This window comes from Lipophrys pholis (genome assembly GCF_963383615.2).
Source record: "Lipophrys pholis genome assembly, chromosome: 1".
Taxonomy (NCBI): Eukaryota; Metazoa; Chordata; class Actinopteri; order Blenniiformes; family Blenniidae; genus Lipophrys; species Lipophrys pholis.
Window position 1 is genome coordinate 14,542,760 of NC_137635.1, and position 144,179 is coordinate 14,686,938.

Sequence of the window (144,179 nt, forward strand, 5' to 3'; positions counted from 1 at the left end):
GACTAAACGACAGGGAGGCAGAGAAGAGTGGATGAAGAAGGTGGAGGAAGACCTTGGAGCAGATTTAGTGGTGGAGAACGTGGACATGTTTGGAGTAAAAGTAAAGGAGGTGGAGGAAGAACATGGCACATATGAGCAGATACAAAAACGAGAGAACCAATAAATGCAGAGATGCTTATGTAAGCAAAACAAAGGAAAGAGTAAGCAAAGAACAAGGGACCTTCTAATAAAAGTGACGAGTAATTAAGGAAACCCCAGAAACTTAAAACAAGTATTTAATAACATAATGATATGAAATCATATTGAAGTGCACAGGTGACTTGATTACTGTATTTTCTTTGTATTCAGCCCTGATTAAAGTAATTATTTGCTTGACTTCCTTTCCCGAGTCTCTCCTTTCTTTTATTTGTCAAACTAATCATTGCTGATAATCACTACTTTGATTCATGTGTGATTACTCCCATTAAGTGAAAAAGCACGTACACTTGCCTCAACTAAAATAGACATTCCTTTCTGTTGTTTGTGTGTTTATTCTCCTGCTTTACTTGTAATTGGAAAACAAGAATCGATGCTGCCTGCTTCACTCTTCTACCAGGCACAGCCGTCACACTCAACACGAGTTACTGTTCGATCCACTGAAAAACATTTGATGAAGAACATGACAGATATTAAAACCGAGCAAATATTGACAGAAAAGATGGAATAAGTGGAAAGAAAATAAGCAAAAGGTTGGTTGCGATTCCGCTAAAAAGTAAAAAATAAATAAAAAGTTGTGTGCACTATACAATGTGTTTGTCTTTTTCGATCAGTATAGTGAGCGCTGAAATCTCCAACAGGGCTTTTGTTACTTTTTTCCGTTTCTTTGATCGACTCAATACACCACCTTGCGGCCCAGACTGATACTGCGGGAGTAAAGTGGATGGAGGCTAATTGGTTAAGTTGCTGAATTTGAATGGAAGCTAAAACTGCAGGCCCGTACAGATCTTGTCCTTACATTATGTTTAAATAGATGTTGTCCTATATTTATAGATTTATCGAAAAATGCATTTAATATCGTGAAAGATCTTTTTTGTGTGTTTATGTATCAGACAGGAATACCAAACCATCATGGCTTTGCTTTGTTGTTGTGGTGAGGCCGTCCCAAAGCTATTTTCAATGCTCAGTCCAAAGAAGGTGACCGGAGCAACAGGAGGAGGTGAAGTGCCCCTATATATAAAACCTTGAATTACTTTCCCCCGAACAGGAACTGTGTATCGACATTGGTAAGTGGCGCTTTTGACAAACCTGAAATGGCTTGAATTGTCTTTGTGGAGTTACTTAAATCCACTTCACAGCAGTGCCCTGCTTCTGAATGGACGGCAGCTGACTGTGCAACACTACTGTGTGTGTGTGTGTGCGCGTGTGTGCGTGTGCGCGTGTGCGAGAGAGTGAGAGTGAGAGTGGGCGCCACGCTGATGAATCATTGACGTGGATCTGAGCCGGAGAGGACGATGGTGAGTAGGCTGCACATAAAGGAGATCAAATGCTGCTGAGTCGATGCTTCAGGTGTGTGTGTGAGTGTGAGTGTGAGTGTGAGTGTGAGTGTGTGTGTGAGCGTGTGTGTGTGCACGCACGGCCCACCCTGAGCCTTTTCCTCAGAGTCCTGCCCACCAGTCTACACCTCCACTCCATGAACATCCATTTTCTAAAGGTCTTCAATGAGGGTTTATATCAAAACATACTATTTTACTCCAGAAGCCTCCGACATTGCCCCTGGGGAACACTATAGCCCCTTTTTCTACCCTCTGGTTTACCAGAGCAACACGTGAAGCCAAACATCGCCTGATAATCACAAGTTTATTCTCAAAATGGACAAACCAGTAACACAGGAGCACGATAACCGACAAATGTCAAAAACCTCAAACGTTTCTCTTTTGTTTTCACGCAAAGGAGAACAATAGAAGTCAAATATGTTTGAATTTCTTTGTACTCAGCCCGTAATGTAATGTAAAAAAGTTTAAATTTTTAAATAAAAATAAAAGAGAGAGATACTAACATTGTTTCATTTTCATCCATGAGCACTTATGGAAAGTATGTATGTAAACACGTTCTGGTCCCACAGTTAAAACCTGAAACTATGTCTGACTGGATGTCCTGGAATATGTCGATAACATCTTTAATGCTCTATAATCTGGATGTTGGGTGAAGTTACATCTGTTAGTGGGAGGAAGACGCTCTATAATCTGTATGTTGGGTGAAGTTACACCAGTTAGTTGGAGGAAGACGCTCTATAATTTGGATGTTGGGTGAAGTTACATCAGTTACTTGGAGGGAGATGCTCTATAATCTGGATGTTAGGTGAAGTTACATCAGTTAGTTGGAGGAAGACGCTCTATAATCTGTATGTTGGGTGAAGTTACATCAGTTAGTTGGAGGAAGACGCTCTATAATCTGTATGTTGGGTGAAGTTACATCAGTTAGTGGGAGGAAGACGCTCTATAATCTGTATGTTGGGTGAAGTTACATCAGTTAGAGGGAGGAAGACGCTCTATAATCTGGATGTTGGGTGAAGTTACATCAGTTAGTTGGAGGAAGACGCTCTATAATCTGGATGTTGGGTGAAGTTACATCAGTTAGAGGGAGGAAGACGCTCTATAATCTGGATGTTGGGTGAAGTTACATCAGTTAGTTGGAGGAAGACGCTCTATAATCTGGATGTTGGGTGATGTTACATCAGTTAGTTGGAGGAAGACGCTCTATAATCTGGATGTTAGGTGATGTTACATCAGTTAGTGGGAGGAAGACGCTCTATAATCTGTATGTTAGGTGAAGTTACATCAGTTAGTTGGAGGAAGACGCTCTATAATCTGGATGTTAGGTGATGTTACATCAGTTAGTGGGAGGAAGACGCTCTATAATCTGGACATTAGCGCTTTACTATAGAAACGGTCAACTCTCTATTTTAGCATGCTGATGCTAATCACAGCTACTATGGATGCAGGCTAATGCTAATGCTACGTCCAGTGGGATATCTTTGCATGTTGCAGCGCTCACAATTTCTGTATTCAGACATGATTAAAGTCATGTTTATACTTAAAAGCTCATTTCCCTCTCCTGGCTCTCTTTTGTTCAATTCAATCCATGATTAATAATCAATACCTTCATTCATTTGTGTATAATTATTCTTGAAAATGGGCGGGCGGTAAGCAAACAGGCTGAACGCTCACCTTCAATTACTAAAGCTGATGGTGGGGATTGAACTCTCACAGCGGAGGGAATCAATCGGTGGAAATGTGACTGTGTGGAGTCTAAACAAACCCAATCAATTTTCACAAACCTCCTCCTCCTCCTCCTCCTCCTCCTCCTCCTCCTCAGCGTTCACTTTAATCACATGACATGTGACACAATCAGGGGCCAACAAGGAGTTGCTTCGCTCTCCGAGCCACCTGAAAGTTCTGGTGGGATCTCCGTCAGAAGGAGAGCAGGGATTGTAGCAGTGCTCTTTCACCACGCTGCTCGGGCTCCTCGTCATGGATCCCCTTCACGTCGTGAGGTGCTAAAATGAGTGGGATTCCCTCTCCCACCACACAAGGCTTTGAAATCCAGCAGGGCGCCGTCCCACTCATACGGAGCAGAGCCCACTCAGCCAGAAGGCTCGCAAATATAGTGCCGGCGCACATATGTGGACAATAGTCTTCTATAATAACCAACAGTAATCTCTCTGCTTTTAGCAGCAACGATGAGCTGGTAACTGATGACTGTTGAGAAATGAGTTACTAACCCTCTACATTCCTGCTTCCCGGGAGAGGAGGGCCTCGTGTTTCTCCATCCTGTCGCCAAAAGTTCATGAATCTGTTTCTTTCAAGAAAAGCTGATATAACTTGAACAGCCATTATAGAGCATCTTCCTCCCACTAACTTCCACTAACGTCCAGATTATGGAGCATATTCCTTCCACTAACCACAGATTATAGAGCATCTTCCCTCCACTAACGTCCAGATGATAGAGAATCTTCCTCCCACTAACATCCAGATTATAGAGCATCTTTCTTCCACTAACATCCAGATTATAGAGCACCCACCACTAACATCCAGATTATAGAGCATCTTTCTTCCACTAACATCCAGATTATAGAGCACCCACCACTAACATCCAGATTATAGAGCATCTTTCTCCCACTAACATCCAGATTATAGAGCATCTTCCTCCCACTAACATCCAGATTATAGAGCACCTTCCTCCCACTAATGTCCAGATTATAGAGCATCGTCCTCCCACTGACGTCCAGATTATAGAGCATCTTCCTCCCACTAACATCCAGATTATAGAGCACCTTCCTCCCACTAACGTCCAGATTATAGAGCATCTCCCTCCCACTGAGCTTTAACTTAACTGAACAACAACTCACTGTCTTTCAGTGTAGGACAAACTCTATTTACAAGCTTTAAAACAATGTGACTAAAACCTTTTAACGGTGATGAGGAGTTTGGTTTTATACAATCAGACTGTATCAGCAGCTTCAGTCTTTGTGTGGAGACGCTGGTGCTTCTCGTGAATGGCTGCAGCAGAGGCCGCGTGGCGTCTTTAAATGTTGCATCTCTGGGCTCTGTGCGAAGCACCGAGGTACCAGCATCACACTCTCTCACATGCTGTTAGTTGGGATTACTCAGCGTTAGTTTCTCAGAACAATAGAAAAATATTGGCCGGTTGAGGAGCACGAAGCAGAACTGATGTTTGAACACAAGTCCGAGTATCTCACGCCAATAGAAGCGCTCTCTGTCCAAAAAGAAGACAAACAAACAAAAACTGGCTTCATGATGCGCAATATGTGACCCAATGATTTTTTCTTTGTTTTTCTAAATCTTCAGCAGCGGGGCAGGAAACGGAGATGTGCTCATAGACAGACTGAAACCTTCAATTTACCCAGACAACTGAAGAAGGAAAACATCAGTTGGGGAAAACAGGCAGCTGATATGATGAACCAGAGGGATAAACATCACAGTTCCATCCATCCATCCATTTGTTTGTCTATCTCTCCATCCGTTCATAAATCAGTTTGTCTGTGCATCTATTTTCTCCCCATCGTCTGTCTACTAATCCATCCATCTGTCCATTTGTACAAATATCTATCTATCTATCTATCTATCTATCTATCTATCTATCTATCTATCTATCTATCTATCTATCTATCTATCTATCTATCCATCTATCCATCTATCCATCTATCCATCTATCCATCTATCCATCTATCTATCTATCCATCTATCCTTGCCTCAGCATATGAAGTTGGGGGACATGGTGGTTGGTAGAGACTCTTCTCTCGTTGTGGTTTGAATCTGGGACTTTTCTGTGTTTGAGAGTTTCCATGTCCTCCCTCGAGACCTTGATCGTCCAGTGAAGACTCATTGGACTCATGGTGCCTCTGGAGTCTGAGTGCAATATCAAATGGTTGATATTTATATCTAATAAGGTCGATTCAGCTGTACAGAGTGTATATTGATGCTGGCTTGTTGAGACTCGTGCGGATTGTGTGTCTCCTGGCGGCTCAGCGCGGCTCCTGACTCGGGTGGTGCGGTTTCTCGGTGGCCGTGCAGACAGGCGGCACAGCACCGCCCCTCTCCGGTGAGTCCGCCTCTGCGCTCCTTCAGAGGCGGACGGAGGCGGTCCGCGCGAGGGAGCCGGTGTGGGCAGCGGAGGACTCCTATAAAAGCTCCCGTTCCCACGGCGCGCGGCGGACACGACACTCAGCACGCCGCGTCCGGACGCATCGTCTCGCGCTCCGCAACCAGGAAGGAAACCCCCCCCCTCCTCCCCCCGGTATATGGTTCTGACTGACGCTGCTACGAGGATGTCCCGGACCGACGAGGTGCACCGTATAACGGAGAATGTCTACAAGGTAAGAGGAGTCACCGGGGGCACGGGTCCGTAGTTCGAGTCCCAGCCGCAGCGTGCGCGTCAAGACGCAGCGCAGCGGCGAGGGGGACACCTGCTGCACCGGGGGACGGGTTGATCAGAGGCCGGGGAACCGGAGAGGAGAGCACGGGGAAGTTTATCATCACCTCCAGTCATCTGGCTCATCCAGGAAACATTAATTAAACCGAATTAAATCAGATTCCTTACAGGTCCGAAACACTTCCAGATGAAAATCACCTTAAAAAGACCCATTTCAATCCAGAGAGTGAAGACGTATAGACATGTATAGATATGCAAAATAAACCGTGTGACGTGTCCAACTGACCAAAAACAGGTTTGTACCTTCTTCTAGCTCTAAGAACTCTTTACACTACAGACATTTCTGTCTGAATTTCACCAAACTGTTCTCCACTATATCGAGAAAGCCCCTCCACCGTGGCTCACTGAAGGCATTTTTCATCTCATTTTCCTTCTGTTACCCATATGTTGAAGTGGAAAGCGTGGAAACGGGTTTAAAACTAGATGTCGGACATTTCATAGGACTTTAAATGTAACCTAACCCCAAAACAAGCAAATGCATACATTTCTAGATGAAAAAAAGAAACGTCTTTCTCATTCGGCACGTCTCTGAGCATTACTGCCCTCCTATGTCTATAATAATAAAAAAGTACCCCAATATGGATTTAAGGAGACATATTTGTCAATTCAAAAGCCAGGTTAGGAATCGTTCCAATACTCTCATAGAGATACTTGGATATTAAAAATTTCAGTTGATTTCATTTTTGGGGTGTGAAATTTATATAAAAATGTCATTAAGCTGGCCATAACTAAGAATATTTTAGTACTACTTTACCATGTATTATTTGCACACAAAAAGTACCTGAGTACCACTGACCTAAAAATAACCCTTTATTCAGACATTTCGCATAAAGGGTAAAATCATTTTTCCATTTTATGTAAATTGATTGAATGATTTCACAATTTGTAGCACTAAAAAGAGAAATCTCCACACAAGTTTCTCCTCCCTGCACGTTTTCCCCTCTGAAACAACTGATTCAAGTGACTGGCTCGTTTCCGTGTGTTGGAGCAGCAGCCACTTCTCCACGTTTACATAAATCTCTCTCTGCATTCCTGAGACTACGCTCCCTGCCTACTATATAATGTATTTTCTGCTGAGCGAAGTGCGTGGTGTGGCCTACTGAGTGTATGTTGAGGCATGGTGTTTGATGGCGCCAAGAGAGCAAAACACACCAGCAGTGAAAACTCTCGGTCATCAAGTTCGTTCGGTATCTTCCAACTTCTTCCGGAACTGACTTTTTAGAAGTTCTTTTTGAAGACGTCAAGTTTCCTTCATGATGAAGTTAGATTCTCTAATCTCTAATGTTTGGTTTTTATTGTGATTGGTTTGGAAGGACCAGGAAAACGTATCGTAGGATCAAAGTTGACTACCTTCTTGTCTATAAAACGTCCAAACGGATCACTAAAAAAATGACGTGGACGAGCGTCCCTGGACTCCCCCCTTGGTCGGTTTCACTTCTTTACAAGTGAGTCCATAGAGTGAGTTTCAGAGCAAACCTGTGAGCTGACAGTTGCCCACGGGGCTGTTCAGCTCAACGCCTCTCGGAGCAGGAGCTGTCAGCGCCTGCTGCAGGGTGAGTCCAGCTGGGGGTGGGGTGGGGGGGGTTAGTGGAACCAGACATCACCCGGCTGACTGAAGCCATCAGCAAGAGTCTCTGAGAGGAGGAGAGCAAACATCTGAATGCACTGCTGGGAAACACACCCACCCATCGCTGTGGCGCTTTCAGTTTGGACAGTTTTATATATTAGAGAAGCTTTATCCAATGGGTAGAGTCCACATCCACTAAGGCCCATGACGAAAATGTCAGTGTTTTTGCGGAACCGAACAATAACTACGGTCAAATCTCCTATAACCGTTGCATTTTATTTTGATAAAACACTGACGGCACGGCTTTGAGGCTAATGCTAGTCTGCTAGCGTTCATGGAAGCATCACCGATATCTCCGCTCAGCTCTCAGTGTCGGGTTACGTCCGCTGTCTGTTAAAAAGAAGTTCATGTTTTGCTTTGAAATGTTTACAATTTGTTTGGTGGTTTGGCCGGATTGGAGCCCCCCAGTTGGCCGGTTTTGTCCCACTGGCCTGATGTTTGTCACCTCTGCTCTCGATCGATGGTTCTAAAGCGTTTGGCTTGAAAGCTTCAGGTTAAGAACCACTGAAAAGTACAAATTAGGCCAAAAATGTGATTACAAAAAATGTTCATGCTTCAAATGTATTAAATTTTATGGCGTTCCACGCATTTTGGCCCCTGAAGTTCTGTTTATCCATCTTGAACTGCTAAAGTGGGTAAAATGAAAAGTGGCGGTCCTTTGACTTCCAATACTTCCAGTTCAGTTGTCATAGAGTCAGTTCATGTGACGACTCTGTAAAGGATTTGCCCATCGATCTGGGACCATCCTGCAACTGAAACACGAGAGCCGTAAAGCGACAAACCCTTGGCTCCTCCTTTTGTTACTTCCACAAACAAAAGCTCCTCCTCAGCGGAGGGAGGCAGGGAGGGGTGTGTAGAAAGGTGTTACTCTTGAGTTTCACTGCTCTCCAGGCGAGGTTGATTTCTGCAATTTCAGCTTTTCTTTATGCGAGGAAACTTGTAACTGCTCATCCCGACCTGAGAAGGCGGCGGACGAGGCAGAGGGATCGTCAGCAGACTGTGCAGGATTAGATTGTGCAACTAAAGCAGTCAGCCATAACATTATGACCATAATACTGTGTAGTTGGACCTGTTTGACCTTGGAAGGTGAGCTGTGGAGAGATGCTTGAGGGTTTCCATGCTGAAGCTCTAATGAGAATATCGGGATGATGTTGAGACCTGTGGGAGGTTTCAACTTATGAGAGGCAGCAGCAGCAGGAGGAGGAAGAGGAAGAGGGAGGTGAAGATGTGGATGGTGCTCGATTCTGTGATGGACCTGGTTTAAATTAAAACGTATTGGTTTTGCAGGATTTTAAATTGCTGGATAAAACCACTTTTAAGAAAACAAATCCATCCAAAAATATATAAGAAATTAATTTTAAAAAGGTTAACAGTCAAAATTGACACCAAAGAAACAAAAATATACTAAAATGAATAAACGTTTTCAGAAGAATGTTGGAAAAACGTAAAAAAAAAAAACCAAAGTGAATCTAAATAATAAATGTACTAAATGTACCTTTTTAAATGATTAAAGCCAAATTTAAGAGGTACATTTAAAGTCTGCTTCTCCAAACAGTTGAACATCACTGAAAAGTCCAAACATTTCATTATTTATTCTTTCAAAACGCATAAATGTCAACAAATTAACAATCAAAAGCCCATGAAAGTTTTCCTGTTTCCAGATCCACCTAGAAGTGTGAAATCATGAGCTTCATTAAATGACATTTTAAACTTTAACAGCATTATTTTGGCAAAAACATCTATTTGCATGTGCAGGTTTGAAGCCTGGAAGATATTTCCTCATGTTTCATGTTTGAAAAGTAGTGGATTAATTTCAAAATGAGGTCATTTTTCACCACTGCTTACAATTTCTTGATAAAACTCATTGCTGCTGGTCAGTATTTCTCAATATTTTAGATTTTTACAGCCAAAAGTGGCAGATTAATTAGCAAATGAGACAGTGTTTTTGGCTGTTGGCGATGATTATCTTATGAAAAATGCTGCTGCTGTTGAACATTTATAGGTATTTTGGTGTTTTTGAACAAATAATGGTAGATTAACGATTATTCTGGAGCTAAACTAAAGTGAGAAGGCTCTTTGCTCGGGGGTCGTGTTTTAAAAATGCAGCGCCGGGATTTCTTACTGTCATCAACAGAGCTGCAGGACCCCCAGTGTGTGTCTATGTGTGTGTGTGTGTGTGTGCGTGTGTGCGGTGTTTAGAGAAACTAACAGGTCTTTATTAATTCATTAAAAGCGTGGAAGATGAAAAGACCTGGAGGTGCCAGCTCCCATTAGATAACACTCTGCTGCTCCACTGAGGCGACCAGGCAGCCATGATAAATGTCAGCAGCTAAATCAACAGCATTGAGATGGGAACATTAGGAACATCAATTGCACAACATAATATCGCAATAAAGTGTCAAACGCGGAGTGCTGCGTGAGGCGGCTCAGCCCATATGTGACTTTGACCTTGCTTTAAAGCAAAGAAAAAAAAGAAGCTTGATTTCCATCTGTAATCTGCATTAGGTGTAGATCCACGTCATGCTTCCTCTGAAGACGTGTATAAATATGCACAGAATCCTGTCGGAGAATATCGAGCCTGTCATCATTTGGGGAGAGGATAACCTTGAACCGGTGGCAGCTACAGCAGCGTTGTCCAATGATGCAGAGAAAACAAGATTTTAACCCTTTGTGGTATGAGCAGCAGAATTCAGGATGAGGGTTCCTCTCATTCATGTCCTAAATCTTCAGCTTTTTCTTATTCTTACTCTCATGGCTGAGCTATTGGTGGCCCAAAGGGCCAATGACTTTCCTGTCGTGAATGTCCTTAATGCTGATAATAACGCTGAGAACAATCCACTTTAAACTGAAGTGTTTCGACTGTTTATCAAGATTGTGGTGCGGATGTGCAGTAGCATTGTTTTTGAAAAGTTCAGTTTTTCCCCTTGTTGAGATGGAGTTGGATAATTTTTGAAAAGTTCCATCTTGGTAGCCATTTTCAAAAAGTAGTGTTTTGAGTGGCTCTGAGCACCGTTTTTGTGTAAACGGACATCCAAAATGCAATGAAAATTTTCGGTTCTCACTTGAGAACATTGTCGTGTGACTCATTACTGCCACCAAATGTCCAAACACGGGATTTCTCAAATTTTATGTCTTGAACCTATTCCTGTATTTTGCCATGATTATCTCCTGTGTCTGCTCGGGCCTCGGAGGGTCAATGTAAATGTGAATTCATGACGACTGTGTTGTGCTCGCATTTCGGTTTTTTTGCCGTTTTTCTCTGACGGTGAGCTGGCAGAGTGAAATCAGTGGGCGGACCGAAGCTGTAACCTGCTGCTGAAACAAGAGAAGCTCAATGTAATTTCTCAGATGACTCACAGGAGCGGAAGCGTTTCTATGTATGTGTGTGTGTGTGTGTGTGTGTGTGTGTGTGTAGGCAGTGGTGTCTCACGACTGTGCGTTCAGCCCGTTTGTCAGTGATGACCGGCTGCACGTCTGTATGAACGCAGACTCAAATCAGAAAGAAGCACTTTCTGACCGACGGGTGGGGAAAAAGAAAATTAAAACCTCCCCTGTGGGTGTTGGTGAGTGTTTGGATGCTGCAGGGCGGCGTGTGCTGGCTCCCCACTGACTGTGTGTGTGTGTGTGTGTCTGTCCCCAGGTTGTTGTTGTTTCTGAACAAACACCGTCTGCGTGTTTGTTCAGGAGTGCATTCAGCCGAACGTTGTAATCCCCACAGCGCCGCACGCTCGGGCTGGGCGCGAGGTCCAGGTGAGGAAGAATTACAAAGCCATCAGGTGATTGATTATTTACTGCTTCGCTTGACGCAGAAAAGACTTGAGGAAGAAACGCTACAGAGTCCGACACGCCAACACATCGTTCATCAGATAGAAGAGGTCATGTGTGGGTGAACTGATGAAATACTACAAAACTGTCGTATATGGAGGCAGCGACCACTGACCTTTTAATGACTTAGAGATTTATTTTTTAATTTATTGCGATTAAAGTTGACAAGAAAATGCTCTATAATCTGGATGTTAGTGGGAGGAAGATGCTCTATAATCTGGGTGCTAGCTCTTAAAGTAGCAGATTTACGTACTAATAAAGAGAAGAAGCAGCAAAAAGACAGTTAAGATAAACTACCACCATCCATAGCCTACAGCTCTTAGAAAAGGGAAGCGAATTCCTGTTTAGGCATGCTAATGCTAATTGCAGCTATTTTGGATACATGCTAATGCTAATTTGCGTACGATGGGATGCCATAGCTGACAGTCAGAGCTGCTGCTTTCATGTACTTGAGCTCACAGACATGTAATAATAGTAATCGGTTACTCACAAGTTGTTTCCAAAATGACGGTAATCTGATACTTTAACAACACTGTGCAGCCATGGACAGCCTTAGTAATCTGTATATTCTGAAATACCCCCCCCCCCCCCCCCCCCCCCCCCCCCCAGAAAAAACACCTAGAGAAGTGTTATTTATTCGTTTGTTATAAGTTTTGGAGCAGTGATTTTCTGCGCTACACAATAAAGATGCTCAAGATGGAGTAAAAAAAAAGAAAAAAGAAACCGTCTCTAAACAGATTGTATTGGTGTGACTGTGGGGATAAAGTGTTCACAAACGCCCCTCACACTCAGGACTGAAATCCTCCCTGGAGAGGAGAGTCTCTGGCTCCGCTGTAGCCTGGTGTCTTACTGAGGCCGCCTCGCAGTGTGACAACATTTACTGAGAGCTTTATGACTCCTGTCACTTAAAACGCTCCCCGGTGACGGTCGGCGCAGACCACACGGCGGCTTCATCGCCAGCGATTGATGCTGCGCACTCACACACAGACACACACACGACGCAGCTCGGGCGCTTTAATCCAAAGACGCTGTCAATAACTGAAGTGATGGAGGTCGTTTCTTTTCACATCAGCTACATTACAAGCCTGCGTATTCCCAGATCATGTTTGGATCAGCTCGTCTGTTTATCAGAAAGACAAACAACATTTAATAAAAGCGGCCGAGAGAGAATTTTGAGTGTTCTGCAATTGAAAAAAGAGAGATCAAAATGTCGCCGCTTCTTCCAAGATACCTGAGCATCTTCCCTCCACTGACGTCCATATTGTTTTGAATTTTAATGAGTGAATCAGTTATTAGACTGACAGCACTACTATCAAAATAGGAAATAAGAGTGGAGATACTTATTTTTTAAATTTTTTTTTTATTATCACTTCCCTCAACAGTTAAAAGAAACAACCAGCGACTGTAATGACATCCGACAGGCTGCCGGCAGTTGGCTGTGGACTGTGACGAACCTGCAGCCAGCTGTTGTTGGAGGCAGAGCTGCAGGTGAGGTGTGGTTGGATGATGAAGTGCAGCGGTGGACAGACTGTAGAGGTGTTGGCAGCGAGCCGCTCTGAACACGGCTCAGGTGTCCCGTCCAGCCCGGAACCCATCGGGCCGATGAGTCGCTCTGGCCCGCTTCCCTGCGTTGGTGTTGGAGGTTGTTTGAGGTGAAACTGAGCATCCAGCCAGAAACGTATCGAGTCCAAATGCGTTGCTGCGGCAGGATTCCTCTGGAGGAATTGCTTGAGACCGGGGATTTTCCTCTCTGACAGTGTTGTGAATGTGTGAGCTCTGTGGCTTGTTACTGATCTTTCGGTGGCAGCAGTGACGCTCTGCGTTATGTAAGAGGGGTACAGGGATGCTGCCACGCATGTTAAACAGCCTCTTTATAGCACAAAAGGTTTCTTGTAAAACAACCAGCATCCCTTAAAAGAGACCCAGATTCTCTTTAAAGGATTAAAACTGTTGAATTAGACTCTTTACACACAGAACTGGGCTCTTTAAACTGAGCCGAGACTCTTTATTCAGACCTTGTGCTCATTAAAACAAAGATTTACCTTTTTGAAAAACAAGGTCAACAACGGCTGAATGCCATGTTAAAGGGGGATTACAGAACATGCATTTGTGGGATGAGCAGCAGTAATCAGGATGAGGGTTGCTCTTGTTAATTTTCTATATCTTCAATTTTTTCTGCCATTTACTCTGGTCATTGAGCTTTGATACCACGGGTTGGCGCTGTACTTTTTGCAATGAAACCAGCGTTTCAGAAAAGGTGTGCTTTCCCCCGTTTCCATGGAGATACCGTTTTCAGAAAGTTCCATCTTGGGAGCCATTTTCCAAAAATTGCATTTTCAATGGCTGCGAGCGCCATCGTCGAGTAAACAGAAACCCAAGACGCGACGAAGGTTTTCGCTTCGTGTGAACGCAGCCTAAACCTACAGCAGCTTCCAAAAAGAAATGTCCACAGTGACCTAAACCGAGAAGACACGCTGACGTACCGCTGCGGTTCGTCTGCAAAACTTTAGAAACATATAGTCTTATTTTTCATTTCCCTTTGTGTGTTGGACCTCTCTTCCCGCTGACACGAGCTGGATTGACGGTCCGTGCAGGAGGCTACACGCAGCTCCGTTTTCTATTATTTAGATTCCACCAAACGCCATGTTACCACACAGCCTCCCTCGCCGTCATACAGCAGAACTGCTGGCATCTGGCGCGTCCGCAGCCTTTAGCACATCAGTAAGTTATCTAACTGGAGCCGGAGGAGAGGTGGAGGCTTGGCGGAGGATGAAAGGCGCGTTACTGGGACGGCTCTCCAAAGGACGGACGGACGGACGGAGGCAGAGCGAGAAGCGCCACTCGTCTTTTCTCACGCTTAATTAGAGTGAAATTAGAGAGGAAAATCTGGTTCAGATGTGACAGTGAGACCTGAGGTCAGAGGAGAGGAGGAGGGATGGTTGTTACATTCTGGGGATTAAAAGCTGTTATTTCATAAGATAACACACACACACACATATATACATATACACACACACACACACACACACACCTTCATAGCATCATGTTTCCAGAATCGCTCTTCTCATTGTGAGTTTCTTCCATTTTAATATTTCTGTGAACATATGTTAATGTCGACATACGCTGGTTCACGTGAATCACGGCGAAATTGGATGCGTCACTTGGAGGCGATGGTGCTGCTGATGATGATGATGATGATGGCATCCGTTGGCTTGCTGGAGACTCCCTCCCTCCCTCTCTCTCTCCTCCTCCTCCTCCTCGCCTCTCAATAGCTTTCCTGTGGTATGAGCCGAACGTGAGCCGAATAAAGATGGGTTGCCCTGTCATGAAGCAGGGGGTAGGAGGAGGGGGTTGGGGGATGGGGGGGGGGGGGATTCCAGCACTTCCATAAATGGCACCGGAAGCCCACCCCCCCCTCCCCTACCTCTCCCCATCTCTTTCTGAAGCTGCCTCGCTGGAACAGGGGGCGCTGACTCTCCCTCCGCTTTCGCCTGCACGCAGATAAGAGCTCATCTGAAAGTGAAATTGACTGACTACACACACACACACACACACACACACACACACACACACACACACACACACACACACACACACACACACACACACACACCCGAGGGCATTGAGGCTTTGCGGCGGTGATTGTCTCTCGGACTGAGCCGAAGCAAATGATGTCCGGTTCCTGAAAAGCATGAATGGACATTATTACACACTATTATGTATCGGATTATCACTCCCACATATAAATTGTATAAGAATGCTCGTCTTCCTCTCGTCCTGCACTGTGCATGTGCCAGTGCACGGATGCAGGGTTTCAGGGTCGGAACTATGTGGGCGTGAGGTCAAGACGGAGCTGAAGACGGAGCTGCATTGTTGCACTTTAGATTCCTCAGTGTTCCATTCTTGAGGTGTATTGACGCAGACGTCAAAATGTGCCCCTTCTATGAAACAATAAGTGCTCCAGTATGTAATTACACGGTTTTCCTCCGAGTTCAGAGCTGCTGGACGGTTTTACCTCTGCAGGTGATGTTTGTAGACGCCTCCGCCTCCTCGCTGAGCCGCGGGCGTCCGCAACAACCAGCTGCCGTCAACAATACGCAGTGAGTGAGCTCACACGGCCAACACGTGCATCCCAACATCTCCACTGTTATTACATCAACCTACATTTAAAGCATTACGACTGTGCTGTTTGAAACGAAGCCGGACTTCGTAGCATCGTCTCACTTTAGACTTAATATTTGAGGAAATATGAAAGGATTTTGACTTAAGTTTCACTTGGAAGACAATGAGATCAGTGTTCACAGCTGTTCTAGACATATGAAGAGCTGATGAAATGATAAAAGGCAAAGGTCAGGGCAGACTTGGGTACACAAACAAACAGATCCTTTCTTCTTTCCATAACTGTAGAAAATCATCCTAATAACCCAAAATGTAGAGATACCTGTGGGTGCACACTTCAGCCCTCAGATTTTCTACAGAAATCAGGAGCTGAAAAACATAGTAAAGTAACTTGGTTTCTGTTGAAGTAAAGAGAACGGTAGCCTGGATTAGTTAGTTCTAATATGCTGCATTCATCTATCGAGCGTAACCAGGGTTAGTGCAGACCAAAGAGTGCTGCAGTCACTTGCTGCACTCTTTGGTCTGCACTAATCCTAGTTACTCTAAAATAAACCATTGCATCTATTTCCGCACTTAACATGCAAAAGCATTTTTATATATTTGGTTATCAGAAATGTAATGAAAGGTAAAGTTCCATTGGGGTTTTGTGAGAATTAAACATCTAGGTGGTTATCAGTGGGAGTTTGTAATTTAATATTTTAATGAAACAAAATAACAACACTAGAGAAATGTGACTTTAAGCACAGTGACCAAATTAATAAAATGCTCAGTCAGACACACACACACACACAGAGGAAGTGACACATGCATGAGTGTAATTGTGTGTATTATTAGAAGCACTCCTGATCCTCGTAATAATGCGGTGTGGTGCTGCAGGTGGAGGATTAGAGTGTTTGTCACGTTCAGGACGTCACCTGCGCGGTTTGATTGAAAACATCACGCGGTGACGAGACGCCGCCGCAGTCAGCAAGTCAGCAAGTCAGCGTGACGGTGATGAATGTTTGTGTGCCAGCTGACACTTGTAACATGTGAGAAATGAGAGCACGGTGGCAGGATACGAGGACCCACACACACACACACACACACACAGGTATGACTTGATGACAAGAGGTCACCTTGACTCCTGACTGTTAGCCAAACACAATTCAGCATGTGTCCTCCCTGTTTTCACACTGGAACGGATGACATTTACTCTGTGTGTGTGTGTGTGTGTGTGTGTGTGTGTGTGTGTGTGCGATTTTCTGGGGTTATTGGCAGGAATAAAGCCTCCATCCCATCGCTGGCTTCACATCAAGAGGTAAATTTAGCCTAAATGTCAGATTTCCTTTATTTGCACATTTAAAAAGACATTTAATCGGTCAATAGGCATTGAATGACATTTACATTCGTACAAGCCATGGTACGTAACCTCTTGATACAGTGAAAAAATGAAGGGGCTTTTATACTTATGATGTGGCTTCATGAGTTATTCTATTAATAGAACGTTACCATTTTCTGTAAGAATACACAAAGATCTATTCTAACTCTCCGTGGTTAATAAAACAAATGGTCCAATATGTGTTCGAACAGGGTCCTGTAATGGTCTGTTTGTTCTCACTGTGCTGCACTACAGTGCTACTTATTGTTCTGGGGAGCTGTGTAGTTAAAAAAGGGTGTGTGCAGACCAAAAGGTAAACAGCATGACAAGCCTAAGCCTGTCAGCCGCCAAGGAGGGCAAACAAAACCCTTGCTGTCAAATCCACAAACTCCACATCCCAGTACACACAAAACGTATAGAAACCTGTGTATGTGCTAACATATCTCATTATGAAGACACACACACACACAGTCACCAGGTGAAACTTGATTATAAGACGTTACCTTCCCTGTTTCCATAGCAACCACATAGTACGAATAACTTTGTGTGTATGAAGTGATTCCAAAAGAGCAGATTTTTCCGGATGCAAATTCTCCAGTGTTTACAGAGTTCACCAAATGTGCCAATATAACCTTCGCTGTCGATCGTAATAATAAAAACAAAAAGGTTTTGCATACTGCAAATAATCGGTCAAATTTCCGCGTCTCATTGCAGATTTTGCATCTGGTCGCATGCAACATTTTGGACAAATCGGTAGAAACTGCTAGCCGAGTTTGCGTCCACCGACTGAAACGAGGATTTGAATGCCTTTCATAGCTCACCAAAGCGAAGCAACCTTTAAAAAAAAAAAAAAGAAAAAAAAAAGAGGTAAATTCTTCATCCTGCAGCTCTGTTTGCTTTCAGTCTATTTTTACATTTTTCATGCCTGTTTGTTGTTTTGTCTCCACCTGGCGTGCGCCGGTCCCTCCGCTCCTCGATGGGGTTGCCAGGTCTCCTCTGGCTGGTTAATCTGTTTGGCAGCGAGCGGCGCAGCGGGCTCTAATGGCGCCACATGGCTGGCTCGGCTTTACAGTAATTTACGCCCCGACATGATATTAACCTGCTGCTGTTTGTGTAGGTTCTGACTCAGCCTGCCAGCTCGCCTCCTGCCGCCAACTGACTGCCTTCCATGCGGCGACGTGTCAGAGCCAGCGAGGTCACAGTGTTCTCAGCGTCGCCTGTTTTCCAGCCTTTTCTTCGCTCACCTGTGTGGGAAGTAATTCGTGGGTTTGTCTGAGAAAATGCAGCTGTGCGCAAAGTTTTAGAGGACTTCCAGATTTCGATTTTATCCAAATCATTTGATTTGCTCTTACGTTTTGTCTCACAGTTTTCGCTTAGAATTTTCTTGACATCTGACAGCTGATTCTAAATGTAATGTTCAGTCAGAAGCAGATAAACTGACGCGATGTAGAGATGCGTGAAAACCCGAACATCTGTTACGTTGTTGGGCTTTGTTTACTCTACAACGGTGCTCGTAGCCACTGAAAACGGAACTTTTCGAAAATGATCCGACTCCGTTTCTGCGAAAACTTTTCTGAAATGCTGCGACTGAAATGCTGCGGGGAAATAGTTCTGCTGCGCGCACACTTTCTTTCTTTCTGCCGTTTTTTTGTGTAAACGCACATCATTTTCAAAATGCTGCCGCATAAACACGAAAATGTTTCTCAATTAAAAACGCATTATTTTTGCGGCGTAAACATGGCACAAGTGTGTACTAATCCTTGGCTACAGTTTATTCAACACTTGGCAAATGACACCAGCTCAAGTTCCTCCAGCATTGGTCCGTCTTTGCTGCCCACCCCACGTCTTGAAAAGCTGTAGTTTTATTCTCTATAATAGTTCCTTGTGTCTTTCTCTGACTGTCCAAAGAAGAAAAAACCTTAATTTAGAGAGAAGTCTGTGCATTTAGCTGAGATTTTAGAGGATTTAGTCAGCAGAGAAGATATCTTGTACTTTCCCATCAGAACTGACGTTTTAATTGTAGTTTTGCCCATTAGGACTGCCAGTGAAGGATTTTAGTTTAACCTTTCAGTAAGCTTGAATAACTCGTGAATACTGCAGAGAAATCTCAGTTTCATCCTCCTTGTTCTATTATTAATAGCTTGTATAACCTCTGGCACTTTTCCACATCACTCATCTGTCATGGGACGTGGTGTCCACGCTCTGCCATGGTGCTCTGATGGATCTATTAACCTTGGTGCTGGGGGGTAGTGGCTACCTATTCAATCTCCCTCTGCCTCGTTTTAGCCCTCTGTGCTGGCCACAGTGGCTCTGAGAGCAGCTGGATCACCGGGAAAACACAACAGACTCATTATTACACATTACACTGATGACAGAAGAGGATTTCTCAGTGTCTTCCCCTCTAATTCGTCCTTATGTATTTTGCGAGTCGGATACGTGAAATGGTGCGAGCGGGGAGTTACGATAAAATGGAACCAAAAAAAACTAAAAAGAAAAACGTTACAAAAAGATCTTAATGCTCCAAGAAAGGACGGAAGAGTCGATGACTGTCTTGGTCAGAAACATCTGCACTGAACTCAGTGACCAACCATCCATCAAACTCGGGGGGGGGCTGTGAGGGTTTGAGCCAATTATAGCTGGCGTTAGGTGAAAGGCACCATGGACAGGTCACCCCCGTCAGAGGGAAACACAATCACACGCACGTATTTAACTTAAAACCCATTCAGGCTTTACGCCATCACAAAAACAGGCGCCTCAAATGTTGTGAACCTCATTGCTTTTGCATCCACTGATGTTTGAAGAGTTTAGTTCTTTTTTAATTAGAACAGAAGAAATAAGAGAATGATAACTGCAATCGTGAAGGTAGAACTAAGAGGAAGAATGGGAGGCAGCATCTGTGAGAAACATGGCCCATTTTCAAACGCTTCAAATCTCAACACTGCCCCCCATGGTTACTGCTGGTACTGCTACATTCAGTTCAAGTTTCCAGCAGGCAGGCAGGAATAAACAGAGGCTACAAATGTCAACCCTATATTCATTTTCTCTTCCTTCATCTGCTGACCGGATTCGTCACGCCTACTTCTGGGCGTTTTCTCTCAGTTTCTGTCCTCATTACGAGGACATTTAACAGTTCAACAAATCCACTCATCAGAGCATAAGAAACTTTTTATTTTTCTTTAGCAGCAGAGTAGGTGCTATCAATTCAAGGTTACACCAAAATTCCATGAAGATAACGTGCCTGATATTATCTGACAGTATATTTTTCTGCATATTTATCTACAACTTATCGGCCAGGCATGCATAATTTGTATCTGCACTTAATGCAGATTACAGATAAAATCAAGATATGCTTGCTTTGACTCAAGGTCAGTGCCACATGTGGGCATGATGGTAGTAATCTTGAATTTGTGCCAGATACTTAATGCTGTTAAGTAATGTCACTAATGAGTGGTGAAGACATCAAATCATCATGTCTTTTGATTGAAACGCCACACTGAGACTTCAGAAACTCCTGGACTGCTCCTCGTTATTTTCCAAACTTGCTTCACAATTCATCAGTTTTCCCGTCGTCGCAACGTGCAGGTCGAGTTGGAGGCTAACTAAATAAGATCATTAATGTTGCTTAATCCACACTCGATCAGTTGAGCCTGTTCCCTTCGGCGAGCGGAGGCTGATTAGCATTCCTCCGCATGAAAGCTCACATTGGACTGCGTGCGTGGGAAATGAGAAGGATTACTGGACCAAACGCCGCTTTGTCTCAGCCAGCCTGCTTGCGCTGGTCACAGGTTTTAATTGACTCACTAATCACCCTCACCAATTAAATGCCAGAGCTTGATAACAATGCGGCGACTGTGCTTCCGGATGAACGTGCTTCGTCTCTGCCGACCTGGACAGGAGCTAAATCCCGGCATTTAGACAAACGCTCCATTATCCCGCGTTGTGGAAACAGTCATCCGGAGTCTGTTTGCTGGTGTCACTGCGGTCGTGTTCGGATGATATTTGCTGTTTTATTTTCCTGTGTGACTGAGACAGCAGTTTTTAAATGTTCTCTGGCTCCCTGACAGCGGCAGACTAAAATGTCACAGTGGAGCGAATCACCCAATACTCAAAAATCCACCGTGAAGCGTATCAGCGATCCCGGAGCCAAGACGGAAGAAGAAAAAAAAAAAAAAACCCTGTACAAATGATGAGCTGACTCAAGAGCAAAATGGATTTAACCTTCAGGAGGGACAAGTGTGACTACGAGACGGTGAACGCAGCACAAGTCAGGTAGAAAGTGGCTTCACTGATCAGCAGGTGAAAGATATTGAAAGTACAAAAGGAACACATGGTTGTGCGATGGTGGTATTACTGTGAGGGGGTTTGAGCTCCTCCAGTAAACAGCAGCTTAGTGGAATAGTAACCACTCTTTTCTGGTGTTCTGCTAAAATTAAACCTGTTTTAGACTTTGTAGTGGGTTAAAATTGTTTTTGACTAATTTGAATACTTTTTGAATGTTGACTCTTTCAGACTATCTTTAAGCCTCGTTTACGCAACGTTTTCGAGTGAAAATGGAGAACTCCCATTGCCTTTTGGGAGTCCGTTTACATTACGGTGCTCGGAGCCACTGAAAATGCAACTTTTTGAAATTAGCTCCACAACCGTCAGAAAACCCTCTGACTCCATCTACTTGGAAACGAGGGAAAATGCCGGCTCATATGCACATGTGTGAGTAGATGAACACCAATAACAGTTGTATTTTTAAAAATGAAACCACAGCACCAACCAGTGCCCTGCCATGAAAACGACCTAATTTTCAACGCTTCTGCCATTTCCATGTAAACAGACATCATGATCAAGACTTTGCTTTGGGAAAATGCAAAACGTTTCTTACACAATAATGATGCTCATCCACTTGTCATGTTGATAACTTATTCGACAGATTTTGGACTCCTTCTGAACTGATTGTTGGACCTCTTTTTGTTCAGTCATGACTGACTTTTCTCCTCAAAGTTACATTTATGTGCGTTTAACTGCTTTTTTTGGCTGAGGGTTGATTTCAGGCTTTGAAAAGAACAAAAATACACTGTGGACCCTCTTAAATGAATAGTTGGAATAGTTGAATTCACCTTTTTGTGTCACTTCACAAAAAAAGGTGTTCACGTATTATCCACCATATTTTCCTCATTATAAAAAAAACAATAACATCCTTGTCTACTACAGTTATTCTTCTCATTACTAAAGCTTGTGTGTGGAGTCTTCACTGGTATTTAGTCACAAGTGACACAACAAACACCATACCAACTTGGAAGAATCTCATACATGAAGCCAAACCTGTATGACACACATTACATAACATGCCTCATCGCTTACTTGGAGGCATGAAAACACACACACACACATAGAACAGCCGTGTCGCATGTCTGAATACACAGGGTGTGTGTTTGTATGTGTGGTGCTGGAGGACTTCCACACACTCGCCTTGTTCATCCGCCTGATGTCTTACATAACAGAAAATACACCCTGAGATGGAAGAGTGGGGCGAGAGGGAATTGGGGTATAAATAGGTTTGTTCGTTCTCAGAAACGTACAAAGTAAAGCTCTTTTCTCTCTCTCTGTGTGTGTGTGTGTGTGTGTGTGTGTGTGTGTGTGTGTGTGTGTGTGTGTGTGTGTGTGTGTGTGTGTGTGTGTGTGTGTGTGTGTGTGTGTGTGTGTGTGTGTGTGTGTGTGTGTGTGTGTGTGTGTGTGTGTGTGTGTGTGTGTGTGTGTGTGTGATTACAACATCAGACTAAAGCGGTGCAGCCATGTTGGACCAAGCCCCCCCCCCCCACGTCACATCAGGGGGTTTTTGATGGTAGTTTTGAAATTCAGAAATTAACTGAAAATATTCAGAGTCCGGGGCTCCTCCACCTTCTTCCTGTCTTCGTTCAGCCTGCAGACAGCCTGTTTTTCTTGCCCCCCGTGTCGTCCTGTCCTACTTCCTGTTTGACTTAACTTTTCTTTCAAGTCCTGGTGAAGCTTGAGCCCCAAGGTCACTGTAGTGCGTCAGCCGCCGGACATTAGCAGGCAGCCGGCGTCTCCGAGCCACAAAGCTACGACTGAGGGCTTCCATGGAACTTCTTCTGCCTCCTGCTCCTTACGGAGTCCTCTTCATCCTCTCCGTCCTCTTCATCCTCTTCATCCTCTCCAACTTCTCCTTCCACATCATCTTCATTCTCCCCGTCCTCTTCATCCTCTGTCCTCTTCATCCTCACTTTCTCTGCATCTTCTCCTTTGTCTCCATCCTCTCCTTCCTTTCATCCTCTCCATGCTCTCTTTGTCTCCTTCCTCTGTGTCCTTTTCATCCTCCCCGTCCTCTCATCCTCTTCATCCTCTACTTCCTCTTCATCCTAATATATTCTTCTCAGACTCTCACACATGCTTTTCAGTATAGAAAGTTAAATGTAAAAGTAATGGAATAAACATGTTTATCAAATCAGATTAAAAAGTTCCATGAATAAGATTGAAAGAGAGTTACATGACGATACGACAAAATAAATCCACGTTAAGTAAAAAAAAACCCTGTAAAATCCCGAAGTGCTCCATAAGATCTGAATGAAAAGTTGAGCTGAGGTTCTTTAGCGAGCTTCATCTTTTCTGTCTCCTCCTCCTCTGTCCTTTGCCTACCCCTCACTCTCTTCTGCATCCGTCTCGTTCAGTCAGGAGAGCGGTAGGTTGTTAAATTACTGTGTTTGGCCGGAGATGCAGCAAAAGTGAAAGGGCAGCGTGGACTGAGTCACTGCAGACACACTCAATCTGAGAAAATAAATACCCCTATGTTCAGTTTTTCTGTGAAAATTCAATGTTTTACTGATGGTTTTTCTCTGTTTTGATGACCAACAGAGTGAGAAAATGTTTTATTTTTAAACAAAAAGGTAATTAGCAGGAGCAGTTCCCTCCGGCTTTGTGTGAACAAACAGAGGAAACGGTGTGTGCAGATCCGCTGCTGAGCTCAACCACTGCAGCCAAATCCCACTTTTATTTTGATAGACCGTTGTGTGATGATGACGATCCAGAGAACACTGGACAAGCAGGAATAGAAGACATGAAGTCTGTGCTTCGGGCTGCCGCCGAATGCAAACAAATATTAAAGATGACACTTTGATTCACGCTTGTGTTAGTTTTCCAATAACTTTTATTCCTTCAAGCATTTATAGTCCACTTATTGAGATATCCAAGGGCATTGTTGGGGTATTTTAAGATTCTTTTATGACTCAATTTATTGAAATTTTATGTCTGGGTTCTCCTGTCTCGAGGCTACCTTCGACTTTCAATATCTGCAGGTCCTTCGTATTGTATACACTCATATTTGACTTTGCTCACATTTCAGATGTGACGCACTGTGCTGATTCTGGTCTAGGATTGGACGGTCGTACTGGGAGCTGCCTTAATTATTAGACACTGTATGTTGGTGAGGTGGCTAAAAACATGCAGCTCTTTTAGAGTTAAATGCATCTATTCGGGTGGAAGTTTAGACCAGCTAATATGATTTTTTTAAACTCTAAAAATCTGCATTTTACCAGTTGTTTGTTTTTTATATAAAAAATCTCAACATACCAAAGTTAATCCAAGATGTTTACTTGTGAAAACTCCAGTTTAAATGGTGATTCATGATGATCTGCGTACATTCCTGTGGATTTTTTTTTTTGAATATTCAGCATCTTAAACCCTGGGCTGTTTATGATTTCTAGAAAATAAAAAAAACCCAACAGAAATAACAATAAAATGCTCCATTTCTCTTGTTACAATGGCCTCTAGGACTTTTGCAATTTGACACAGAAGATTCATGATGGGTGTTACACATTTTAATGTGAGCTTCTCATTGGGATCCCGATACCCAACAAGATACCCAACACTTGCACACGAGAGGCCTCCAATGGTTACTCGTTTCTCTCTCTTGGTTTTTGCTCCTGTCCTCATTACGGCGAGGTAATAACTCCTCTGTGCTCGCCTCTTCCTCTTCCTCAGATCAGCTGACTGAGTGTGTGCACGAGTGTGTGTGTGTCCGCGTCCTAGTAAAGACCGCCGTCGAGCACATGTCTGCGTTTGCATCGGAGTCTGTCTCCGTGGACTAACTAAATCTTAATTTTTTTTCTTCCCCCTCCAGTCCATCATGGAGCAGTTCAACCCCTGCCTCAGGAACTTCATAGCCATGGGGAAAAGCTATGAGAAGGCGCTCACCAGTGAGTACAAACAGCCATTACTCGGCTCAGTTTCTGTCCTCGTCTCTCTTTCATTCCTCCAGTGGTCGCCGGGCAGAGGGTCAGCCGACCCGACGCTCGGTGCTGCTCGCTTTTAAATCCTTCTGACTCACCTGGAGCAGGGACAAGGCGTAATGACGACACACCTGCCTGAGGGAATGATCATTAACCCTTACATGCTGCTTGTATTTCAAGCCAGTACAGACCAGGTTGATTTTTACCAATAAGTCCTTCATAGTAACAAATCCAAATCACAAAAGTAAGAAAATGTGTTTGATAGTTTATTTCTTGGTGTTAACAATGTCTTTTGGCAATAGGCTTATACTGTGGATCTAACATCCATTAAACATTGAACATTTTATTTTTTTTTAGATCAAATTACATTTATTGTATTATTACTGTCAAATATGAAAGTTGAATTCTGTCTGCGACGGTGTGTAAAAGTTGTATGATAGCTTTGAGATGAACTACGGAGGTTGATGTCGTCTCCACGTCTTCTCTCCTCCAGACTCTAGCTCATCATAAATGTCTCCTCTGTCGTCCTTTGTCGTGTCTTTTTGTGGCGATTATGTGTGTGTGCTTGAGTGGAATAGAGGTGTGTACACATGCAGCTATGGCTCAAGGTTAAAGAAAAAAGTGGAGCATCAGACAGTGGGAAGTGGAACAGGAGGAAGAATAATGCTGCGTGCCCCCCCTCGCGGGGCTGAGGAATCGGGGGCGGGCCGAGTTGGTTTCCAGGACGAGCAGGGAGACGGTGAAGTGGAAAAATTGGATAAAAGTAGAGGGAAAGAGTGCGAGAAAAGTATGCAAATCCAAACAGACATGTGCTTTATAATGGTCCCGTAGTCGTGCCTTCCTGCGTGGTTTTAGTTTTACATGCCAGCAGGAAGCACAAACTTGCATGTGAGCTCATTTATCGACTCAAAACGTCTTTTGCGGTGTTCTGCGACCTCCTCAGAGGGACGTCTGAGCGGAGGTTTCCAGGATCATGTGCTCTGGTGGTGCTGCAGTGGTCGTTTGATATTCTGTGCACAGCGTTGAGCAGGGCTCTCCTTTCTTGTGCTTGGAGGGGAAATGCAGGGAAGACTCGGCAGCCCACAAAACCGATGAAGGAGGCTTCACTCCAGCCTGATAGATAAGGCTAAAAATAGCCCTGCGACTCCCTCAGTGAGGATTACACTCCGTCAATGCCAGGCCGAGTGTAGAGCGGAGCGGTGCAGAGTGAAGCTGGACACCCTGCAAAGAAGAGAAACGCCAGTGCAGCTTCACATCTCACAGGCCGGCGTAGGGACGCCACTCGCTCTGTGGTGCTGTGAGGCTCCATGGTGGAGCAACTTGGGATGTGATGATGCGGTTTGATGCAGTTTGGTGTCGCTTGGTGCAGTTAGATGTAGCTTGCTGTCGCTTGATGTGACTTGGGTGCACTTCGATGCAGCATGATGCACCTTGGTGCAGCTTGATGTAATTTGGTGCAGTTAAATGTAGCTTGATGCAGTTTGGTGCACCTTCATGCAGCTTAATGTAGCTTAACTGACGTAGCTTGATGTAGTTTGGTGCAGCTTTAAATAGCTTGAAGAAGCTTGTTGCAGCTTAATGTAGTGGGTACAGATCACCAAAGCTGGAAATTAGTTATTAGTTATTATTATTTACTGTATTATGATCAAATTTGTCTCAGTTTACAACAAAAACAGCCGACATTAATATAAAACTTTTAGAGAAACCCTCAAGGAGGAACATATTATGTTTGTATATTAATGATCTAGAATTTTATTCAAAGTGCTAAAATATTCACCTGAGTACTACTTTGATTGAGTGAACCTGTGAAATATGTAAACCAGAGCACAGTCCAACCAGCAGTTGCATGTACATCCAATATAATGTCAGTTTTAGTTAAAAACGTCACAACTTCTTCTGCCCCAGTGGAGCTCATGGGGCTCAATGGTCATGATCCCAGGTCTGCTTCTCTAACCTCGCAGCCACCTCACGCCCCATACCAGATGGGATTGATGTGGAAAGTTTAAGAATAAAATGAGTTGCACATCCCCCAAATGCAGCTGATCAGAGCTTCTTTCTTCATGTTTCGATCACGCTGACACTCGCTGCTTTGTATCAATGTTCTAATCCTCTTTACAGACACTCCCTGCTCCTTTCCCTCCTTCCTCTCTTCCTCCTCCTCTTCCTCCTCCTGCTACTCCTCGTCTTCCTCCTCTTCTTCCTCTCATCCTGCCTCACCTGTGTGCTGAGATTTTTCAGACCTGAGTTGGATTAGCCTCGTTCGCCCAGCCCTCTCATGCTCTCTCTCTCTGATATCCCACTGGAGGCGGATAACACTCCTCACCTCCTCACCTCCTCCTCTCTGCTGCCTTCCTCTCCTTCTTCGCGGTCTGGATAAAGAAGTGAAAGAAGAAAGTGTTGAGGTTATTGTTCAGAGTGTTTACAGACTCAGAGGCCAGACGCTCGTTTCATCTTCAGAACAATAACTTTGCATAGCGGTGGCCTCCGTTCACAGTCTCTGTGGCTCAGAATAGATTTCCCTTGTTTTCCCACCTTCCTCTCTCTGGGATCCTCCCACAAACACCCGCCGAACCTTCATCCATGTGTATCTGCTGAGCGGACGTGTCCTGTGTCATGGTGACTGTCCCCGTGCAGCTCAGACCTTCTGATGTTCGAGGCTACCCTGTCCCCGTTTATAAGCCTCAATCACAGTCTCAACCTGCTGAGACATTTCATTTGTCTGCTTTTTCACTTTCATATGAGCTTCTTGCTACATCAGCGTGTCATGTTATTCAGGAATTTAACGGTCGGGTTCACCCAAATGACAAAAAACTCTCCCTTTGTAACCAGTAAGATCCAACGTTATTGAGAGAAAGTCAACATCCAAACTCATTGATGTACTAAAACAAAACATTTACTGACATGACTGGTTTAAAAATCTGAATAATAAACTCTCTAATGAACAGGCTAAAGAGATAAATGGAAAAATAATAATGGAAGTACTTAAGTTCACCTGAAGCTACATCAGTTAATGGAGGAAGATCCTCTATATTTTGGATGTTTGCGCTTCTCTCATTTATGAGTGAATGAATGAATGAAAAGTGGAGCTAATTGCCCTCTAAACTTTCTAATGGTAACTATAGCAACTCTGGATACATGCTAATGCTAATTCCCAGGTATTGTGGATGCAGGCTAATGTTAATGCTACTCACAGTAAAACATTTATATTGCTGTCAGGACGATTGAGTTAGTTCAGGATTGCTGAGGCTCCTCCTCCAGTAAACAGGTGTATAGTACAAAAAAAACTTCAACTGACTCATTGTTTTCCTCATAATAAATAGTTACTTCCTTCCAGTAGTGCTGTGACAGAAATGTATCGCTTCAAAATGTGTCCGGTAACACTGGGACATGTGAAACCCAGGTCACTTTTTAAATTGATTGCGAATGAGGTTGAGCTTTGATTTCATCTCATCAAATCACATTATGTCCGGTGCTGAATTCACGTGTTTTCATAATCTGCATCATAATAATTTCTCTCTCCACAGTGAGTGAGAGAAAAGAGGGGGAGAACTCTTTAAATGTCATCTGTTGGATGTTGTCGGGGGTTAATTGGTAAATGACTGGCTGTTTGCCCCAGCTTCACCTTCCCCTTCTAGAGGTTGACGGGTATTTTTCCCACTTAGAAATGGAACTTTTCCAACTCCCCAGTTACCGATTAAAGCCTCAGAAGAGTCAGAAACTTCAGATGTTGTTCAGACTCTCAGGCTATTGGGGCTGATTTCATCTTGAATGCCTCCTCGCACTGCGGCAGTTCTTCTTCCCGGAAGCCTTCCTTGGAGTTTTGAAACGGAACTCCCAAAGACGACAAACTCACCTTGGAGTTCCTCTCTGATTCAGGGTCATTTTGCTAAAGTAGCTAATTTGTTGTCTGTTTGAATGAGGGAATACATGTGAAAGATGTGATGAAAGTCTAGTAGTTTGGTGGATTTTGCAGGTAGAGACTGAAAACTTTGTATTATTTGCTACCTTTAGCAGCGAGAGCAGTTTCTTCTGTAATTTGGGTGAACGGATCCTTGGCAATAGTTTGTAGTGCAGTCTTTGAGGTTATAGTCTGCAGCTTCCCTCTCTGTTTCCTCTAGTTGCCTCCATAGAGCTTCTTCTTCTTCTGCTTGGTCTCCATTTCCGCCTGTCTCTCGTTATTTCCCATGCCCAACCTTGCCTCTCTGGGGGAGGGGAGGGTTGCAAGGGGACAGATGGGTTGCAGAGCTGAAGAAGTCCCAGTTTCCACTCTGCACCCTTGATCTGATGCCCAATGCTTCCATGTTTCCAGGTGTCACATATGCTGCAAAGGGCTACTTCGACGCTCTGGTGCGGATGGGCGAGATGGCCAGCGAAAGTCAAGGCTCTAAGGATCTTGGTGAGTCCTTGTAGTGGCCTTAGTGTCCCTGAAGGGGGTGGAGGGGGGTCTGCACAACGCAGGTGGTGGACGGGATGGTTCAGACTGTGAAGCAGAAGCAGCTGATGACCAACCTGAAACTGGACATACACGAACACCCACACACGATGATTATTTTAAGGTCATTTGTCTTTTGAAGGTACAATATTTTTAGTCAGAATATTAAGAAAGAACCTTAAAATAGAAAATCTGCCAACCTAATACCAGTTTGTACCACTAGGTGGTGTAGTGAGTCGCTCTGTCTCTTCTTACATTCAGTCCAAGAACAGAAGAAGCAGCAGAATCTGATGCGAGAAACAAAATGTACATATTGTTACAGCCAGTACGCAAAAGCAACATTACTGGAATCTTCCGTACTGTCCCTTTAAATATTCTGGAGCTTATTTAATGCATTATCACCAAGTCTTGATTAGAACAGGATTAATCTGTGTGATTGTCACCGCATGCCCATTTGCTTAATCCCTCGTTTCCCCCGCATTGAGGCACACGAACTGAGGGGATCTCACTTCCTGTTAGGGGAGGGGCGGGGTTGAACAGCCCCCTCCTTCCTCTCCTCACGCAGCGTGTTGTCTGGTTTCGGTTGGATCAGCTCTGGTTCTGCTCACTCCAGTCGTACCTGTAGTTCTGAGTGCAGGCAGGAAACTAGCAGATGTGCAGGTAGGAACACCTGTAAGCAGGAGGACACCTGTGGAGCTCCCGAAGACCCTTGTGACAAGGGACAGGGGGAGTGGCATCACTTTACGTTAGTCCTGGATCATTACAATCCTGTTGCAATCCTTGAGTTCTGACTCAACATGGCAGGCGTGGAGTGACTGAGCAGAGGTGGAGGAGGGTGAAACAGCGAGATCCGAAGTTGCGTCCATTATTTATAAGGAGATCTTTGTTTTGGTGCTTCCTCGCACTTCTTCTGGAGCGCCATCACTTCATTTTCTCCTTCTGGCCGTGTCTCTTTTCTTTTTTTCGTGTAAACACTCGAGCGACACGCTCGGTCCCACTTTAATTTTGAGATGTGAAAATATCATTACTTTCCCTTCATTCAGTTTCAGAGAAAAGTGCTTCTAGTGGTTTTCACATTCAACTTCCACATGAAAGCACTTCTGATACTTTCTAAGCAAAACCCAACTGAATTGTACATAATCTAATTTCTGCAATCATTTCATCACATGCTGAAGTGAGAAGTCTAAAGATTCTACACAGCTTTCGGCTAAAATGTACTAAACTGGAATTCTCACTGAACGTCCAAACCAAGTGGTTCCAAGTCTGGATTCCAAGACCCACTCCGGGACATCATGAGGGGGAGTCCGAGGTTTTGTGTGATCTGAGGTCAATATTAGATTTGAATAGGACAAAATGAGTGAGACCCTTTCTGAAATCTTGAGACGAAACTATGGAATTCTTTTACGAGGCAGCTGCTTTTGAAGATTGTTGAAAGTGGGCGTGGCCATCACTGTTTGGCTTCACTGTAGTGTTGTCTTTACTTTGGACTGAAGAGGGCGTACATCCACAGCCTCTCTAAAGCTCGTTACACGCTGTGCGATTTTCGGCCATGCCAGATGAAAGATAACAATCGTGGGAGAATCGTGGCGATATATTTAGTCTTGGCTCTAAATCAGTGGTCCTACGTCAGACAGGTTCAATGGCTGTTGTCATGATCTTGCGATCAAAAATTGCAATCAAATTCTCACAGTGTCCAAAATTTGGTGTGATCGTGACTGCTGTTGCTGCCACTGGCGCTAAACCCAAAATGTTGCTTTGCGGCTACATTGACAGACCGTGAAAGCTGGGCCTCACGAGCCTTCTGACTTCTCGGGTTTTAAGCAGGAGGTGTTGGAAAAGTTACCACAGGGAGAACTGGCTTGTGGCGGTCGAGTGTTCATAGCAACGTCGCCCCTCGATCCTTCGCTGTCGGCTCTTCCTGTCATTGAGAAGCAGAATTCACCAAGCGGTGGATTGTTCACCCACTAATAGGGAATGTGTGCTGACTGTAGATCATTGTGAGGCAGGTTTCGTTTTGTACTGATAACGTGTTGTTGCAATAGGGCCACGATTAACAGATTCGACATACACGTGTAAAGATGTATATAGATGTAAATGTGGTTGCGAGCTGTTATTGAGGTGAATGGTACAAACATCGTTTCAGTCGGCACATATCGGCTTGTTAACTATTGACTGCTCAGTGGCATTGTGAATGAACCCATCCATGCGTTTGCATGAGAATTTTGTGCATCATATGTAACATTTAGCATTGTGCGTTCCTCAGCACGACGCGCCGTCGTCCATCTGTACGTCCCGTCTCTTCGCTTTGCACCGTTTCATGCTTGTGCTGCCGACTTTTTGTCTGCACGCCTGTGTTTTGAGGGGGTTGCCTGACTGCCTGCCCGTTGTGCTCCTTTTTCGCAGTTTCTTTTCTCTGGCTGTCTAAGCATGACTCAGCACAGTGCCTTTAACTCAGCGCAGCCTCCCTCTGCCTCCGGTGAAATGACAGAGCAAAATGGCTCGATGCCGGCCGTCTGCACATATCAGCATGTGCTCAGACTGAATGGAGAGATGGATAAGGACTGTTTGGGGGGGTTCATGTGAGGTTTTTCCCAAGCTTTAGCATATTCCTCTTTGAGTTTCATGGTTTGTTCATTTGCATTTGCCTGCATCCACAGTAGCTGTGATTAGCATTAGCTTGCGTAATAGCAGTTAACGTCTGCATGTTGGTAGTTTTGTTGCTGCCTATGTTCATTGTCATTACTTTATAAATTAGTTTCATTCAAGAAGTGCTGACATCCATATTATATAGCATCTTCCCCCTACTAGCTGATGTAACTTCAGCTAACATCCAGATCATAAAGTATTTTTTTTTGTTTTTTTGTTTAGTTCCAGTACAGGCTGAGCGAATCATGTAGCATCACTGTTCTTTCGTAGAGCATCACACCCTGAAGCCTGCTGGCTTATTAATCATCAGATAACAAAGGTTTTGTGTATTTGTGCATACACAAATACTGTGCGATTTTCTGAGCTCCCACATACGGTATAGGTGCACGTATAATCATCCATGCAGCGCTCTGCCTCACACTTCATAGCCGAATAGTGAAGGCAGATTTGTGAAATTGGCCAATTTGGGATTGTTTGGGAGTCAGGGGGGGGGGGGATCTCAGTGAATTCTGGTGGAATAAAAAATCTACACCTTCGCCGACTGTACTGGACACAATAGAAGTGAATGAGCACATTAAGATGAACTGTGACTCGTCGGAGGAGGAGGAGGAGGAGGAGGAGGAGGAGGAGGAGGAGGAGGAGGAGGAGGAGGAGGAGGAGGAGGAGGAGGAGGAGGAGGAGGAGGAGGAGGAGGAGGAGGAGGAGGAGGAGGAGGAGGAGGAGGAGGAGGAGGAGGAGGAGGAGGAGGAGGAGGAGGAGGAGGAGGAGGAGGAGGACTCATGAATTAGCCCACACTGAATGGACACCCGTTGGCGTGGCATCTTAACACATTGTGGGTTATTAGATGAGCTCTCTCTCACTTACAGTGAAACGTGTGTTTCTCGTCGGTGTTTCACCCTGCAGCTGACTGTAGCTGGAGTTTCACCTGACATAGCTCCACAAACCAGCGCAGGTGTCTCCTGTCAAACAATTAACCGAGGAATGAGGAAAACACAGCAGGTTGTCAGCAGTGGTATGTCGTGAAGACTCAGTTACACAATAGCTCCCGTTGAGGATGAAATGCAGACTGTTTACGTATTGTTTCCTCTGAATATGGAAAGATTCACAATATGTAGATTTTACTGATATTTTTTTAACAATTAACGCTGCGGATCTCTGTAAATATTTCCATACTTCTGCCCGTTGTCTCCTTATTTATATAGGATGGATTAGGGTGGCTAATACTGATTACCGGGATTACACACACACACACACACACACACACACACACACTAGACAATAAAAACACGTTGATACAGAACAAAACACGTTTATACACAACAAAACACACTCACATGTTCATACACAACAACGCACGCACACATTTATGCACACAAATAAGGCACACACACGTTTATACACAACAGAAACACACACAAGTTTTTATATCACAAAACATTAATTTGTACACAACAAAATACACACACACATGTTCACACACAACACACACACACGCGCGTTTATGCACAACAATATGGCACACAAACATCTTTGTATGTACAAAAGCGGACAGCAACACACACGCACGCACACACACATTTGTACACAACAATATAGACATGTTTATATGCAACAAAACACACGCATTTATACACAACAACATACACTCACATATGTTTATATGCAACAAAAACACGTTTATACACAAACAAACACGCACTTGTTTATAAACGACCAAACGCACGCATTGATGTACAACAAAATACACTCACACAATGTACACACACGTTTATGCACAACAATAAGGCACACAAACGTGTTTATGTACACAAAAAAAACACATGCATGTTTATGCACAACAACACACACACGCACACACAACGTGTAGTTATGTTGTTTGTCCTTGTCACAGCTGCAGCAGCACAGGAAGAGGAAGCGATGCTCCCGCCCGTCTTACGGCCGCTGTGCTGCACCGTGGGCGCTGAGATGCTCTACGTCGTCCCACTCATCCTCTCCTCTTTCACTACGGCTCTGTACGTGTCTGCCGACACCCCCGCATTAATGTGGGAGTGCAGGCAGCCCTGAGAGAACACACTCCTAAAAATAGAGTGAATGAAACACTCGACTGGAGCTCCGGAGGATGAAGGAGGAGACTCGGAGTACGAGGCTCCATCTGCAGCCCAAACATGGTTTGTCGGTGATGTCAGCACGGCTGAAACCGACACTGGCTTTCCTTCCGTATACTAAATATGGGCATTGGTGCAGGAAAAAAAGAAGGAAGCTCCTGCAGTTCCGGTTCCCCTCTCTGCTCATATAAGGGCTCCCTCATTCACATGCAGGAGCGGGCAGAGGTGGTATTGGCTCAGATTGGCTCCTGAAAGCCTTTAGTTAGCTTCGCTTTACATAACCTGCTGTAACAACATGCTGTCACATCAGTGCAGCCGTTTGTTTTACATTTCACATCCACCTGTCCTCCTCCGGTCCGTCTGTGCAGCCGGGAGCTGATGGAGCACTGGATCCATGGAGGCGCTTTAAAAATTAATTCAACCTTTTATCGAACCAAAGAAGCCTCGCCGAGTGTCCCGATGCACACAGGGAAAGATGAGAGTGACTTACATAACATGGAGAAAAGGCATTACACAACATACTGTGTGAAATATCAGGCTGGAACTCCATTTTTAATTTATCAGCCGAAAGTTCAGAAGATTTCTCAGCATATAAATGAAATATATGTATTTTTAAATGTGTTTTCTGCTTCCTTCCCTGATTAAAAATGTACCAACAGTTATTAAATCCTCAGATTAGTATTAATCGAACAAACCTAGGAATGGCACTCCTGCAGATGTTAACATCCTGTTAGAAATCTGCTGCTGGTGATCAGCTCACTGGACTATACTGACTACCTTCAGCCTCCTCCACTTGGTTCAGTCTGTTCAATTCTAGCCTGTTAATATGTTAATGTTTATAGCGTACTGTTCTCTAAGCACATGTGTGTGGTTTCATGACAAAACAACCAACAGCCTCCAACTCATAGCCCAACATGCTAACTCCATGGTTTTAGCGTCTCGGCCGTATAAACGGTCACCGTTTTCAAAACATTGATGTGTAAACGGGAAATGATGAGTTTTTGCTTGAAACGTCGTGTGAATGGAGACTCGCCGTCTGGATCGTGCCGCAGCAAGAGAAACTGTTATCTGAGTCGGATCGGAGAGGATCTTTCTGGTTTAATTTCCCCCCTCGTTTGTCTGAAGTGATGACTTTCTATATGTGGGAGAAGTGTTTCGAGTCTCCGCCGTTGCTGCACAGCTGGACGTCTGCAGCATAAAATACAGGCTCCTCGAAGCAGAGATTAAGGAACTTGAAGACAAAAGAAATAATAACGACTCTGGGGCGGAGATGAGAAAACAACAGCCTTTGTGACGTTCTGAGATTAAAGATTGTTTTATTTTCGAGTCTCTGAGCAAAACTCTTCCACTATATTCTTCTACTGTTCCTCCGACTGTGTCTCGCTTGAGATCTCACGCTGCCAGCTTTAAAGGAGAAGCAGTGACCTCTCCGTAGCCCTCATTTTTCTGAGGCATTACAGGCTGAATGTCCCCCGAGCTTCAACCCCGATCTGAATTCAGCCGGCATCATTGTGTGAAGAGGAAACCGCAGCAGGAGCGCTCCTTCGCAGGGCTTTTCCCCCCCCATTTTTCTCCAAGCTTTGTCATCTTCACTGCCTCGCAAAGACGAGTCACTCCTCCCCCGCTTTCTTTTCCCGCAGTCATGTGTAACTGTGTGACAGACTTGTGGTGACAGGTCTGGGCATATCACTGGACTGTCGGAGTACGAAGGCCCAGGTGGGATGACGGCGCTGATGAACCATAAGAGGGGGACCGCTGACAGCTGAATTGAACCATTATCTCTTTGTAGTGAATCGACATACGTAGCTCATTTCAACAAGATTCACATGATAAAGAAGAAGAAAGCATACTTTGTTAACCCCCCTCGGGAAATGTACCCTACCTGTTTATAGGATTCGGCACTTCGGTGAGCTGATAGGGGTCAAGGGTCTTGCTCATCGACCGATCCGCCGTCCTCCGATCCTAAGTTCCCATCACTAACCTTGAGGCCACCACTGAGCCTTACCCAAACCAGCAGCCAGGGGATTGGTTGTTAGTAGGGAGAATTTATCAGGCGGCAAGCGAACATTTTCTCTTCAAACTTGATGTTGGAGGAAGAAAAATGAGTAACGACTAAGTCAAGGCATTTTCAAACCTGCAGGTGCTTTGTTCCCTGGAACATTTGTGTTATATGTGGTCCAAGCAAGGAGTACAGTATCATTGATGCTCCACATCACAACTTCTCGGGATTCTGTAGTCCAGTAAGGATGTGCCATCGTTGGGTAGGTGACCATAATGTTATGGCTGATTGATCTAAAGCTGAGTTTCCATTTTTCATTTTGGTAGCAATGATCCACATCCAAACCAATTCTGATCTGGAACCGTAGATGTAAAAATGGGGGGAAAAATGTTTGAAATCTTGGGTTTCTACTAAAACTTTGGCTCTGGTGGCGTGTTTGGTTTCTGTCAGAAGTGATTGATGAACGTGTCCATGGATGGACAAGACTCATTGATCCAGACGATCACATTGTGGCTTCAACTCACAACAGACCGGTCCTCAAAGAATCCCAAATGTATCTGACTTTCTTAAGTTACCAGTCATCACACTCTAGTAGATTACGAGTAGAGGACGCAATCGTTTGACAAGCAAGACGTCAGGGCCGGATTCTGTATTTCCAACATCAAGAAGTGTTGGCTTTTTTGTCTCTCACCTGTATTTTCATTCCACACTTGAGTCATCTACCCGTTGAATCACCAAAAACCCAGGTAACCATAATGAGCGACTGAGCCTTCCTTTGCTCATCCTCATAACGGCTCCACAGAGCCTATTCCACCTTCCTCTTACTGCCTCCGCCTGATAGAGTCCTTCTCCTTGAGTCACCCCATCAGAGGAAGCAACCAGAGACACGTAATAAAACAGACACATAAGAAAGAAGGTGGTGAGATGGAGACAGCGGCGTGTTCTAGGCTCATTAGAGGCCTTCGGGAAAAAAATCTGCGCTCCAAATCAAAACGTGGCTGCTGACTGAGCACGCCCGACCCGGCTCCGACTCTTTGATCCCCCCGCCCCCGTCAGCCGCACCGCCCGTCCCGAGCGTTCATTCGTCAGCACTTTTATTTTAAGCCACTCGTCTCTTTGTGAGGGCCAGTCGAATCGTGAAAGGAGCCCAGTGAAGGATCGTGGGGTGTTCAAGCAATGATAATGGGGCTTGAATAATGTGCATGACTGGGTTTGTCCATCTGAAGTTCACAATAATAATGAAACACCTGGTCGGGGTCCTTGAAGCTGAAGCAAAACAAGTCTTTTTCATAAACGAAAGGTTTTATGTCTGCCGTTCTCCCCATTCTGTACGTCCCTCCTATCATCAGTCTTCATTTAGCTCGCCATCGGCCAGCATGTATTGATAATGTACTGTCAGCCATTCCTTGAACTGATTCATTCTGTTTACATAAAAACAACAACATTACAAACCACTCACATTTTTACTCTGGTTATAGTACTGTCATTTTTGACATTGAAGTAACAGGTTGAAGATTAAAACAGTTCTCTAACACCTCTACCTTTGACCCTGAATGATACCTGATATAAGTCTAATTAATAATTCAGTTAGTCAAATCAAAGGCTGTCTGCAAGTTGGAAATTTATCTCAGCTGTCGTCAGTACATAAATCATTCTTTCAAGAAGAGCTAACTTCCAGAGTACAGATTTTAGTACATCTTCCTCTCACTAACTAATGGAACTTCAATTATAATCCAGATTATAGAGAATCTTCCTCCACTAAATGATGTAACTTCAACTGAACAAAGTGCATAGGAACTGATACTTTTCTGGAAGTATGTAGTAACTATAATCCATTCTGAACATGTAAAAACAGAAGAAAAGAAATCATCAAAATAATTCAATCAAAAAAATTACAATTTCTTTAGCGATAGCACACTCCAATTTTCATATATCGCACTGGCTTTACATGTTGGAAAAGGGGGTAGAATGACTAATATTCAGTTTGCCCAACACTGTGGAGTAAAATGCAGATTAAAATGTTATTTTTCCGGCATCAACAAAAACTGTCCGTCAGTTTGTAGTGGAGCAGATGCTTAAAATGTAAATACTAATAAGGCATCGTATCCGCGGCGGTGGAAAACCTTGCGCGCGTCCTCGGGGGATGTTTCTACGCCGCCCGGCGTTTAGCGGAATTAAAGAGCCAGAGGAGCAACAACAATGGCGGTGTCAGTCATGCAGCTCTGAGGAGGACAAATCTCCCTGCAGAACCTTGTTCTCACTCCACCGTGGTTTTCTGGGGATTAAAAACCGCTTGTTTGCTTTCAGGCCGCTATAATGTTCGCCTGGTCACTGCCCTGCACTCGGAGCTGCTCGGACTGTGTTGCACTGGGTTTATTCTGAAAATGGACTTCACCCCGGCGTGGTGGCTCGTCGACGTCCGTCGTCTATTTATTCTGCTGATTCGGCGCATATTTGTGCTCCACGTGTGCCATAAACCTCTCAACCCAGACTTAACTTAATCTTATGAGTATTACACAAACAATAACATAGTTTTATTTTTGTTCATTTTCCACATAACATGTTAGTGCAACGGCTGAAATGGCGTTGAAGTTTTGCGAGATATTTCACAGAATTAATCAGCGTTTGAACGTGCAGCTCTTTTAATTGTGCAGAGTGCTCGCAACAATGCTCCACTTTAAACCTCAGTAGTTGTGATCGGCTCTGATTAACTGTAAGCAGCTTACTTCTTTTTTTGAGTGGAAGTCTGATATTTCACAACGCGGGGTGGAGAGATTTAGGATTAGATGGTGTGAAGCAGAACATCCAGGAATTTGGGGAGCGTCCAGGTGATGAAAACCAGCAGAACAAAGGTCTTTAATCAGGACAGAGCGGCGCTGTGAGGCCTGACGGCTCCGTGATACAGTTTCACTTTCAGTTTTTGTTTTAAGGATAATGTCCATTAGCTGAACTTTGGGAATTCACCAGATGGACAAAGGAATCTGGAACAAGCTGATAACTCGGACTGTATGTGTGACTTTGTTTCTCTCTCCATCTCCAGATTTTGACAGTTATTGTGGTGAGAAGTTCACTCTTAGAGCTGATGATAAAGGAGAGCTCTTTAAAAACTATGACCCAAGTTGTAAATTATTAGAAAAAGGGTTTAAAAAAAAGGTCAGAAATCTCATCTCATCCACAGCTTTTCTAAGAAGCAGTCTCAATGTCTCCCAAAACCAAATGAGTCTCAAGTCTATTAAAAAGGACAACATTTTGCTTTTCTATTGGTGAAATAACACTGTATCATGATAAGACTTGGAAAAAGGTGCGAGAAACTATAACACAAATTAGAATTTAGCATACAAATATGACCGTTTGTGTCAAAAGTAATTCAACTTAATTCAATTTGAGATCAAAACGGGATTTCAGGTTATAATAAAAACATGCCAAAGCTAAAATCCGGACGTCGTGCTGCCGCTTTTAGTTGTTATTGTTAAAGCGGATTTGAATGCAGCTGACTGACAGATGTGACAGCGTTGCTCTTTGTTCGGATTCCAACAGTGAAATAAAGTAAAAGAACTGAAAATGTGTTGAAAATTGTTCATTTGAAACCGAAGTTGCAATTTACTGAAACTCCACCCACCACCAAATCGCCTCTGAAAAAGGCTAAAGTAACTTGGGTGCTTTTTTGGGACTTTGGGGACACCACAGATGGGTCACAAGACAATCTGACGGCTTTTGAACAAACCTTCTAGACCAACTTATTAGGAAGAAAAGCTTTGTGTCAAAGTGTTTTGTCCAGCTTGTGTCTCACTGTCACGGCATTAGTGTTTCTTCACTGGAACAATGTTGCTTATTACCCACAATTCAACAGTTACTTTGGTGAGAAGTACCATCCCAGAACTGATAATAAAAAAAAAATTGAAAGATCTAAGATGAAGTTTAAATCGACTCGGAGAGGGCTCTGCAACCTTTCCCATCAAAAGAAATGTTTTTCTCACTTTCCTTCAACTAAAGTTCTTCTGGAGCCACAAAACATGTTCATCATAACAGATCACACAGCTTATAAAGTTATTTATGTAGTTTTACTAAACGTACATTCATGACGTTTCATGACTACAATTAAGAATAAATTTTTTTCAGTTTTAAACATTTTGGCTACTTTTTTTTTTTTTTTTTGAGCCAATCCTCCTAACACCTTTTTTGAATGCTAGTTGTTTGAACCCTTTAAATTGCAGTTTTAGCCTTTTCAACGATTTTAACCAGGAGAGTCTTTTTGAAAAATAAACCAGGTATGCAAATATAACATAAAAAGATAATAATAGGATGAAAATTGTGCTCCGTATAATTTTCAGGAACTAAAGAACAACATGTAGTTCTAGAGCTGCAGACCCCTGGTTTAGAAGGAAGATGGACGAGCCGGTTGGTAATTAGGTATGAAGGTAGATGGATTGCGATGCAGGTTGAGACGCGGATGGAGAGATGATTGGGCAGATGAGTCGGTAATACGTTGAAAATATTTGAAGCCACAATATTCCACAATGTGCCAAAACTCAGTCAGAAAAAAGAATCTGAATAAACATCAGTTAACAAGCAAGAAACTAATGCTTATATATTTCCCTTGTAATTCCACGCTCTCTGTTGCTTCTTTAATAAAACAGTCTGACTTTGTCCCTCTGGCTTGATCCACATTAGTTTAATTGAGCGAGTGTCTGATGGAGTTATTCTGGACCTGTGTCCGGAGCCTGTCGATGGCCGCTGGCCGTGTTATTAATAAATGGCAAAGAAATGGGGGAGTGTGTGTTGGGTGCCCTCCAAGAATCAGAGGAGAGTTTGAAAGAACAGGTCGCTGCATTTATCTGCCTCAATGACCCGGAAAGCCCCACCGGCCGCGCTGGTTCGGCAGCAGTGAAGCTATTTGACCGCTCGGCCATTTTCATGAACAGATTGGGGGGGGGGGCTCTGTCTATATTTCTGTTGTGAGTCCCGTTTCTACTCGGATTTTACATATATATGTGTGTGTTTGTGTAACATTTTTGATTGTTTGGCAGCTGAAGGCGCAGGGTGATTTCAGTACATATATTTTCTTTTATTGTTTCTGACGGTGTAGAGTAGTGGGTCAAGATACACGCTGTTCTCCACATCTGTTCTTCATCCAAGAAAGTGGTCAGAAGGTTTTACTGAAATGTGAAAGTGTGACGTTGTCCTCAGAGCAGGAAAAACCCAAAAGACAGGTCCTGGATCCCAGGTTGGGAACCTTCAAGGTACAGCATGGATTTCAGTAGTGCCAGTTCAGTGCACTAGGTGGCAGCAGTGAGTCACCTTCCTCAAACTGATTGGCTTACGGATAGCAGGTTAGCGGGTTAGCTTGTTAGCGTTGGTAGATTGCTCTGCAACATTCAGAGGTTTCTTGTGAGCGGGCTGCAGATGTGAAGGGGGCGGGGTTTAAATTAAAAACCAACATTTCTATTGGATGCAGACTGGGGACACGCCCTCGAGTTCACGATGAGTCATCAAGCATTTATAGACGGTTTTACAGAAAAAAAGTTTGTAATGTGACGGGAAAATATACTGATATTGACCTCAGATCAAGAGACCATAAGGCCACAGACACGATATAAAGGCTGAGAAGAAACATTTTTCATTCCATGGGCTCTTTAAAATCAAATTCAAACCCAGTTTTTTAAAGTAAACACACGCCCACACACTCGTTTCTTCCACCTCTGCTTCCACCTCCTGCTCTGACCTTTCTAAATCCCAGCAATGACCGCAGCACTTCCATTAAGCTCATTAATCCTGTGCAGGCAGCCCACTCTCACTGGTGCTCCCTCCTCCTGCCTGAAACTGAGACGTTTCACCGTTTCATTGTTATTTTGGGGATCAAATGTATGTGATTCACAAATTATTTAGATAATACGGTGCCCCAACTTTTTGGGAATGGGAATTGTATTGCGGTAACTCTTCTTCAATTAACGAAGCTCTAATCGAGCTTTTTCACTTTAATTTCTTTTAAATTTTGTATTCTTACATACAATGCTCATTCCCCAAAAAGGTGGGCCGCTGTATTGACTGTACTAAAAAACAGAACGAAACTGTCCTATTCCTGATAGAAAATGAACAACATGAAATATGAGCTCATTTTAAATTTGATGGCAGTAAAACATCTGACAAAAGATGGAAGACTATTGGGACACTAGTAAATTTAGTTTATATTTACATGTAACACAGTGTCATTTTTAAGAATTTGGGTTATAATATTAGCTCTGGCCAGTGTATTGAATCCACTGTAGTTAAGCTCCTTTTTCCAACTTCAACCGCTTCTGATTTCTGGTGTTGATGCTCATCAATTGGCGCCATATAAAGATAAGATGTCTGATATGAATATGCTTATTAGACAGTCATTTGTTAGTGAAATATATGCCGTTTTAAAGCTGCATGTGGACCACTTTAACCTGTAAAAATGTGTCCTCGCAGTCAGAAATGTGAGAAATCAACTGTCAAAATTGTTTCTCTGCACTGTTTTCTTATATTTTGACAGGATAGAGTTTGTTTTTTTGTAACGTCAGCATGATGAATTCAGTATTTGTGCTGTCTTAGAGAAGCACAGTGTGTAAATAAGTGCAGCCTTTGACTAACTGCCTGTCTGAGTGTGTTTTTTCTCTGTGTGTCTCATTTTTCTCGGGGTAGTTTTGATCTGTCACTGTCTCTCCAGGTCTCTATCCCTCTGTTCTTTGCTCAAACTAGATCTTTTTGTTCCCCCCTTTTTTTTGGTTTATTTTATTTTATTTTATTTTTCTTACAATGCATTGCATATTCAGAGGAGGCAGCATGTAGGTATCTTAAATCAACACGCACCCCTCTGGCTGCATGAATCACCCTTTACTTTCTTATCTTTTGTCTTTTTTTGTAGCTTTTTTTGGTGTTTTTCTCCTTCTTGTTATGCTGTAGTACGACATATGTTTTAATGCAAGGATGAAAACATAATGAAGGCTTTTATTTTGTTATTATTATTGTGTGTGTCTTAGCAGTAGTCTCGTAAGCTCTGTTCAGTAAAATCTATTATGATTTCCAGCACTTTCATCTCTGTAGGTTTCTAGAGGAAGTCTTTGGTTCTTCTTGGTTCTGTCTGTGCTGCACATCGTCGTAGCGTTCATTATGATTTGAGACGTCTCATCCTGTCCGTCGTTGTCGTCGTCCCTCCTCCCCACACACACAGCACACTCTGTCTCTCATCTGTCCCGTGTGGCTGCATGGTCTGTCTCTCTCTTCCTTCCTGCACGTTGTTTGTACTGTTGCCCCCCCCCCCCCCCCCCCCCCCCCCCCCCCCCCCCACCCCTTCCGACTTTAGGACCCCTCCCTCGTGTGTTTACGCTCTGTCTTCTTGTCCTGTCTCTGCAGGGGAGGTCCTCTTTCAGATGGCCGAGGTGCACAGACAGATCCAGATCCAGCTTGAGGAGATGGTGAGCATGTGGTGGTGACGCTCAGCGAGCCGGTATACAAACACACTGCTGCTTCATATGATTCACGTATTGCTCCGACTATAACGACCACCAGGATTATAACACAACATCTCTTTTATGAGGCTCATAACTGGAAACATTTGGACAGATCAAATGTCTTCCACACCGTTTCAACATGTCGTCTACAAACAGTCTTAATGCGAGACGTTCAGGGTACATCCGCATAATGGAACATCCACAAGTAATCTGCATGCGACGCGTTCACAATACATTCTGTATAATATATCATCCATGTACAGTTTCCATGTGAGGCGTTCAGGTTAGAGTGTCATCTACACACAGTTGCATGTGAGTCTCTCAAGATACATCTATATAATACATAATCTCCAAACAGTCTGCATGTGACTTATCTGACATGACTAAACATATGTTTAATTCCCAATAAGTGTTTCAAAGAGCAGGGGAAGTTCAATACGAGACATGAAACGCGACGGCTGAGTGTCAAATTTTAATGACCATTCTTCTCTATCCCCCGGCTAACTCAGTTGGTAGAGCATGAGACTCACAATCTCAGGGTGGTGGGTTTGTGTCCCACGCCGGGCGCCACCTTCCCGTGGGCTCACCACCTGCAGGAAGGTTCTTAATTGGTGCAATGTGATCTGGGTGACGGTGCTCAGACTGACACCCCCGCGACCTGGAAACGGATAAGCGGAAGAAAATGGATGGATGGATTTTTCTCTATTTAACTGATCGATCAAAGCTATATTTAAACCAAATTTTGTGTATTTTTAGTCACTTTATGATCAATTATCTAATTTCAGAGTGAAAGAATTGCATGTCAGGTATTTAAACTGCGGTCTAATGTCAACAACAGTATGTAAGGGGTTAATACAAAGCCCTTCTCTTTACTTCTAGTTCGTTTCTATCATCTGATGGCAGCAGTTTGTTTACTGAGCCTTTGATACTTAGTAAAATTACAGACTGACTGCCGCGGACGGAGTAATTTGGTCAATTTTAGGGATATTAAAAGGTGACGCTCAGTCAAAGGAGTGAGCCTCAGCCGGCCTCCTACTTCATGCAAATTGTCCTTAAAAGATGTTTTCAAATGGGAAAAGTTCAAAGCTACAATGAGGATTTTTGTGTACCTGACACTCTCACATCAGGAGATTAATGTGGGGCCGTGTTCAGGAAAATGTTCTGACTTTTTAAACAGTCTTTAAACAGTCGACTCTGCATTTCCAGGGGAGAAAGAAAGTCTGAAAGAAGCCGTTAATCTTCGGCAGATGTCTCTCGACTGTTCATTTAAGGAGACGTGAGGTCTGCGGACATTCACGATAAGAAGGAAGTTGCTGAATATTAGAGCTTTTTCAAAAAGTAGTGGAGTTACTTCATTGATTCACTAAGTAAAAAGTAACTAGTTACTTCGCAAAAGTTCCTCTTGGAGGGTCCGATGTTAACAATGGTCACATAGTTTATTGTAGTGCTGCTGTGACTCAATAACTGAGATTGTTAGTTAGTGGGAGGAAGATTCTCTATAATCTGGATGTTGGAGGGAGGACGATGCTCTATAATCTGGATGTTGGAGGGAGGACGATGCTCTATAATCTGGATGTTAGAGGGAGGACGATGCTCTATAATCTGAAATTCCATCATATTAATACAAATCAGTTAGTAGCATATCACTGCCGACCTTAGAGTGATTACAGTGCGAAAAGGCTATAAAAGATGCTGAAGACTTTATATTTGAGCAACATTATATGACTCCATCTGTGGAAACTGTCCAAAAACAAAACTTTATTTCAAATATTTTTCAACACTAGATCCACTTATCGATTTAGCACATATACAAACATGCATGTCCAACATGTTTTTCTAATTTTTCTGAATCCAACATGAGTCGTCCCCCCTCGGGAGTGAAGGTCTCTCCTCTGAGGTGCAGCGTCTGCTCGCTCACTGGAGCTCTCTCTTGTGTTTGTCCTGCAGCTGAAATCCTTCCACAACGAGCTGCTGACGGAGCTGGAGAAGAAGGTGGAGCTGGACGCCCGCTACCTGAACGTGAGCGTGGACTCTCTTACACCTGTCAAAATGCTATAAACTGCTTTGTGGACAACCTTTAGATGGTTTTCTACCAGTTTTATTGATAAAAACACTATTTACATCTAAAGAATTGATTTAACAGTTTTTATTCAGAGCACTAAACACATTTTCCAACTCATTGTGTAACAGGCTCAATCTTCTGTAAGCTCATATAAAGCAGCATCTTTAACAGTTATGATCCTCCCTGTGGAGCCGACTTATAGGAAAGACGGCGTGAACCATGCTTCAGTAAAAATCACTGGATTCTAGACAATATTCACAGTCTCATTTCTCCTCTGCACCTGGTTACATAAATGACGCCCTACTCTGCTCTGAGAAACATGAGTCATTCTGTCATCAAGTGTTTTTTAAATTAGGTGGTTTGGATGGAACTGTGCATGAAAGATGCAAAGTTATGTGGAGGATGATGAGGGAGGAATTTATTGGTAGTTGGATGCAGTTATGTAAACTGATCTATAGATATTTGAATTGATGCATCCATTGTGGAAGGTAGAAGGGTGCGAAGGTGGATGAATGAATGAATGAGCTTATTAGCATTTAAAGGTACAGACACAGAAACATCCTGTTCTCACTAGAGGGACTTTAAGACTGGTTGAGATCTAGGACCAAGGATGGATTTGGGCAAAACACTTTGAATACCATGTTGTTTGACCTCTGAAATTGTTGAAAAACTGTTTAATATGGGACCTTTAAAGATCTTTGGGAAGATTGTGCTTGGTGGAATTTGCCCTTCACCGGAGCAAATTTTCACATGATGGCTAGTTCATGTTAAACCCAAGGAATCCAAGGATGCTTCTCAGAACAGACTAAATTTCTTTCTACTCGCTTATAATATCCTGAAAAGGTTTATTACAGCAAGTGTCGTAAAAACCAAATCAGACACACTCCTAGCCCCCCCCACCACCACCACCACCGCCACCACCGCCCCCACCCCCTGCCCCTACTGACTTTGTGCTGCCCTCCTCAGGCGGCGCTGAAGAAGTACCAGATGGAGCACAAGAGCAAAGGCGAGAGTTTGGAGAAGTGCCAGGCGGAGCTGAAGAAGTTGCGCAGGAAGAGTCAAGGCAGCAAGCACCCGTCTAAGTACGGAGACAAGGAGATGCAGGTCAGTGTGTGTCTGTGTGTGTGTGTGTGTGTGTGTGTGTCTGTGTGTGTGTGGTCTGGTATTGTGTGAGAGGAGGGATTTATAGATCCTGCCGGCCTGTTCTCGTCAGATCGATGAGGACTGAAGCAGATGTCTGGCCTCTGTGGTTGGCGAAGCATCCGTATGGTTAGCTGCAGGACGGCCGGATAGAAAAATGCACGACAGCATTTTGTGCCAAGAAAACATGCTGGATCTGGCTCTGGGCCAGCAGGAGGCACACACACACAACCTGCCTGTCAGCTTCCAAAGAAAACATTTGCTTCCCATAATTCACTCTGCCGCCATCAGAAGGCTCTCAGTCCGCCGGTGTCGCAGGCTTCTGCCTCACTCTCGTGGGGTTTGAGCTTCAGTGCGTCTGGGCCTTAAAACCCCCCGGACGGGTACATTTAAAAGGTTTCCGCTTAGATTCACACTATCCAACATGAGTGTTTCCAATGTGACGCTATCATATGTAAACATCAAAAATTGCACCACAATGTTACAGAAAATAATACAAATTCTTCGAGTCTATTCTGCTCCAGATATCTCCAGGACAGCTGTGAACACTTCCATCTAATACAGTCAAAAGCAGCTCAATTCAGCCTTCTGATATTTTCTACTTTATTAACCAGGAACGAAAGCAACAAAGTTGTGGAAAATGCGGAATTTAACAAAACAACTTCAAACTTGATCTTGTCCATTTTGAATATTAATTAGGGGAAGATTCCACCATCTTTATTAGGCCAGCTGCAAACTGTGCAATCTTAGGTTTGCTGTGTGCAGATTGCACAATAAAAACAAGCTGAATCTCAGCCTATGGTGTACATGAGTCGACGGGACTGCACAAGAATAAAACGTCATTTGCGTGCGCCATACATTCATGCAAAAGAAGTTTGTGAAACATGAACAGAGCCCTGACGTTGGACCGCAGATTTAGAGCCCAGGCCAAAGATATTGCCACGATTCTCTTAAGATTGCTTAATTTCGTCTGGGACAGCTGAAAATTTCAGTGTCTAGCGGCCATTAGACAAAGAAACCTCAGACAAAAGTATTGAATTCAGTCCTGTAGCTGCCAGCGTCCTCCTTCAGCTGCACTCATCCTCGTTGCATAATGTTTGTTGATAAGTTGATCTGGTAAATGGGTTGAGTGAGGCATATTTTCCCTCTGTTCAGGTAACGGGCTGAGTGGAGGCGTGATTAGACGCCGCGGGTCTCCGTGGTCCCGTCTGTAGGTGTTGTGGTGACACATGGTTACGCAACATGCGGGAAGATGCTGCTGTTGAGCTGCTGTGATCCAATCGAGCCGCGCGGAGACAGACATGAAGGACGATAAAACTCCCGTGTCTGTCAGGGAAGGTGTGCAGCCATCTGCGAGTTCGCAGTAATCAAAGCTGTTTGGGTCTTCAGCAGAGTGTGTTATGTACTGTATGTAGGACACTCGGCTCAGAGCTGAAACTGTGATCAGCAGACTTTCTACTTCAGCCCCGTCAGCACGCGAGTCGTCATGTGTGACACATGTAATTACACCCACAATGGAAGGAGGAACGTGGGGTTTCATCTACTGACAGCCAGTCTCAGCAAAAAAAAACGAAAAAAAACGGTATGCAAGTACTGATTCATCACATGGGAAGTGTGCTTCCTTCAAAACAAATTATTCTGTCACTTCAGCGATTATTATGTGAAAAGCTGCAGTGGTCAAAAGGATTTCTGAGCCTTTTCCCTTTTCTTTTTTCTTTTTTTTTTTTTTAAAGCTCCCTCATCCGTCTTCCACAATCGCATGAAGCTGTTTCAGGAGATTAAATTAGTAAAATCCAAGCAATTTTCCTAAACATGATGAACTATTCTGTTCTGCCTGCCTCTTTAAGAGGCAAGGTGTAAAGATTACTATCCTAGGTGCCTTTTTAATTAACTTCAAAATGTGTGGGAAAATTCAAGAAAAAGGTGCTGTGACTTTTGCTAATGATTCGGCAAACTGTTTCCAAAAACAATTGAGAAAACATTACCAGTCACAGTGGATGGAATTTTGGTGAAAATGGGAGCACATACAAAGCACATCAAAATGTGTGGATTTTGGTGAAAAACCCAAAATGGAGATTTTCTATTCCAAATATTGGTAATAGTAGCAGTAGCAGTATAACAAGAGAAGATGCCAATAAGTAATATTACCCTCAAAAATTATTACATGAGTCATATGAAGTGACACTTTAGAGTTTTTAAGTCATCATGAGGGCGCAGTGGATATGGTGTCAGAGGGCAGGGGCTAATTGCGCTGCAGTTCTCCAGGTGAAGGCCGTGGCCCTGCAGCATAGTGCATGTTGGGGGCATGGTCTCAATGGTGAACTGTGTGCTGTGTGCATGTGATGGAGGAATGGCATAGCTATTGAACTGTACTTGCATGAAAACTGGTTGTTTTAGTCAGTTATGCTAAAATATATAATATATTTAGGTTTACTATTAAGGGTGAAACTTCAATTTATTAAATTCCTGATTTGTTCCTTTTTATTCCCGTGGAAAGTTTCCAACTTTCAAAATTCCCAGAAGTTTTCAACCCTGCTCAGAATGGCGATTGATTGGGAAAAACTCAATATTGAGTCAAGGTTGCTCTTCAAAATGAACAAGGTCCAGTGATAGTGGGAGAAGAGACGTTACATCAGGGTTAGGAAGGTGTGTGTAGGAAGAACAAGGTTCTTTTGGGCCAAAACAAAGAGAGTTTCTTCGCTTTAGTTGCACAGATTTCTGTCTGTGTCTCGGGAACTGCGAGCACGAGTTTCCTGCACTTTCCTCCCGCGTCTCCCTTGTTAATAGTAGAAAGGATGAGAGGATGAATTTGTGCAGAACCTTTAGTAAGAGCGGCTGTGATTGAGAGAAATTGGTAGTAAAATGTTACTGAAAGCTGGAGTTGTAATGGGGGAGTTTGTTTTTAGACGGCTACTTTAAAAGCCTATTTCAGTGGCCATGGTTGGTCATTAGGCTCGATTAAAACAATTGTTTATGGCGGTGGGGAAATGAAGCGCTGGTCCTTGTTTGAACCTCTGATGCTGTAACCTTTTCGCCCAAACGACCTTCAGTTTTCTGCCTCAACTCCAAAAAGACTTTTCTAATCCCGAAAATCCAATTTTTCAAACTGTCCGAGAGCTCAAACCAAAGCTCCCTCAGTACTTCATTACTTCCAGCCTTTTTCAATTGTCTTAAAGAGATTTGTCAGTTTCAAAGAGAAACTCATTTGAGTTGTGCTTCTTTTATTTCTGCAGCCAGCAGATTTGAATAAATTTGCATAAAACCCCACACTGTTTAACACCCCGCCTCTTTGAATTTTACCAACCGAACAAAGAACGCCTCCTAAAGTTAGTTTTTTTTAACGGCAGAGGAATCTGTTTCCACCAAAGAAGGTAAATATGAGACACGTCTGAGATACTGATCAGCAGAAAGCAGGAGGAGCTTCTGGAAGAAGAAGAAGAGTTGGAGGATGATTAGCTGGAATCTAATTCGAGCTCCATATCTAAAGAGTGATTACATCGTGTACTGCATGCCTGATTTGCTGATGCTACATGAGTCATGGAAAAAGAAACGGAACCGTGGTGGATAAATGCACTTTAATGTCGAGTGCATCCATTCTCAAGGAATCTCTTCAAATCTATATGTGTGGAGTTTAAAGCACTGAAACATTCATGTCCAATGCAGCCTGAAATACTTCTGCTTGGACAGTATATGGAAGTGTACGTTGTATATATTGAGAATTTACTTTTATCACAAAACACATATCGCAAACTGGACTGGAATAAATGGTGTTTTCATTCACTGTGCATTGATGCAACGGCAGTATTTCAAGATTGATTATCCTAAAGGGCAAGAGAAAGAGCACTGTTATTAACACAGATAGGTATTAGATGAATCTCCTTAAGTGTTCAAATTGTATCTTTGTCGCACTACTCTGTGACATTTTCACATTATAACGTGTCCATCTCATATCACATCACGAATAATGCACATGAGGTGAGTTTATAAACAGGAAGAAACCAATGATCTCTTAATTGATGATTTATAATTGGAAATCTTTGTAATTTATCAAATAGAAATAGAAATCCAATCAATGCAACCTAATATTTAAGATATATAAAAAAGACTATGTCCTGCTTTTTGCATTAATAATTTTAGATTTTAAATATTATCAATGAAAATCATATTTTCTTCCCACTTGTCAAAACAATATGAATAACTTCTCATGAAAAGAGCTTAAAATGACAATTTAGAGGCAGACTTGCTTAAATACAAGTTTCCTCACCTGAAACACCAGATAGCATTAAACATTGGTGTTATTTTCAACTTTCTTCTTCAAAAAGTCTGAAGTTCCTGACTTTCTCCAAACATTCATGTGCTGGAAAATACTTTTCACTATGTGTAGATCCCAAAAGTCAAAGATGACCGCTTGGCTGGAGTCACGGGTCGTGTGTCAGGACAGTGGATGTTTTTACTCCGCCTATTAAAGAGGCATAAAGTGACCCAACACAGTTCCTTCTCTTCCTAAGCCCCTCTACAGACCATCAGGTTCCTCTCCAGTCACATTTTATGACAAATACCATCCAGAACCTGGACAATAAGATGAAAAATCTGCCCCAGATGCCTTTCATTCCAGAGCCGGAACCTTTTGAGATGGAAAAACCTGTAATCAAAATTCAAAACATGGAAATAATCGCTGTCGGTGTGATTGAAAAGCTTTTAAATGCTGGGAGTTATTAATGCTTTTAGTTAAGCTGTGGAAAAGATTTATGTAACGCAGCCGTGCACTTGACCTACATTTTTAATAACCAGCTGTCAAAATTGCTTCATGCTCAAAATGTTGCTGGTTGTAAATAAAAAAATAAGTTTGATTTACACTTAAAGAAAATTGCAGATTAGCCCTTTAATGCCTTTATTTGTTTAAACAAATGTGTACATAAGCGCTTCACTGAGGGACTTACTCATGAATGCATGAATTAGCATTATTAATTGCCTCATTAGAATGCCTGGTGTTGCTTAATGTGTGTTTGTGTTTATATAGCACAGCCTCAGGTAACTTAATTTTAAATTCCTCTCTCTCTGTGGAGTTTCTGCTTGGACGTACTCTCGGGTCATTTGAGTCCGTGGGAATCTTGAATTTCTTTGAGGTATGAAAGGGAACCTGTAAATAAAGTTGGGTTCACCTGGTTACACTGCCTCTTAGTTAGTTAATGACAAAGTACGGTCCTTTAAGTAATAGTGGGCTTTCTTAGATTAGTTACAGAAGAATGCTAGTTACTTGGTAATGTTACTGACTCAATGTCTCATGTCTGTATTACGAGAGGAAGATGCTCTATAATCTGGACGTTAGCTCTTCTTGAAAGAAACTAATTCATGAACTAACGACAAGAAACGGCAAGAAAATTGCTGAGATCAATTTCCAACATGCAAAAGGGAAGCTCGCTGCCATTTAGCATGCTAATGCTAAGCACAGCTACTGTGGATGCTGGGTAATGCTACATGCAGTGGGGCTCGTTTCACGTTGCTTTCAGGAGGATTAAGTTAGTTCAGGATTAATGACACCCTTAGAAAACAGGTCAGTTAAGCAGTGACAAAGTTTTGACTAATGCTAAAGCTAAAGGTCTCCTCAGTGAGCTGGACAGAGAATGATGGCAGCTTCACGTAGTACAAATGCTAACCGCGGGCTCAGTGAGCACAAGACGAGTTCAGATCTGCAGGAGTGAAGGGTGAGCGGGTTTAAATGCTGCAGTTTGTTACGATTCAGCTAATCTGCATGAACGCCACAATCACATAATGGATGAAGGATCAGACAGCCGCAGAGGCTTGACTTGTTCTTCTTCTCCTCTAATTCGTGCTTTTCAGGTCTGATGTGCTGTGACATTTTCCCTTTAATTTTGGCGGCGCCACTCGCCTTCTTTTTATGTCATAATTGTGATGTATGTAGCTCGGTCCCTTCGGGTTCCAGGTCCATCATTTTTCTGAAGCTGCTCGAAGCCTCGATTGTTAATGCGCTGAATCACCCGCGTTACACAAAGGACTGTCTTTTCTTTTTTTGCTCTCGGGATGTTTTTCTGTGAGGAGATGCTTCAAATGTCACGTCTGATTAAAAAAAAAAAAGAAATGGACTAAATCTAATTTTCCTCAGTTCACTTCAGATTATATTGTACTTCAATGTTTTTCTTTTTCACCGTAGTTTGCTGGGTTTTCATCTCTAATTAAATTCAAAGATGGTTATGTAAATGAGAAAGAAAACACTGAAGACTTTCTGATTGTCAAGCCTGGAAAAGCTGACGTGTACAATATGCAAATATCAATATCAATATATTAGTGTGTTGTGTGTTGGTGGTAATTCACAGAAGCGTCCAGTCCTTGGAGGTTTCGTGGTGCATTATCTCATGTTATTTTCGCTTATAAAGTGATGAATTTCCATTTCTATTCGTTTCACAACTAAATGCTAGAATAATTGACTACAATGAGAGTTAAGTACAAAATACAAGTGTATCTCCATGAGTGTTGGTGGTGAATGACTATAGCATCCAGTCTGTCCTCAGTTTGGCTCATTTAGCTGTTAGTTTGTAGTTATCAAGAGATTAAGGTATCTTTCTTTTTACTTTTCCACCTTATATCATTGAAACTACCTTTATTTGGTGTCTTGTTTGGCTGAGGACAGACAAGGCGATAAAACCGATCACTATATCGCTTAGTGATGTTGTAAGACTGGAGAAGATAGTCAGAGATTCTCTTTCAAATTTGATTTCGAGGGTCTTACTTTCAATATTTAGAAGTCCAACTGAGTCCATTGTGTGTTGGTGAAGGACCACCGTTGCATCCAGTCTTGATGTGTTATTTTGTGCGTCAACCATCTTTGTTATACCTGTTCCTATTTATGTTGTTTGACTAAAGACCGACACACAAATCTAACTTTTTTCCCCACCAGTTTTATTAAAACAAACGTGTGCTGTGCTTTGTTCTCCTCAGTATGTGGAGGCCATCAGCAACAAGCAGGGCGAGCTGGACAGCTACATCGCCGAGGGCTACAAGAATGCCCTGTCCGAGGAGAGGAGGAGGTACTGCTTCCTGGTGGACCGCCAGTGCGCCATCGCCAAGAACAGCAGCACCTACCATGGCAAGGTGAGGAGGTCTGACCATCCAGCCATCCATCCATCCATCCATCCATCCATCCATCCACCCATCCAGAGTCAACTCAAACCAACTAGCGTTGATTGTACTATTTGTAAATATTCTTTTATTTTTACGTTCACAAGAGGAACTATGAGGCATAAAATCCAAACACATGTAAGTGAAGTTATTGGCTGGCTTCATGTTGGTCGTGTAGCAGCGTTTGGTTTTCACCGTATTGAGCGATCGTAGCGACCACAGGTTGTGACTGACGGCTTTAAGTGGATTTCAGCTTCAATAAGGTGTTTGTTAGCATTAAGTTAAAGTTGATGGAGATCACACGCAGAGCCGTGAGAGCCTGAGTCATGCTGACGAGGTCAGCAGCAGCTTGTTAAAGTAAAGTAGATATACACGAAAACTCTCAATGCCATCTGGCTATATAAACGGTCCAGTTCATTCTATTATACAGACTTTACATTGGAAAATATAGAAAGTTAGGACACGCTGTACCTGATTTCAAGTCTCTGTGTGGCATTCTTCCACTTCTCTGGAAACCATCCTGAATTCATTCATCCTTTCATTTGAAAAAGTAACTTCTCAAGTGCTCAGAAGTTATGAACCATCCAGCCTCCATCATCCTGGGCAATGTGCGAGTCTGTGGAGGGGTGAGTGGGTGAGGAGGAAGGGGAGGCAGAGGAGGAGAGAATGACCTACTTTTTACAAGAACACTGGTTCAGACTGTGTGTGGGTGTCAAAGTGTCTGAATGAGTGATTGATAGACGGAGGAAGTGATGCCGAAGCGGTGATGCAACAGCACAAAGAGACAACCGGACGGGTTCCGTTCAAATTCACCCCGAACACAACCGGTCCTCCCGGAGTTTCTACAGCAGAGTGAGAAATGTCACTGACAAGTGGAGCTTTACAGCACTGTTCTGACAGTTTAAAGATCTGTGAAAACCTGAGAGGGTGAGCTGAAGGAAATTTTAGTTGCTTCAATGACCGAGGATAGAAAAGGTTTTACAGCCGAGGCCTTGAAATATTTAGGTTTTGTATTACATAGTGCAAATGAAGCAGCCTTCTGGGTAAAAGAGACTTTTAATAGATGGGGGGGGGGGAAAGCACATTTTCCACAATCAGAAATGGTATCAATAAAATACGGTTATATAAATGAATGAAAAAATAGGCAAATATGTAAGTAAGTACATTGATAATTTGGTAAATTTCTTGGAATTATAATAAAATGTCAAGGAAAGGTTTATGAATTGAAAGAGCAATTAGAAACAAAAAATAAGAAATTCAAAACAGAGACGATGAAAATAAAAAATAAATGAATAGAAAGAATAAAAGGTTGAAGTAAGAGGGAAAGAAATTTAAACAGAAAATAAACTACAGAGAAGAATTTCATCAAAAAGACAAAAATAAGAAGAAATTCCTGTAACCTAAGAAGAAACTGTAAATCAGAGAAGCTGTAGCCACAGATTCATTATTGACAAGAAGCCATTTATCTTTAAATAAAATGAGTGGTTGTACTTTCCTGTTTGAGCTCTCACACAGTGAAGAATTTCATGCTGAAGTCACGACTGAAACAAATGGGAGGTAAAGACCTTGAGACTGGACTCAGGTGTTCAGTGTTTTTCTGCTTGTGGAGTCGACTGATGGATTTTTAAAGAGCGATGAGATTGAATAAAATCCCGGATGGCGTGAAAGTCTTCGTTAGGTGACAGCAGGACTCCCTGACCTTGATCGGGTGTTTTTTCACCCATAAACCTTCAAAACTCCTTTCATATTTATCAAGTGCAAGAGTTTGTGTTGTTGATTTGTTGGAGCGTCCCTCCCACAGCCTCACACCTACACTCAGCACTGTTTATCCTCTTTATTCAGGCATTCGGGACTCATTTATTCACTGTTGATGAATGCAGACCAGGAGGAACTTTATATAACCGAGCTACTGTTGTGATGCAGCTTCCTTCACACTGTGGATTCATGTGTTCACCATACATAGTTTAACACTAACCACTGGGCTTATTTAGATTTTAGGGCATTAAAAACAAATGTACAATAAGTGAGTGTTTCTGCCCATTTTAACAAGATAAGTTCTTTAATTCTTCTGTGTGTTCCTGAGAAACTATTTACAACAATTTTATGGTAGTACATACCATCTATGACAGCAGAACGATGCTCCAGACAAACCTTTTTACTGCTGAATTGGACAACAAGCTGATTTTTATCATTATAATTATGATTTTTATGCTAGATTAAAACTAAAAACGTAATTTCATAGTTATCTTTGGTAATTTCTCCACACTTTAGTTAAAAAAAAAAAAGAAGAAAGAGATGCATTTTTTTAAATGTTATATTATATGTGTGTGCAGGGTAAAGAGCTCCTGGCCCAGAAGATCCCGGGGTGGCAGCAGGCCTGCGCCGAGCCCAACAAGCTGCCGGACCGCGCCATGTTCCTGGCCCAGCAGATGAGCGGGGCGGTGGGCACCCTGCCCCCCGGCGCCCACCACCCCAGCCTGGCCATCTCTGAGCCCGTCCCCGGGGCCAAACCACTGCCGGTGCCTCCAGAGCTGGCGGCGCTGCGAGCTGGAGGCGGCATGGGGCAGCAGGTGGGTTTTCCCTGACGGGGTTTACTGCTGCAGACTTCTTCGTTCCCTCTGTGTTTCAGCCTTTTAAATGCCAAAACATTACAGTGGCCTGGTTACAGGGTCGGTTTACATGAAGACCTACTTCAGTACGAATGTAATTATCAACAGATTTCTTCTCAGTCTTGGCGGATCTCCTTTGAAGCTTCTTATTTATTCCATAAGTTCATGACTAAATCTGTTTATTCGGATACAGTATTTCCATTAATGAGTGTGTCCTGACCCAGATCCATGCGTACTCCCTATTATTCATGAGCTGCAGGGTCTTATGTAACTGTAAAGAGAGCCAGATAAGTTTGTCTGTTAATTAACTGTGTGTGCGTGCAGAGGCTGATGGGAGCTGTGGACGGGGGGATGCCGGTGATGAACGGCACGGCCGGCGCCCACGGAGGAGAAGACTACCAGCAGTGGATGGAGGGCAAAGTGGCCCAGGGCAAAGTTTCCCCCCAGACGCAGAGACACGGAGGGGAGGTGTACTCCAACACTCTGCCTGTCCGCAAGGTGGCCCCGGCCAAGAGCAAGACCACCCTGAGTGAGGAGACACACGCACACGCACACACACACACACACACACACACACACACACACACACACACACACACACACACACACACACACACACACACACACACACACACACACACACACACACACACACACACAGAGAGGCCTTATTGTCTCAATACTCACGGGAGTGTATTACTTGCAAAGTCTCCGATCTACAACCGAGTTAATAGAATGTGTCCCTCACACACTCTGCGCAGACTTAATAAGAAACAGGCCAAAGCAGGAGGGAATAAAAGATTCAGGTTCAGGTAAAAAATAGAATACTGTAACTGTGTTTCACTTAAAGTTTCAAAAGACAGCCGTCCATCTGGTGAATTCCTACAGGGAAATATGTGTCTCTTAAATGGATGAAATATACTATATATATATATATATATATATATAATGTTTTCTTATGTCTTCTTATATGTAACGTTTATGAAATCCATGAAAAATAAGATAAAATGCTCCCTTCTTTTGTCTCGCCAAGTTCAGTGGAAATATAAAGAAAAAAAGCCTTTCCAAAGTGAACAGATTAGTCTGAAAATGAAAGCGAGCATGAAGCCAGTCAAAGTTCAACAGAATGAAAGTAGAGGTTTATTCAAAAGCTGGCTTGAAACCGTCAAAATTTGCTTGAAAAATATAAAAGTTGAGTCGAAACTAACGGGAAGCTGGTTTAAAGCCATCCTAAAATTAGTCCTATTTAGTCAAAACTAGCTGGATTAATCCAAAGGTTTGTTTGCTTAATCTAACCCAAAATCGGTTAGTACAAAACTCGCTTTACGGTTTGTCTTATATTCAGTCAGAAACGAGCCTGAAGCCATGAGATCAAGTGGAATAGAGCAGAATGACTGGGGAAAACTAGCCTGGAACAATCCCCAAATACTCAAAAACCAACACAAAATGTGGCTGAAAGTCTTCTGACCTCGTCCTGTGGTTGTCTGCCGACAGCAGAGACTCGTACTTTGCCCCGGTCCAGCTCCATGGCTGCAGGTCTGGAGAGAAACGGGCGAACTCGGGTTCAGGCCATCTTCTCGCACGCTGCCGGAGACAACAGCACCCTGCTGAGCTTCTCCGAGGGCGACGTGATCACCCTGCTGGTGCCCGAGGCCCGTGATGGCTGGCACTACGGCGAGAACGAGAAGACTCGCATGTGAGTGCAGGTTTCAACAGAGAAGCTCACCCGGCTCACGTCGCCGTCAGAATGTCTCACTGTGTTTTGTGGTGTTTTTTTGTAAATTGCAGGCGTGGCTGGTTTCCTTTCTCCTACACGCGCGTGATTTCAGACAACGAGGGCGACTCCATGAGGCAACTTCGAGTCCACAAGTAAGAGGAGGTTCTTTGATTCTGTGAGGCGCAGAAATCTGTTGTGAATAGTTGGGATGAGCACATTTCAGGAGGCTCATTTAACTCAGTTTGATCTGGATTAGACCAGGACCAGGAGGAAGCCTTAATAACAGAAATCCTGAAGACTCCAGAGCCTCACCTCAGTTTTTAAAAAATACATGTCCATCCTGAAAACGTTCATGTTTGTTGGACTTTTTATGAAAAAGCTACATGAAAAGTCCCCGATAAGCCTTATTTTGAGGTTTTCTGTGGCAATGTAGCATCATTCTGTTGTTAAACAGCGACATCTAGTGGTCCCAGATGGGATTTAATCTGATATGAGTTTCACAACTCGCGAAGAAAGTGTGAGTTATTGTCCACAAAATACGGTAGCTCGCTCCTTTTGCTGAAACAAAGCAACGCCCAATGGGCAGATTAGGAGCCTCACTTTCTTTTATGAAATTAAATCTAAACGTGTTTCCTGCATCCTCACCATCCTGTTTCTCCGTGTGGCATCCAGCCTCCACCACGGGAAGAGCAGCAGCACGGGAAACTTGCTGGAGCGAGAAGACGTCGCTCTGCCCGTCGCCGACTATGGCGCCCACCCTCGCATGGCGGCGCAGAGCGCGGCGCTGCACGGCAGGCAGCAGCAGCAGCAGCAGCAGCAGCAGCAGCGGCCCTACAGCGTGGCTGTACCGGGCTTCCCACAGGTAGAAACACTCACTTTTCAATTAACAGTTATCTTCACATGAAAGGAACAATTGGAGGTAAACCGACATTTAGTTACGTTGAAACACATTTTTGTAGCGTCTTTTAATATTTAGAATTAAAATAGATTGATCGAGTATATTTTTATCGCATGTTTAGAATTAGCTAAAGTCATACAAAGTGAACTCAATGAATTCAATGACTTCTGAAGAATATAAAGATCTATAAATATCTGGCTCTGGTAGCAAAGTTGTCACATATTAAATTGAATTTAATTTAATAAATGCACACATTTTATTAATTGAATAAGTGTTTATATATATATTGGATCATGAAATCCAAGAAAAAAAGAGATAAAAGCTGCCGCCATCCTCTTTTTGACTCAATAAAACAGTGTTTTTTATTTTAGGAACACAAAACTTTACTTTCCTAGAAGACAAGAAAACCTTTTTAGTGTTCAAGCTCCAGTGTTTTTTCTGTGCTGTAAAAGTGTTTCGGGTTTTTTTGTTGTTGTATTTTTTACTTTTTAATGTGAGGAATTGTAAATGTAGATACTTTTGTCTTATATCGCAACCTTGTCTAATAACCGTACGTGATTTCAAATCTTTTATTTCTTTTTTTTTTTGCAACTAAGGGGCAGACAAATATAAGAAATATTCTCTTCTTTCTGCTCATTTCCATGTTGATTTGTAAATTAATGAATTAATGTACAAATTCTGCCTCCACTTTCATGAAAGGAACAAAACAAATATTAAAAATTAATAAATATATAATATTGGCTCGTCTTCCCGCCCACGCTTCACCTGCAACTCTACACGTAGGCGGCTCTTAATTGCTCAGCAGTCACGGAACGATTTAAAGTATCGGAGCAGTGAAGGAGGGAAACGTCTCCGCTGGCATTTAAGTGGAGCCGTGCGACGTCAGCGGGCTTGTTTTCCTCATGGACATGTCTCGAAAGCTTCCGTTACTCAGCCTGGGGATCATCATCCTGCATGAGTACCTGCAGTGATGCACAGGGAGAACATGCTGACTCCACATAAACATGAATCATCATTGTAAATCAAAACTACATCCAAATGACATTTCTCTTAAACCGGATTAGTATCACAGTTATTATTTCAGACAGACTTAAAACATTTTAGTTGAGGTGTTTTCAATGTAAAAAAAACAACCAACAACTAGTATAGCTGGTAGAGTTGTGCCTGTATGGTTTCCTCTCACAGTCTACAAACCTGTGTTTGAGGTTATTTGGTGGCTGTAAATACTGTGAAGGTGATTGTGTGGCGTCCTCTGACTCTGAGCAGTTGGAGGATGAATGGGCGAGATGTTCGCTGTTCTCTGCTGCCATCGAGTGGCCGCTGTCCTAAAAGTATCAGTTGGTGAACTAAACGTCCGCTCGCTCTTCCTTTTTGTCTCCTTAGGCGGGAGTTGAAGAGTACGAGCCTCGCTTCCCCACCAGGTAAGAGTTTCTCCTCTTTCCTCTGGAGGGTGGTCTGATGCACAAACAGACTTCTCGGTGCAGTTTGTAGCTTTTGTTGGGGCTTTGCGCTTGAATCTGTGGGAACTGTGAGAGCGCCTATCAAAACCTTCCTCGACTGAAGACGGAGACATGAGCCACTGACCCACACACACACACACACACACACACACACATACAGCAGGAAACACCAGCTTTACTTTCACTGGCCACGTCTTTGGTCAAATTGTGTTTCCATTCTCCTCTGTTGGCATGTTTTTTTTTTTGTTTTATTGATATAAAGTATAGCAGCTTCTAAATGGTCCATGTCTACCTGTGCAGTAGATCTATAGGAGTCGATCACACTTTATTTATTGGTTTATTTTTTATGTTTGGCTTAAAGGTCCCATATGTTTAATAGTAAAACTTATATTTTACTGTCTCTTATGCAGGTTCATGTTTAAAAATGTCTCTTTACACAAGTTGCTCCAACTTAACTTTACAAAGACTCCACATACGTAAGCTTATTGTTCATTGATACCTTGATCTGAGATGAAATGATGATCGAAATGGGATTATTCTAGTATTTTCCCTTTATATTACTTACTTTTCTTTGCCTGTGAGACAAATATCTGATGACTCACACTGCAGTGGGGGTGTGGCCTATTTCATCAGCCAATTGAAATGCTGGGATGACTCCACAAGTCCCGCCCACTGTGTTTTGTGGGTGTGTCTCCTCATCAGATATCATACGCATTCCAGCAGATTGGCTAGTATTAAACTGTCAATCAGTTTGTGGACACGCCCCCCTTTTCATTAAATGGTTCTTAAGCACATTTGATATTTTAAAATTATTTAATTCAAATTTTAATCTGTAATTTAAAACTTGTGATTTCATCTTATTTGTCGTAATATATGAAAAGTACAGATTGTGAATGTATTAACATCTTTCACAAGATTACATTTTTAGCCCACCAGCGCAGGATGACACTGACAGTTTTACCGAAAGAGAAAGACGAGCAAATCTCATGTGAAAATATTAAAATTCTAAACTTTTGTAGACTTTTCTTTTTTTGCACAAATCAAGATATAAATTAGTAAAACACATTTTATTTCTTTCTTTTTGCATTTAAAGCTGAATCAAGATGTGCTTCATGAAACACAGTAAAAGTGTCAATACGGGATCTTTAAGTTGATTGAAGTTTTATTTGTGGGTGGGGTTTCCATGCTTTCACTTCCTGCCTTCTCCCATCATGCCACCTGCCTCCCATGCAGCTCTGTCTACCGACTGCCCCCCCGACCTCCCAATCACTGATTAGACCTGATTGAGGTGGAGTGAGTGAGTGAGTGTGTGTGTGTGTGCATGGGTGGGGTTTAGGTGGGGGTGGGCGTGGTTTCTGCCTCTGCGTGTGTCCCAGCCCACCTGGAAGCTTCTCCCTCTCTTTGTTCCACAGTTCCACAGATGGCAAATTGATTTCCACAGTGTGAGGACAGGAAACAGGCTCAGCCTCAGCGTGTGATAGGACAGGCACCTCGCTGACCACCCCCCCCCCACCACCCCTCTCCTCCTTAACACTACCCCATCCCTCCCCCTCCCCCACCACCCGCCTCCTCACCTCCTGCTTACAGCTGTAAACTCCCCCGAGGACGAGACTCGGGTCTGATCCCTCCCTCCCTCACTGACCACCACCCTCCCTCCCGGGGCAGTAGCCACACTGCTCCTCCCTCTCCTACCCTCCCCTCAGTGAAGCCACGCCAAGCCTAACCAGAACCAAACGGACCGTGTGCCATCCCAATATTCAAACCAAGGCGATGGACCGTCTCTCTGAGGAAAACGTATCTTTTGCTTGTCCTTCATGCATGTACATTTCTTTGCGACACCACCCGGTGGGTGGAGGGGGGGTAGGGGGTCATATCCCTGTACCCCCCCACCAGAAGAACCCGATTCACAAATGTCTGCACTCATCATCGGAAACGACACTGTCAAGGATATGTAAAGTCAGAGTGTTTGATCCTGAAGAGGATTTTCATATTGTAAAAAAATAAATAAACAATGGAAACGTTTACTGGATCTCTCAGTATCTTAACAGTAATTTTACCTTTTCATGCTGTGAGGTTTTTGTATTCCTCTGATATAAGAGGCCATGTAGTGAACAGCTCATGTAAACTGTGATAACAGAAATGTTTACTGTACATAAATGTGCCATACACAAGTGCTTGTCATACAGTATCTATGAAAAGACAAAAAAAGGAATGCACCTTATGAAAGTCTGGATCTCTGACTTTGTGTAAAATCCACTTCCTGTATCGGCCTTTAGACTCACAGAGGTGCTGGGTTGTTTGTCATTCTGGTTGAATGAGGTGAACTGACATTTTTCCATATATGCTGAATATGGTCATGAACAAAACTTTGAGGAGTAAAAAAAGCAGAAAGAAAGGCTTTTCTCCCCTCCTTTATAAATCCAGTAAGAAGACACTTGCTATACTTTACACATTGAATTCAGTTATTTTTGTTCATGCACTGAATGAGTTATTTAGAAGACGGAAAAACTGAACAGAAGAAAGATAATTCACAACAATGGTTAAAAACGTTATAGAAAGTGAGTTTAAATCTCAGTTTTTTTGCAGATACAGTCCATCAAATCTGAGTTCTTCATAAGAGTGAACGATAAGTCATTTCCCAAACTTCCATAAATAGTCCATTTAAAATTCAGATATTAAACTTGTTGTGAAGTTGAAACAAGCGTCTTCGTGCTGGTTTCCTCACTGTTCAAGAACGCTGCCGGCTGGAGGAGGCGACCTCCTCTTCAAACCTCATTCAGCTTCCTCCCACTGTCGTCTCCGCAATTAAAGGCTTGACTTTTTAACCACCTCAGTGAGAAAAACGCATCGTGTTTTGAAGATGAAAAGAAGTGTTTGTCTGACTCTTACCTGTGTTGAATAAAAGAAAAATGCTGGTCTGCTGCTCGTCTGTATGTCGGCTCAGTTAGCGCCCGTCTGTACTAACCACCGTCCTCTTAACGGGGTCCGCTCCTGCTGCTGGAGGTCAGCGACCCCACCTCAACCTGGTGGAGTTACTATACACATAACTTGAGAAAGTAACTGTCGTTACTTGTAATGTTCATAATGGTCACGTTGCTGTATTATTGTAGAGTTAGCATTAGCATTATCTCATTAAATTCAAATGATTACATCAGGTAGAAAGAGGAATATGCCCTATTATATGGACGTTGGCTCAGGAACGAATGACAATTAGAGGAAGCAAAGAAACATCTGAGATAAACTACCAACGTGCTCTAAACCTCTGTCCACAAAACAACGCGGTTTCATGTAACCACATGGTTTTTGGCAGCTCATCCATGTGTCGCAGCGTTTTAGGAGCCTGAAAAAGGAATAGTTTTTAAAAAAAAAATGGGTTCCGGGGTGGGGAAATTTGAAAACGCCGTCACGGTGTTGACATATGAAAGATGCATGAAAACGATGATGTCATTGCCCCACCTCTCAACCCGATAACCCCTCTCTGTGTACGTCACCTAACAAAAAAAAATGGCGGACGACATGCTCCAGATCGAGCTGCAGAATCTACTGATGCTATTAGCTTAATAAGGCGATATGCCTTCTCCATTTTTGGTGTATTTCTGTGGCAGAGTTACAGTGCCACCTATAGGCCTGGCATATATACCACACCACTTTGAGTTGTTCTCATGGTGTTGTGTGGATGCAGATGTTTCCTGTGTAGACGGCAAACTTTTTAAGAATGACTTGGAGAAAGATTCTAGTTTTGGCTCGTGTGGAAGCTCACCTAAGTAAGAGAAGCTAACGGCTATTTAAGTTTTGCTAATGCTAATCTCAGCTACTGTGGCTACAGACTAATGCTACTTACAGTGCAACATCATTTATGTTGCTGCAGTAACAAAGCTGCTCTTCACTCCAGATAATGACTTGAAATAATTGTGCAAGTTGGGGGATGCAAATTTTTGCTATTTAACAATTCTGATAATGCTAAAGCTAACCGTTATCAGGATATAGCTTCAAATAAAAAGATAGCTTTCGATAATGCTAATACTAAAGCTAATATTGGGCCGAGTGGGAAAGAGATTTTCTATCACTTTAGACAACTTTGATTTGCACTGACTTCCTACAGATTTAATCTCACTATAAACATTACATTTAAACATTACATTTATGAGGAACTTCAGATCATGCTAATGCTAACACTATGCACTATGGCCAAGGTGGAGAGTCCCCCAACCGTTAATATGAATGGATGAATTTGCTCCCCTAGAAGCAGAATTGAACTCTGACCTCGGTTCCTGTTTTCCCATGTTGTCGGCTACTAAACTGTGAAGGATTTTACAAAACTCCTCCGAGTACTGTGTTTACCAAAGAGAGGAGGCGACGTTTAAAATCCCTCCTCCGTCTCCTACTCTGCAGAAATGTCCATTTTCAACACATTCTTTTAAGCCTTTCCCTGATCCCACACGTGCACTTTAATTCTAGATCTTTTAATATTGACCTGAATGAAATATGGACATTTTTCCAGTGTGGAGGATTCTTTGCTGCACATGTCTTCTGTCTCCTCTCCTCTCTGTGTGTCTGCTAACTCTCGGCCCTCAGCTTTTGCCAACGCCCTCCCTCTTTTTGTCCCCCGTGTCTGTCCGGATGAATTTAGAGACAAAAGTCGAGTGCAAACGACTGGAAGCTGCCAGTGTTTCTTCTTTCTCCACTAAAATAGTCCAGGTAGGACTGCAGAGATAGCACACCAACCAACCAAGTGCAGCCGAGTGACGTGTGCTCTGATTGTGAGCAGGGGAGGGGGGTTGTTGTTGTTGTAGACGGGTCATAATATTATTAAGAAGAAAAAATGTATAGAGAAATTATGGATATGCATGCTTTGAGGGCACCAACGAGTGTAACATTGATGACCTCAAATGTATGGTGAATTTTTTCTTCTAAAGAGAATAAATTTACTCAGCTGGACATTTTTTTGTTGTTTCTATTCATTTATTTGATTTGTTTGAGAATTAGCGTTTAAATTAGCAAAACAGGGTTGTTTTTTTTGGAGCTTGTAAATACTATTGGAGGCCTTGAGATATTTCCAGTTGGGATGCACCGATACCATTTTTTTTAAAAGAACAAGTATGAGAACTAACCTTTAGCTACTTGCCGATAGCGAGTACCAGTAGGAGTACTTATTAAATGCCATGAAGTCTAAGTGTGCTCTCCTGCATTCTTGCGGGCGAAGTTGCTAACGCATGATGTCGCGTAGTACTCCCCACGTTGTAGGGGGATTTTTTTCCAAGTACGAGTACTCCGTGCAGTATCGGTCCCGATACTGGTATCGGTATCGGTGCATCTCTAATGTCCACATTTGACAGATGTGTGCCCTAACAGCAGAATGAGTGCCCCCCCTCCTGGTGATCATCCTCTCTGCTTTAACACTTTAACCAGTACATTAGAAGTCACCTCTCATGATGTGCCCCCTCCCCGCGACCTTGCTGCATGTGTGTTGTGCTCAGTAGTTAAATTCCCACCACATCCTCCGACCTGCCATGCTCCCACCGGCCTGCTCCTCCCCGCAAAGGTACAACTCAACTCTGTGTGCGTGTCTGTGTGTTTGTGTGTGTGTCCTGATCACAGATATTAATTTTGTGTGAGCCTTCTTTTGTTTTCGCGTCACGTTCTGCCTGTTTGCCTGTGTGATTTTGCTCACGTTTCAATATTCGTCATGTACACACACAGTTCGTCAAGGCCTGACATCGATTCGTGTTTTATAAATGTGTGAGCTGTTTGAAGCGGACTGAGTTTTACTGGCAGCCTCCACAGATTTCAACACACATTAAAGATTCATATTCAAGATTCAAAACGAGATCAAATTTATATAAATCAAGGTAAATAAATGATCACAATGGGAAATGTTGAATCCCGAAATGTTCCTTTTGCTAAATAAGCAGTAAAATCAACACCAATTAGGATGAGTTTCTTGTTTCTGCTTACATTTCTGTGTTTGTTTTTTAAGAACCTTTCTTTTCTAGATAGGATGCATTGTTGCGCCTCATATCAAATACTTCAGATTTATGATAATCTGTGGTGACTATGGAGGACTTAGAGAGCCTAAGTAAAATAAAATCATTAAATGTGTCAGATTCATTAAAACACCAATTCATTTGATGTAAAAAAAAATTGATACAATTATTAAATATAAAATGAACATAAAATGAATTGGTATTTTAATTAATTGATGACAGATTTTTTTCAGAACTTTGCCACGTAAACATGAAACTTCTTAAATTAAATCGCAAAAATTATGCTTTTCATTTGAAACATTTTCGCGTAAACGAGGCCATATTCTGGTTTTGTTTGGAATATTTTTACCTATATTAGCAAGTTTAAGGTTTTTTTTTGTTTGTTTGTTTTTTTTACTGTTTTTATTTATTTGATCATTTTAGCAGTTTTTCTTGTTTTTGTAGTTTTAGCTATTTTTAGACGTTTTTATACTGTTTTAGCGGTTTTGCCATCTTTAGCCAAGAGATTAGACCATTTTAGAAAAACAGTGTAGTAGTATGCACATGAAATACACACGAAAGCAAAATGTATATTTACAAGACTATTCTGAAAGCCTCATGGAGCCACTACAATGGAGCTGAAGAGCCACACGTGACACAATATCCACACAGTAGTGCAGTAAAAAAAAAAAAAAAGGTTGAAAGAGTCTCCCAGTTATTTCAGTCCTGCTTTAATGAGTCTTTAAATTGAAGTAAAGTCTTTGTAACGGTGTGTTCTGATGTGTTGAATGTGTGTGTTCCTGTCGGGGCTGCTCTCTGCTGACCTGCGGGGATTTCTCTGCCTCTCAGTACAGGCCTGGAGCTCGCCAGGTTTTGAGGGACCACATTTTATTTTTTTAAAAAGTCCCATCGTAAGTGGAGTCTTTAAATTGTCTCCATCTTTCATCCTCACTGTCAACCTTTTGTTTTGTGGTTTCTGGATTGTTGTTGTTTTTTTTTGTTATTGTGATTCTTCATTTTGTGAGATTTGTTTTTGTGTTTGCATGACTCATTCGACTCTTCATTTGGCTCTCTGTTCCATGACATTTCTCTGAGACTCATTCTTCACGTGAATGTTTTCATGAGCTTAAATCTAAAATCTAAATCCTTGTCCTTCCTCTTCCTCCCAGCGACCCCCCCGATGAGCCGGCCGTGGAGGCCCCGGCCAAACCGCCTCTCTCTGATGAGGAGGAGGGTGAGGAGGAAGAGGAGGAGGAGCAGATGGACGAGGCTCACTACGACTGCCTGGAGAAGGCCTCGGCTCCACGGGGGGGAGTGTAGGAGGTCTGAGGAGGTCTGAGGAGGTCTGAGCTTCCCCCTCTATCCCCTCTGCAGCTCACAGGATCACACTCACATCTGAAATTGAAGTAATTCAGCACAATAAGGAGCAGCAGATCATCACTGGTCATCAAAGTGTGTGTGTGATGAAGCTCTTCCTCCCACACTTTGGAAACCTGTGACGATGATGACGCTCTGATCTTCTAGTGAAGAAAACTCCTCACGCAGCATCTGATTCATTTCTGCTGTGGTTCCTGTATGGAGCCAGTTTCTGTGTAAAATGTTTGTGACATAATAATCTAATGATGGCAGTTTGTGGCTCAGTCAGATCATTTTCAAACCGTCTTTCAGTGACTCGCCATATTAGGTCATGTTAGAGAGGGAAAGAGAAGGAAGGAATTGTGACTGAAAATGAAAGACGAAATAGACAAAAAGTAACGAGGCTTTATATGAAACTAAGTCTCAAGCTAACGGTGAATTTAGTAAAACAAAAAAAATCCACTTTTACAAATACTAATTAAAAGAAATATTCCTTCCTATTTTTTCCCTCCTCACTGATGCGACACTTATTCATTGTGAGATCACAGCTTTCTTTACGTGTAAAAGTCAGATAACACCTTTCCAATAAAAGGGCTTTAATGTTAAACTGCACTTTGGTTGGATGATCCCAGGAGAATTTAACTGAAACACCTCCGATGTGCAGACTAGATAAATCAAACGCGAGTGATAGATCCTGATCAGCACACTACTCCGATACCTTTAATACTCACAGGAAGTCTGTAACATTCAGCAGTCCTGCTCTCAGATCTTCATGTGTGATTCTTAGTATTGTATGTAAAATCTTAAAGGTTCACTGTCTATTTTCTTTTGTTTGATTTTTTTTTTTTTACAAATCAAATTTGCTGAATTAAGCACAAATTCAAGTCGTGTGTTACTCTCATTTGCAGGAAATTCAATGAGAAAATACAAACCACAAATGGTCATTTCACTGTAAAAAATAACATCTTCAAAAGAATCAACTCCACAAATGAAGACATTTGACGTTGTCGTGATTTCTAAGATATTGTTTTATTGTTCCTGATCATTAAAACATTTTTGTTTCTTTCCTCCACACACTGACAGATTTATGATTTATGTCTTTATTTGGCTGTTTTTTCTTGGAAAAGCTCCTCAAGATTTGCACTGAATTCATGTATACATTTTGAAAATTCTAGAAAATATGAACAATTAGGACACTGTGTTGCAAAAACACATTAAGGATTATTTATCCTATTCCAGAGAAATATTCAGATCATTTTGGGGCCATAAATCATGAAAATGAGCAAAATTGCTAAATTGTCTGTATGGATATAGTTGAAGCTTTTGAGAAGATTTAAATTTAAATGAAAAAGCTAAAATTGTACATGTTTACTGAATAAAGTGACTGACCTTGTAATTATGTGTTTTGATGAGAAACACTGTTTTAATTCAGATAATAAAGTATCAAGGTATTTACTCACATTATGCCGTCTGCCTCTTCTTCATATCACACTGTCGTTAGTAATGTCTTACTATAGTAACTATATTTCATATAGCAATAGCATATTAGTCACTAATACTGTCATGAAATTACTGTTATAGTTACATCTACTGAGAGCATTTTGTCCAGAAGCAGTTGCAGCTCTGCTTTTTTGTACATTCTTATCTTTATCATTAGCATTAGCCTTACGTGAAGGTGTTGTTCCTTTTTGTCACATTCACTGTTAGTATTAGCATTAGCATCCTCCAAAGGTGTTTTGTCTCTTTGTCATGTTCACTGGGCTCCGTTAAAGTTCAGCATCTTCCAGAACTGATGTTTTATCTTTAAGGCTCTTCAATTGGGAGTCCGCAGCCCCCTTTGACTTGCACGCAGACTGCCGATGCGCATGCGGTTCCATCCATACTACATTTCAGGGTTCAAGGTCCATAACGTAACATAACGATCCCGAAAATATCTCCAATTCGTGTGGCCGGCGTTCCTGTACTTTTCTAGTTTTTTTTATATTTCACTCCAGGAGTTCTGAGCCATCTGTCTCTCTTCATGTTATTTGGGCTCCATGCGGTCAATCGAGTGCCGTGGAGCAGTGACCCCTCTTTAGACTCGGCATGGACCCTTGCACACACGTGTTAGATGATGATATATATTCACATCACACGGACCAACGTGGACTTTGCGGACATGTGGAAAGTATGAATTGGCTCTGCTCAATAAACTTTAGCAACATCCAAATATCACTGTCTCTACATCTTGCCCACTGCTTTAGCACAATGTTTGCTTTAGCACTAACCTTTTAGCCCACTTTTCTCTACTTTTGACCCCAGTGACAAGCTTTGTTTCTGTTTCCCTGAACTCCGGTTTCCTGGAAGCTGAGTTCATTAATCCTGATCTAACTCAGTCCTCGAGACAGCAACATGAAGGATGTCTGACTGGAAGTAGCATTAGCATTAGCCTGTAACACAGTAGCAGTGATTAGCATCATCAGCCTCAGTCTGAAAACCAGTGGAGGTGAAGGAAATGAGCCGAATGTGGGTGTAAGATGTGTAAACCAGAGTTTATTCTTATTTGATAGAAGGTACAGAAAGTAATGATGTGACGCAGGTCAGTGTGGGGGCACATATTAGCGACAGTATCCTGAACCGTCTCCATCATCACCCGTCTCCGTCTACTTGCCCCGGGACCACAACACAACATCTCTTTGGCAACAAGAAACAGAAGAGATCATTTTTTCCAAGCTTCCTCCTTCACGGGTACAGCACATCAATACTCTGATGTCAAGATACAAAAATATTACGAACAGCCATCTAGGTGGTTCTAAGCTAAACTTGTACAGAATATTTAAAGCCTGTGGAGGCAAACAAACACTTAGAGGACACTACATGTCGGTCGTAGGATGTTCTACAAGGTGGAAACCAGCTTTTTTTTTATCTTTTTGTCACCTCCTCACATTTACACAAATAAAGCAAAGTGACCCTCCAGTCATCTCTCCACCAGCTGATCAGAGGAATGAAACAGAGTTTTTATAGAAATGCACCAAAATGTGGTAAATGAAAAGTAATTCAGCTTGTGGTACCACAATAAATATACAAATCTAATGATATGACAGTGAGGTCAGTTAAAGGCGATATCGCTCGCTAAAAATGTCATGATCGGGCAAAAGCTGAGGAATAAAGTGTAAAACGACCTCTGTGTAGACGCCTCATGTTAACACTGAGTGCCAGTTTGTATCTGGATGTTTTGACCTGTACTGTAATAATGCAGACTAAAACCGTAAAACTAGAGCGTGGACATTTTCAGTCATTATTTAATACTGGAAATTTTGGGTAAATTATCATACACCCACAGTAGAAATACCTTTTTGGATAAAAATAAATAAATGGTGGTTTTAACAGAAAATAAATAAATAAATAAATAAATAAATAAATAAATAAAAACTGCTGTAAAATATAAAATTTTCATTTTCATTTAACTTCATTTTTTATTTAGTTTCATTATCAAAATCTTCAGTATTTTATCTTTTATTTCAAAATGTGATATTAAAATAATTGAAAATGCATGAATAATATTCTTTAATAATTTTATTATCATGGGCAGTAACAGGAATAAATATGTTTTGTGCATTTTTTTAAATAAAGAGAAGAAAATTGAGAATTGTTATTTTTCAAAATCAGCACTTAAAATTTGTGATTGACCGTTGACTATGTGACATTTTACTGTATTCGTCTATGAATAATATGTCTTTTAAAAAATCCCATTTGACACGTATATTTTAATTGTGTCCAACAATCATAAAACATTCAAAACGCAATGAAAACTAAATAAGTAAATGAATAAAATCCAATGTAATAATTTTTAACAAACACTAGCCGAGTGGTATTGATAGTTCTTTGACAGAATGACTTCCCACACATTTCCCAGGATAAAGTAATGACCCTGGAAGAGCAGGATGTGAAAGGGTAAATGACACTTCTTTACTTTATGGAATCTGCAGGAACTTTGCATCAATGTGATGAAATATTTTGATTCGTCTTGTCTTCACTGACACAACTTGACGACATGAATCCTCTCCGTGGTATTTTATTTTGTACAAGTAGCCTGAAAACAGATTTTTATGAATAAGTTATTGATTCTCAAAGTCCAAGAGGATAACTCAAGATATGAAGAGCAGATTCAACAGTAAATAAAGGTGAAAACAAAATCCTCTGCTTTGATTCCCAAATGTCTGAGCCAAGAAGTTAACGGTATTAGCCACTAAACCTATATTGATATGTCTCTTCATGACTTGTTGAGTACTAAAAATTGAATCTTTGGTAATTCATTAACTTGTTCTAATAGTTGAAACACAGCCTCGCTGTTCTTTTCTTTAAATTGTCTTGATTGTTCACTACATTTATTAAAGTCAAGGTGGCACCATTACAGCTCGCTCTCTATATATGCCTGTGCAGAAAATATCAAGAGGCTATTGAGTCAATCTAGGAGCTCAGGGATTTAATAGCTTTTCTCAAGATATAAAGAGTGGAAACGATGGAGTACCTTGTGATTGTGAGTTGAGAAGCTGCAGTAGAGATGATCCAGTGATCAGGACAGAAGTGTGCTGCAACTTGATGCTAAACGTTCAATTGTAGGGCAGTTATTGGGAAAATCATATACTAAAGCACTGTTTACACGACTTTTCCAAGAAAAAAACTTTAAGAATCTGATGAATTTGCTCTGAGCCACTGAAAACGCAACTTTTTGAAAACGACTTCCAAGGTGGAACTTTTTGAAAATGCTCTGACTCCATGTTGACCGGACAAACGCAACTGATATCGGACATAGGCACCACAATCATAGATCGTTGTGCCCATGCATTCATATCAATTTATGCAGCCTGTGCTCTTCATTCTTAAATTTAACAGCTTCTCCATTCAAGTGCACAATTACTACGCCACCACCTGGATCACATGTGGAGACGCATTTTATTTCTTACAAACTACCGATCAAAATGTGTCAAAATGTTGGCATGTAAATGCAAAACTTTTCTGATACAAAAACGCAAAAACCACGCCTTTTTACTTGAAAGATTGTCGTGTAATCGGAACCTAAATCTTATGGTGAGCTTCCTGACTGTTGAGCCAGGAAGCTAAATTGGTTAGCCTCAAAGCTAGTATGAGTTTTTATAACTGGAGAGGAAGAAAAAGTCGACACTTAATAGCTCAGATGTTTCAGAATCGGTATGTTTCTGCTTTCAGATTGTGTTTGAGAGACTTTATCTTCGTCTTTAGGCTTCAAGACGACGCTAGCTCCAAAGCTAAGCTAGTCACTTCAGAGATCTGATGTTGTCCAACACCGCAGTCTTCTCACTCCTCCAGACATTTTCCCTCTGGTGCCCCCTTAAGGAAACCTTGGAAAATCTTAGAAAACAGCTTCCATCGTCGTCTCTTCGCAACATGATCTTACTACATGCTGTTTTCTTGTTGTCCTAAATAATCTCTTTGTTTTATTAAGAACAGTAAAATTTGAAAGACATCCTTTTCTTCTTGCTTCAGTACTGACTGCTGTGGCTGATGTTCTGAGAGAAGGTGGGTTGGTTCTTAAAGTGGAGCAAGTAGAGAGAAAGAAGTGCAACAATGACCCAACAACAAAAAACAAACAATAAATCATAAATTATTAGGTTGTTAAGGTTTGATCAGCTGTTTCCTAAAAGAAAAAGGAAAACTTTCTGTAACCAGACAGACATTGAAATCCCTTTGTGTTGACACTAGCATGTCCTCCGTCTCTGACATTATCTCTATATTACTTATGATACCTCAAAGATCGTGGTTGATATTCAATAATACAAGTAAAACCGTTTCCTAAAAAGTACAAAGTCTGTCGAGCTGTACAGTCAAAGTGCTGAAAAGACAAAAAAGTTGGAGTGTTTCCCGCTGAAAACTGTGGCGGAAACTATTTGAACTGTCCCGGTGTTTCCACGCCCTGTTAAACTCTCGTCATCCTAAACCCAAAAGTAAAAGAGGTGGAAAATGTGATGCTTTCCGAAGGTCTGTCCTTCCACTTTTGTCTCTTTGATCCAGAAAAATACGCAGAATTGAACCTACAGGTTCCCCCTGGTTTCATATATTCCTTGTCCATACAGTATATGTCTCTCTATATATCTATGTTAATAATCTGGAAATGTTATATATGAACCATTCTCTTTTCTGTGTTTTAAACAGCCCTACGTTGTGGTGCGACAGACTTTTCCAAAGTGTCCACAGGCTGTAAAGAGGCACTGTCTTGTGTTTCTAAAACCTGACGGTTAAAAATTAAATCAGAAGTCATGCGAGTAGGCAAAGTTGTTGTTGTTGTTGTTGTAGAGAGGCAGTAAATATCCACGGCTCCTCACTCTTTGTCTCCATCTTCACTGCTTCCTGCAGATAACACAACGGGGAAGAGAAGATTAATGTGCATCAGGGACTCTTCACACGATAATTATTCTGAAGTGATGTGGGCAAATTTGGCCAGAATGAGTATTATCTCATTAGCGAGGTAATTAAATCCGGGGCAATAAGTTACAGCAAATAGTTGCATAGTAAATGAGCCAGGGTCTCAGACTGGATTAAGCTTAATACGGCATTACAGTGGGGCTATTAGCAAAATCACGTCCACACATTATCATTAGTATTATGTAGTTGAGCTATGAGGGCAAACACTTCATGAGGCAAGTAACTGTATAGGGTAACATCTGGTTAGTCCTGTTTATTTAAATCTAACCCTTATCATTTAAACACGCGATTTGAAGTGTTGAAATTCTCCATTTCCAAACATTTCAATTAGAACCCCATAAATGTTTATTGAATGATTATCATGATTGTTATTATTACTATTACTTTAAAGGTAACCAGTATATGTCATATTGTATAGACAATGTTCTCCAGCAGATGGCACTAATATACATTTTAATTACACATACTGCTACTTTATATCTCCTGCAGGATCTTATAGTTTATGTTTACACCTGGCGAGACTACTATACAAGTAATGTTTCCACTGCATTCGGGAGAACATCTGAACTTTATTTCTGCCTTAAAACATGTGCTATGCATATCTTTGAGTCTCAGTGGAAAGACGACTGACCTCCAACAGAATCCATATCCGAGTCGGAGATGTGCGTGATGGAGAACCGGGACACGGGGGAGGGTGATACGGTGAAGCGGGAAAACTGCACGGCTGGTTTGGGCTCGGGGGTTTTGGTGACGGAGCGAGGTGGAGGGGAGTCCGACGTTGCTGAAAATGTTGGCAGAGGGAGGAGTGGAAAGTCGTCCTCCCATTCGTACGCTGCACCTGAGAGAGGAGACGCTAACGGTTTGATACCAGAAGACAAAAAAACCAAAAAAAAAAACTTCTGATAGAAGAAGTGAACGATGTACTCACTCTCCTCTGAGACGTTCCCATCGGACGAGTCATCCGAGGCATTGACCCTCTCATTGGATTTGCTCTGTGAACTCTGGCCGTTTAATGGGAAGCCATGCTCAGTCAGCTCTTTAGTCGGACTTTCCTAGTGATCAACAGAGGAAGGAAAACTTTGGGTTAAAACTGATTTTGATCAGTGAAGGGGCCTAAACATGGAAATAAGAGCTAACGAGTACAAAATAAGCTCAGGTGCTTCAGCCATGACTGAGGATATTTTTTTGAATGACAGTTAAAGTGCTGCAGAGCTGCTGATGCCACATTCTCATTATTTCAATATTCATGTAGCTAAAAATTATATTAATGTAAATGTGTGAATATTGGGTTTCTGAAAGTCACCTGATCAAACAGATAGACCGTGACATCATCAAAGAAGGACACCGTCTTCTTCTTGCGATCCAGCTCTTCCTCCAGGCTCTCGGTGCTGAGGAGGGTCGGCATCTTGAGGAGGCTGCGCAGTTTGTGTGCCTCACTGTCGTCGCTCACCACAATGGGCACCGGGTGGCATTCGTCCTCGCTCTCCTCTCCGCCACTCTGCTCCTGCACACTGTAGCTCTGCAGGTCTTCGTCAGACTCGTCGCTGTCGTCGGTGTCGCCGTCCTCTTCGTCCGCCTCCTCCCCGTCGGCAGGAGAGGCTCGGCCCTCCGTCGCAGGCAGTGGAGGCGGAGGAGTGGATGGTGGAGGGGGTGACGAAGAAGAAAACCGTCTGGTGTTTGCTGTTTGCTGCAAGGCCACCTCATCTTTGGGTAAGGTGTGTGAGATTTCACTGGATATTGCCAATGGCCTGTTTTGATTTGTCTTGATAGGAGGCTGATCTGTCGTCTCCAAAGCTTGAGCAGAGTCTTTCGTGTCCTCTGTTTCCTCCTCTTCCTCCTTAATGATGGAGGAACAGTCGCTGTTCAGGGCACCAAGAGCTTCCTCCATGGCCCCCACCACCTCAGCTGCCCAGTCTCCCAATGAAGCACTTTCTTCCTGGGAGGGCCATTCATCTAGACCCCCCTCGATTGAAACAGATCGATCCAGAGGTAGTGCCTCTTCCTGGCAGCTCTCCTCTGTGAAACCCTGCTGTGCCTCTTCAAGTTTGATGTCTTTGTTCACAACAGCATCATTCAATTCCCCCTCCTCCTCATTTTTCCTTTTCCCGGCCTTCTTTTCTTCAACCTGATGTTCCTTTTCCATATTTTCTTCTTCTATTATTCTCAGGTCATCTCCCTCATCTCGACTCTGTCTCTCATTCTCATAGTCCGAGAAGTAGGCAGAGTCTCTGTAGGGAGTCTTGTCACTCAGAGGCAAAAGAACGTGGTCGCCTGCCTGTGAAGTTTCCATGGCCAAGTCTTCACCCAAAGATGGTTCACCGTCTGTGGGCATCTCTTCAGTTTCCGCTCCATGCCCCTCTAGCCCCTCTTCCTCCTCCAGTGTTCCATTGAGAGGAGACTTTCCAAGACTTTGTTCTCGTGCTTCATGAGACTCTTTGGGAACAAACTCCGGACTCTCATTATTCTCTGTGTCATATCCACTGTCCATGGCTTTAGGTGAGCTGGAAGGGTGTGAGGACGCAGGACTGAAGCCTCCACATGAGCCGACTGTAGAAGGCAGATCCATGGAATCCATTGAGTCAGGAGTTCCTACCTGCTTCTGTAGCGACTTAAGGGGAGGAGAAGCATTCAACTCGCTGGACTCGTCAGCAAAGATGCCTGAGGTGACATCAGTGATATCATCAGTGATTTCATCCTCTTCATCTTCATCACTGCAGTCTAGGATGTCGGCGAGGCTCACACTGGAGTCGTTGTGGTCTACACCACTGTCAACAGTATGGCTGAGCTCTGACGGTGGATCAACGATGGCCACCATCACATGCATGTTGTCATCTGGAGGAGGAGTATTTTTAGTCATTGTTAGGGTCACCTCTTCTTTCCTAGGCTCTGGAGGTTTTTGCATGATGAGGTTTTCTTTGATAACCTCCTCCCTTTTTTCTTTAAATGGGTTATTGTTGGTTTTAAGATCAACATACTGTTCTCCACAGTCCTCGGACTTCATTAAGATCGGCTTTGCTATGATGGGCCCTCCTGGAGCCGGCGATAAATTGATCATCTCTTCATTGCTAGGGATGTCCATCACCTTATCTCTGATGTAATTGGTGTGATTGTAGCTGTGGCAGATGCTGTTGTTTCTGACCAGCAGACCAGTAAGTGGGTCAACAAAATATGAGTGGCAGCACTCTCCTGATGTCGGCACTTGACTCTCACTTTCATGGCACAGGTAGATGTAGGCATTGCAGTTGTCTGAGGGCACCAGTGGATGTTGTTTACTCAGACTGAGGCAGGCACTGTTATCTTTGGCCTGGTGTGGCTCAAGATAGTCAATGGGTTTGGGCAGAGAGTGAAAAGCCAGGCTGTGCTCATCTGGCCACGAGTCTTCGATGTCCGTACTTGGCATCGTATAGTGGAAATCAGCATAACTGTCCTGTCTACAACTGTGACTAGCACGTCTGTGGTGACCCACACTGCTGTGGTGGTGCTTTGAAGGCCAAGTGTTGCAGGTGTGTCTCTCAACAAAAATGTCCTCTTCGTCTTCTTCCGAGTCACTGTCTCTGTGTCCAATGAAGAGAGCCCCCTCTGTCTCCATGTTGATGCTGACAGAATGGCTGTGGTGCCTCGTGTGGCTAGGCATCGTCTTCCTCAGGGAGCCCATCATGTCATAGTAACCCCCGGTCACATTCTTTCCTATGATGGAAGCCTGAGGTGTGTCCAGGTATGGGTCTCCATAAGCCTGTTGAGGCGGGGTGTTCACAGAGGGGGAAATACCGAGTGGGTTGTCCAACTCACCCAATGCTTGCCGCAGGCTTCTTGACCCCCAGCTTTCCGGATGCTCACTGGACGCCTCACTTCCAAACATATAATGATCTAATCCCAAAGGTGGTGATTGCTCATAATAGTAACCCCCATCTCGGTCTTTATAGGACACATAGTGACTCGACTCCCAGGGTCGCTGCGGGCTGCTGTCTGACACTTGCCCTAAAAGAGGCTCCATTGTCAGCGAGATGGCCGGACTTGAGTCATTGGAGTCGTACACGTCAGATTTATGAAGGTCTGCCGACCAATAGGGGCCCATGTTCTTGGCCTGTGATGGGCAGGCCATGCACTCACCCGAGTCTGCACTTCCTGTCAGGAAGCTCCCACTGCTGCCCTGGTAGTCTGGACTGTAGGAGCACGTGGTGAAGTCTAGATCAATGTTACAGTCCACCGGCTCCTCAATGCGGATGTAGTATTCACTGCTTACAGATGGGCTGTGTGCACTTAGGACCGGAAGCACACCTGGGGCAAGTAGATGTTTTGGTTGATAGTATGATGGAGAAACTCCATGGCTGAGACTCTCCAGAGGGCAACCACCCACAATGCCCCCAGGTGGATAAAAGGGTTCCTGACAGTGATGGCTTATTTGACCGAGGGTAGAAGAGGAGTCCGAGGCTCTGTACGACTGCTCTGCTCTGGCTTGCTCCCACTTATACTCAAAGTTCAGGCCGTGGCTTGTTTCAGTGACTGTTAATATGTCATCTCCAGACTCTGAATGGTAGCCATCACCTGTGGAAAACTGCTCCAGGAGAGGGAACGAGGAGGGGGTTGAAGGGGGATGGTCTCGCGACATTGCCGAGGGACCTCGGTGGCTGTTGAATCCTGTGTTGGGACGCATGGAGTTCCAGCGCCGCTCAAAGTCCTCTTCGGCCTCGCTGGCCCCCTTGGCACACAGGTAGCTGAGCAGCAGGTGGACTTCCTCTGCATTGGGTCTCTGGTCAGGCTGAAGCCAGCAGAACTGCATCACTTCATACCTGTTAACGACAGTAACGCAAAAAACATTGTAGCTTACTGACGGTGGTTGAACCAGTGAAAGTTTGTTCTTTGTAAAACATAGCGTGACAAATATGTGGCCCATGGGATGACCGTCCTTAAGACATATCCTGCACATTATCTGTCTATATTCCCCATCTTTCATTTTGCCCTACGTATTATTGTGTTATCTTTGTAGATTGACGCATGTTGTAGTCACCACCAATTCAGTGGACAGTGACATTTTACACTGAAATTACTGTTTCTGTATCAGCTAATAGAATAAACCTGATAAAGCTACACAGACCTACCTGTTTCTGACCATTTTATTGTCCCTGGCACCATCTTTTGTTACTTTGACTTTACATGGTTTGGATTTAGTTTTGATGGGTTGCATGTTTTTATAGCCAGATTTTTTAGTAAACTTAAAAAAAAGAATTCCAGGTGTTTTTATTGAACATAAGTCATTGGATTTGGTCATGGACCAACTAGGACCAAGCACAGTCATTTTCTACAACTGCTGTCTGTCTTCCTCATAACAAAAAGCTTAAATTCGCATCACGAGCTAAAACTCATGAAGCAGTGCTTCCACACCTAGGACAATAACAGTTTTCTGATCACAAACCTAAATGAGTCCAATTAAAGCTCAGATTAAACATGTTTCCAGTCATAAGTATGGTTACAATGCGTCATGCTGGCACACCAGTCATTTTTAATAATCATGCTGTGACAACAGTACTGAATAGACAATATTTATTTCGTGAAATCCACACATAATATATTAATGGGCACAAGAAATGAAAATCCACTCATCCTGGATGGGATTTAATTATGTGGCTGTCAGTGTTGCATTTTGCATGTGGACGGGCTTCGGTCTGACTCACCAGCGCTCGGCCAGTGGCACTTTGAGCTGCGGTTTGTTCAGGCGCAGCTGCTGCTCCCTCACAGCGTAGGTCAGGACTTGTCTGTCGGAGTAGTGTCTGTAGGGCTGATTCGCCAACTCAAAAAGCTCCCAGATGGTCACACCCAAAGACCTGAGACACAGCAGGAAATACCAGACATACAGCAGCAATCAGGACAAAGAAATATGTCAGCGCACATTAATCATGCACAGATTTAGGCCAATAAATACAAAACAGCAGCGGTCTTCCTGGGATGTAATATAGAGTCCTAACAAATAAAAAACCACCAGTCAGAGTGTGTTGATGTTACCAGATGTTGCTCTGTTGGGTCTGGTCTGCCACCAGCAGATTTCCATGCACCTCATCCACCAGCTCCGGAGCGATCCATCGGAGGGGCACCAACATCTGATCCGACGTCACGTAGTAATCGTCCTGATAGGATGATCGACCAAACGTTAGACATGACAGACAAAAGCTCAGTTTAAATATATTTACTGGATAAAATATCCTGAAACAAGTGGGATTAAATAGAAAATGCATGATTATTTATAACGGATTACATGACAGGAAAACTCTTGTTCATGCATTCACAGTGTGTCTGTGCCCCACCTTGTACTTGGTTTGTGAAAGTCCGTAATCTCCGATCTTCACTGAGACGTCAGCAGTCAACAAGCAGTTCCTCAGAGCCAGGTCACTATTGATAGAGGAGGGAGACATGGGCAAATCAATACATATGTATTATGTAGAAAAGAAATGGGTGAATGGTTCAGATGAATGAGTTAGTCTAGCTTCAGTATCGTACGTCACTCTGGGTGGAGGCGAGGGGGGAGGGGGCTCTGGAGAGAACGGACCACCGCCTGCAACAAAATCACTGATGCTGGAGTCTTTAGGAGCACTCAGTCAGCACCAGGATATTGTTCCAGGAAGAGACCGAGCAGCAGCAGCAAGTCCAGGGAGACTGGGACTCATGTTCCAGCTATAACTGATGTTCTATCTGTTCCTGAGGTGTGACTACAACCAACAGTCTCCTCCAGAGGTCTTGGCCCATTCATCCTCTGTCCACACCTTCTGTGACATCATCGGAACACCTCCACTGTTGTTTCCCCTCTATATTATTTTCTCTTCTTTCAACATGACCAAACCTTTTCTGTCAGTCTTTCTTCCATCTGGATATTTTCCACACTAAAAATGTCTCAGACTTTTACATTTCTGCCACCTTGCACTGTGAATTTATCCAATGAGATCTTGAGCTTCAGTTGCGCTTCAATAAAGTCCAGTTGACCACCAAACCACCGCTTTAACTCCTATAGATCTCATTTCAAATGTGAGTACTACTATCACGATCACCAGCACAGCTCTTCTCTCCGTATGCTGAAAACATCAAGCAGATTATTTCATGATGAATGAAGAGAAGGAACGACTGGGTACCTGTGTGTGAAGTTGTGTTTGTGCAGGTGCAGGAGGCCCGAGGCGATGCTACAGGCCATCCTCTGAAGGACCAAAGGCTCCGGGGTCAAGCTTTCGGCAGATCTGCAGCTCCTCAGGTAGCCTTTCACATCCCCCTAAAAACCAGCAGAGGCATGAAACTGTTACAGACTCTCACCACTGGAGGGCAACATTGTCACTACAATAAAGTTTCACAGTAAAAGGTTCTGGCCTGAATAGAGAATCTGGAAGGCTCCAAAAAAACAACAACAGATGAATGAACAAACTCCTCTGAGTTGGATTTTTACACATTTCAGGGATTAACAGACAAATCCAGTGTCTGTGAGAATTAATTCCTGCATGGCACAGTCTCCATGTTCCTTTCTCTCAAACATTTAGACTGTATTTTGTTCATTTGGAAAAAACTATGCAACAAAAAAGGTGTTTGCTCCTCTGTTGGTGCTATTTTATGATTATTTTTTCAGGCGTGTCAGTGACTGAAATCAATCAAATGTGAAAGAAGAGAAGAAACCCTCCAAGGTTACATAGAAGGGGTGTTTTATTAAGTAAAGAAATAAAGGAGTTGCAGAAAGATGTGCTGAATCCAAGAGAGGAGGAGAGATGATTCCAGTCAGATTCATATGTAAATGCTCCTCCAATTTCATTCAAAACTTTCTGGACCAACAAAAGAGCTTTGCAAATTTAAGTGGATGTAAAGACGGGGAAGGTATAAAGATTAAATATTCATCATAAGATGAATTAAATCTTCCACAGGAATTTATCTGTAGCCATTGAAGAGATGTGCGTTTTACATCACAATGAAGGGCTTTAAATTATCATCATGAGAGGAAATATCAGCATTTTCTAATCTGGAAAATCAAACAGTAGCCTGAACTGAACTCAGAGTTTTCCTGGAATCAAAATCAATGAAGGTGAGTCAGTTTCAGGTTGTGCACGACGCAGTGATTATTGGTCTTTTTGACTAATATTAAGCGCTGAAGTTGTGTCTCAGTTCATCAGAGAAGCTTGAAACGAGCCCTGAATCGATTTGATTTGTTTGACATTTTCTTTTTGTTCAGTGCAGATGATTTGTTGTGAATGTGTGTTATCAGTTTAGCCTCCAGCCACTAAATCACACATAGAAGCATAATAGATGAATGAGTAGTTCACTTGTTCCTCAGGTAACAGCAATTATCTCTGAGTAGAAAAGAAATAAGATGATGGATGAGGATTAGCAGGAAGACTCCTGCCTCTGCTATTATTTACTCTAAAAATCCATCCTGTGGCGAGGCGGACGAACTTCAGTGGAACAAGTGTACTTTGACTCCTTTCAGGCTTGAAGCCAAATGTTTAAAGCTGCTGCCAAGAAGGATTTCACTGCCAGAGGTAGGTCAGAAAAAAAAGGTTAGAAAATGTTTTCAATCTTCTTAAAGTTCAGGGCAAGATGAAGGGTATTATGCAGCATTGAAAGCAAAGGTTAAAAATTCCTGCACACATCTCAGATGGATTATTTTAATTCACTTAATGCTCACAGTGTGGTTTGATAGAAATATATTATTTATTTAAAGAGATTAAGACGGTACCAGGACACCACCTGCAGGAATTCATTATACCTGAGATGTGTGTGTTTTAACACCAGATAGTGACCAGTGGATGTTTTTTTATTTAATTATTACTGTATTCAGTGGAAATTTGTATCTATTCATTGTATTCAATAGCTTTTTAATAATAAACTATATTGTATTCAGTAAATTTAAAATTGTATTTGGATTTTTGGAGGAACACATTGTATCTAGCGGATAAATGTTTTCATTTTTTGTACACAGTCGATCTTTTAATAGATTTGCTATATTATCTAATCCCAACCCTCTCTCCAATATCCAATAGCCGTAATTTATAATTACCCTTCTGTATTAAAATAAATGATTTACAGTGTGTGTGTATATCTATGTACACACACACACGCACGCACGCACGCACGCACGCACGCACGCACGCACGCACGCACGCACACACGCACACACGCACACACGCACACACACACACACACACTGATCCTGCTGCTTCAGATACTCACCAGAGGACAAAATTCCATAACCAGCAGGTAGGGGGCGACTTCAGTGCACTGAGACAGACACTGCAGCAGGGCTGGGTGCTGGAGGGAGCTGAGGAGAAGAGGAGAGAGGAAGAGGAGAAAGGGGAGGAGGAGGAGAGAGGAGGAGTTAGGCCAGATGATGAAGGTGATCGCTCACCACAGCCGAGGTTTGACACAGTGTAGAATAAACAAAACCCACAGCAATGTTTTACATTTAGATTTTCACATTTATATCTATTTATGTAGATATTTAAAAAAAAACAAAGGCATTATAATCGTTGTTTTTGTTGCTGGTGATGGTGGTGGTGATAGCGATGGTGGTGGTGTAACAGTTGTTTACCGGTACGGTTGTGCTTCATCCAGAAAGTGTCTCTGGTCCTGCAGGCTGGCGCTGGTCCTGAGCTCCTTCACCACCACCTGAGTGGACGTCAGGCCTGCGTTCACCTCCCCGAGCAGCACCTGCAACCACACAGGCACGGACAAATGCGTACAGGGAACACAAACATGAACACACACATGAACACACATAAAGCCGTGGAGCGTTGGGGGGTCGGTGAGCGACCGGACAGACACCAGACGTGGAGCGGACATGCAGGAGAGCAGCACAGACAGAAGACACACATGGATGGACATACCCAGTCAAGGTACACAAAGATGGAAAGGACGGATGTGTGTTGAGGAGTGAAGAGTGTGAGGAAACGACCAGAGAGAGAGACAGAGACAGAGAGAGACAGAGACAGAGAGAGACAGAGAGAGAGAGAGAGTGACAGAAAATGAAGAAACGTGTTATTTATTGAGAACATCACACAAATACACAGTCTGCAGTGACACAGTGTTACATAGAAATCAGTCCCCGAGCTAACCTCCGCCCCCTCTGGGACCAGCTGAGGATCAGAACTCTGAAATACCTATATGTACTCAATTACAAGTAAAAGCACTGTTGTTAAAATAATACTCAAGAAAAAGTCCTCAGAAAGTAGTCAAAACTTTGATTACTTTTGTTTGAGCACCATTGTTTTAAAAGTTCGAAATTGAATCACAAACTACTAAACGTTTCAGTTACTGGTACTTGAGTACTGTTTCTCAAGTAAAGTACTCAAGTAGAACTACAAGGCACTTTATTATGAAACAACTCAAGGAACGAATAACTTTTACTTGAGTAATGTTATCCAACTAAAACTACAAAGTACTCTATTCAGGAACCACTCAAAGTATGAGTTCCATTTAGAATTTGTTAAATTTTTTTCCAATCACAGCATTTGGCTCATTTCAATTGTAGTAAATATTTACATATAGAAGATATATTTATGGAAAATATTTACATATGAACAACATTTATGTTAAACATTTGCCTTCAAAACAAATATTTGCGTCAACATTTACATTGAAAAAATTACTATATAAATGAATGTATAAGAAATATTAACATATGAACAAATATATTAAAATATATTAAAATGGTTAAGTATAAAACAAAAATAAATAATAGAAAATGAATGTAACTTTGACGTAGGAGTACTTTATTGTGTGTGTGTGTGTGTGTGTGTGTGTGTGTGTGTGTGTGTGTGTGTGTGTGTGTGTGTGTGTGTGTGTGTGTGTGTGTGTGTGTGTGTGTGTGTTACCTTCCCGAACCATCCATGTCCGATCTCCTTCAGGTAGAGGAGACTGTGGCGGCTCAGATCTGAGGACTTCAAGAGCTGGACTGGAGGAGAGAAAGAAACTCTTCAGACATTTCCTCTTTACGTTTCCCTTCATCTTCATCAGATAACTCTTCTTCAGACTGGGATGTTTTGACACAGTTAACCTGTATGGCCCTACATTGCCCAGCTCTGACCCACATCATGAGCCTACGAGCGAAACACTACTGACGTTAAAGTCGTTATCATTTCCATCAGATTGGCCCTTTTGGAAGATTCATCACAGACAAACATCCTGTTTCAACAACTTAGACCAAATTTACTGTGGACACACGATGATGCAAAACGTTAATTTTATAGAAAAAAAATTTATCCGTTCATCAGATGGATGATTATAGTCACTAAATTCTACCTTTCTCTGTTTTTCACAAACTAAAGACTAAAGACGGGAGGAGAACACACGATTAAATCGGTGCTGTGAGCATCGAGCAGAAAGACGAAGAAAACAATGAAAATTACAACGTTATTTAACTGTTTGTTTAACATAAAAGATAATAGAAAAACCACAGCTGTATGACACTTTAAACCATCTTTACTCTCAGTCTGCATATCCAATAAAGAACACATTGGAATCAGACTGGATCGTGTGTACAGTGAAAATAAAGCCAACCTTTTAAACGTGTTCAGTAGCTCATGTTTAGAGTATTTGAAAAAGAAATGGAGGGATTCAATAATGTTAGAGATAATAGACACATTATCCTATTTACAGAAAAAATGTAAACATAAATTTTGAAATCTGTCTTATTTTTACTAGTTTTATGATTTTCAACAGGTTTTTATTTACTCACATGTAAATGACAGGCAGGGATGTATGAGTAAGTTGTATTTCGAATTATAAAAAAATCTATTCTTTTAAAGACTGAATATTCACAAATGTAAACAAAAAGCATGTAAATATCTTTTAACAGCACTGCACTGCTAAAGTGTGCAACTTAATGATTTGTCATATTATTCATATATTTTTCATCAGCCATCACCTCACCCAGTAAATACTAACATTTAGATATGACTTGTAATCTAAAACAAGAGTAAATAATTAGGATTTATCCGTATTTTGCCTTAATAATATTACTGTACAAGAAGGTAATGGAAGAAGACCTGAAGGAAGTGAAGGGATCAGGTAACAGGTAATGAGAAGATGCACGTCCTCGACTGCACTGAAGGTCTCATGAATATATACAGTATATATAGTCCAGAACATATAACCTCTGATAGTAAGATGATTGAACGCACCACGTCCAGGATGTTAAGTGTCTCGTCGGGCTCCATCCTCAGTCCATTTGATATTGACCTTCTCTAAAGTGAAACATCCAAACATGCGAGTGGACGTCACGCATCGTAAACAGCAACGACTCCTCTCTCGGGGTGATTCTATGCGGAGCTGCCGTCTCTGGCACCCATCTGTCTGACCGTCCTCTGTCAGCGTCCCGCCAGGACCCGAGTCCTTCCTGCCTGCTGGACATGCCCCACCTGACCTGCTCCTGCTCCGACTGACGGACGGCCTCCACCTCCCTCGCCGTCCAGCCCTTTTCTCTCTCTCTCTGCGTCTCCCACGATGACACTGAGATTTGTGGGGCGTAGAGGCAGACAGGCAGATCTTTGTGGTGCCTTCTTCCCCCTCAAGAACGCCACACAGTCCCGTCCCTGTGTGGAGGCCATATTGGACACCCCTGTCCCCGTCTCCAAGCTGGTCATTCCTCACACCCACTCACAGTCCCTCCAGCCAGAGGCAGAATGGACGCCATTGTCTGTCTGCCGAGGGCCGCATGGCACCAGTTAGGACCAGTTAGTGCCACACACTGGGGCTATTATCCGCCAGCTCCTTGACACAGGAATGAACTGAGTTTGGTGATAACAGTGGAAGGCAATGGGTCCCACCTACACCATCATGTTTACAGCAAATATTCATCATGCTGGCGGAACAATGACGATACATGACGGGAGAAAGCAACTCAAAGCCTACACTAAGACCTCTGTTGTAGTTGCCAAGAAGAGTACGGTAATTGTTTTGGAGCAAAGAAAAGATGGCATTTTGGTCCAACTCTCTCCACAAATATCAGATTCAGAAATGTGTGCTAAGATAAATACGCAGAGAAAATTCATGAGGCTAATACAATCTACTTTAAGGATTATGCTTCAAACTTTCCTTTATGGCTCGCAATGTGGATGGATTGGATAATTTCTCCATCGACCATGTTCTTAGTCATGCTGCTATGGGTTTAACACACTGAGAATCATTTTAATTAAAAAAATTGAATAAACAACAACACTGACGCCCTGGTTTACACAACGATGATCCAAGAGAAAGTGCATCGTTTTATCGCTTTCGTTTTACATAGCAACAGCGGAGAACATTGTAGTTTTAATGTTGGGTGCTGTTGGCTGTTCTTGTAATGAAACCACACACACACATGCAGCAGAGAGCAATACGCTATGAACATTCATAATGGTGAGTATGTGGACATTCGTATGGACAGACGATGTAGTTTGATTGTTACTACGGTGACTGTCAACTTTAAAACTACCAAAGTCCCTGGAGAATGTAAATTTACACTGCTTGGAAACCTTTGATGCAGCTTCTTTTCTTTTTCTTACTTCCTATCTTGATGTGTTGTTTTCCTCTGTGTCCTTTATACCATCCACCAGAGCACCAGAGCACCAGAGCTCAAATTGTTGACCAAACCAAACATGATGAGTTCAAACACAACTGACATTTCGCATTTTATCCATTTTCCTCCAGGAAGTCCTGAAAAAATGTCATATCTCTATGATTTTGGTTAGAAATGTGCTCGTTGACACACTTTCTGAATGTGAGATTATAGATTTTTAGCTAATCCATCCAGATATTTTGAATAAATAATGTATTTAACGGTATTTCTACAATGGAACATGTAGGAGTGCAAACTAAAACGTTCATTGATTGTGTTCTAAAGTTTTATTTGGCACTCACACACTGTGCTGTGATAAACTGAAAGTACCAGAGATTACCCTGCTGAGTCCTGAGCTCTCCCTTTAGCTAATACACTAACTCAATTTCCATTTGACAGCCTTGTCTGGCCCGTCCTGAGCTGTGTGCTGCCAGCGTCTCGCTGAGGAATGCGTCTGGCTTAATCGCAGTCGTAGGCAGGAAGTCTTCAGTGAGATGCACAGCGGCTGAATCACTCAGAGCCAAATGGAATTCCCATTATCCCGTCCGGTCCGGCTCATCCCGCTCAGCTCTGTGCCGAGGTGCTGAGCCGTTAGGTCGACCTCTTAACGTCATCTGAAAATCACTGAGGACCTGTCCACGCCCACGTCGGGTAACTCAATGAGAGGCTGTAGCAGGCCGAAGAGTTGAAGTGTGACGAACAAGTCGAAGCAAATAGAAGGTGGTTTAGGGTCCGTTTTTCTAGGGGAAATGCAAAACTTACATTTGCGTTGTGGGTGTCCGTTTACATGACGTCGGTGCTTGGACCCAATGAAAATGCAACTTTTGGAGAATGCCTTCCAAGGTGGAACTTTTTGAAAACTCTCTGACTCCGGACAAACGGACAAAAACTTTCTAGAAACACTGTGTCCGTGTAGAAGGCAGAAACGCTGATACTGCCCATGAAGTAAATAGTTTTCCTGCGCATGCGTGAGTAGATGGACAACAATAACAACAACAACAATGTTTGCCTCCAGAGTGTCATGACTCTCAGTAGATGTTCTCCTGGGACTTGGTTAGGGTTAGCCTAATAACAATTTAAACTTTGTCAACTGCCCATATAAATGTTGGTGTACTCCCATTGTTAATGTTTATAGTTTGTTGATCTCTGCACGCATGTGCATGTGTGGTTTCATTACAAAAACAGCCAACAGCACCCACTAGTGGCCCTGCAAGAAAAGTGTATCAAAATGTAGCCGTGCAAACGTGAAACTTTTGTCTTCTCTTGAAAGTGTTTTCTCTCTAAACGTTGTTGTGTAAACGGGGCCTCAGTGATTGAAATAGAAAACAATAACGTATTGTTCTGTGAGCGCATGCGAGTGGTTTCATTACAAAAACAACCAACAGCACCCACTGGTGGCCCAACATGCTAACTACATTGTTTTAGTATTTCTGCTGTTTCCGTGGAAACGGACATTGTTTTCAAAACATTACCGTTTAAATGCGAAACGTTTTCACTTGAAACTTTATCATGTAACCGGGGCCTCACTCAGAATAACTTTCATATGCATTAGATCTCATAATCCCAAAGTAACTCAGTCTGAAAGATGTTGAAACATTGTGTGTGTGTGTGTGTGTGTGTGTGTGTGTGTGTGTGTGTGTGTGTGTGTGTGTGTGTGTGTGTGTGTGTGTGTGTGTGTGAGAGAGATCTCCTTGGCCTCTCCACTGAGTGGGTGTGAGCTGCACTGAATCTTTACAGTCCAGCCTGCAGCAGAGAACAGCTGCATCAGGGTGCGTCCTCAGAGCGAGACCCTCGGGCGGAGCCAGAACTCTCCCAGCACTGGAGTCTCATTAGGAGCCCCTCCCATCCACATAGTCTGCCGACAGCCCGAAGCACCGCCGGATGATGGAGGACATGGGAACGCTAGCTGAAAGCAGCCGGGTCATTACTGCTCTCTACTTCAGGAATGAACAAGGACCCCAAATCATTTGGTGCTTGGTAGCTTTGATCCTTTATCTTTAAGGCATTTATATGTAAGAAACCTGCATTTGTATGAAAGTATATGTCTGAATCGAAATATGACAATCCAACAGAATGACAGCAAATAGCAAATAGCAAATAGCCACCCCCCAGCCCCCACCCCCTCCCCCAAATGCTTGGCGTGGTCAGATGGATGCATTCCTTGACATTATTTCTCTCTTACAAAAGTCAATATCCTGCGATGATGTCAGTGGGCGAGGTTGTCCTGAAGGTGCAGTAATGAATCCCTGACTGCCACTTCTAAGACACCATATGGTTTCTGTTATCCACAGAGCGCCTGTTAAAGGCTCAGTTTACACAAATATCGCAAACAACAGGGCAGGAGATCTCCTCCAAAACATTAGTTTAGAGTTACCTCAAATTTCCACACATACACACACATATATACACACAGAGGGACAGCAGTTCTAAAACTCTTTCACAAACAAAACTATCAAGTTTTAAACTCATTGAAACGTAATTGTAATTATGTCACTATTTTGGTGGGGCTTGTGGATAATGCTGGAGCAGTTTGCCCAGGAAAGAAAGAGATAGCAGGCTCAAGTCATAAAAGTAATCAAGGGGAGTCTCGCTATGGTGTGACGCCAGTTCTCCTACAATCAGGAGTTTAGTAAAATAATAACAACACACTTCTTGTTTGATCTGATAGAGAGCAGTTTAGAAAGTAAACAGAAGTCAACATGGCAACATTTTTGGTGAAAATGCGGAAACAGCAGAAACAGTGAAAACGATGTAGTTGGCATGCCAGGCCACTAGTTGGTGCTGTTATTTGTTTTTGTAATGAAACCGCACACACATGCGCACTAAACATTAACAATGGGAGTACGCGGACATTCGTATGCACAGATGACCAAGTTGGATTGTTCTGATGGTCACTGTCAACTATAAAACTACCCAGGAGTCCCAGAAGAATCTGGACCGGGAGTTTGGACACTCTGGAGGCAAACCTTGTTCTTATTATCCATCCATTGAGCCACGTGTAGAAGAAGTATTTACCACGACTATGGTGCATTTTAGAAATGTTTTCAGTGGCTCTGATTACCATTGATACAACAAAAGCTTTACTTGAAAATGATCAGCGAAACGTCAGTACTTGTCCCTGGGTTAATAATTTCACATCAAAAATCAATTGCTTGTGTTTCTGGCATTACAATTGCTTGATTGTGTGTCATATGTAACATTGGAAATATTAATGCCATGCTGTTGACTGTTCTCAAAAACCCTCATCAAATTAATTCAAAACTTCCTACTCTACACTGTACAACTATTTTTCTAAAGTAATTCAAGTGAAAGAGTCCTTGAATTCTATTATTCATCAGCTTTTCAGTCACAACGCTCACATTTGTAAGTGTTGGACATCTGATGCACGCACGGTGTGTGGGTGGGCACGATCCATTCAGTCCCGCCACGCTGCAGAGCCATAAGTTTATCAGGCAGCATTATCGCACAACGAGGAGCGCTGTCAGGTCGACGCAGAAGCAGAGGAAACAGAGAGAAACACTCTGACTGGGGTTTTGTGCTCCCACATTCCTCACATAGCAGCAGACAGCAGTGTAGGCCGGCCGCTGGACGCCATTATGCAACCGGCAGATGTTTGTGGGAGAGAGCGAAGCCTAAAGAGCACGGAGTCGGTTCTGTAGGGACCTGCAGCAAGGGATTGTGGGATAGGTGGAGGCCCGGCTGACCGGGGCCAGCGTCAGGGTGGAGCTCACTCCAGGGACAAACTCTCACCACTGCCAGGATCACAAATCTGCTCATTTCTCTCACACCCTTCAAATGTTCTCGCAAAGTTTTCACGTATCTCAGAAGTGCTGGCAAAACCACCGCGGTGATGTCATGACTGGATAGACGCTGAGCACATATCAGTTCTATACTTCATCCCCTCCATGAGACGTCAAACTGTGTAAATCAGGCTAAACGCAACAAAGGGATTTCAAAGATTTACTCAGGGAGAAAACTGCGAATGAGAGTAAGACTGTGTTTAACCTTCAACACTCAGCACGCTCCTCCGCATACATTATGTCCAGGCAAACATGAAAATATTGTCTTATGCTTGAACGTTTCCGTCTCTTTGCAGAAGTTTTAACCTTTTGTCGGGCAACTTGTTGAAATTCATCGACAGAGTCTATAAAGTCCAGACAGCCTATTGTGTTGTGTGTATAGAGCAAACTTGTGATTCTATAAGACAAATTATCAAAATGTGACACACGTTTTAAGTTCTACGAACTCACCTGATCGAGGTGGTTGCTTGGCGACCGGCAGGGTCACCTGGGTGAGCGGCAGGATGTAGACGTCCGGGCTGCCTTGGGCGGCCGGCGAGGCCAAGGTGGACATGTCCGCGTGGAAATCCTCCCCGTCCGCATTCTTGAATTCCTGGAGCGGAGGGATACACCGAGAGGTCAAAGGTCAGAGACACCTTTGGCAAAATACAGTAGAACAGGAGAAGTGGGCGTGGCCGACGGGGTAACAGCAGAAACACTGATATAGATATAGTTAGCATGCAAGGCCACGAGTTTACTCTTGGTCATTTTTGTAATGATGCCACATGTGTGCAGAGAGCAATACGCTATAAATGTTAACAATGGGAGGACATGGACATTCCAGTGGACAGACGACCAAGTTGGATTGTTATTACAGTCTACTATAAAACTACCAAGTCCCAGGAGAATCTGGACTGGGAGTCATGACACTCTGAAGGAAACATCGTTCTTATTGTCCATCTACTGAGCATGTGTAGAAGAACTAGTTACCATGGCCGTAGTGCACATGTGTGGTCGCAGCACAGAGACAAAGCATTTTACAGAAGTTTTCAGTGTTCCACTGTTATGTAATTGGACGCCCAAAATGCAGCAAAGGTTTTGAGTTTTCACTTGAAAATGTTGTCGCGTAAACGGGGCTAAATGGGTCAGTATGAAAAATAATGCAAGCAATGTCGCGGTTGACCCGAAGAACTTATTTCTGTACTCTTTCTTGTGCTCGATAGCTTTATCCACAACTTAAAATCACAGACTGACACTGACTCTTTGTAGTAGCAGTTGTACTTGAGTACAAGTCTTTCAGTACTCTTTCCTCCTCTCGTTACTTGTGTCCTGGAGTTCATTATGAGGCGCAGAGGCACAGAGCTGCATCCTCACACCGGATGTCTGAATAAAAAGGGTCTTAGATGGGAGCTGGACAGCAGCAGGGTCCCATCACTGGAAAAATGTGACCTGCTGCGGCCCCTCAGCAGCACCCACACACACACACACACACACACACACACACACACACACACACACACACACACACACACCCCCGCCTGCCCCTCCTTCATATCCACATCTTCACACGGCCCCACTCACCCTCCCATTCAACATGTGGTTTCACTCACTCGCTCACTCACATGCATGCACGCACACGTCAGTGTCATTTTCTGGGAAACTAATTTTTTTGCAATTTCTTTTCTGCAAATGCAACAAATAACAAGGACATACACGCCCCAAAAATCAGTACATTCCATTTTATGAAACCCATATTTTTGCCTTATCTTTCGAGACGATTCAAACAAGTCGGAAGAAATCAAAGAAGCATCTATTGTTTTTTTCTATGACAAAGGTTAAAATTGTTTCGCTATCGATTAAGGAAAATTCAAAGAAATGTATTAAAACTCAAAAAAAAGAGTTAATCTTGATGCATTTTAAAGCTGTTTTGTTCTCGTCATCTTTTGTCATTTGCTTCTTCAAAATTCTGCAAAACGCTTCAGAACTTCAATCTAGTGAAATTGACAAGATGACACAATTTTTTTATAAATAAATCTGCAAGTTTGAATGAACTTCTGTTATCTTTGAAGAAAACTCTATTTCCTCATGATTTCAGGGCTTGTCAAACTAGTTTCTATGGCTTTTCTAAAAACACCAACATATTGGTGTTTTCTTCCTCTGGAAAACTTTGATTTGTAGCTGCCAAAAGCATTTAATCAATATTTCTGAGTATAATGAATTTAATAAAAACTTACACTGCTTAACTTTAAATACATTTTCAAACACTTTTAACACCAAACAAACAATGTATTTGCTTGCTTCTTCTTTCTCAGTGCTAAAAGGGACATTTTGAAAAGTTCCACACCTCACTACAATTTAAAACCTTCAAAACCAATAAAGTGAAGATGAAACAATCTGTTGATCTTCAATAATCAGGTAATTTACTGAAATATCGATGTTGTGATGATTTTAAGACTAATATGAAAAGTATTCTTTGCTTCTTCTCTGGGACAAAATTGACATTTTCATGCTGTTTTTACTGGAAATGCTACAAAGTTCAAATAAATCACCATTATAAAACAAACACACACGCATCCTGTTATTTAAACTGAGTAAATAAATCAAGTTTAAATGTTTATTTAAAAGTTTTTTTTTTGTCTCCTGGAAAAAAACGTTATTACACCCTGAAGCATCAAATCAGATGCACAGTTTAATCTGACTTTAATCTTGAATTAATCTATTTGTAACATGTCCAGTCAGAAACAATTTTTTTTTTTAAATTAACCGGTGGGAAAAAAAACCTGCAAATTAAAAAAAAAAAAATTTCTGGAATTCTTTTCCCATCATCTTACCTTCGATCTGAGTCCACAGGTGGAGACGACATGTCAACAGATGCAAACTGCAAACTACAGTACCTCTCTACCCGTCTCTTTCTCTCTCTCGCTCTCTCACACGCACACGCACACTTCCACACACACACACACACACACACACACACACACACACACACACACACACACACACACACACACACACACACACACACACACACACACACACACACACACACACACACACACACACACACACACACACACACACACACACACACGTGCAAGCACACACACACACACTCAGTGGCCTCTCGGGGCTCCTGTCAGTGCGACGTGTGGAGGACAGCTGGTGTAAAAACTTCTTCACTCTGCAAAGAGAGAGTCCCTCTGCTGAGGTGGAGGAGGAGGAAGAGGAGGCCCTGCCGCTTGACCACTGTGGTTGAAGTGAGAGAAAGAGGAGCAAGAGGGGTGGAGGACGAGGAGGTGGTCATCTCATGAGGGAGCAGAACGAAACCGAGCCCCCACAAAAATGCGAGAGGGGGGAAAAAAAGAAAAGGAGGGGGGTCGGGGGGGTCGGGTTCACATACTATACATGTGACATCACTCACTCTCTTCCTCCTTTTTTTCTCTTCATCGAAAAAGCTGAAGAACATCTGCAAGGCAGCAGCGACAACCCCCTACACACGCACACACACACACACACACACACACACACACACACACACACACACACACACACACACACACACACACACACACACACACACACACACACACACACACACACACACACACACACACACACACACACCACCACGCCCGTGAGGACCGTCCACTTTCATCTGAGCTTTGACCTTTGACCTCCACAACATGCACCTAAACCCTGAAGCTTCAGTGTGACCTTGAACTGACCCTCAACTGCACATTTCTCCTTCTTTCTAGACACCTGGGAAAACCTCTGGAGGCTTCAAGACCAGCATGAATCCATCCTACAAACACAAGATATGAAGATTCTAATCTAAACCTGGAGTGTCAAACTCATTTTCATTGAGTGGCCACATGCAGCCCAACTTCACTTGGAGTGGACCGGACCAGTAAAATAGTGACATAATAACTGTTAAATCTAAACTTCAACGTTTTTCTTTGTTGCGGCGCAGAGTATACGTGATCAAAATGTCTATATATATATATATATATATACAATTAATGTGGAAAATTACCCTTTTAAGGAAACCTTTTCCTGTAAAATACAGTAAAAATGCAAAAAACTTCTCTCACAGCTGTTAAACTCACCCTGACACTGAAAATGTTTTTTAGAGGTTAAACAATCTCTGGACCACTGCGAGTTCCGGCTGGAGAAAGTGGAAGAAGCCCTGATCACCCTCATCTGATCTTACATGTACTCTCACAAGAGGAAGTTGCGATATGAAAAAGTTTTCAGAATGCGCTTTGTGGTAAATTTGCTAATTAATCTTATGAATTGATTTAAAAACTGTTTAAAGGAGATTGGACACATGAGAATACCAGCAGATGACGTCTTTAACTTTCACATGACATACTTCTAAACGTAACTGACTGGTGTTACTCAGTGTTTTACCTAACAATAAAGGGCTCAAATTGTCCGAATCAGCCAACCAGCACGTCATAAATACATGAGACGGATCCTAATAAGAAATAAAACTCTAACAAACGTCAGAGGGAAGACAAACACTGGTGGAGACGCCCACTCAGGAACCTTTAAAGTGAAATCCCAGCAGGTCCAAAAGTATTTCATTTTGGTTTTCTTTGACATATGCAAATCTAATTTTGACAATATCCGAGTGCATGGACTCTGCTGTGATCTCTAGTGCGGCCTCAAAGGGGGGTCCTGGACCCCATGTTGGGAAACCGTGCTTCAGTGTTTCTCCTCCTCTCTCAGCTCTGTGAAATCCCCCCGTCCTTCTCTGGGAGAGGCTGATTCCAGATGGGGCCCTGAGGCCGGATGCACTGTGGGCTCATGGGTATGCCCTTCCTCACGCCCTCACGCCTTCTCACTGCCCCACCCCCCACCCCCCACCCCCACCCCTCGTCCCACTCCAGCCCAGGCAGGTTCACGCTGGGTGGTCCGACCAGACAGCAGGCCCATCAGCGCATGCATCTCCACTGAGAAGAAGACGGCTCCACAACAACAACTCCACTTCCAATTATAAACACGCCGGGCAGGAAGTTATGCAACACAGCCACAGACGGAGGATGGGGGGAGAGAGAGAGAGAGAGAGAGAGAGAGAGCGAGAGAGAAAGACGCCTGCAGGCCAACACACCTCATTAATAAAACAATCTCTCAGGCCCTCGAGTCTGCGAGAAAAGTCATCATATGGGTTTAATCAAACATGTCCAGCAGCGTAAATGTTTCTGCAGTTTCCTCTGAAGCCACCTGGAGTATGAAGACTTCACTGCATTTGTCAAAGGAGTTGCATGTTCTCCCTGTGCGTGTGTGGAAGGTTTCTTTGTTTGCTTGTTTTTTCATAGGAACACACCTTGAAGCCCAGTTTGCCCTTCTTGCAGCAGAGACAGGCCAGCATGAGGAAGACGAAGGTGAAGAGGCCCGAGAAGGAGATGGCCACCACAGTCAAGGACGACGACCAGGACAGCTCGCTCAGTGGAGCGCCATCTGTAGGACAGAGAGAGTAGAGGAATACGGCTTCAGATGTGTTTTCGCGCTGAATTATTTCCGAATCTCTTTACATTTTAATTCAATGTTCATACATAAACAAGATGACTTGCAAGTAAATTCATTTTAACATTAATTTGCTTCATTCAAGTAATTTCTTCTGTGTATATTGAGACACTGAGTTTTGAATGAAGCTGTCGGATTATTTTTGTGCTGTAGCTGCACTGCAGTGGCCCAGAAACACACATCTGCTGCTACAGCCTCTGCACCAGTGTTTTCTACAAACCCAGATCATTATGGGACTGCAAAGATCTCGTGACCTTCATAGGAAGTGCTGAAATGTAATCCCATTTACATAAGATACAACTGTAATGCCCGTATTTTATCATCTTCAAGATAAAACAAAATCCACAAAAATCCTAATTTGATGTTTGGTACAAAACAACCATATTTTCTTGTAATTATTGACAATTTGAGACAATGAACATCATCAAATCTGGACAAAATCATTTCAGCTGAAAAAAATCTGAATTTTGCTTTGCTCAGTGAGCATTCACACATGTTGAGAGGTTTTATTAACCTCTTTCATACTCTCTGCAGTACAACGACACACACACACACACACACACACACACACACACACACACACACACACACACACACACACACACACACACACACACACACACACACACACACACACACACACACACGATGTTCTTTGTTGCCAAGGAAGATGATAAAGTGTTGTTTAGTTACCAGAGAAATTAATTCTACTTAAAATGTAAATATTGTGCAGATTAAAATACTAAATGAATATTGGTATCACTCCCCCGCATTTTGCAGCTTTTTGACCTGTTTTTGAAAAAAAATTATTGTATAATTTCTTGGATTATGGTTGTAAACCAACATGTTGATCAGAACAATACTAAATATGTCTGCCTGACTTTCACACCAGCATCAAACTATATTGTGTGTGGTGCTGGTGGTACATCGGCCAAACCAGCATCTGACCAACATCAGACCCGCATAAGCCAGCATGAACTGCCATGAGACCAGACCAGTGTCTCCATGTACCATTCTAAATAAATAACAGCATAAAAACGCATAAACAGCATGAACCAGTATAAACAGACACACCAGCATAAACCAGTGCAAACCAACATCGGACCAGCATGAACCCGTATCAACCAGCACATACCAGCATGCAAAAAGAACAACAACCCCAGAATGAACCAATAAACTGCCAGTATAAACCAGTATGTACCAGTAAAAAACAAACATAAAAGAGCATAAATCAGCCTAAATTTGCATACATCACGGTGAAAACAGTACAAAAATGTGAATGTTTTTATTGTTAGTGCAGAATTGCAACAGAAAGGAGAAAATACCCCGTCTCCTGAGTCAGCCTGCACCATTTTTCGGTTTTATTAGGGAGCAAAGAAACACTTTTGTTTGTTTAATTAAATGTGAAACGAAATTTAATCATGGTACAATATTAATTCAACTGGTTTATATAATTCACTCATTAAAGCTCTGCCGCTGAAGCACAACACTGTTGTTCAGTGAAATTTTCTTCTTCTCTCTGCTCCCCATGTTTTGAGAGATTTAATTAATCCTTCATGTGACATACATTCTACAATCATTTTTTGTTTTTTTTGGTTTTTTTGTTGTCCAAAGCTCCGAACTGCAGCGGCCACCACTGCAACAGCTTGGACTCAGAGACATGCACCATTGACATGCCCCCCCCCCACCCCACACACACACACAGACACGCACACACACATGAATATTCATGATAAACAGAGTCATCTCTGCTGCCAGTTGGTTTGTGATCCCCTGAAAGCCGCGGCGACTGGCTCTGGGTGTGCGTCAGGCTCTTAGTGTAATTGGAGCGAGAGCGGCCGCTGCTGTTTGGGAGGTTGGCGGGAAGAGGAGAAACCAGGAAATAAAAGATAAACATGCAAATTTATACGGGTAAATGCACAATTAGTCGTCCAGCTCAGGGGATCGGACGCACAGCCTGAGTGTTTTATGAGGGAATAGAAAGTGGTGATACTTTTATGGGGAAAATTTCATGCCTTTCTAACGTTCTAAATGTAAATATTATGAAGATGTTTTACAAAATAGAAGTGTCCCTCCATCCACCCATCCATCCATCCACCCATCCATTCATCCATTCATCCATTCATCCCTCAAGCACTTATGTTCACTCTTTGGTATCACGTCTCTGCGTTCATTTACAATGTTGCTGATTCGAGTCTCCTTGTTTGCAACAATAATCTCATTGAGGTGAATCACATTATTTCTCCGGTGCAGTTTGAATTCAGAGCGTTTTGCATACTAAACCTCGGAGTCTGCAGCAGCGTGTGAGTAAAGAGGAAGGCGGTGTGGGAGCAATAAGAAGTGAGCCGTTCGTATCTGATCTCCTGCTGGAGTGCGTCTCTTGATCCGCCGGCTGAGGTTCAGGTGCAGGAAGCAGCTGAGTGCAGCAGTTAGTCGAGGAGAGGAAGGACATGAGTATAGAGAGTGAAATGTTCGGGTGCAGCCGCGCGATGCTGCCGTAGGCTTGAGGCCTGTCAGGAAGAGTGAAGCTGAAATATGATGTGACAGGTGAGACATGCTGCCTTTGCAGCTTTCTGGAATAGAAACAAAGACCTTCCAGTGTGTTTTCCCCCTCGACTGTTAAACAAAAATCAATGGCTGCTTCTAATGAAATAGAGAGAATTGTCTCTCTTGTTATCCGTAATGAGCTCAGATCCAAAGAGACAAATGTCTCCTGCTACAGGTCGGCGGGTTTGCAGCGACACGTCGCCTCGGAGAGTTTATTAAGCACACGAGAGGAGACATGGGAAGGTGCGCTGACATTTTCTGAGATGCTGCGTTGTTTCTTTTTCTCTCACTACTTCATGCCAGCAGCTGCAGCACCACAGAGGTGGTAACCATTTTTAGCCTCGCGAGGCTGAGCGCTGAAGCAGCTCTTGATGACTAAATGATGAAATGGGAGCGAGCGCGAGGAGTCGGGAGGAGGGGAAGAAGACCGTGAGCGGGAAGAAGGAGCTGTGTGCTGTGCGGCGTCTTCCGCGGGAGGATCTCCTCAGCAGACACTCAAAAAGCTCACCGTGAGACGCAGGCTGCAGACGGGATACAGCTGACGGCCTCACGTGTTCGTCCTGACTTTGCAGACATTAAAGCAGACCTGGGCCACCCTGTAGCTCTGCTTGACCGGTCCTCAGGGAGTCGGTGGGTCATTTTTAATCAAATAAGATTGACTGTATAAAATGAATGTATTCCTAGCAAGCTATTATTAGATTGATCATATTTTGAATGGTCACATTTTCACATTATTGGTCTTTATTACAACATTCGTTGTGTCTAGCAATTGTTACTTCACAATATCAGCGTTTCACACGGGGAACAAAAGATGGCAAATGAAAAAAAACTTGATTTCTATTTACTTTTTTACAGAACTTGAAATAAAAAAAAAAAAAATGTAATCATGATTTCCAGACAGAGACTGTGAAAGAAAAGGTGATGCAGAGAAACAGTAGCTCATAAGAAATTGTCTGGAAAAACGTTCTATCACGAGATAATTGTTATTGAGCAAAATTCAAGTCAACTTATTGTCACAGCCCTCAAGAGTAGTGCAAATTGTTCATGTGGCCCTTTGGGCAATACAATTGTCCGCCGCTGCATTGAAGTATGAAAACTATATATTATATATATATATATATCAAAAATCTCATTTGTGATCTACTGTGCAGCCCTGATATACATCATTATGCAGTATCTGTACTATTTCTCCATAGCTGGACAAATAAATGCTTGTGGAAACTCTTAATGGATCTCACTTTGTCTTATCTAACTCACAGCAGTGACTGTAAAGTGGAAATACCAACATGAAACCTCCTGCAAGCTCAAATACTAAAGAATGGATGGAATCGATAGAAGTTCCTCACAGTGAGTCTGTGAGCCAGTCCATCAGAAACACAGTCCTGCCCTCTACTGCTGACGCCATACTTCCATCATTCCGTCAGGGAGAGAGAGAGAGAGAGAGCGAGAGAGAGAGAGAGAGAGAGAGAGAGGTCGATGCAGCAGAAAGACTCAACAACAACAACAGAGAGCAGGAGGATGGAGGGGGGAGGCGGAAGGTTTAAATGAGCCACAACACGTGTGTGAACGTCTCATGAACAGTCTGAGTTTTGAGGACAATCGAAAGAAACCGATGTGCTGCTGCACACAAGGACAACACAACCATTAGTATCTGCTCTCGCTCAGGTAGACGACGACATTGACTGGCTCTGTTCACACCACCGGTGTAAACCAGTGACCACAGACACCAAGAAATGTGTGTGAAGTGTAAAAATTGTTTACATAAACACAATGAATAGTGATATTCGTACATGTGCTCCAAATGTTTCTCAGAAAATTTAGATTATATCATTATCAAAATTGTCAAATTGGCCCATTTCTTCCTTGTGGGTTAGGGTTAGGTTAAAGTATAGGTAAAATAGGCCTGAAATATCGAAGATCAAACATACGATGAATTTGTAATCACATTATTGTTTGTAGACACAGTTATTAGTCTCAGAGATGGAGAGAAGCAAAAATATCTGGATTTTATGTTGATCTATCTGACAAATCTTCATCAGGCTCATCAGGTCATGGCACTGTTTACAGCGACAACCTCCTGCCTCTACAATACCCATTCATCTTCCACAGGTCTGTCTATAAAATGAACCACTTCATTATTGTGATTTTCCACCAACAGAAACAGAAAGTCCATCCAAAACATAAACATTGTCACTGTTGGTTTATCCACTCATGAATCAGCAACAGCATGAGGGAAATAAAGGAGAGAAAAAAGAAGTTGACCTACAAAAGGCTTTAATTTGGCGGTGCAAAGAGTAAATAATACAGAAAATAAGACAGAACACCGAGATTCAAAGTGAAGAGCAGAAGGCTGCCACGGTCGTACAGTAACTGGGAATTACCTGCTCAAAACCAGTCTGCACCATAAAAATCATGTCTTCAAGTCTGTTGATTTGTCATAGATTTGGATGTTTTAATAGCAAATACCGAATGTTGATTGTATTAATCTCCATATCCTGCAGCGTTAGCTCGTCTCCTTTATGAGCCACAGACCTGATGTGTGAAGCTCGATGTGTCATTTCTCCTCTTTGTTTTCACTCAGTGAGTCAAACTCTCCCTGCAGGACTCTAACACCGTGAAACCTTTCAGCCATTTACTCTCAGGCACAATACGAGACCCTCCGGCGGTCTAAAGCTCAATCCCACAGCGTGGAACTGTCACACAAAGGATTTGGGAGGATTAGCTGCTCGTAGCATGTGTACCTCGGGTCTGCTTGCACCGGCAAACAGTGACGTGCTGTAACCTCATTACATAGGAAGCTGACATTTGGAGTAACTGACCACAAACACACCTCGGCCATTTGAATTTGGTGAGACAGAGCCAAATTTGAGGATTCAGGGTTTCGATGGACACAGGAGTCAAATGACTGAGAGGGAGGTCGTCGATCTGAGCAGAAGGTCAAACTGTCTCTCTCATTTTCTGAGTTTCAATAGAAGCGACAACCACCAGAAAAACATCTGTTGTCTTTTAATGGCACCTGAAGTCTGGGGACGTCTATCAGAGTGTACAACTTCACCTAATGTCAAAGCAGTTTGAAGCAGTGTGATTAAAGGAACTTGAAGTAGAAATATGGCAAAAGATTGAATGTCACTTATTTTGTACCCGTCGATTTTTTCGTTTTTATACTGAAGTCGAAATATTCAATATTGCAATTAACTGTTGCAATATTGCAACAGTTAATTGCAATATTGAATATTGCAATTAACTGTTGGGATTTCTCCGTAAAAGTGGCTATATGAATAAAGTTTCATTGAACTGAACTACAGAACACATCTTCAACTAACTAAGAAGAGACTTCTCCAAATAACTAAAATAACTAATCTCTGACTAACCACAAAACACACGTTTCCAGAGAAGCAGCCACATTATTCATGTTCAGCAGCCCCGGAAAAATAATAGAGAAGCTCTGGATCAGCCTCATTGGCACTTCTGCTGTCAGGACTGTGTGTGTGTGTGTGTGTGTGTGTGTGTGTGTGTGTGTGTGTGTGTGTGTGTGTGTGTGTGTGTGTGTGTGTGTGTGTGTGTGTGTGTGTGTGTGTGTGTGTGTGTGTGTGTGGTTTATTCGGCCCTGAGCTCCTCTGAGAGCCAACCTGCACATCAGCATTCCGTCCAGCAGTGGATCGTCTTTCCTCCATGTCTCTGTCCTCCTGCCTCTGTTCTCCACTGACGTTTTTCATTTCTCCTCTCACATCTCTCTCCACCCGTCTGGGTCCTTTTGCAATATTCTGCTTCACGATAACCTGTTAAACACACTTTTGAGGACTATCTGTGAAACACCTCTCACAATGTAGTTTTTCTCCTCCAATCTCGATGTCTTCATTTATGATGCGTTTCTTTGGACTTTTGTTGTAATGTTTGTTATGTCTAACGTGCGATAGAACTACAGGCTACTACACCTGCCCAAAATAGAAATAATCCCGATAGGAATGGGGTATGTGAAGGTAATTGGGGGCTCTAAAATGTTTCCGAGGTGTGAATGTGAGTATGTGTGGGTGTCTGTGATGGACTGGCAAACTGTCCAGGGTGTAATGATGCATCTAATCATGATATATTTATTCATTGTACTGCACGGTATTGTATCATTATGTGTTCTTATATGCTATGTTATTGAATCATACATTATTGTGTTGTATTTTGTCATGAAAATGTAAAACTCTCAGAAGCGTATTGTGGAAAATAGTTAAAAGTATATTGGAAAACGTTAAAAAAGTGTATGTGTGTGTGTGTGTGTGTGTGTGTGTGTGTGTGTGTGTGTGTGTGATCTGTTAAAAGGTCAGCACACTGAGCGGACCAGCGGTGCGATTCCCTCCCTCTGACCTCCCAAAACAACAAACATGAACGTCTCTCCCTTCTTTGTTTTCTCTGTCCTGCTCTTTTTCTCTCCGTCTTCACACGCCACCGTCCCCGGGGACGATGGGACGTCTGCTGCATGTGTATACGTGGTTTGTCGTTTTGTTTAGTTTTTGTTGTTTTTGAGTACTAAAAACAGCTCACGCTTGAGGATTTTCCTTGGCTGCACTGATAAACAGCAGCGCTGCTGTTCTCTGTGGGCTTGCTCCGTCACAGTGAGGAGACACAGCGAGGAAGCAGAGAAAAAAAACAGGAAGCAGTGGAGCAAAGATTAAACCGCTGAGCGTTAACGTATATGAGCTCTGGAGATTAAGATTATAACGATGAGATTCCTTTGTACTGTCTCCTGTAGTCTGTGCTCTCTTTCTTTCTCTCCTTCTCTCTCTCTTTCCTTTATCCTATGCTCTCTCTCTCTCTCTCTCTCTCTCTCTCTCTCTCCTTTGTGCTGTCTGTCTCTCCCCCTATTTCTCTCCTTTAGTCTGTGCTCTCTCTCTCTCTCTCTTTCTCTCTCTCTCTCTTTCTCTCTCTCTCTCTTTCTCTCTTTCTCTCTCTCCCTCTCTCTCCTTTAGTCTGTGCTCTCTCTCTCTCTCACTTTCTCTCTTTCTCTCTCTCCCTCTCTCTTCTTTAGTCTGTGCTCTCTCTCTCTCTCTCCTTCTCTCTCTCCCCTTTAGTCTGTGCTCGCTCTCTCTCTCTCTTTCTCTCTCTCCCTCTCTCTCCTTTAGTCTGTGCTCTCTCTCTCTCTCTCCTTCTCTCTCTCCCCTTTAGTCTGTGCTCTCTCTCTCTCTCTCCCCTTTAGTCTGTGCTCTCTCTCTCTCTCTCTCCTTCTCTCTCTCCCCTTTAGTCTGTGCTCTCTCTCTCTCTCTCCTTCTCTCTCTCCCCTTTAGTCTGTGCTCGCTCTCTCTCTCTCTTTCTCTCTCTCCCTCTCTCTCCTTTAGTCTGTGCTCTCTCTCTCTCTCTCTCCTTCTCTCTCTCCCCTTTAGTCTGTGCTCGCTCTCTCTCTCTCTTTCTCTCTCTCCCCTTTAGTCTGTGCTCTCTCTCTCGTTCTCTCCCAAACTTTAATGTGCCGGGTTAGTAAAAGCAGAAACTTACCATCTCATTCATTATTAAACGTGCAGAAATCGTTACTTGTGTCTTTGTCATGCACTCTTTGAACTAAACCAGAGTTTATTATTCGTTCTGCATCACATCTCATTGTCATATTTCTCTCTGTGGGAGCCGACAATAGTCCACTTCTCTCACTCTGTCTGTTCTTGAAAAATTCTGCCTCGGCGAAAAGAGAATTTTGTCATGACATTAGGAATCTTATTCAGTGCGATATGCGGTGGAAATCCGACATTTATCAAGTTCTTGTATCTGGGAAAAGAAGCAGGGAATTGTGGGTCTTTGGAGTCTGCGGTTCACGTGCAGCCGGTGAAGCGTGAACACATGACAAGGCTTTATAAAGACGCTGGGCTGCGGTTCACGCACACACACACACACAGACACACAGGTGGTGTTAAAGCGAAGAGAAACGTCTTGACAAATTGCATAAAGTCTCCGCAAAGAAAGTACGAAACATGAGCGCAGATTAGATGGTTCACCTGAGCGAACCCGGCGCCCGCATGAGAGCAGAGCGAGAGCACTTCCCACTGTTTGTGATGCTTATCTGAATGAATCATCTCAGCCGGGGAGAACTAATGGAGCAGGGAGAATACAAAACCTGCACACATCACAGACCACACAGCTCCATGATTGTCTCTTCCTGTGGCCCTCCATCTCTATCTGTGATCGCTCCCATCTCATCACCCTCCTCCCAGGAGAGCGTGTGTGTGTATGTGTGTGTGTGTGTGTGTGTGTGTGTGTGTCTATCTGGAAATATTTATAGATCTCAGCAGTGATTATTGTTTGAAAAATGGAAGAAATTTCAGTACAATCTACATTTCGTGTATCCCGGGTTTGGCGACACGCAACATTTAAACAAGCTGCAGTCAAATTCAGCTTGAATCCTTGTAGCTTCAATACACAAACCAATATTCCAGCTCACACTTCTAGAGGAACCAATACGGAAACAATGTGTTTCGCCCTCAACGGGAGTTGTTGTGCAACTCTGAGCCATCTGAGCCTTTCCATGATGTACGACTGCTGACAACCTGCGGTTTTCTGCACAGTTTCTGGTTCATTTTGTGTGTGTGTGTGTGTGTGTGTGTGTGTGTGTGTGTGTGTGTGTGTGTGTGTGTGTGTGTGTGTGTGTGTGTGTGTGTGTGTGTGTGTGTGTGTGTGTGTGTGTGTGTGTGTGTGTGTGTGTATGTGTGTCTTGACCCTGCCATCCTTCATGGCAGTGGGGATGAAATGTACGAGACCACTGAAGCAGACTGAATCTCTCCTTCCCGCCTGATGTTGCTGTGGCTGCCTGTGACGTCACATCTGACGTGTCACACATAGGCTATGACGTAACACACACACACACACACACATACAGATAGGGAATTGAACCTGCAACATTCTGATTGAGAGAAAGCGCCACCATCCAAACCAAAGACATGTTTGACGCTGCGGTCAGGAGGACAATTATTGAGATTAAAGAGGCGCGTTTCTTCCAGTGAACAGGAGTTTAATGAAATAGTAATACTTAAGAAAAAAAGCTCTGACTCAGTGAGCAGAATAACAAGTGGCAACATTTTTGGTTTAAACTATAAGACCTGCATAAAGGCAGCTTCTAACCAGCAGAGCATCTTGACTTAATGTGTGTGACGTATGAAGAACTGGGAGACGGAGAGAACCACCTCTTCAAGTATTAATGAAAGGCGCTGGCCATTTTTGTGATATGTGTCCGCCTTGATTATGCATGATCACAGGGAGCGGACGCTCTCTAAAGTGCCCCCCCGTAGAGCGCTGCTTTTTTCCCCCCCCAGCATTGTTGCCATGGAGACACTTTTTAGTGTATGAGGCTGCCTCATTTCAGTGTGTGGCTGCAAGTAAAATGGCTTTATGGTGGAGAGCATTACGCGTCTGAAGTGCTTTCAGACAGAAATGGCACCTGAAATCAGCGCAACCTGTTTACGATTCATATTTATACAGCCCCAATGAGAAGAGAATCATCTGAAGGCACTTTCACAGAGAAAACCCAACTTTTCCACTTGAGCAGCAGCAGACCGTAGAAAGAAGTAAAAACCTGCAGAACCAGAGTCCGAGGTGAAGACGTTCTGCTGCTCCGGTTTGAGGATTGAAAGAGCAAAGGGGAGGACATTGTCAGAGATCAACAGAGAAACACGTCGACATGAGAAGGCTGCTAATCCACTCGCTGCAGAAGGCTGGAATCATAAACTACCACTTAACACAACAGATCAACATAAACCTGCATGAACGCTGCTCTGAGCAACATAAACAACACACAACACACCCAATACATGATTCTCAGATGAAGAGGTGAATTATTCACTCACTGAACATAAGTTCCGCCCCACATGCTGCATTTTTCCTCTATCTGTGTCCACTCTCTATAGGGGGAACTGGCTTCTTATATAAGCAGAGCTTGAACTGGGGCAGAGTGGTAATTCTGCGCTTGCACGTCTGATTCTTCAAGAAACCGAGAGAGAGAAAGAAAAACTCTCACCGACCTCATGAAAGCAGGTTTTCCTTAAAGGAAAAAGAGATTTCAGGCTCAAACCAGCACATTTATTCCATTACAGTCATTCAAACATATTTACAATTAATTTGTATTCATTTCTGCTCATTTTGCATTTCTATGTGACCTTTTCATATCTCTGCACTCTGTCTCTTTCAGAAGATCGTATTGCTTAGTTACATCTGTTTGCAGTGCGTTATGTCTCATAGATAATAAAAAAGATATTGAGACACCATTCATAACAAATTATACGATATCGCAGCGACTTCTGAACAAATTTCATTATCAATCAGCTTGGAATAATTGTTTTCAGCTTGTTTTGTGTCTCTTTGTGGACCTTTTGCTCCTGCTGCATCATTTCTCATTGATTGTCTTCATTTTGTGGTTAATAAGAAAGATTCTCGCTGTTTCAGGGTTCAGGTCCCTGATTTTTGTTGTTTTTGGTCTCTTTGTGGTCATTTTGTGCGACACTGGGTTGTTTTTTTTAAATCCTTCTTTGCAGCTGGTTTTAATTATGCATGTTGCTAAAAATATAATTGCACAGGTATTTATGCCAAAGAGATATAAATATTTGAAGGTATTTATGAAAAAAACATTACTTTATGAGTAGCTTGTATGATGGATACAGCGCAGTGTTATTCTTAGGGTTAGTCTGTAACCAGTGTTTTCAGTGTAAAGAGTCCTTAAAGAAATCCTTAATTATGGAGATATGTCTCTGTAATCACTTGTGTGTCATAAGCTGGGGTTGAATATGTCGGAGGCGAAATGATTAATAATCTGATGTGTGCCTCCACACATCAGATTATTAATCATTTTACTCTCATTTCACCATCTTAATTTTATCTTTATTACATTTAAATTACAATCACCTCTAAAGGGATATTTTATATTGAAATAAAATCTACGTTTCTCATCAGTTTTCTCCTTTAGTGTTTTGTATTGAGCCTTCACAAGTGTAAAACACTTGAAGTCTGTGTGTCTAAACCTTTTCAAATCCGGTACCACTGTCTTCAGAAGAGTTTTTTTTCTTTTTTATAAATTTGCCTCTCCATATGGTACATGTGCACATCACAAAATACATCTCCTTCCCATTTTCTGTCACTGCTCATCAATAAGACACAAACTCCTCCAGCTGCAGCGGCCTCACGTGTGGCGTTCACGTGCAGATCTGTAAGTAAGCGAGCGAGCGGGAACAGGAAGTGGAGCGCGAGAGTCTCATATTTATTTCCTCCTGTTCAGCGCTTGATTGCTGAAGGAGTTGTGAAGATGCCGAATTAACTTGTGATGAACGGCGACGTCGGTGCTGTGAGTTGCGTTGCCATGACGACTGTGCTGTATAGAACAACTGACGCACGCTGCGGCTCGTGGGACCACATGGACGGGACCGCCAGGTCAATCGCCATGCAGAGTTACCATATGCCACCGTGGAGCCGCTCAAGAGCAAATAGAAATTGTTTTAGGTGTTTAGTCTCTTCATACATGGGCCGTGGAAACAGCCTCTGCCACTAAAGTCATTCAATCTACAATATTTAGGTCAAAAAAAGAATGAAAAGGATTTCTTGTTATGACACAAGACTACAATGCTTGACTTTGTGTACAAACTCTGTAAAAGGGAGTCACGTTGCCAATTGATGATCAGACCGTGAGAGCAGAACAGTTTAATCTCTCCTGTGATCTTAAAGATTACTATTGTTCTGAAATTACTGTGAAAGAGTCGCAGCTAAAAATCTGATTATAGAGCATCTTCCTCCCACTAACTGATGTAACTTCGACTATAGTCCAGATTATGGCGCAGCTTCCTCCTAACATCTAGATTATGAAGTGTCTTCCTCACTATATAATTAGATGAGCGAATACAGACAGAAATGAAACTAAAGAAAGAGTCGAAATAAAGAGGAGTGCCCACAGAAGAGAATGAAAACGTAAGCTCACGTGAGAGTGAAAGAACTTAATCCCACTATAAAAACTGAGAGACAACAAAAGAGGATTAACACCGATCAATATCCCTCCGTATTGATGGGCTGTGCAGAAGCTTTGCAGTCGGTCCTGCAGGCCTCGTGTGTCGACTCGGTGCTGGAGTCCAGTGATCAGACTCTCCTCTGCAAACAGACTCACCGAGGATGAGTCTCAAACAGTGTGGCACTCCACAGCAAGTCAATTCGTCATTAATGCCTCAGCAGAGAGGCTAACGAGGAACCAGGAAATAGAATTATTCCCACAGTACACTCACACACACACACAAGAAATAATAACTTGCATGATTTCATCCTGAGAACAAATTGCTTTCTATTTTCTGTAAAGTGAAGAATGCTGAGATAGATAGATAGATAGATAGATAGATAGATAGATAGATAGATAGATAGATAGATAGATAGATAGATAGATAGATAGATAGATAGATAGATAGATAGATAGATAGATAGATAGATAGATAGATAGATAGATAGATAGATAGATAGATAGATAGATAGATAGATAGATAGATAGATAGATAGATAGATAGATAGATAGATAGATAGATACATACTCGGAGGACACAATTGTACCAGGACTTGCTCTGCCAACAGTTTCACACGATGGTGCTAATCGACAGTTGGTGGAGGTAATGTGCCAAGAAATGCAGAAATGCAGAAGTGCACCAGAGAATGAAGGAGAGAGCTCGTGAAAAGTTCTGCTCACCATCACGGCTGTGAGATCGAACAAAGAAGACGCTTGTTCAGAGGGTTTGTGGAGGAGCCGTTTTCATGATAACGGTGATCAGAGTCACTGAAATTGCAACTTTTTGAAAGTGAGCTCAATGAGCTCATTGGAAAAGCTCCCTTCCTATGGAAACAGGGGAAAACACAACTTTTCTGAGATGCTGCTACTGCTCTTGCACACCATGGCTGTAGTAAATACTTCTTCTGTTCTTGCATGAGTGGACAGAGAATACCAGCAGTGTTTGCCTCCAGAGTGTCGTGACTCCCAGTACGAATTCTCCTGCAAGCACTTGGTAATTTTACAGCCGAGAGTCTCCAGAATAACAATCCAACTTGATCGTCTGCCCATGCTAATGTCTGCAAACTTGCCCTTGTTGATATCAAATAGTGTATTGTTTGCCACCTCATGGCCCAGCATGCTAACTACATCGTTTTCAGAGTTTCTGCCTTTTGCGTGTAAAACGGACATCGTTATCGAAATGTTACCATGTAAACATGAAACATTTCTAAAATGAAAACGCAAAAACGGTCTGTTTTTACTGGAAACATTGGCCAGTAAACCAGAAGCAGTGACAGGAAGAAAGAGCCTGTACCTGTAAAGTTCCTTCATCGTTTGTCTTCAAGGTTCAGAAAGGATTTAATAAGCAGCTCAGCTCAGTGCAGCTTGGTGTCGATGTGAGGAGCTCTCCATGGTGCTGAAACACTGAGCCTGTTCACACTGCCTCCATTTCAGCTCTGAACGTCTCCACATTACTGCAGCTCCACTGGCCTCTCCAGCAATGTCCATTTAACTGGTTATGGAATTATTGGCAGAGTTACAAATACCGAAGGCTGCTGGTTTTTAGATGGTATTATATCATCTTCCTCCCACTAATTGAACTCACACAATTAAATCTAATGACATGCTTTTTGCAATGTTTTTTTTTTTTACAATGAAAGTCTTGATTATGAACAACGTCTGGGCTCAATAGACAAACATTTGAATAAAAACTTATCGGTCTTCATATATAATGGGTCACCGTCATACTATATGTTAATTTATAGCTTTTCCTTTTAAAAATACAAGGAATAAGAAAGAAATCAAATCACACGCTGAATGTATTGTTGCTCATTCCAACAGTTAAAAGCACAGCGTGAGTTCTGTTTTTGCACGTAACTAAGAGGCTTTTTAAAGACGTAACTATTAAGTGAGAAGAGGATCTAATTTTCATTAGCAGTGCACATCCGACCTGTCGGGTATTTAATTCAACAACACAATCCGTCCTCCGACTGTGAAGTCTGAGCAGCCTCATCAGGAGCTGCAGGGAGGTAGATTCAGGTGCAGACTGTTGTCACTCTCCATTATCCATCCCAACAGGACTGAAACAGGGCGAGAACTAAGGCTGCTAAGAAATCAGAGCAGGACTGAGCCTGAAAATCACTGCCAGAGCAAATATCTGCACAGATGATCAATGAAAGGATTACCAGATAAACACTGCCCAAGCCTCAGAGCTCTATTATCCATAGGAAGTCCATTTTAAATACAGTGTCACAACGTGTTTGTATTTTGTTTGCGTTTGAACAATCCTTCTTCAAAAGGATGTAAACACACAGTATATTACATAAAGTGCTGTGTGTTGGTCTAAACGCACTTGTGGGATTGCAGGCTTGTGCTTCAGTCCAGGAAGGATTTTCACAAGACTTTATAAAAGAGCTCATGAAATCAGTAAAAGGAAGAGTCCTGACTTGAAAGAAGTATTTCTCTTTCACCACGCAGGCTTTGTTTTACACTCGGGTCCTATTTTTGGATTATAGCTGGACTCCACAAGGTTTTTCACAAGATGTTTTTGTTAATAGTCACAGCTGAGATCCACAGGTAATACAAAGAACTCTTCTTCTACAAGACCGGGGGTTTAAAACACATTTTAGATCAGGGGCTATCAACAGCTCAGGTTTATCTTGAATGGGCCTGACCATTAAAATAGTGCCATAATAACCTTTAAATTCAAGCCTTGATGTTTTTCTTTGTTGTGGCACAGAGTATATGTTATGAAAATGTCTTTATTGTCACAATAATCAAGCAATTTATATGAAAAATGACTACAATTTCAACAAATAGACAATTATAATGAAACCTTCTGGTGCAAAATACAGGGAACTGGTCAAAAAAAAGGTTTCAATCAATGTTTTCTTTGAGTTTGAGGCTTTGATTCTAACAGATTGCAATGTCACTTAGCGAGTGCTTTACGGGTAAAAGTGAAGACTGTTTAAAAGGGGCCTTTTCACAAATTAGATCAGCTGGAAACGGAGTCGCCTTCGTGTTTCCTCCTGCATTCACCTCTCAGTGACAGGATGGATCCCTGAGCTCAGACAAACACAAAGAAGTGGAGTTGTTTGTGGATGTAGTTGAAAGGAGAAACAAATCCAGTGCATAATCTTGTCTCAAAGTCACAATTTGAAACTCTGGTTTTTTTTTTTTCCATTCCAGATCATTTTTGCGTTTATATGGCAACGTAGTGAATGGCTGAAACTGTGAAACAATAACATCAGTGTCCCTGTTGAAGGATCTGATTTATTTCAAAAATGTTTTCAGAGGCAATAAATCAAATTGCTCATTCATTCTTCTCGGTATTTCTAGGATTTTGGGTCTTATTCATCAAGGCAAACAAGCCAAATTAACACATCAGCTTCACAAACCCTCAGTAGATCAGATCCATCATCACTGTTGTGTTTATGGTTTTATACTATTCCTGAATCTCTTTAACACATGGAGTTTGTTGTAAAAGTGATTTAAATAAATAAAGTATACACAGGTAAATCAGACCAGATGAGAGAACCAACCTTGTTACCACCCACTGAAGATGAGCCCTCACCGTGCCGTGTAGAGCCCCCTCGGGATTCATTCACACTGACATTTACCTGAAGGTCACTTCTTAAGTTCTCCAGTGTGTAAAGAAAGGAGCGTCTCTGCGTCATGGCATGTTTAATTAACCGAGCTATAAGCTCCCACTCAGACCGGTGAGAGCCTCCGTCTGCATGTCAACGTCTCGGTGCATGTTTGAGGTAAAGACACAACGTTATGAAGATCTTAAATCTTGACTGGGACGAGATATGGGATGGTAAAAAAAAGAAAGAAGATATCTGTGTATAATTGAGCTCAATTGTTAACATTTTAAATGAATCATCTGCAAATCTCCCAACTAAAGAACCACCTGGGGTTTTACCTTTCACAGTTCAGCCATGTTGGGTGAATATTATAAAAGGAATGGGAAACAATGCTCCTGCATATGCTGCTACATGTTTTGAACAATCGATAAATGACAAACTGTCATGAAGGTATTGACTCGATAACTCCACTTTTCCAGATCGACAGACTATAGACTCACCTCCACACAATGCTATTCCGTATTCTAATATAATTTTGATGTATTATCAGTTCCTCCTGTGTAGGAGAGGCTCAGCTGTTGATGATATCAATGTATTGTGTATTTCCAAATAACAGTGTTCTTTCTCTTTTTGGACCCATTTCTTTCCTCAGGTAAATGTATGTTCATTAATCGCAGGTTGTATTGAAATGTTTCACTAATCCGGTTGATTTCAAGAAAAAAGGTTAATCTGGTACCTCTCAATTCTAATAATCTGAGAACTCAGGGAGTCACATAACCATATTGTTTGATCATTTGACTTTGACAGGCAGTTTTCTTCATCAGTCTGAAGAGAGAAATTAGAATCTGTTTCCTTCAAGACAAAAGAGATGAGCTGCAATCAGGGGCCGTTGTTCTGCAGGATTTCTACAGACAGACATTACAGAAAGGCTCTATTAGCAATCAGAAGCAGGTCTGCAGCAGCCTCCCTTCAGACTCGCTCAGCCCTTCAAACACCAGGAAAGACGATGTTTTGAACAAGATGTTCTTCAGGAACAGAAAGACGATCACAACTTAAGACCACCACAGTCCGTCTTCATCTCTCCGGATCAGTGTCAGCATCTGGGAGTTGTTCTTAACACAAGGTTTTGAGGTTGACATCAGAGGTAAAAAGCTTTTTGAGGTTGTTCAGTAGCTGTAGATTGGCATGAATCCAGTTGCGGAGGTAATCTGAATTCTGCCGGCTTTCAGTTCATCATCACCTGCACACACCTTCCTCTATAGGATCTCATCTCTCCTGTACAGACCAGCACACCTCCTGTCTCCTCTCTGCACCTGCCGTACGTCCCAGCGAGCCTCCACCCCCCCGCCTCCTTCCTTAGGTTTACCTGCTGCTCCAGCTCCTCCGTCTTGGACCTGCTGACTCAGCAACAGCCCGGAGAGAGGAGGGTCCGCTGGCCGTTCAAACACACCTCCTCCTGGTTGGTGTCCATGTAATCACAGTGTGCCACTGCATGCGCAGGAGTTCAGGGAGAAATGTGAAATGGAGACCCAGTCGGTGGGGGGGAGGGGCAGCCAGCACTGCCAGTAACACACCCTCAATGATACCAAGCTCCGCCTCCTCTGGACCGTTCATCCGCCCTCCTCAGCAGCATCACTCCGACCTCCCCTTCAGTTTGTCCTCATTCCATCATTTTTGCATCCCATTTAAAACTCTCACAACCTCAAGCTTTCTCCGTCTTATTGCTCACATGTAGAGACAAGACGAGCTGCTGAAGCTCTGTGGACGTACAAAGGAGAGTCCAAATGAAGCCATTAGAACCAACATGGAATTTTGTGTACTTAGCAAGGATTTAAAATTTTTACCTTCTTAGCATTTCACGCTATGGAGTAAATAAAGTGAAAGTTTGACTTTATATAACAAGAGAGAAAAATTTCAGTCTGCAAAGAAACTGCCAACTTAACCTAAAGCCCAACTGAGGCCCTGTTTACACCACAATGTTTCAAAAACATATAAACTATAAAACCAGCAAGTCCCAGGAGAATCTGGACTGGGAGTCATGACACTCTGGAGGAAACATTGTTCGTATCTACTGAGCATGTGCAGAACAACTAGTTCCTACATGCACAGCAGCAGCACCACAGAGAAGTTGCGTTTTCCTCCATTTACATCGAGGCCGAGTCGGAGCGTTTTCACAAGGTTACGTTTTCATTGACTCCAAGCACCATTGTTTTGTAAACCCAAAGCGCAACAAAAGATTTCCATTATCTCTTGAAAACGTGTGCACAAATGTAAAACCCCACAGCCCAAAACCAGCATATGAAGCGCAGCAGTAACCCAAGAATAATCGAGATCCTAAAAGTTTCCAAGTTGGATATGAGAGACTTTGGCGCTTAATGTTTAGCGAAGGCTTGCAGTGTAATAATGCACATTAAAAAGGTGCTAAATTAGTGTGAATTTGCACTATCTAATGCTGTAAGTGATGTAAAATGACTATTAAAGAACTCATCTGATGGTTTTACTTGATAAAATCCTCACATGTTTAAATGAACGGACGCTAGCTATCATGACTCAGCACGTGTGACCAAGCTCCGGAAAACGGCGCTGGTTTTATTGTACTCTTGTTACCTACATTTCAAATGCTGGAATTTTAAGAGTGCAAGTTTCCTCAATACCATCAGATACTAATTATTCGAGTACGATTGTGGAAAAATGACTTGCTAATTGGTAGTGTTGAAGTGAAGACCACCCGATGCCAGACCAAGACTTTAAGGGGCGGAGACCAAGTGAAGACCGGTCTCCAGTACTACAACACAACTATATGCTAAGTTACAATAATAATAAGCACTAACTTGCACAGTTTTGTACCATAGTTAATGAGCCGTCGTGTAAAATTCAACTTTCAGCCACCTGTCATAAGTTCAGATTTTTCTACATTTTAACTCAATTTTCATTGCATTATTGTTTTTTATTCCATCCTGAATTTAATGTAGCTCCATGTCCAGTCAGCTGAGGCTCATATTGTCATTTAAAGATTTATTTTGGGGGGCTTGATGCCTTCATTTTTATTCTGACTGTATTAAAGAGACTGAAGATGAGATGGAGATGAGGAAGGAACTGATGCCATCGGCTGGAATCCTCCCAAGTAATGTTAATAGCTTAAATTTCAGATGCAATGTTTGGTCAAATGTACATAACTTAAAGTGTTCGGCACAAGTCTGTGATGACGCCAAAGTATTCAAAGATTCTCATAATCATCCTGGAATGTTTAGGGGAAAATAAAAGCCTTCTTTAAACATCCACAAACCAGCATGCAGCTGATATAAAAGGGAGCCAACTGATTTTCCCCGGAAGCAGATCTCTGTGTAAATATGTGCACAGCAGCTAATCCGAGGAGTTAGTCTGTGTGTTTGTGTTTGGTTTAGCTGGAAAAGAACTGGAAGGGAAATTTTAATCAGTATTTCCATACTAGTCGTTTAGAAATAATAGATAATTGCAATGTGACACAAATAAATCTCAGCCATTCTAGTATTTAATGTGTCAGTGCTACAGTACTGCAGGATTTACATGAAATAATTGCACACCGACTCCGTCAGCCGCAAAAGTACTGTAGCCTGGAGAGAAAGACAAGTGAAATCCTGGTTCAAACTGCACCCTGGCCGAGGAGCCAATGATCCCCTCTTTCCACACTGATTCCTTACGAGAGCAGAATGAACATCAGATCTCTCAGTTCCATAACAACCACTGAGATGTTGGAGGGCAAAACTGAATGACAGAAATACACAAACCAACACTACAGATTAATTTCACAGATAATAGTCACATCTGCATGTTTATCAGCTCAATTTCCACCATTTAGTACCAGAGTATTATCATTTCTGGGAACAGGAGAAACACTCTGATAAAACAAAGAGAAAGAAAAGAGGTTTTCAAGGTTTCATCATCTGCAGACAGAAACACTTGGCTCCTGGAGGCTCGATGCACTTCAATAATGTATTTCCAAAGAACAGGAGGGCATCATGAAAATTAGCCATGTGGAAAAGGCCTTAACAGAGCAGGGGTCAGGATGCAACATGTTATTAACATTTACAGAGACATATGAAGGCTGCATAGCAATTCAACATATATTAAATATAAAAAAAAAAGGACTAAGCGAAAGGGCATGGTCTAAATCCATTTATTGGGAACAAAAATGGGAACGCTTCAGACTGCTGCTGCACCTTTCGGTTGCCGTGGAAACCACCTGAATGACAGGCTAGCAGCTACTCAAGCTGCAAACAGTGAAATAATACATCTAAAAAGCAGCAATTTGGGATTGTTTCACCACACATAGTGTATAGCCGCCGTTCATCATTTTCCTTTTCGTTTCACCTTTGACCTGCACAAACCGGGCTTAAAATCCCCTCCTCTGAGCTGTGATTAATAATAACATGTCTCCTTTTTGGTTTTTGTGCTAATGCTTGCAGATCCACGAGCAGCCAGTCTGCAGGTCAGCATGATTACATCACCCTGCATGCTGTAACTGTACATCAGAGACATACAGGTGAACGCAGGGGAGTGTTGAAATGTGCTAAACCAGGACTGTGTGGTGTCATTTCGTGGCGTAAAGCTGCGGAATGTGGACTCACCTGAGCTGAAATGGGAGCTGAGCGCACAGCCGGTGCCAAAAAACACCGAGGACGCAGCCGCCAGCAGCACCAACATCATCTTTCGCAGCGCAGCGATGCAAAAAGACAAAAAAAGAAGCGAAAGTGAAAGCGAGGGCCGAGCTCAGAGGAGGGAACAAGATCTACACGGCTCCATCTCTCCTCGCTGAACCGGCCTCTGGAGATCCGGACGCGCGTCGCTCCATTCCTCCGGATGCGCGCAAAATAACGCACATAGAGACTCGCGCAGGCCGAGGTCGCTTCTATTTCTGCTTTGTTGTTTTTTTTTAAACCCGAGATGTGGACTGAGGCTGCAGATGAAGAGGAAAGGGGAGGAGGAGGGATGTAAAGTCCTGCCTGGTAGCAGTTAAGTTGATCCGGAATTGAACCTCCTGTTTTTGGCAACTGGATTCATCACCTGGGAGCTGCTGGTGACAACATTAAAAAAAATAAAATAAGAAAGAAAGAAAAAAACTCACGCGTGCTGATTTGTAAATAAATACAAAAATTAATAAAAAAAAAATATAGGGAGAGGTTTAGGTCTGTGCGGGAGCTGTCCGAGGTGCTGACAGCAGGAGCGCCATCTTGCTCGGTAATGCGCCCAAATAGCACTGATGGAGCGGCTTTTCCTGCGCGGAGGAGGAGGAGGAGGAGAGGAGGAGGAGGTGGAAGAGAAGGGGGTCTGTTCCCCGGCTCTGGATTGGCTGCTGAGCCACTGCCTGCTACAGGACACATGTGCAGGGAGCTTTTTAGGAGCTGGCACATCCCATCACCTGAGAATACATCTGAGATTTTTTATCAGAGAATCTGCGCGTCAGGTTTATTTTTTACTGCTTGTTAAATAGAAAAATAGCTCATGTGAATTCTGTGATGTAATGCAGGGAAATTATGGAATATATCCACTGTAATCCTACTGTTGAGCCATGCTGGATGAATGGATGGAGACCCCCTCCCCCACTACACTACATCCATCCTCTCCCTCTTTCCGTTTCCCTCTCTTCCTCTCCTATCCACTTCAATCTATTTTACTTCAGTCCAATCTCCTCTCGAATGGGCCGAACTGGTAAAACAGTGTCTAAAAATAACCTTTAAATTCAAACCACAGTTCTTCTTTGTTGGGGTGTAGAGCATATGTGATGAAAATGTCTATATTTTTGCAAAAAGATACTACCAAAAATTACTACAATCTCAACATTAACGCAATTTTAATGAAACCTTCTGGCGCAAAACACAATGAAATCCCCCCCCCCCCCCCCCCCCCCCAAAAAAAAAACAAAACGGTTGAAGTATAAGTGTTTTAACAAACTCATTCTGATAGCATGGCTTTGAGGCTAATGCAAGTTTAAGTGCAATGGTCTCAGGGTCTCAGTGTCGTGTTCTGCCCATTACTCTTAACAAATCTGTTTTAAAAAGATCACTGTTTTCTTTAAAATTATTTCCAATTTGCTTGGTGGTTTGGCCATAATGGAGCCACTTGCAGGCCGCCTTTGGCCAGCGGGCCGTATGTTTGACTCCCCTGATCTACACCCTCCTCTTTTCTACTTCATTATTTATACCAAAAAAGAACAAATGTTATAAGTAGCATCTTACCAAGTGTGCCTACGTTACATGTTTCAATGCAGATTATTAATCCCCCGTCGACTATCTTTTCTTCCTGCATCTTCACACACCTCCTGTGATTGTGATTCAGAGCCACAGAAATGTCAGAAGACAGATGAAAAGACGTGTCGAAGCACAAAAAGCATCCTTTGTCAGAAGCTCCTCTGTCCTCGCTGTGCACCCTGCTCTTTGTTGCATGGATGAACAGTTATGTAATCTTTCATATATTATTAATAGATGTACAGACTCACTGACTTTCGATGTGAACATGCCATTAAAACGCAGCCAGGAACCAAATAAACAAACCGGAGAGATAAATCAGGTGAGGAGAAGTTTGGGCTGATAAAACCTCTCAAACGTCTTTCTTCTATTTATGATTCTTCCGTCAGCTGACTGCAAGTCTCCCGAGTAATCAAATTACCTTGTGGTCTTTAGTCATGCAGGGTCTTTTTTTATCCAGAAATGACCTCAAGCAGATATCCACCTCCACTTTGTTCTGAACTGAAAGCTTCATTTCATGAAAAGCAGCTGTAGCTGCACACAATACAAGCAAGAGTCCTGCATTCACACTTTAATCAAATGAGAAAAGACAACAACAAAACCTAATGTGTCCTTGTCATTAAGACCTGAAGAGATGTCTGTGAAATCCTTCCTGTTGGGCCGATGTAATGTGAACATGGTGAAATGTTTTGTGTCAGTATTTTAGAGTGACAGAACCACAGTCACACGCTTTCCTTTGGAGATTCTGTGATGCGAGATCAATCGTGATAGAATTCAAATTACAAATGTTGTTGTTGACGTCTTCATGGATCCACACATGTAGTTTGTTCTAATGTTTCAACTTATTCGGATTCCATCACAATTGTTTCTGAAGAATTAAAAAACTAAAAACATAAAAACATTGTTCCTAAATATTCCCTAGATTTTACTGACATGAGATCATTCAAAGATCAAAAGTACTACTTTAAAAAAGTTCAGTACTATTAAATGGTAAACATTTCAATCACATTCTTATTGTAACTGCATTTGTTAAAGTAGATTTTTTCTCTTTAAAATCTCACTGGACTCCACTAATTGTATTATCCGGTTTCATTGAGATTCAACACAATTTTATTTGTATGGCGCCAAATACAAGACTGTCATAGATTCCTTCATACAGACTTTTATAACATAAAACTCAGTTCAAAGTACCTGCATACTTTGATTAAAACATAAAGTCGGTACTCAAACAACCTTTCTAAGTAGGGATTAGGTTTACTTACAGGTTACTTGAATGCACAGTCACACTGCAGTCCTTCCTCCCTGCTCTGTCCTGGAACAAACTGTGGCCAGTCTTTTATGCTGCATGAAGACAGCCACAATGTACTGTCTGCCTGGAAGCTTCTCAGGGAGATGCCTGAACATGTGGAGTCCCTGTCTCTGCATGCCTCCATAAACCCTCCTTCTCCACACAGCTGAAAGCACTTAAGCTTCATCGCTCTCACTAATGCGTCTGATGGTGAGGAAGGTCGGAGGCTGCGCGTCTACAAGCACCAACATGTAACGAGATGTTCGGCGAGTCCTTCACTACTCATTTTGTTCATGTTAAACTGGACAATTTCAGACGGACTGTGACATAATATACCAAACTCCTTTATAGTGCATGAGAGCAGCTTCACACTCATTCATCCCCCTGATACAACTCCTCACATTACTCACAACATCTATTTGACACTATTGGCCCGTTTGCACAACAGTTAAATACATAATTGTTTTCTTCAAAATGTCAAAGTCAATAACTTCTGTATCAGTCGTTCTTTCGTTTATCCATTTGTTTATGTGCGATACTTGGTTTGTTAATGTCTGGAAAGTGCTGCTCGGGCTCATCTGGTTCTGTGGTTGGAAGGTGTTTGTATCGGTGTGGTAACTGTAACTGTTAAATGTCATCAACAAGGGTATTGTCCCCTCCCGCCCCCAATATATGTTTGGGAACTGAATTAAATGGTTGGTTGAAGGGGAAAAGGGGGCGGGGCCTGAGCCACAGACAGACGCTGACTCCAGTAAATCTTTATAACTGCTTCACTTCAAGGACTAAGTATTTCTTTCAACTTTCACTCTGGATCTCGATGTGTGGAGTTGCATGTTCTTCCTGAGCTTGGCTTCCTCCCACAAAATTCATCATTAGACTTTTTATTGACAGTTATTTGGCTGATTGTGTGTCTATGTATGTGTTAACCCTGTGATGGATAGAAGATATATTTATTCCAGAAACATTTCAGGTAACCTACAATCTGCAGGCTGATCGATGCAGCGAGGAGCTAACAGCAGATAAAACACGAGGAGATGATGATGTGTGGAAGGAGACAGTCCGTGTTTACCTATTTTTGGACAGTAGATATTTCTCTGACATAACATTCCCTCTAAATCGTTTTCATTTCTACCTCCTCCTCCTCCTCCTCCTCCTCCTCCTCCTCCTCCTCCTCCTCCTCGTCTCCTTCATGTTTCACTGTCTCCTCACGTCACTTTCCATCCTCTGATAAACTGCCTTGCATGTCTGCCGTTTCCTTGGAAACAGGAAGGAGAGAGGAAGTTGGATTTGTGGTGTGGGTCGTTTTCCTCTCCTTTCACATGAAAAGTGACGAGCTCTGCATACACTCCTCTGTGTCACTGAACGTATGCGTCTATGCGTCATCATGAAAACGACTCTAAATAATTCAGTACATATGCCAGGCCTGCGGGTGGCGCTGTAACGCCGCCACAGAAATACACCAAAAACAGAGAAGAAGGAAATCAACAAATCGGACACGTCGCCTGATTAAACCGACGAGCATCATGAGGTTCTGCAGCATGACCTGGAGCATGTAGGCCGCCATTGTTGTTGTGAAGTGATGTCACAGAGGGTTGAGGGGTTATTAGGTCGAGAGATTCGTCTTTGGCAAATGTGGAACCCGTTCCCAAAGCAACACTGTTTTGTGGATGATCGGGCCAGAAACGATGCGGTCACATGAAACGGCGTTCTCGTGTGGACAGGGCCTGACACACACCCACACACACACACACACACACACACACACACACACACACACACACACACACACACACACACACACACACACACACACACACACACACACACACACACACACACACACACACACACACACACACACACACACACACACACCTCGGGGAAACAGTTAAATGTAATTCAGAAGTGACTTTTATATTTTGAGAAACAAGTAAAGTCATTTAGTTTTGTAATTCAATAAGAGTTAATATTGAGTAACATTTGTCAGCATGTACTATATATTTTTAGTCAAGTAGTCCCTTCAATAAGTACCAAACAGTAAATAAATTCCACTACTTTTCAGAGTAGTCACTAGTAACAGATTATCAATAATCCTGTTAATCTCAGTAGTTTTAACTCTTTAACTTGTGAAGCAGAGCCTGGAAACTCCTCAGTGACACAATCAGATGACAAACCACATCGTAGCTTTTCCAGATTTAGCACAACCCGTCTGCGGAGGAAGAGGAGGAGGAGGAGGAGGAAAGAGCTCCTCACTGGCCTGTGAAGGGATGAATGGAAGGTAATTAGAGAACAGACATGGAGAGTCATTAGGAAGTCTAAATGTTTGTGTGTGTTGGTGTGCGACTTTCCTCCGAGTCCTGCAGGCACAAACAAAGCCCACAGGGGAGGATCAGTCACAGACGTACAGGAAGAAACTCAGCGGAGCCGAGGATCAGCTGGGAAACACAAAACTCTGGGGCCGTTTCACACCAGACTGTCACAGACTTGGAAAAAAAATTCAAATTACAGCTTCTCTTTTGTCGCCTCTGGAAGCAGCAGATTGTCCATTTGTGGAATTATACCCCAAAAACTAGTTTTCTTTGTTTACAAGCTGTCAAACTGTGTTTCATCCATCCATTAAATGAACCATCCTCCTCCTAATGTATTCAATAAAGTTATACTCTGCATTCAGATTGATCCATTCCCTCACGTCACACATGCTTTACCTTAATGTCGACCATTTCAAAGCCACACTATGTGGTCTCTGCTGTTTTAAATGCACATTTAGCTCCCTTTGCATCCACACCTGGAGCATGAAGACCAAATGAAGTGTCACACCTCGTTTGCAGCTTTTAATTCTCCTTCACGTGCATTCAGCCGCAAAAACTGATATTTACAAAAAGCCAACCACTAAAAAAGAACAAGAACAATGGAGTGACTAGTATTTGTAAGAAAACCTGCCACGTGTTAAAGATATGATCTGGTAGCAGTGTAAATAAAGACAGATCCAGTGACAACGAAGAAAGACAAAGCATAACCTAACGATTGATGTTTCTTAGATAATTCTTTTAAAATTTCTTGTTTTCGGCCAGAAGAAGAAGAGCGGTTAGAGGTCAGTGTTCATGTTGACCCCACGTCATTCAGGAGGCCAAATCAAGGCAGCAATCTGGTGGCGTTCCTCTTCCATGGATGGATGGCGCACGCTTAGGACATTTTATTCTTTACACAATCATGTCGACCCACGTACATCGCAGGCTGTGATTTGGCTTGTTTCCATCGCGCAATCTGCACACAGCAGACCTCATGTCGTGGCCCAGAGTTTATTAGAATCGTGTTGATTAGAGTCGTAGAATGCGGCTCGCCGTGAACTGAGACGATTGTTCAAATGTTCTCACATCACTGCTGCACCTTAAGTTAATGTGGACAACTCGTCCATGTGATTCCAGACATCTCATGCACGACTCATTTTTTCAGCATGATTGATTTGAAGGATTTCAAAGTATATCTGACACCATTTGGAGGGATCATTAAGTATATTTGACACAAAAACATAAGATATATGTTTCATTATGAAGCAGTCTTCAGGGTTTGATCTGAGGTGTGACCAGGCCAGTGTAGGTGTGAGGGAGGCGTGATAAGCTGAATTTGAGCAATTCTCAAGAGAAACAAAACCACATGATACTATACTAAATATATATCGACATATACTAGATATTTGAAAAATATATAAAATGTCAATTAGAATTTAAAAATATGGAAAAGTAAACCGCACAGGATTTAATTTCTCCCCAAAATTCTGAAATCTCATCCATGGACAAGTGGTGCTCTGAGGGTGTCGCCCGTGGACGAGTTGTCCAGGGTTGCAGTTTCGTGGACGAGTTTATACCTTTAATCATTAAAACTGTCCTGCGACACAGAGTTTCTGCCCTTAACATCTTCGCACAAAGTGGCGGCACTTCGCACATCATTAGGAGACGCCTGCCTGCCGCGCTAATCCGCCACGCTAATGCGTGATGCCTCCGCTGAATACGTCTTCACAGAGACCATTTCAATTAGGCTTGCAGATTCGTCCTCCAGCACCCGATTCATGGAGTTTAATGGGATTAATTACACTTTGCTGCATGTCAGAGCTTGAGCAGCTTTTTTTTTCAATGACTGCTCCTCTGTGACATGTAGACGTCACGCTGTGTAATCAGCCAGTGTTCGGAACAAAAGAAGTGCGGAGGATTACAGATCAATGGTGCGAGAGCGATGAACACTCCCACAACCCAAAACAAACAGAAACGATAAGGAAGCGTTTAAAACCGCGACGTTCCAGGCGGCACGTTTGTTTCAGAAAAGTCGAGCATTAACAGGTCAACATTCTGAAGAAGATCTCTGTTTACACGCAAACGGCAGAAACGATAAAACCGAAGTTGTTTTCATGTTAGGCCACTAGTAGGTGCTGTTGTTTGTTTTTGTAATGAAAACACACACACATCCAATATGATATAAACATTAAGACCGGGTGTTTTCGAAAAGTTCCACCGTGGGAGACGTTTCCCAAAAGTTCAGACTCAAGCCGTGCTGCAAAGATTAAATCGGAGGTTCAGAACGTTTTGTATTAAATGTGTTAAGACACATAATAAGACAATGTGTGCAACGCAATATCATATCCATGTAGTTCTTTTTCTATTAGTTGTACTAGTTTGTTCAGTATTGATCAGAACTGTGATTTGCTATTCTTCAGATCCCCACAGAGCAGGACGGCAAAGGAACCGACGAGCTTCAACAAAGCTCCTCCGTGAAACTCCACACAGCTGAGTTATGTAACCGTGTACTTTCTTTCTGACGTCTCTCTGCGCTGACGCCTCCTTTGTGAGGCCGTAAACCGGACTACCTGCCTGCTGGCAGGACGAACCGATTCATCACGTATCCCTGATTTCTGATCAAAGAGCCAATGCTGATGTGTCCGGGACAGCCGGGTGAGCCGCAGATGCTAAGAGTTTATTATCTGTGTCTGATGCTCGGCTGCAGGAAGAGCTCACACGTCACAGCCACACGACAAAAGATCACATTTCTGTGTCCTGAACATAGAAAAATAACTATTGTACAGTGCAACGTATTGGAGCAGGGATCCAAGGAAAATATTTCTTTGTACATTTTCAAGCTGCTCCGGCTGTTTTTGAGACAAATGTAAAGAGGAAATAACAAGGAAAGAAGTAACTAGTCCCGCTCCGTTGGGCGGAGGCACACAAAAAGCACATCAAAACGTGTTGGAAATTTGGAAATAGTGTGCTCTGACTTTCGTTAACAATTCAGTTAAACCGTTTCCACTAAAGTCGGAGATAACTGTGAAAAGTTTGCCAGTCAAAACAGAAGGGTCTGTGGATCTCCACCGATCGACTTCAGACCAAACCTCTCTAAACCAACTGCACTGCAGCAGCTACAACCGCCGTCTGGATCACGATCTGACTTTTTTTCAAATGTGAAACACAAAGAAATCAGGTGTGCAGGAGCCGTCCCTCGACTCTCTCTTCAGATACAGACTTTAGTTTTTACTCAGTCTGAGCTTCATTTCTGGCTTCGGCCTCAGCACAGAGCTGAAAGGTGAGTTCACTTTCTATTTAGGATTCATGGAGGATGCAGGTGGACTCGATGTGTGCTGTTCCACTGAACCCTTTGGATGTACAGTAAGTCAGTGATAACATGGTGGGTTAGACCTCCGTCATCAGAGCTGCTCGTCAAAGATCTTTTGGAGAAATCTGCTGACGTCAACCATCTGGTTTCTGCTCATTAAAACCACCACCTAATCTCTTACAATCTAAACATAAAGCCGAATTTAATAAAACCTTTTTGGTGTAAAATACTGAGAAATGTCCACTGCAGAAATATCACTGAGTGTTCTTGAAGCCTCCTTCTGCTTCTTCCCCACCTGGCTCTATTTCCCCCCCATCAGCCCTGATGCAGAGTCCTGTTCTCCTACATCTGCAGCAGCAGGAGCTTTAATGGAGGACAGGACAGGTACAAGGCCACCGCTGGCTTCATCCTTCCTGCATATGAGAGACCCAGACTGAGGGAGGGTTCCAGGAAATGGGCCAGTCCTTTCGACCGGTCTACAATCAATAACTGGTAAAGATTTCCACTAAGTCAGCTGTGTTTTCTTGGGCCCATCAGTCAAAACATGCAGTTGATTTTGCTCCCCGCTTGTAGAAATAAAACAAAGCGGTCTCGTTCGGTCTGCGCCGCTTCTTTACGACTGCGGGCCGGCGAGGAAACGAGCGTCTTCATCTTGATACGAGCGGTTCTTGAAGTGCAAATGTTGTTAAGAGGACTGGGGTGGGGGGGTGGGAGGGGTGATGAAACAGGCAGTGGAAGAGCAGCAACACTCAGATTTATATGTCAAGTCGCGTCAGCGGCTGTTTTCACCTCCTGTGCTGCACTCTGTTCAAACTGACTCACTGCGTGCAGCACAGACTCGTGCAAACAAGTGAAGTAACGTGATATTCATACTGAAACGATGACAGATCCTGGGACCAGTGACATACATGAGTAACCCTGCGAGGATCGACAACAGGGATGATTAATAAGGTCCAGAAAATATGTAAACAGCAGCTGCTTGTTAAAGGTTTGGAGTCAAAAAAAAATAGAGATTATTCATCTTCTTCACTGTGTGATTAAAGCCCCGATTTACTATGGCCAGGGTGCAAATGTGCAGTAGCAGTATTTTTGCCATCTGCATGGAGCCCAAAACGTGTTGTCAGTGGCTCTGAGTTTGACGTTTTGACTTGAAATGGGGCTTAAAAGATGGAAAAGGAAAAGACCACTGTTAACAAGCATTGCTGTGATGCACCAAGTCAGAATAATGGGTTGGAAAGTTTGAAAGTAAAGTTCTTCCATAGCAGAGGATGGTTTCGATCCATCGACCTCTGGGTTATGGGCCCAGCACGCTTCCGCTGCGCCACTCTGCTGTGTGCACACTCTACGTGGAGTGTCCAAGTGTCCAAAACGATACAACCTATGTAGTTGATGCACTATTAATTCCTAGATGTCCGTGAATGCACCATGGTAGTCCTCAATCAGAGGTTCCATGGTGTAATGGTTAGCACTCTGGACTCTGAATCCAGCGATCCGAGTTCAAATCTCGGTGGGACCTCAGTTTTCACACACAAATTGAGCCAAATCTTTATCCAATACTTAATGGAGGAGAAAAAAAAGGGAAAATAACCATTATAAGCTTCTCTAATGCAAAACAAATTACTTATCTAATGTCACCAAATAAACTAAAAGCAAAATAAAGAAAAATTTTAATGTATTAGTTTTAACTAGATGTTAATGGAGTGAGTCCCAGGAGAAGAGATTGTAGGACAAGTCGTCCTCATAGGGCTTTTCCACCAAAAACAACCAGGAGTGAGTTCAGGGCCAGTTCTTAAATGAGCACCGCCAAAGAACCGGTTCACTCTATCGAGTCTGGCCTGAACCTCGGACGCAGACCAAAGAGCCTCCTTGTCGCTCTATTGGTGTTTTGTCACGTCCATCTTGTTTTAGTCCGGAGCCCCGGAGTGGCCATAGAGAGGAAAAAAATAACGCGTGAATGAGCTTGAGGCTTAGTTTTCAACAGTAATCTACTGTGATATGCAATAAAGACTGCTTCATAATGAAATATATATCTAAAGTTTTTGTGTCAAATAAACTTAATAATCCTTCCAAATGTGTCAAATATACTTTGAAATCCTGAAAATCAATAATGCTGAAAAAACTCATGGACGAGTTGTCCAGAGTTGCAGTTTTGTGGATGAGTCGTCTGTGCACCGGCGAATATGGACTGGGAGCCATGACACTCTGGAGGCAAATGTTGTCATAGTTCATCTACTCTTGCATGTGCTGGACTATTTACTACAGCAGTAGTTGGCATGCACAGTAGCTGCGTTTTTCTCACTGTCTACATGATGACAGAGTAGGAGTGTTTACAAATATTTCCACGTTGGGAGCTTTTTTGCACAATGCAATAAAGTGGATTGGAAAAAGGAGGTTTGAATCTGATAATACCAGCATTGCTGTGATGCACCAAGTTAGAACAATATGTTGAATGTTTGAAAGGAAAGTTCTTCCATAGCAGAGGATGGTTTCGATCCATCGACCTCTGGGTTATGGGCCCAGCACGCTTCCGCTGCGCCACTCTGCTGTGTGCACACTCTACGTGGAGTGTCCAAGTGTCCAAAACGATACAACGTATGTAGTTAACGCACTATTAATTCCTTGATGTCCGTGAATGCACCATGGTAGTCGTCAATCAGAGGTTCCATGGTGTAATGGTTAGCACTCTGGACTCTGAATCCAGCGATCCGAGTTCAAATCTCGGTGGGACCTCAGTTTTCACACACTAATTTTCACTGTAAATTAGTGTTTGGAGAGAGAAGAAATGACAAGCTTAATCATTGAAAAAAACTGTTTATCTCCTCAGTGGTAGAATTGACTACACGTCTGTGAATGGACCATCTTGCAGTGACAGATGTTCCATGGTGTAATGGTTCGCACACTCTGGACTCTGAATCCAGCGAGCCGAGCTCACACTCGAAAAATACAGCTTGTGTGAATTAATAAAAACTGCAGGAAACAGAAAAATTAACGACAACCAGTGAGTATCATCAGTTGCTTCTAAAGCCTGAGTTTCCTGATTACAAAGAAATCTATTTACTGAAAACACAAAAAAATAATCGTGAGTTTCATTCACTTTAGCCCCGTTTCCACAGTGCCCCTTGGTGCCGGTACGGGTCAGGTCGGAACCGGTTGTTGTGCGTTTCCACTGACTCAGAACCGTTACCAACCGGTACCATTGGTAACCATTTCTCGCTCCCCCTCCACTTGGGGTACCAGGCACAATGTGGCGGATATGAGGGGGAGGAGCTTCAACACTGCCGTCTGCTCATTGGTCCGTGACAACCGCTGTTCTCCCAGCAAGCAGCCATTTCCAATCAGTTCTTCTGCAGCAATCAGGAAACTTTTTTGAAAATGTCCTCCCGTTATGGCGTCACATCCTGCATGATTACGCACCGTTCATAACCCCACCTACATTTCAAACTGTTCCCCATGTAATGGAAACGCGGCACTGATACGTGTCTGTTACGGATAGTCAACCCCCACCTGACCAGCACCGGTACCAAGGGGCACTGTGGAAAAGGGGCTATTGTGACTAAAAGTCCTCATTTGGGACCGAAGGGATCAAATTAAGTTTTAGTAATTTAAATGAGTAATTATGCCTCTGTAATATGGACACACACTGACAAACATGCAGACTGTCAAATAATGGGTGTACAGAAATTGTGCTTATGTATTTTCTATTGTATTTAAAACACACACACACACACACACACACACAATGAAGCCTGAGTGTGTGAGGGAAAATGTAAATATACACAAATGTCTTCATATTCTGTGCACACGTACGTGTGTGTTGCTTCCTGTTCCTAAAGACAAACCACAGGGGGCTCCATGTGATCCAAACACTACTTTTATCAAGTTGCGAGGGGCCTCAGCGGGACCGCCTCAGTCACAATCAACACACGCTACACGATCAGTCAGTAAAAAATCATCTGGCAAATCATCTCCTTCAGGTATGTACACATTGAAAAAATAACTTTATTTCTAGGAATCGGGGGGGGGGGGGGGGGGGGGGCTTATTAAGACGTGCTGTGGAGTTCAGCTCCCTCTTTTCTTACTGTTAAAAACAAACTAAACCAATCAAAGCTTGGGTTTCTTCTCTCACATTAGAAACTGTACATTCTTCTTCATATATTAACATTCATTCCAGTGTGATGCAGGAACCCGAAATTATAACCATAAAAATCAGCGCGTGGGAATAATACTGAAGAAGTTTTAAAAGAGTGTCCTTCATAAGCTGATGATCTGCGGTTCCTCCATTTGGGGGGGGGGGGGGGGGTCACAGGTCTTTATAAGTTGCTGAACAGCTCGTTCCTCTTGCTCCAGTCCATCTTCGGGGCTTTCTTGGCCTCTCGTTTCTTCTGGGCTCGCTCCCTCGCCTCTGCCAGAGACAGACCCAGACCCAGGCTGTTGCTCACCTCGGGCTCCCTCTCACTCTGCAGAAAAAAAAAACACACACACACCGTTGGTTCATGACTCCTCGGGACGGGGGCACTCCGCTGACTGAGGAGCGACAGTTACCTGTGGAGGCAGGGAGCTGCTGGAGGAGGAGCTGGAGGCGGCGCTGGAGGCCGAGGGGCTCAGTTTGGGCGTCGCCTTCACTTGTTCCTGTGTCACACACACATACACACACATTTCAGTACAGTTCCATCTGTTTGGAAATATGTTGCCATAGCAACCCATAGTGTAAAAATAGTAAATAATTGTGGCCTTTTTTAATGTAACAAAATAACTTAATGGAAGTTAGTCAACTGGATATTTTACACTACTGAAGATGGAATATTCAAATTCTTGAAATGTATAAATAGATAAAATAAATTTTAATGGAAATAACAGATTGTGTGTTGTTTTTTTTAACAGTCGTCATTCATTCATTATTTTTGATTTCATCATTTGCATATTACAACATTGTCATGGTTGAAAAAAAATGGGTACAAATGTTAAAAAAAAAAAAAAAAAAAAAAAAAAAAGAGTGTATAGGTCTTCCTAATCCTTCTTTGAACAGGTTACATTCGGATTTTTAGGGTCCGAGCAGGAGGACCCTATTGGAATTCCTCGGATTATTTACGTTGATTTTCTTCCTAAGTGAATCACAGGCGTGCTTGCAGGATTCTTCCAGCAGGGGGCAGCAGAGCTCAGGTCTTGAAGTGGTTTCGGACCTCGTGTCTTTCAGTCTGTCCTCACTGCTCACAGCTGCAATCCTCTGCAGCCGCAAAACTGTTATTCCCGTGTTCGAATCCCTCTGATCACAAACCCTCTCCGACAGAGCAGCTGATTAAACTGATCTCCACATTCTTGTTTTTAAAAAAACTGAAGGTTTCTAGAAACTTTCCAGAAATGAGTGTACAACATTTGTAGGTCAAAGTTCTGTTTTTCTCACTATAATAACTTTATGTTCACTTCATATTTGACAAGATGCATCATGTTTGACATGTTTGCTTTGAGCCAATATTTGAATTTGCAGTGTCCATTATGACCCACGCTGCCTCCATTACATCAGCTCGTTATTAGACATTGTGGTTGCAGAGTCTCTAAGTTTGTGATTATCATGGTCAGTTGTGTCTTTTACACTGAAAGTGTCTTGGAAATCCTCATCCTTGTGTTTTAATATTTAGGTTTTATTTGTACCTCTGGGTGTGACGCTACACTTTCTGGATTATCCTTCCTTAGTTTCTCTCCGGTCCCTGAATTAGAGCCGAGCGCCGAGTTATGTAATAACCAGTGAATGCGTGATTGTTGTTGAGAATCTGCCTGCATGTGTGTGAACGCTGCTCGTTAGTCGCCTCATTAGCATAATCCTCAACTCTAAAGCCAGCGCAATCCCATGATCCTCCAGGACGGGAGGGGGGGGGGGGGGGGGGGGGGGGGGGTCCATGGTGATGGGTCAGCCACAATGTCACCAGAGGGGCAGAAGGAGGAGCAGGAGGACGACCAGGGAAGAGGAGGAGGAGAAAGAAGAGCAGGGGGAGAAGCAGGAAGAGGAGGAAGAGGAGGACAAGAAGGCTCCTCCTCCTCCTGATAAACTGTTTGAAACGATCCTGTGATGATCCCATAGTGGTTTCTTCAATCTTCTGGACGAGCAAACGGAAATGTTACAGCTGCTCCTCAATAAACATCTGCTCTTCATCTGTTTCTCTTTAGGAACACGGTGATGAACATATATTAACATTAAAGTTGAATTGTTACGTCATCGTGCCCTAAAAAAAAGACACACTGAAATTTTGTGGTAAAGTTTGAAGAGAGCCGAGTCCAGACTGACTCTGTGCACCATTTTGTGGCACAAAGTGGTATTACACAACTAGCTTTCATAGATACATTTTTTATTCACAAACAGCCAGGTTCAGTTTTTTCCACCGACTTGGTGCGTTCACCATCATGTGCCTGGACCATCATGTGCCTGGCGATTTTGAGTTTCTGTGCCGTCTTGGCAGATGTTTACTTTTGCACCTGGTGAGACAGGCTTCTTGGCTGCCTGCTGTGCCCTCTTTGCCTCCTCTTGGCTGTCTGATGGCCTGCTCCCTCCGGACATCACACTTCTGTCTGGAACTTAATTTCAGACTGGCCCTTCTTGTGCTTGCGTCTGTACTGCAGAGTCCACTTAATCTGTCTGGGAGTTCTCTTGGCCAGGAGAGCAGATTCGCATTCAAAAATGGGGAAAACCAGCCCATCTATCCTGGTGCATCCGGGGCCATGTTCGGATTAAATGCTATACCCACTGAAACTGCACAACTCGATCTTCATGATGGCCGCGAGAGGTCACACAACCTTAAAAGAATGTGTGATTTTTAAATGTGGTCAGTGGTGCTCACCTCCTCCACTGATGCTCGCTCTGATGCAGGTTCAGGCAGCGGTCCTGCAGGGAGGAGAAGCACATGACACGCTCAACACCCTCTGTCTTCAAACCAAGTGTAGTGCATAAGGACACAGCTGTGTGTGTGTGTGTGTGTGTGTGTGTGTGTGTGTGTGTGTGTGTGTGTGTGTGTGTGTGTGTGTGTGTGTGTGTGTGTGTGTGTGTGTGTGTGTGTGTGTGTGTGTGTGTGTGTGTGTGTGTGTGTGTGTGTGTGTGTGTGTGTGTGTGTGTGTGTGTGTGCGCGCCGTACCGCTGATGTGCTGTTCTCCGGGCACGACGTTGCATCTCTTGAAGAACTCCTCGGTTTCCATGTCGACCACCAGCAGCTTGGTCTCGTCTCCTCCGGCCTTGATGATCCCCACGACCTCTGAGTGCTGCATGCCGATCACAGACACGCCGTTCACCTGAGGACAGATGCGGACGGAAACTTAGCACACACGCCAACTCGTGTTGTCCCCGTATGAGAGGGTTCATGTTCAGAGCGGAGAAGACACTGAAAAGTGGACATTTTGGATCATTTTGTGGCAGCACTAATGGAGGCTGAATGAGGAGCACGATAGTCAGATTTGAATGGTAAATCGAATTTCTCAGCATAACATATTTAAATAAACTATTTAATTATATACAGTCGTGTTTGAACCAGTGATTCTCACCTGGTGGGACGTGACCCAAACGTGGGCCATCAGGCTATTATTAGTGTTTTTCTTTTGTCATATTTATTATTTATTTTAGTTGTCATATAATTCATTAAAAAGTCTTGATTTGGGTCATGGTTGTGTTTGACTAGTTTAAGCAACAGTCAGGCCATTAATTGTTACGTTAGTTTTTTGAGTGTTTTTCTCATGTAGTATTGTAAATCTCATTTTAACATTTCATCATTTTAATTTCTAAAAATATATTTTTTTATAGAATGTTGTAGTGGTTTTTAACTTTAATACCTTTTTTCAATTATCATTTTGACAAATTATTTATTTTATATTCTTTTCATGTTTAAAATGTAGTTATATGTTCCATTAATTAAATAACTTTCATTTTTGAATATTTATAAATATACAATATATAAAATAATAATTAAATTATCAAAATGAAAATAACCAAAAAAAATGAATACTATTTTTACATTCTAGTATTTTTTTTTAATTTAAACTTTATATTAATTGAAACATTCTTTCCTTTATTTTTGGTATTAGAGTTATGAATAAGGAGCTTCCTCTGAGATCATCTCAGTGCCGGGCGGTGCTGTTTGTTCAGGATCACTCCGTGCTGGAGGTGATGGAGCAGAGGGAGATAAGGGTGTGAGGAATTCCTGTGCTAGAATGTCCAGGAACCTGAGCGGTACCAGACGGCTCCCTGCTCGCACCACGCTCCTCCTCCTCCTCCTCCTCCTCCTCCTCCTCCTCCTCCTCCTCCTCCTCCTTAGCCCACAGACGCACTAAGTGGATTAAATCTGACCCGAAGGCTTCAGTGTGGCCGGAGAGGGGAGGAGCGTACACGTGCAACGCGCACGAGCGCTATGCACACTCCACATACTGCTGCGACTCGGGAACTCAGTTGGCCCACTCGTGTAAGAGGATTACAGCTGATACATCAACACAACAATACACAGGAGGTGAATGTGTGTGTTTGTGTATATAAGTGTGTGTGTGTGTGTGTGTGTGTGTGTGTGTGTGTGTGTGTGTGTGTGTGTGTGTGTGTGTGTGTGTGTGTGTGTGTGTGTGTGTACCTGGATGATCTTGTCCTGGGCTCGGAGCCCGGCTCTCTGTGCGGGGGAGTCGTCGTCCACGGCTCGGATGAACTGACCCGGTCGGGTCTTCTCACTGTGCAGGTTGAAGCCATAACCTGTGGAGCCTTTTTTCAGGACGCAGAGGCGAGGCCGCAGACCGTCCTCCTGCACACACACACACACACACACACACACAATCAGCATGACTTCAAAACAACACAAACAAGTCCTACATTCCATTATAATAGCAGCAGCATCACAAGCTCACAGTGGCATTAAGAGTAGCAACAATAGAATTAGTAGAAGAAAAATCAGCATTAATAGGAGAAACAGACCAGTAGCACGAGCAACAGTAAACTGAGAGAAGCAGAAGTGTCAGCATTAGCACTAGATGGACCAAGAGTAGAGTTATTATGCATTAATAGTAGCAACATTACCAGTAATAGCAATTATATTAGCATTATTATAGAAGAAAATAGCAACAGTAAATCAAGAGTAGCAGTAGTGTCAGAACCAGCAGTAGCATTGGTAGCATTCGCACACAGAGCTAACGAGGAACTGAAAGCGTCAGTGATGCAGAACTTCTTGTTAGAAATCTTAGGTTCAACCAGAGGTTAGATGATCGTATACGTCAACTAAATATGACCGGTTTGACTTCAAGAGCGTCTTTTGTGACTTTGGTCTGTTTGTTCCCAACTTGGGAACAGTCGGGTTATTAAAAAGGAACATGAAGGGAAAAGTAAAAGTTTGTATCGGTCATGGACACAAGGTTTCAGGTTGCTTCATCTCCTCACAGGAGGCAGAACATTCCTTCAAAAACTGTCCAGCCGTCCCCAGCAGGCGTGACGTTTGAATGACAAAGAACCTCAACAGGGATCCGTGTTGTTCACCTCACCTAATGTTATGACTGATGCGCAGATATTACAATGTCAAGATGTGATACAGCTGTTCAACTTCGTACTCATTATTGCAGCAATCACGGTTTTCAAGAAGAAGAATGTCTTAGCAGGAGACGACCACTTGAATAATGCAAAATATTTATAAAAAAATCCACATTGACATCAACAAATCGATACGCTACGTTGTGTATTTAATCTGTTTTAATCCCAGACCAACCTGTTGAATCTAGACTTGTTATCTATTCTATTGAGCTTTTTTCTTGTGCAGGGTTTTCTTGTGTCAATTCAACTTGTCCTCTTTATTTCCTGGACAATAAAACAGTGCCACTGATTCCAGCGGATGAAGTTTTATAAAGTATCTGCACCATTCAGGTAATTGCGGGATGACAAATATTGAGGTTTCTTTGAATTCCTCGACTTTTCCAGGTGGCTTCCACACTGACATCCCGTCTGCAGGATGTGTTGGATTGAGACTACACGCAGTGCCTGCTGCAGGTGATAATCCTGCTTCAGTGTTTAATCCGGAGTGCAGGTGAAGGTGAAGTCTGAACTGTGTAATCACCTCACCTGATCACTTGTTTTCACTTCTGCAGGGGGCTGAGGAGGAATATTTTCTATTTATTGTTGAGACTGTGGTTTAACTGTTGTAATTTGCAAAATACTCATGAAATGCCAATTTAAAAACAAACAAATGCTGAATCGGACATTTTTGTATGGTGTTTAGGGATGAGTACCTTTCATATTTGGACCGATACGGTATCGATACTCAGTATTCAACGGTACCAATTTGACCGTTTTGGGTGTGTTTACGTGGCAATAAATGTTCTTAAATTCAATTTAACACGTTTATTTCTCAATATATAAACTTTAACAAATATATCAAAACAACATCCAACTGTTTGTATTGTAACATCGCAGTTGTTTCAAAATTCTTCAACATGAAAACCCTTAAGTACAACGACGCAGTGCTTTTTCTTAATAATGCAAAAACTCAAACCCAGCTCCAGTAACTCCTACTGCTTTCCTTTCCCCTCTGGAGACTTTGTGACGGTAGGTCTAAGGCTGTTGACAACTGTGCACTCTACAGCCTCAAAAGAAACTCCAGTGTTTAAGCAGGCTCCATTCACTGCTGCAGCAACTGATGTCATTACGCTCTTGCAATGCTGCATTCAAGCCCGGCTCGGAAAATCGCCAACTCTTCCACTCCGCACAGTCACAAGGATGCGTTTAGGTACCGAAACATGGTACCATTTTATTTTACGTGAAATCGGTACTCGGTAGTACCCACGTAATTTGGTAGGTACCTATAAAAGTACCGAATTCGGTACCCGTCCCTAATGGTGTTAGGCCAAAACATTTCATTTAAATGGCTGAACGTTTAAGAATTATAATGTTGTAAAATGCTACTTTATTTGTAAGCATAATGTGAACAAACTGTCAATACAAAAAGAAGGAAGGAAAGAAAACCAACAACACATCAATGTAACTGGAAGTCATCTGAAGTTCAAAAACAAACGAGCTATCTACAGGTCGATTAGTGTTGTAGTACCAGTTTGTGCCACAAGGTAGTGTAGTGACTCATTAACCGTCCTTACATAAACATAAATAATACATAATCAGTGTAAAGACCGAGGAGCTTTAGAAGCTTTTAATTAGAACTAGACGGTAAAAATCGTGTAGGTAAACACTTCTGCTGGTTAAAGTTTAAATCAGTTGGACTTTTGTAACAGTTTATCCCCATTTCTTGGCGCAGACTGGCTTCAGTATCCATGTGAGAGAACAGGACCTTTAACCTATTTATTACCGTGTGCTGCGAGAACACCTGAGGATGTTGATAGTGGAATAAAAACAGCTCCACACCCTTCGGTGGCTCATCCAACACTTGATAAACCTGCGGCTATCTGCCCAACATCCTCGGCTATCAGTGGCCATCTGTCAATGATACAGGGTCCATTGAGCGGTGCAGAATCAGCACTGAGTCAGCCGCTCCCTCGTCCACATGTCCACACTGAAGACAGCAGGGCGAGGATTTCTGCAACGCCCTGCGTGAGTCACCCGGTGAAACCGAGAAGGCCTGCGAGGTGATGCTCATGCGTTTGTGACAAAGCCCACAGCTGATAATGAGAGTGGAAAGGCTGACGCATCAGCTGAGGAAGCTGGAAAGTGCACAACATGGCAACGGCTTTGGAGAAGAAGAACACGTATGAATAGTAAAGGGTAGCCCATCGTCATGATTTCACAAACTGTTGTTCTACAGTGGAGAGGCTGGTTGGACATGATGGAAAGACAACAGGAACGCAAACTCCACATTCTACCTGACGATTATCGTTCATCCCTTTATGACCCCAGTCACCATCTTCTGATTGAGACTTCCGAAGATCAAACCATCAGAGACTGTTTTTTTAACCGTGTCATTAAATCACTGGCACCAAGAATAAACAGTTCAGATGGTAAAAGTGTGTGTATGTTTAATATGGTGGAGAAAAAACAACAACATTCTTAAACAACCAAGCTCCTCCAAAATCGCACAACTTTGATGTGGAGTTTAGGACTTTTTTCCTCAGAAACTCTCTGATCCATCTGTGTATTAATGTGTGAATAGTCTTAGTATTCTAAGCACAATCAAGTGAAATAAACCATGTAAAAGAAAATGCATTAAAATACTACATTAACTCAAAATGAAGGATTCTCTTATCGTGAAGCGTCTATAAATGTTTTCATGAGTCAATATAATCCAGCTTTATTCACTTTTATCCAATCTGACTGAACTATCTTTAACAATGTTCAGATTTTCTTAGTTTATGTGGACGCTAAAACCATAAATATTGTCGAATATTTAGTGGTTCAATCCCATAATGCTTTGCACTGCGACTCTGCACACATGCTCCCACCATCCAGATTTACCCAGAAGCACACCGATGTTGACTTGACAACTGGACTAATGGAGCTTGTTGTGTTTCTCTGGAAACTCAATCAATTCAATACAAGTGTTTATATGGGATTTAATTTAATCATGATTCGTCATGGTCTGGGTTAATACTGCTCGTCTGTCTAAAGGTTTGTTTTTCTGTAAGATCATTAATCCTCTCTACTTTGAACCTTGAAAATATCTATCTGGTTTCAGAGTTGACCTTTGGCTGCTTGTGATTAGATGCAATAAAAACAAAGGCACTCAGGATGTGCACATGCCAGATGATGCTCCTCGTGTGTGAAGGTTGAGTAACACTTGTGTGCAAAGGTTTTCATGTGTAAATGCTGATCTTGAGTCCTGTCTTCAGGTATCATTACTCCTTTCTCTCACCTCTTTGAGTTCTGTTTCTAGGTTTTATAGAGATTAAACTAAATAATAATAATTATCTCTTACTATAAAATAATATGGTTACTGTGGTTGCCCATATAACATTTGAGCCTCTTGATATGGTCAGAGATGTTCACGATTTTTCTGGATATAAGGTGCAAAACAAAGATTTGCTGGAGATGAAAACATATGTCAAGACAAACTAGCAGGTTTTCACATCTTTACGATTTCTATGTTGATTGTGTTTTTGTTTTTGCCACGTAGTCTACATTTTTGATACTGGCAGCTGTGAGCCAGTCATATAAGGTGAGCGAGCACCAGTTAATCCTTTTAATGCACCGCGGGGCAACGGAGAATCGGCCAACACAGAACCAACTTCAGTCCTACGTCGGCTCTTTACTCCCCTGGTTCTCTCAGAGGTGACAACGCTCTCTCTCTCTCTCTCTCTCTCTCTGCACAAGAGCATTCATGTTTGCTTCACACTGTGCCCTGAGGTCCGGGCGTGGTGACAGCACCCAGCGGGGGGTGGAGGGCGGATAATGAACAGGGGCGAGGAGGAGCTCGGGCAGAATGCCAGGCTACAAGTTCTCCTTCAGTTCAGGTCCAGAGCTTGACGTGGGGCAGTTTTCTGTGTGTTCATCAGACTCAACTTCTACATGCACGACTTTCTTGGGTGGTGTTTGAAAGCCACAACAGTACGAGTCAATACAGACACTTGTGAACAATTCCGGTGTGTGCATGTGAGGCCTACTTTCTGATCTTCAGGGTTTATTTGCATGCACAGGAAACCACAACATCAGAAGAGCCCCACACACACTCACACACACACACTCCCCCACACCGTGCAGTGACTGCAAGAGCTGCATGACAAAAACAGCAGCGGGTAAAGTCCAGAGCAGAATCTGCTTGGCATGCAATCTGTCGCCATGGCAACTCGAGCTACATTTCCTGCGCTTACTTCCACATCAGAGGCTTTCTGAGGGAAAGCATGGCTCCTTTGCTCTATGGAATCGGTTATATTAGAAACACTTTTGTTTTTTGATCGGTGACTGAACCGAACTGGAAAATTACAGTGTTTGCTTTGATGAATGACGAAGAAAACACACAAAACCAAATATTTGTCTGCTTGGGAAATGTCCAAAAAGACTCTTCTTTAAAACATTTTTTTTAATTTTTGTGGCTTTTCAGATGATATGAGGTTTAATATCTTAATAGCTGAAGCTTTTCCGGGCTTTTCTAAAGTGTTTAATAAATTAACCAGTTCCTATGCAGTACGAAGAAAGTGACCGTAAATATTTTTGTTCTTGTGCTCTGCACTTTGTTTTGCTTCCTAACAGCTGAGTCAGGTGAACGGAGTTGGCCCCGGAGCTACGACTGACTTCAGACCGGAAGAAGGTCTCTCCAGTGTCCCGTTAATACATCTGACCCGCTTAGGGAGGGACTCATCTTCCTCTGCAGGTCAAAAGTCACGCAAGCTTTGAGTTTTACTCCTTTCATCGGCTGACTCGGCCGTCAGGATGTGAAAAACAAGACTCTATTGAGGCACTGCAACTGAAACGGACACTTTGTCAGCAGCCATTTATTAGCTGCATTTCCGAGGTAGCAGGAAGCATGAAGGGAAATGTGTGCATTTCAAACTGAACCAAGTCCTGTGGTCACTGATCATAGGTGCTACATTACATGAGATTGAAAAAATGTATATATATATGTTGAACATACTCACAGTATTTAAGTCATCTATCTCCATTTTGCAAATCCAAGCATTTCTGATGTTTTGGATCCTCTTTGATGACTCGTCTATTTCAAAGTGGTGTCTAAGTGAATATTTACAATGCAATAAATCCCCATCAAAAACCTCTTCTATGTTTACAGTCAGTTAAAAGAGGATGTCGGTGGGCTTCTCCATCGCTGATACAGCAACGTATGAATTAGGTCGCCCCTCATGCATGGCAGCTCTTTGAGTTCTTTGAAGGCCATACAACTTCAACGACTCCAAGTAAGAATGCGGAGCAAACAAATTTCTCTCTTTGCTCAAGCTTTCCTCCTCCTCGAGTCTCTAAAACAACAGACTTTCACGTGTAAATATCTGCTGGCTGCACAATATATTGCAAATTTGTCAATATCGTAACATATGCGCAAGATACATTTAACAAGAGACTGACTGAACAGAAATAAAATGTGTTTTCATGCAATGTGCATTCACGCAGGTTCAAAATGACAGAATGCTATATATGCTTCTAACCTCCTTGTTAGAGGTATTTATTTCACAAGTGGTGGCTAACTGGCAGAAGTCAGAAGCACAAAAACCAAAGTAAAATGACAACAAAAACGCAGCTGGAGTAAATATGTGGCAAGAGAAAGAACACCGTTATAAATCTCAAAGCACAAAGACATTATCATCTAATTAAGTGCCTGTATTTATTGCATATTTAGTTGATATTGGACAGTGAGATCTATATCATCATGTTATGTCCTCTGTTGAATGGAATACTTCATTAGAAATAGGAATCATTCGAAATTAAAGTGACTTCAAACAGCATTAGCAGGATTAGCTTTAGCAGTGGTGCGTTGGTACACGAAGCAGTGGGCGGCTGCGGTAAACATTCAATAAGCCTGTCAGATACCAAAGGTTAATGGTTTTATAGCTCGCTGTGGTTAAACATCAGGTCCTGCGCTCGTACTCGCCTCTCCCATTACAGCGAGGGACAGCTCGCTCCGGGGACCTTGAACCTAAGAGAGTACATGATGTGAGGCCTTTATGACGGCCCGAGATAAAAGCTCAAAGTGAAGTGTCCCTCTGCAATCTGTCAAACTGGTTCGGTCCTTGAAAGCCACAAAGTCTTTTAAAGAAACCTCTTGAGGTGAAGTCGAGTGGGGGTTCATAGAAAGTTTTGCAACTCGACATAGAAGGTGAGGGCCGGTCGTCAAAGCTTGTACTGACCGCTCAGACAGACAAAAGCCAATTTCTACAATCTTGAGTCACACTGTCAACAGCTTGGAGGGCTCGTTCAGTTCTTTGTTGTTTCTAATGAATTTGCATCAGCCAAAAAATACACAAGCTTGTTCTATTACGATCTTTATACAATTGTTTCTGATTTCTGTTTGGTGGACACAAAGTATGAAATGATGCTGCAATACTGAAGTGAAATACGATCCCTTGTCAACACAATCTAATTGAGACAAAGTGACTGCAAAACATTTTTTTTTAAGATTATATTTAATAATCTTAAAAAAAAGAAGCTGCAGGTGATTTGTAGTTTTCCTTGGTGAAGCATAAAGAAAACCCCAAAAACTGTTGGCTGGCGAGTTTTGTTGGATTTTGCGACAATTGCTTTGTTGTCATCTCAATTCCAGGAGGAATTAATCCACAACTCACCACTGCCAGATTTATTTAAATTAAGTTAAAACTAATACTGCAATAAAAGTTTACTTGATACAAACGCTAAGAAATAAGTAAACATGAAGCTCTTCTGGCTGTACCGGCTCTATAATAACCTATTATTAGTGTTTTGAAATTGCATAATGATAATGAATGACTCCTCATTAGGTCTTCCTATTGAAACAAAGGATATCATACAGTGCTTTGTGTGAGTGTTTCAATCCATTACATGTACTTAACTGCTAAAACAACACCATGACTTGGTGCATAATGTGCTCACTCAAAGCTTTGAGTCAATTACCCATGACGCCGTTAGCTCACACACAAAACTGCCACCGTGTGTGCGACACCACGGTTATCATTAACCGGCCGAGGCAAGAGCAAACAATGGAGCTCCGGCTGAAGCAACTCACTCCGGGGGCAGGAAGTGGCTTTCTCACCATTTCCACCCAGACAACTAACAGCTTTCTCTGCAGACAGGCAGGCATGCTGAAATAGTGTATGTGTGTGTGTGTGTGTGTGTGTGTGTGTGTGTGTGTGTGTGTGTGTGTGTGTGTGTGTGTGTGTGTGTGTGTGTGTGTGTGTGTGTGTGTGTGTGTGTGTGTGTGTGTGTGTGTGTGTGGTTACTAACTCTGCCACTGATAGATTGAAGCAGCACGCTGTAACTTGCACAAACCGTACCTATTATATTTCAAGTATTGGCCCACAAAGGTCAGGTAGCTTAAAAAGGATGTACCACATTAAGCTTTACTGTGAAGAATAATTCAGAAAACTGAAGCATAAACATATTCTACATGGTTTTAGTACTGACAAAAAGTAATTCACTTCCTTAGTCTATGTAAAGTGACTGAAACTTTCTAGCTTTAGCTATTTTATCAAAATACGTGAAACTGGCCAGTTCACCACATGCTTTTCAGTCGGATGAATACTTAATATAATATAGCCTACATTTACCAGCAGCTAAGAAAAAAAGAGGCTGGCATCAAATTACAAGCACTTCAAGCCACATGCCTGTGGTATAGGTATGCTAAGCTATTTTACAAGCCAGGTTGGGTTTTAATTGGAATATTCATGATTTGCATTAGAAACTATGGACATATCAGGTCTTCTGAAGTGAAATGACTGTATTTTCTGGACCATAACTTGTATCTATCGAACAGGGAAAAAAACAAAAAAAATACTGGTGTACAAGGCTATTATATATATATATTTTTTTTTTTTTTTTTTTTCAATGTCAAGATGTAACTGCACCATTACTGATCCTCTAACCTCAAATCGTCAAGATGTTGCTACTGTTTTTGTATCTCGCCAACTACTTTGGCTCAGACTTGATTAGTCTATC

General features: G+C 42.7%; 3 protein-coding genes across 18 annotated transcripts in view; 1 reads left to right on the forward strand and 2 right to left on the reverse strand.

Moving 5' to 3' along the window:
- Positions 1-5,628: 5,628 nt before the first annotated feature.
- LOC308108075 (BAR/IMD domain-containing adapter protein 2-like) lies at positions 5,629-69,611 on the forward strand. Of its 14 annotated transcripts, none has more exons than XM_080460762.1 (15): positions 5,710-5,875; positions 15,467-15,543; positions 25,045-25,120; positions 29,463-29,549; positions 43,710-43,771; positions 45,755-45,826; positions 46,836-46,973; positions 53,967-54,119; positions 56,480-56,716; positions 57,080-57,284; positions 58,250-58,451; positions 58,544-58,624; positions 59,145-59,334; positions 60,754-60,791; positions 67,963-69,609. In XM_080460762.1, the coding sequence occupies exons 3-15, from the start codon at positions 25,051-25,053 to the stop codon at positions 68,111-68,113; spliced, it is 1,686 nt and encodes a 561-aa protein (XP_080316888.1). In that variant the 5' UTR covers positions 5,710-5,875; positions 15,467-15,543; positions 25,045-25,050; the 3' UTR covers positions 68,114-69,609. The 14 variants fall into 14 exon arrangements, with proteins under 14 accessions (XP_080316881.1, XP_080316885.1, XP_080316891.1 ...); XM_080460756.1 differs by lacking the exon at positions 15,467-15,543 and adding an exon at positions 67,643-67,704 and having other exon boundaries at positions 5,716-5,875; positions 58,253-58,451; XM_080460766.1 differs by lacking the exon at positions 15,467-15,543 and adding an exon at positions 67,648-67,704 and having other exon boundaries at positions 5,719-5,875; positions 67,963-69,611.
- Positions 69,612-71,876: 2,265 nt separating this feature from the next.
- Positions 71,877-95,037, reverse strand: aatkb (apoptosis-associated tyrosine kinase b). Of its 3 annotated transcripts, XM_080463211.1 has the most exons (13): positions 94,756-95,037; positions 92,396-92,537; positions 85,423-85,502; positions 84,141-84,259; positions 83,783-83,870; positions 81,709-81,842; positions 80,890-80,974; positions 80,591-80,712; positions 80,263-80,412; positions 75,894-79,380; positions 75,519-75,642; positions 75,222-75,428; positions 71,877-74,515 (listed from the first exon to the last, which is right to left on the reverse strand). In XM_080463211.1, exons 2-13 carry the CDS (start codon positions 92,496-92,498, stop codon positions 74,487-74,489), a joined length of 4,728 nt encoding a protein of 1,575 aa, XP_080319337.1. In that variant the 5' UTR covers positions 92,499-92,537; positions 94,756-95,037; the 3' UTR covers positions 71,877-74,486. The 3 variants fall into 3 exon arrangements, with proteins under 3 accessions (XP_080319337.1, XP_080319339.1, XP_080319338.1); XM_080463213.1 differs by lacking the exons at positions 92,396-92,537; positions 94,756-95,037 and adding an exon at positions 86,731-86,989; XM_080463212.1 differs by lacking the exons at positions 92,396-92,537; positions 94,756-95,037 and adding an exon at positions 86,789-86,950.
- A 35,485-nt stretch (positions 95,038-130,522) lies between these two features.
- The window catches only part of LOC308120686 (Na(+)/H(+) exchange regulatory cofactor NHE-RF1-like), a 21,084-nt gene continuing 7,427 nt past the window's right edge, over positions 130,523-144,179 (reverse strand). Inside the window, exons 2-6 of the mRNA XM_080481449.1 lie at positions 135,262-135,426; positions 133,789-133,942; positions 133,498-133,541; positions 131,210-131,296; positions 130,523-131,124 (exon numbers count right to left, since the gene is read on the reverse strand). Coding sequence (XP_080337575.1) covers positions 130,978-131,124; positions 131,210-131,296; positions 133,498-133,541; positions 133,789-133,942; positions 135,262-135,426 — 597 coding nt within the window. The 3' untranslated portion in view covers positions 130,523-130,977. The remainder of the gene's footprint in view (positions 131,125-131,209; positions 131,297-133,497; positions 133,542-133,788; positions 133,943-135,261; positions 135,427-144,179) is intronic.

What these genes read in the sequence shown, in the direction of transcription:
- aatkb (XM_080463211.1), bottom strand. Translation starts at nt 92,498, where the DNA reads ATGTCCACCTTGGCCTCGCCGGCCGCCCAAGGCAGCCCGGACGTCTAC. An exon ending in TTTCACAAACCAAGTACAAG is followed by an intron (nt 80,713 to 80,889) that starts GTGGGGCACAGA and finishes TCATCCTATCAG; the next exon opens with GACGATTACTACGTGACGTC. An exon ending in ACCCAACAGAGCAACATCTG is followed by an intron (nt 80,413 to 80,590) that starts GTAACATCAACA and finishes GCTGTGTCTCAG; the next exon opens with GTCTTTGGGTGTGACCATCT.
- LOC308108075 (XM_080460755.1), top strand. Translation starts at nt 5,801, where the DNA reads ATGGTTCTGACTGACGCTGCTACGAGGATGTCCCGGACCGACGAGGTG. An exon ending in AGATCCAGCTTGAGGAGATG is followed by an intron (nt 43,772 to 45,754) that starts GTGAGCATGTGG and finishes TTTGTCCTGCAG; the next exon opens with CTGAAATCCTTCCACAACGA. An exon ending in CTGTACCGGGCTTCCCACAG is followed by an intron (nt 59,335 to 60,753) that starts GTAGAAACACTC and finishes TTGTCTCCTTAG; the next exon opens with GCGGGAGTTGAAGAGTACGA.